This window comes from Taurulus bubalis, assembly GCF_910589615.1.
Source record: "Taurulus bubalis genome assembly, chromosome: 12".
Taxonomy (NCBI): domain Eukaryota; kingdom Metazoa; phylum Chordata; class Actinopteri; order Perciformes; family Cottidae; genus Taurulus; species Taurulus bubalis.
In genome coordinates this window covers 17,163,741-17,279,142 of record NC_136600.1, presented here as the reverse complement: position 1 = coordinate 17,279,142, position 115,402 = coordinate 17,163,741, and the positions used below count along the sequence as shown (strand labels likewise).

Here is a 115,402-nt window from a genome sequence, read left to right as displayed (position 1 = left end):
GACAAGTAACTTCTCTGAAAGTAATCAGGACCTCGTCCATACTGATCGTTCGCATTATCACAAACATAGTTATGTTGCTATGCTGATGGTTACACGTTCTGATGGTGTTTTAGGACTTTTAAACTGTGGAAGCCCATTTCCGCCTGAAAAAAAGTATGAAAAGTTATGCATGTAAAAAATGAAAAGACTCAATTCATAATTATGGGATGATAAGTCAAAATTTTGGACTTGGTATTCATCATTTTGACTTCGTCAAACTTTTGATTTACAATCTCATAATTTTGTATTATGTCTCATTTTGAGACATAATACAAAATTATGAGATTGTAAATCAAAAAATTATGAGATTGTAAAGAAGGATGACAGCATCAGTACCCCAAAAGGACACATGCTTACGGTCCCCTAGCCGCCATAGTAAGTGTGATGATCTTTCCCTAACAGGCTTTTTTTTTATGCCAGACCAAACCTTAACAGCAGCATTGTTGCACCATAAAACAGATTTATTCTTTAAGCATTGATGTGTAATAGTTTTAAAAGACAGATAAAGACTCTTACATAGACAGCTGTGGACACTTAGTAGTTCTGTTCATGATGTCCACTTGCAGTAGATTGATGTAGACCATCAACTGTTCATAACTGTCTCTAACTGTCCACACAGCCACAACAAATAAGCAATATGCGGACGTCCGAACAGAGCCTTCGTGTACACCCTCTGATGACCCCAGAAGACCCTGCGCTTTGGCTTAAGTCAGATCAGAAAACGCTCCTTTTGTTCTAAATGGATTGGACAAAAGATATATCTTGCCGTTTAATGTGGAGTACTTGTTTCTAGCTTTTCATGTTTTTAAAATTTCTTTGCAGAATGGGGCTTCCATATTAAACAGACGTTTAAAAATAGATAAGTGTCTGCATTTATAACGTTTTTATTTACTCTCCTGATGCTAGCAGAAAGACTATGTGTGGATGTACAGCAACAGGCAGGCTAACACACCTATTTGTGACACTTGTATACATAAACACAACTCAGAGCTAAACATCAGACAGTCAGCAGTAGCTCTGTGGCCCCCTCCATCTATTTTCTACAAAAAAAAAAACTGAAACAATTTTTGCACATTCCCTCACTAATGTGTTGCTGACTTCTCCTCATAGCTTTTATTAAGACTTAAGTATGACTTCTCTGACAAATTAAATGCCAAGAGCAAGTAAAGTCACTTTAGAAACATACGTTTCCACTTGCTCTCAAACAAGAACTCAAGAATACTGTATGTATATTTTATTGCTATTCAAGTGCTAGGTGGTGCTATTCTTGTGTGGAAAGCATTTCTGCCAGGGGCTGAAAGGAAGGGAGAGGATAATGAAGAGGAATCCACCGAAAATAAGGATGGCTGCTGCTGAGCCCACACAGGCCACAGACCATGAGAGCTCATGGTGTAGAGGTACAGAGTGGTCACTGGACAGCAAGGCCAGCACAGACTGGTGGAATATCAGGATGGAGAGAAGGACCAGTACACCTGCACACAAAGATCAGAAGTTAACTCGCTAACATTCACAAACAACTGTTCATAAATGAAAAGTAATCACCTTGCCAAATATCAGTCAGTTAGGGATATTGCCACACTTGAATGTTAATGTTAACATAGCATAGTGATGTCTCACCTGATAGGATGAAACAGAAGGAGGCTGGCTTGAGAAAGAAGGGTACTCCTTTGCTGAGGGACATGGCGATACAGATGGAGCCCATTACCATCATGGTCAAACTCAAAAGGGCCAAGATAGCTGCTGCTAGATTCAGCTCTGTGAAGGAGAGCCGGAAGAAATTAAAAGAGAAAAGGGATTAGTGTATATGCATATTAGAGTATATGTATATAGTGTATATTTGTGAACAGTGGTGTAGGTAGAGTTGAAATCTGTAATTCTATGCAGTGAGAGATGTTTAGGACAGAAGGCAGAGGTATTGTCAAATAAAATATTATACTACCTCACAGAGTTTTGGCTTACAGGTAAGCCTTAATTCTGAAAATACTTGGCATTGCAAAGCTGAACAGGTGCAACCCAAAAAGCTGATCAACTTTTCACAACAGTGCTAGTGCCAGAGTTGTGTTGTTTGACACTCATATATCATTATAATTATTATCAATAATCGCAGCAGATTCCATCTTTAGGAATGTTTTTTGTTATTGGGATTGAGAAGAGTCCAAAAAGGACGTAAAATAGATCAAAATGAAAGCAACTCAAAAAGACAGCGGTTTTGTTTTTGCCCAGCTGCATTTTACAGTTTTCAGAATTTTTTATTTATTATTTATTTATTTGTTTATTTTGCAGGGACAATGCACACTAATCAACAGTAAAACTCTAAGTGAGCCAGCATTAGCCAGAGAGGCTAATTTTCATCTGCTGTCCCTGGCCAGATTTCTTTATGACAGCCTGAAATCACAACATGTATTCATGTTTTTTTCTTTCTTATCATCCATGGCAGCAATTGATTGATGCAATTGTGCAGCCATAATATTTTTAAATGAATCTGCAGAGACTTAACACTTGCTTGACAGGAAACAATCATCACCGAACACATTTTGTTAATGTAGTTGGCACCACCGAGTATTTTGATGAGTCTTTCTTTCCTGGCATCTGAAAGTGGCTGCCAAACAGCAGCCACTCTCAAACAAACAAGACTGAAGAGTCTAACGCTATGCTAGCGGCTCTGTGAGGCTGTATTTAGGCACACACACACACACACACACACACACACACACACACACACACACACACACACACACACACACACACACACACACACACATGCTAACATGCTCACAATGACAAAGGTTACATATTCTGTGGCACGCCAGGGGAAAAAGCCAAGCATATCCAGCACAGGGAGGTGATAGAGGGAGTGTTCCATCAGGTTCAAATGCTGCAGCCCATCAGGTAATCAGACGGTCACCCAGCTTCTGAGCAGCAGCAGCAGACAGGCTGCAGAAGACCAGGAGGATCTTATGAACCGCTGGAGACAGGCAGCATTGAACAGGAGGTATTCAAAGAGGACTCCTCTCTCTCTAACCATACAGGACCGTGGAACTGTCTTGTCTTGGGAGAAGGCTGAAGGCTGAAGGCCAATGATTATGATGGGAATGTCAATTTTGCAGGAATTTGGTCACACACCGAAGTGTTGATTTTTATATCAAATAGATTCTTCTCAAGGGGGACATGAATGTCTGTACCAAAATCATTGCAATAGTTAAAATATATTTCACTCAACCTCATGGTGAAAGGATGAGTAGTCAGTTAATCACAAAAGTTATCATATAGGAAGGCAAGGCAATCCATCCAGTAGATTCTTCAAGTTTGGACCAAAGGGATGGACCAACCAAAAAGCGGGCATTGCTATCATAATGCTGTTAGTTTGACTATTAACTTTGTCCCGTAATCCACATGGTTTGTTTGCTTAGTGTATGTCTTCTAACAACGGACCTTCTGATTGCAATTTGTTCTTACAGCTCTTATATAATATGGTGTCTCAGCTTCCTTGAATGCATCAAAACAGTCCATGCTTAAAACGCTCAATCAAAAGCTAAAGTTGACTTAATGCTCAACGTGATGTAAGTATCTTTCTCAGCCAGCTGATCTTCAAACTGCACTGATACCATTGGCTGCCTGGACAGTAAGGTAAACACATTAATCAGTATGAGGGCTTATGATTTGCTTTGCAAAATGGGTGGCAGCGGAAGTTAATGGGCTGAAGCATGCAAAAACCAATAGCGTGGTCCTCTGAGCACACTAGCAAATGTCTTTATTGATACTCGCTGCAATGCAACCGCTGGTGTGCATCTGCATGTGTAAGGAATTAAAATGTCTCACTCCTGTTAGTCGTCTTCTTGAATATGACTGCATTCTCCCCAGAGGTGAAGAATTTGAAGTAGGTGCAGTTGGTTTCTGTGGGGAAATAAAAATATCACACAAAGAGATCACACACACACACACACACACACACACACACACACACACACACACACACACACACACACACACACACACACACACACACACTCCTATGGATAGCTGCTGGTCTTCTGTTATGTGCCTCCTATGCATCCATGCACTCAGTCCTTCCAGGCATCATTCCTATTTATATCCAAGTGTCGAGCATTAGCTGCAATACCCAGAGACGCACGCCGCTACACACACACACACACACACACACACACACACTGCCCAGCACTGCACATATGGTACGGCCAGAGAGGGTGAAAGACAGCAAAATACATGGTTGGCAGAGGGGAAAAAGAGAGGTAGACAGAGAGAAGGGGCAGATGGAGGATAGAAATGGGGAGGCGTGGCTCTACAATAATAAGGACTGAGGGGATGGGGATATGTGGGATGAGCAAATGATGAAGGGGATGCAGGAAATATGGATAGAGGCTCAAAGGATGAGATAGCGGGGAAAAGGAAGAGTGAGGGGGGCAGATGGAAGGGGTGATGAGTAAAGGGGAAAAGAGAGGGGAGCCACAGATGGAGAAGGAGGTGAGCAGGAGATGTCAAGAGGGGAAGGAAACACAGAGGGGTTGGTTAATACTGCATTAGACATACACTCTCCCTCAGTCCCTGTCTGTCCCTCTTCTTCGTTTCCCCCTCTCTATATTTAGACAAAAACTGTGAAGTAGTCAGATTCCACTTGGCTTCACAAGCGCATAGTGATGACTTTCACCAACTGAATATTATGTGGTCCAAGATGACCACATGCTTGTGAACACACACACTCACAGTCACACATTTATTTCACAAACAAATATGTTTGTGTCTGAGCACATTTGCAAACATGTTTACTGAAGCAGACACAGCATTTATTAGCTTATTGATTTTTTTAACACATTATGCTATCACAGTCAACTGCCTTTGCTCTTGCTTCCCCTGCCGAGGCTATAATTATTGAGCTGTCATGTCCCTCTCCAGCACACAGCGAAGATGGATAGCTGATTTTGAGATGACAGGCACGGCTTCGGCGAGGCCGCCCTTTTTCTCGGGACGGGAGCCAAAGGCACATAAACAGTGATGTGAAACGGAGAAGCAGAGATGGCAAAAACAGTTGTTTTCCTCCAAACATGACAAGCCCACGGCCATCTGTGCCGGGCGGCGTGGGCCAACAGTGTTAGGACGTGTGAGAAAGATTGTCAGAAACATACTGACTGCTCTCACGCACCAAAAGACCATCTCAGAGGCACACATACAGTATATATCTGCTAGCAGCCGCGATGCAGGACATATTGACTGGTAAGATGAATTAGCCCTTGACATCTGAGAAGAAAAACAATGTTGTGACATCATTCAAGGTGATGCATGCAAATAGTGTGTGTGTGTGTGTGTGTGTGTGTGTGTGTGTGTGTGTGTGTGTGTGTGTATATATATATATATATATATATATATATATATATATATATATATATATATATATATATATTTCACTCTGTATATACTCTGCTGGATGAGGAGATTTTTTGTTTTTGTTTTTTTTTGTTTTTTTTAGAGATCTGCTCTGTCTCTGATACAGGCAGTTATTCCAAGAGCAGAACCTTCGAAAGCCTACTTTGCCTATCTCTATCTCATTTCTACCAACACCTGCCTCTCTCGGTCTCCAGACTCGCTTTTCAGACAGAAGTAGGTCATTGTGGAGATAATCAACGCCCTCTGGAGAACCTAACTGTGGTCAAGTTGAATAAAGTGCTTTTAGAAAGGAGCTGTCACAACTCTAAACATGGCTGTTTGTACTATGTGTACAACAGGAGATGATTAGGTACCCAGTCAAGGGAAAAACTTGAAATCAATGCTTCATTACACTGACAATTTTATGAATCACAAGGATTGTATTGTATAATGCTACAAGTACCTGCCTGCTGCTTTGTGTTGTTCCAATAGCAATAGAATGGAAAATAGCTTTACTGTGGTCCTGCTGGTGCTCTGTTTCTGTGCGTCAGTTTTTCTTTAATGATTCAATTTGCACATTATCTGTAGAATGACCTAGATACATATGTATGCAGGCAGCTTCACATACACAACTATCCTCTCTACTGTACATCCCTTCACAAGATTACAGGGGATGTGCATATATATATATATATATATATATATATATATATATATATATATATATATATATATATATAAATATAAGGGGAAATTGTGTTACCACGAAAAGCGCTATACAAATTAAATGTATTATTATTATTAAATGTTTATCAACAATCATCACTATGTTACTCAGAAATCTGAAGATTCTTGGTGGGATTATTTGTATACATTTTTTGTATTCCCCAGTTCGTTATTGGCTCAGATAAAAGACCTACAGATGTAAGCGTATTCCCAGAGGGCATACATTATATTAGTCCTGCCTGCTCCCTCTGTTTTCACATCAGTGGTGATGGCAAAGAAACATTCTGGCAAGAGCACACGTTTTTTCCTCAATAAAGTCAAGGACTTGCTACCTCTCAGAAATGTCCTTTGACCCTTTTCTATTAATTCACTTTCATACTGACGCACGTATACTGTAATGTGGAGGCCCCTAAAGGTAAACTTGCATGGCCGGGCAATTCAGTTTGCAGAGAAGCATACATGAGCAGACAGTTAGAGAAACAAAACAGACATGTGCCCTCCAGAAACCTCACCTGCTCACCTTCTAGACAGCACAGACAGACAGACAGACAGACAGACAGAAGAACACAAACTCACTTGGACACCCAAACACTCCAGTCAGAGGTCTCACCTCCAGGTAGTTCAACAGGGCCACAGCTCGTCCTCTCTGGGTCTATGTCGGCCACCAATAGGGTGTGGATGCAGCCCTTCCACAGGCCGTAATGGGCCATCTGGCAGGTCTGGTTGCCGCTGAAATTCTTTGGTTGGGCCAGCTCGACCCAAAACTCTGTACCCATGCCCAACACTGTCAGGGTCACTCCAATGATGGACACAAAGAAGGCCAGCTTGATCTTTCCCTCCTGGCTGTCACTCATCTTTTGGGTCCTCCTCTGTCCCCTTCCACCTTTTATCCCAGCTAAACCCACACCTTGTCCAGCCCCTGCCACCCCAATACGACCATCCTCATCCGGTTGTACAATGAAGTTGGACCACATACTGATCTCAAGGCCAAGCTTGCGGAAGACCAGATGAAAGAACAGGGCACTTAGACTAAATATTACAGGAGAAAATAATAGATGCAAAGATGGAAGGGTGGTTTAGTAGGAAGAACATGGGGAGAGGTGTGTGAAAAAGGTTCCAGCAAGTCTTGTTTTAAAAACAGTAAGCAAAAAAGAGGAGACACAGCTATCAACTATCCTGTGATGGATGGTAAAATTGAGCAAAAGCAGTCAGGGGAACAAAGGATGAAGTGAAAACAAATGGGCAGAACAATGCAATTAGACAGATTGAGATATGAACAGAGCTACAACGAGGTGGGGAGGGGGTGGATGAAGTAAGGAAATTAAGAAATGGGAGGAGATGGAGGCAAGGACCAGGAGAGCCAGTGTCTGTTTTCTGTCCAGTCCCCTGAAATTGAGAGATGAAACAGAAAGATGAAAGAGCAGCCAGCATATGCTTCACAAGAGCAAAATCCTTTCATCACCAGCGTAATATTTAATTTCCAAGAGCTTTATCAGCATCTACAGTATTCCCTTCCTAAAAGCCATATGACATGCTCTCAGCCAACAATAGATAAGCCATATGGCGTCTCTCTGAAAGGCAGATTTTGCTTCAGATGAAGAAACATTTGGGCTGGATGAGCCGGTGGAGTCGGGTGGAGTGGGTTCAAGGTGAGAGATAACACCACAGCGCCAGACTGGACCGCCCATCTTCTATTTTCCCAGAGGAGTTGACAACAGAGCTCTTCCCCGAACAGGTACACTATCTCTGGCTTAGACACAGATCCCCTTTTGATCTGAGGGGATAATGGGTTGCCACAAATACGGCCCATCCTGCATTACGTGTACCAGCAAACACTTGGTATCTGAAGTCATGTCTGTCATTTTGAGAGCGCATGGAAGTGCGTGTGTGCGTGTGTGCGTGTGCGGGTGTGTGGCATATTCACTGTAAGTGGGTCCAGGCTTATGGAGTTGTTTCTGTTTTTCCAAACTGTGAGCAAGGGGTCGTTGGAGCAGTTTAAGCAACGTGAGTGACAGGGTACAACGGTGTCGCTGCTCTGCACAGGGTGCATGAGAGGTGATAATTCATGCCTGAACCCTCTGACAGACAGGGGGCTGCAGTAATTAACTTTGCTGTGCAGTCCACCAGGTCACATAGTGGAGGCAAGAGGCCCGGCCAGTTAGGAAGGCAGCAGGCCACACAGTTGGTGGACACTTAATTTAGACACTTCACAGAGTTTTGCGCTGGCAGCATCAGGGGTTTTGTAGGCAATGCACCCCATGAAGCCACTAAGTGCAATTATTTTCTGTGCAGTAGATAAATATAACAAGCTGTATGTATATTTAGAGTTTTGCAGGATATTCCCAACGTATCCTCATACAGGCCTCCAATTTGCTTGGAGACAAGATAAATTTGCAGAACAACATGATAAGATTAATCATCGTGATATTATTTTGCTAAAAGTTGATAAACAATACAAATATATAAATGTACCACCTGATCCTAATTTACAGTAAGCACTGTAAATGAATATAATCATTTAATATTAAGAGCTAAGCATGATAAAATGTCTCTAATAATCCATGTTTAGAATAGCAGCCATGCATTTGCATACTCTTCCAACATTAACTGTTATATAAAGAATATCAAGACTGCAGCTGCTGACAGCCAAGTTAGTAGTCATAGAGTTACAACCCTTTATCACATTACATCTATATTAACCACAGGATGATCAGAGGGGTCAGAGCACATCAGGCTACTTTACTGGATGGATAACACAGAAAAATGCTCACTTTGGACTTAAATCTTATCCTAAGCTAGGCATAAATGTGTGTCTTAGAGGTTGAGGATATAACCACAACTATAATGGACTGAATTGAGTTCTGCAGCCGCTGAGCAGACGATAAGCTTCTACACACAGGGGCGTTTTACGAGAGGAAAATCTCTCTCTACCATTTCACCAAAGAAAGACACAGCCACCCGTGTGACATGTGGGCAAAAGAAAGCAACAACTAGCTCAGTGAAAACAAGAGTAAGTCTGACCTGTTTGCTGTGTTGTTCAGAAGGAAGGAAGAGACGCTTTAAATCTAATAGAGGGGGGCGAGTGTTGATGGGAGAGTTAGTGAGAGAGAGAGGGAGAGGGAGGTACATGAGGGTTACGGAAAGTGAGTGTAACAGGGGAGGGGGCTGCAGCCTGGTTGGTTAACACTGTTGATGATTTAAAAAAATGTTTGCACTGCTGCTTTCCCCTCAGACGCCATATACAATCTCAACATCACCCTGTTCCCACAACACACATGTTTGAATATTAAATCAATGAGCAGAGGTGCTGCCAGGTGACCCGGTCACATGATGCCAGCATGATTCAAAACATGTCTGTATCTGTGATAGCCTTGCTGTTTGTGTGTGTGTGTGTGTGTGTGTGTGTGTGTGTGTGTGTGTGTGTGTGTGTGTGTGTGTGTGTGTGTATGTGTATGTGTATGTGTGTGTCTATTTTAGACAGCCACCTGTTAATGACATTAAGTGAGGGTGAAGGAGGAGCCTGTGTTTATATGAGCGGGGCCAGGATCGCGTTTTACAGCAACACAATATACTGTGAGGTAAGTGCAAATCTGACACAGAGACAGAGAGTGGAAACGAAACGGAGACGCAAAGAGCAGCAGAGAGGGACAAACATGGAGGAGGAAAAAATAAGTGCAAATCAAAACAAAAAGATGGGAAAAGGAGATTAAAAGTGTATACAAAAACAAACAAAACACCTAATGTGTGAGGTAGATGCAGATATGGACGACACAGCCTCAAAATCAAATGGTTTAGAAAATAAAATCCATGTGCAGCTCCATTTCATTCCTCACTGAACAAGATCCAGAGATTCAGTCTGGTCTTGGGGAAAGCTTTACTCGTGGCCCAGCCCTGCTCTGCTCCTCCACAGTTTAGGTTACATACGTGGCACAGCGAGAGGCAGGCCAACCCCAGCGGCCAGCCACACAGGGAGGGGGGGGTTGATGCAAACTGAGAGTGAGTCAGGGACAGAGACAGAACAGGAGAGAATCGGAGAAAAGGGACGAAACAGGCTGTAGGCTGTGACAGGTAAAATAAACACCTACAATGTCCAAAACAGTCAAGTTCCCGCTCCTTTTTAGAAGAGATTGTCGTTAAAGCCACCGTGCCGTTTGCAAATTGACTTCCACAGGGAGAAAGAAACATGTTGAGTACATGACATCCAGGATAAATTAATTAATCTACAGTATAGCTATCTGTTTTAAACATACATATGTGTGTCTGTTCCTTAAAATGACTTTGCTTCTAATTACCCCGTCTAGTTCTGCTCCTCCATCATATGAGATTGATAGAACGTGTCCACAGGCGGTCCAGGGCCATCAATAATCTACAGTATGCTGATGTGAACAATCTTGTCTCCACATCACTCAAGTGGCCCTGTCAGCAGTACTGCTTTACGCTTGGACACACTAAACTGCACACATGTGTTCTTGTGTATGCAGCCATGCGCACACTGACCACACATGTGCACATAACAGCTGCAACCATTTCTTACTCTGACGTTGCAAAGTACGTTGAGAACATTCGACCAATTAAAACAGAGGTCATATGTCTTGCTCTTCTCCATCTTGTATTTTTCTTATCGTCAACAAATACATGAAGCCGTAAAAAGACCAAAACAATGAATTGATCAACTCTGTATTGTTGTCCAAAATCAACCATACATCTTGAAGCCACACAGGATAACATGGGCTCTGTAGTTTTTTTAGTCAATCCCACACGTACGGTTCTTGTGTCCTAAATACAAGCTAGTGCACCAAATTGGCAGCTGAAAATAGGCCCCAATAAACACGCTATTTACTTAATTTTAATGGAGTAATGATGTTTGCTAAGAACTACAGCACCCAGCTGATTTATTTTAAATACAAGTATATATTTGTGACCTGTATTTAAAGATTCATCTTGTTGGGAGAATCCACTTTGGGGTCAGAGATCTCCAGACAGTCTGGGAAAGTAAGAAAGAATGGAAACACTCTTCCCTATGGTCTTCATGGGGTTTTGACAAAAACAAAAACATAGAATATGGGGTGTTTTTTTATTTGTACAACATTATCATTGGCTCTGTTCTGTTCAAGTGTCCCAGAGTGACAGCGAGCCAACATTCACAATGGCAGGCCCCCGAAACCAATTCAGCTAAATATAAATATGCCATTAGTAATCGTATTATCTACACCTGTGCTTTTCCTATTGTGACTTTCTTGTTGTCTAAAAAAAAAAATCATTTTTCACAATAAATGTGAAATCTCTCTGTGCCAGTGTTTTGAGAGTTATTTCTATGTCAAAATCCTTTTCCGTTGCACGTTCAAATTATTTAAACTCCCATACACTAAGTGCAAACTGCCATATGTACACAGAGTACTGCATCCATCCTACTCCAGTGTTGCACTCTCCCACTGCTGCAGTGTTCTATCTTTCTGAATGAGGATCAATGGGGAGGCATTGCCCAGAATGACAATGACCATCACCAGAGTGGTACATTCACCACTAGAGGGAGATGTATTTGCAATCTTCACTGCAGCATCAGGCCTTGGCAGGGCTCCTTCTAACATTTGATAGGTCTTGTGTTAGGCAAACCGCAGTGTCCTGACCTATAAGAGAGGCAGGGTCTGTTTTACACGTTTCCTCTGGTGGATGTGGCTTCTGTTGGCCGGGAGAGCTGCTGTTTTATCTGTGCCCTCTGGGAACTACAGCGTAGAGAGTGTTGCATCAGTGGCCCTGCTGCTAGGTTGTGTGCAGTGGGGTGTAGCGATGCAGATGGAGACGGGCAGTATAGAGCTGACACAGGACATTAGTTCATGTCAGAGATTTGTTGCTGTCCTGTAACTTTTACAGTTACAATTCCGAGTGGACATAGCATTTGACATGTGCTGCTGCTGACCAAGACTGTGTACTCATGTGGCCTGATGTAAAGAGGGAAAGACCAGGGGAAAATACATCACTTGATTTCTTGGTTGACACCCCAGTTTCATCAAGCAAACACAGGGAAATGAAAATAAGCCCAAAGGAGCTTATTGATTGGCTCAACTTAATTGATATTAAACAAACTAAAACAAATTCACTGTTGAAAATATATACATGAGAAATAAAATAAATAACACAAAGATTGATGTCTACTGTCTTCTATGAATTTACATAAAAATATAACTTTAATCGGATGAGAAAAAGAGTTGCGTGAGTTAGAACCCTTATAACTGATTAAAACTCGACCTCTGCTCGTGAGTTATTTGGGAAGATGGTAAATTGGCTATCGAGTAAAGAAATTAATCTGACTGAGTAAGCCTACATCCAAAAAAACATCAACTGATTTAATCATTAACTGTCCTTTTACAAGAACAAATTTACTTGAGTTTTCCCAATTGACAAATAAATAGAAGGAATTAAAGGAATTAAAATGAAAACACTTATTTCAGGCTGCTCAGTATGCTTTCAAGTGATGCCAGCAACCCATCTTGAAAAATGGATTCCATCTGGTTTACGATGCTTTGTGAGTGTGGCTTGTTTGCCATGTTATCATTATTCATGTTTTTACAACTAATGTGTTTATGTGTGTAAGTGAAAGTCATACATTCATATTGTTACTTAAGTAAAAGTACAACAATGTTCAGCATCAGAACCTGAAGTACAGAAGTTAAAGTATACTCATGAGTCATTATGCATAATGGCCCATTTTAAATTTAAATATTATGGTCGGCGTATGTTTATAAATATTGATGTATTAATGTGCGTTAATGTTGCAGCTGGTAAAGGTGGAACACATTTTAAGTACTTTATATACTAAATAATTTGACAATATACCACTTAATAATACATAATAGCGCACTGTACATGTTTACATGTCTATCTATATTTTGTATTAAGAATCTGCATCTGCAAAGTAGCCTAACTAGTAACTAATATGGTCAAATAAATGCAGTGAAGTTAAAAGTACAATATTTTCCTCTTAGATGTAGTGTACTCGAGGTAAAAGTTACATCAAATAGAAATGGAAAAAGGAAAAAAGTACTTCAAAGTTGTACTAAAAGACAGTACTAGAGTACCATAAATATACTTAGTTACATTCCACCGCTTCTAGAGCAGGAGCACAATGTTTTCTTCATAATTCTTCATAAATATACTCTCAGAGTGCACCAGATTGAGCCCCCCCTTTAATATAACATTTCAGGGAGGTACAACAAAGTATTTGATTAGCAAATGATCAACTCCCACAGTTAGCAAAGACATATTCCAATATATTCAAGCAGAGTTTTAAAGACATTTGTTCATCTGCTCGTCCATGACGAGAGATGAGGGCTTCATCAAGTAATTCGGATAACTGAATTTGTTTGAATCAACTGAATTAAAACTAGTCTAAACCAAGTTGAAGGTAATGATTATCAAATTAAATTTCAAACAATAATGTTTGCTTTTATATTGTTCAATACAAATTCATGTTATTTAATTCAAATACATGTTTCCAGTGCTGAGCCCTAAGGTGTGAGCGCTCTGGAGGTTTGTCAATCCGAAACTGAAAGCCTTAATTCCTCTAACTTGTGTCAGCTGAATGCACGGCCTGTGTTGGATCTGCTTAGTTTCACTGCAGAGTGGCAACATAAACATTGAGTCCTGAAATGCCTGACCAAAGACAGCGAGGCACTCAAGGAATACTCGGGTCAAGAAATATGTAAATATGTGAGTATATTTACATATTGCATATCTATCTTTTCTACTCTGAACCCTTTGTGGCTGTAAGCTTTAGCAGTCATGCTTCATTATATGAAAACTAAACAATTCACATCACAATGCTATAAAAATGTGCATGTCATTGAATTCCATTGACTGGAACAACTGGGCTGCAACAACTGATCAATTAAATTGATTAAAATAAATTATAAAAATAGTTGCAATTTATATTTTAGAAAACAGAATAGGGGGAATCGTGTGAAAACAAACATGTTTTCCCATACTTTTCCAGGTAAGGAAATTACTAAAATCTAATTCTTTACTTCTCCTTAATTTCCCCAATTGTCTGGATAGAAACACTGAAATATAAAAGCAAATAGATGACAGAATTTAAGAGGATTTCAATGTTAAAAATACATTTTTTGGAGAAGAATATTTTTTACAAAGTTGTGTAAAACATTATCACTCATACTCATATTGCAGTGTAAGTAATATATGTATGACATATTTCTTTCTTTTTTTAAAAGCTAATGGGGTCCTTTTTGTGACCGTGAAATAGCTCCATCGTTTGGACATTATCATTAAGCACAGGACTTGATAAATTATGCCATCAACTGATTGGAACTGTCTGGACATGGCTCGTCTGCACCATCTGCATTATTAACTATGAATGCCATCACTCACTGGTTAAATAAAAGTGTGCTGCTGCCTGGTGGGTGGGTGGATGCTGCCTGAATAAGAGAAGACGCATAAAGAACAAAGACATCATGTAAATTCAGTTTTTAATCAACATTTGAAAACAAATTGGACAAACAAATGACCGCTTTTTTGTTGCTTTTCATAAACTAGATGGGTTTTTTAGGATTTTAAATCATTTAAGAAATCACATTTTTTTCCAGAGAGGAAAGAAACTAAATGAAAGCGACACTGAGAAAGCAGAATTCAGAAAGAAAGGAGTAGCATCTCATAAGTTATTACTGACACAATCTTTCTTCAGCGCTTTATCTTTAGCCAACCCCCCAAACAAAGCAGACTCAGGCCCATACAGTGTGAACATGTGGTCCTCAGATTTCAGGGCAGAATGAGCGAATGAGCGAGATGAGAAAAGCAGACTTTGTGCAAGTACATAATGACCTCATGAATTTAGTGAAAATTCACCAAGAACATAATAAAATCAGGAAATGAAAAACACTCAAATGTGAAATTGTGTTTGTTGAAATTTAGTAAGGTATATGATACCGAAACGTTGTCAGGCTGTTATTCATCTCCAGAGAGCGCAAATGTCTCAAACATGCTATGACAATATTCATTTTAAGTATTTAGTGTGGACGAGCCATCTGCGATCAAATTATCTAATTTGTCTTCTATACAAATCATGCTGGAAGTTGTGTGGTTTTGGTTTCACCTGGTGGTACAACATGAGTCAAGGATATTAGTCATGTGTTTATTTGGTCTTATCAAAGAGGTGAGATGTTGCACACACAAAAACAACCGGATCCATCACATCTTACACCCCATATCTGCTGGGAAACAAGGATAGATGAAAACCATTGCTACAAGGCTAAAGGACAAGATAGTGACATTTATTAACGTACTGACATCATCGGTCAAGGGGCAAGCCAAATTTATTTCTCTAGCGAATTGACATGTAATAACATTAAGGCTTTTTGGAAAGGAAGATAAAAATCCTATTAAAGACCAATATGTTTGCCTCTCCCCATCATTCTTTGTATTATTTTCTCTAATTAAATCAGGACTGAACTGCTGAGACAAACAACCTCACCTGTTAAAAGCTGTGCACATAATAGGATGGGTGTGAAAAAAAAAAGTTACACAAAACAGAAAAAAGGAACTCAAAACGGTATAGTTGAAAACGCTCTTTTCCGCAGCTCATGTTATTCTGCGGCCTGAATATAAGGTGATATTACAGCTCAAATCAGTGAAGCTACACACGGTATTGGAACAATTACAGTTGACATTTAGATAAGAGTCCAATTAGACAACATATTCTAACAATCGTCCTGAGGGGGGCAGTAGTCTGATAAAAATTGAAGGAACGCAAAATAAAAATTATACAATTCAAATCAGAAAAGAAAATGAAAAATGAGGACTCCTCTCACCGCTCTAATGGTGGTGGCAAAACAGAAGTGAATGTTACAGCTACTGTGTATCTAGATTAGATGGTCAAACCAAAATGCCCTCATCTTCCTCTCCATCTCCCCCTCACAAATATACACTTCCTGTTTTCACTATCCCTCTTCTCCATCAGAATAGTCCAGTTAGTTCCCGACTGCAACTTCTTCCTAATGTACTTAAAACAGGCTGCCTCCATTTAAATACAAACCTTAAAGTGTGGTACCCCCCTCCCACCCACAATGACATCCCCGTCTCAAAGTATAAAAATTGTTGACCCCATCCTGAACCTATTATTACACACATTTCTCAAAAATTCTTCCCCACCCACCCAGCTACACCCATACCACCCAAACCTAGCCCCCTCTCTGTTATGGACTCAATATAAACACTCCCCACTCTTCTCCAATTCCGAAAAATTGTTTTAACTGCTGGACATGTCACATAGATCTCAAATGATTAATTGAATATCACCAAATCCATTTGTCAAATGATTAATACTCTCAGATCTACCTGAAACGTTGCTCTGCCAAATCAATCAGGGGGCCGATTTGAAAATGGACAATACATGTACCCTCCCTCCCTCCCTCCCTCCCTCATTCCCTCCCCCCACCCGCTCTTCTCTTCATGCCTCCTCTACCAGAAGTCCCGGCGGTGATAAGCATCTGGATCGCAGTATTTGGTCACCACCACCCTGTTGGCAAACTTCCTTCCTGTCAGACCCTGCATGGCCTTCTGGGAGTCAAAAACGGACATGAACTCCACAAAGATCTATAGAGGAGAGGGAGGGTAAAATGACAATTATAACGACAAAAAAAAAAACGTATACTCTCAGATATCCAACACATGACGAATCAGATTCTGGATGATCAAATCAAAGACAGCAGTTCCTACCTTGCCAGTCCCAGGCACCTCCAGGCCGTCCACAGGTCGCGGTATCTCAATGCTCTTAACTTGGCCGTACTTGCTGCACTCATCCCTGACATCCTCCACAATCTCCTCATATTCTTCATCATCCAGCAGCTCTTCTGGCGCCACCATGTTCATCAGACACAGCACCTCAGTGGGCAGACCACCCATTTGAGTCACTGAGCTATTCATGCCCGGCACCTGCAGCGTCACTGGGGTCTGATTTATACTCGTCTGCAAGGACAGATAGAACGGTTAGAACAGGGTCAATGGCATACTTTACATAACAACGTGCTCCGAGTATTATGACGAGCTGCAAGACATCTTCAATGTCATTCTGAATTACTGAAAAAGGAAAAGGTTTACAAGTGGGAAATTCTGATTTCTGGGAAATCAATAACTTTCTGACTGCACTCTAGTCAAATTGAACACAATTCTTTCCTCCATATTAACCTATATCAGTGTGTTAGAACATGTTTTGATAAACCAGAATCATCCATCATTAAGGAGAATGGTGTATTGACCAATATTGGAAAAAAATGTCACTTATGGAACCAGCCTGGGAAGAGGTCCACATGCTGAGTGACGTTCTAGTTTAATATGTTATAGAATGGATATTTCATAACATCTTGTTAAATGTAAGATGGGCCTAATCTAGTTGAGCAACAGCACTTATGTTTCGAGTTCTGCTAAGTAAATCAATGTAATGTATGAATCCTCAACAGGGCCTGTGATAAATTGTTTTGCCAAGACAGACAAAATAATATTTATTTAGAACCAAAAGCATTGAAAATGTGGTTGACGTAGGAATTAGCTTTCCGACAATCGTCGAATCAAACGGCTATGTTTATTTTCGAAGAAGATATCTGCATCTTTATAAGGGATGGTTGTCCAATTAGTTAACTTTGCCTCCCCGTCTACATCTAAGACCATCCAGCTTCCCACCACCCTGCTGTCATCTGTCCGGTCTTTGGACACTCACCAGAGTGGCGTTCTTGGATCCCACACTGGCTCTCTGCACCAGCAGCTTCTTGTCTCCCAGCTGCATGCCATTCAGCCCAGCAATAGCCTGCAAAACATTCAGGATTTAAATTATGCTTTCAAAAACCAAAGCAAGTGTGGAAATTTAGTAGCATCTGGATAACTTTGTTTCTGTAGCATTGCCTACCTGGTCATTAAGGTTGACATCCACATATTCACAAAAGGCATATCCTTTAGATAAGCCAGTAGCACTGTCCTTCACCAAGTTGAAGGCTTTCAGAGGCCCAAATGACGTCAAGAGCTCCTTCACCTGAGACACATAAGACAAAAGAGGAATACTTCAAACATGTCCACTGATCGTGTGAACAAGGTGTAAGTTTAGTATTATTATTTTTGACAGGGCTATAATCACTGCAAGCAAATAATCTTTCTCATCTTATAATTTATCAGTTTTTATATTTTATTTTGTATTTGCACTACTGTTGCAACATGAACAAAACCCATAGGATGCTGTACACATGGTAATATGAGGCCCTTAAGCGATGCAGGACTCAAAAATATAATCTGACGGCCTTTTCTTCAAGCCCAATCTACTAATACCAATAGCTATGGTTAGTTAACCGTTTTGGAACCGAACATAAACAGTTTGGAGGCAAAGCAGCTTCATTCAGAAATACTGACCTGGTCGTCGTTCAGGTAGTTGGGCAAGCCGCCAATGAAGAGCTTGTGAGCAGAGTCAGGCACCACAGTAGACACCACACCTGCAGGAGACATGAAGACAACAGTAAGAAGCATAACAAGACTACACACAGAGAGCAAGCTCCTGTGATCCATGTATCACTGATTACTCATGAATTATGCCACAAGTACTTAGGGTTAAAAACCATTAATTGGCTGTGTACCAGGCACATAGACACTGGGGTTCTCGCTCATGCCGGGCAGGGGCTGGTAATCGTGTGGACGACGAATCTTGAGACTCTGGCCTTGAAAGATTATACCATCAAAGGCCATTGCCTGTGTTGTTTCGTCCACTGAACGGAACTACACAAACAAAATCAGAGGCGATTAAATTCTACATTGTTAAGACCTACCCAAGGAGAACAGATGGCATGTTACAAATTAACCGTTACTTCACCTCAAGAAAGGCAAAATTCTTATCCTGGTTGATCTGTACTGCAAGAACAGGGTTCCCAGGGGCCTGAGTAAGACCACCCAAACGCATCTGGGCATTGAAGAAGTCCATCATAGACTCCTACACAGAAAGGGCGGTGGTGAGGTAGGAGGGGGGTGGGTTATGGAACAGAGTTATTTAACATTTGTATTGAAATAAGTAAAAACCACAGCCACATTAACAAATCTTGTTCAGGTTTATAACCTTCCATTCAAAAAGCCAAATGCTGCTGCGTTCCTCACCTCTGTGATACCAAAGGGTATGTTGCCAACGTAGAGCCGGCGGGCCTGCCGGGTCATCTGGCTGCCCACTACAGGTACTGGGGTGGGAGTAACAGCCAGGCCATCTGGAGTCATGGTCGGCAGGAGGGCTGTGGCAGGGATCTGGCCTGCAGCTAGAGAGCAAAGACAGGAATCACTCAACAATGTAGTTGTAATTTGAACTCAACCCATACAGTAGCTTGATGCGCATATTACTGATGCAGTAAGAAAGGTTGCACTAACAACTGTAGTAAACACGTGGGTAACAATTATTAAACTCAAAACTAGCAACCTTAATAAAACGCATCAAATACAAAAGGGAACTGGGATGGCTACCTTGCATGGCTTTGTACTGCATGGGAGTGATGTGTTCGAACCCAGGTGGAGGGACATCCCAGTACTTCTTCACCTTGTTCTTCTTCTTCTCACGGTGCGGAGAACGACTGTGTGGGGAGGAACAGAAGGTGAATTAACGGCAAAACAATCAACATGTAAAAGATAGCCCTCATTAGCTCAGCAGTAAAATACTAGATCAGATGTTGAGTCAGGTCCTCAAAAAAAATATACAAAAACATCTGGTAACTTGTATCAATCAAAACCATGTTCACTTAATGACGAAGGGACAGAAAAGCCAATCAAGAAAGACATTTACATAGTGAGTCAACACTACATTGAATCAGGTCATTAAATTGCAGTTGTTGCAATAATGCCCAAACCGACTTTGTGCTAGTTTGCTTTATTACCTTCCAGCATTGTCCTGGGGGAAAGGGGCTGCTGGTGAGCTGAAATGACATTGGAAGGGTTTCACATTTCTCTGAAAAATCAATCATGACTGTCACCAACATTTCCACTTCACAAAATTAGAACCTGTATTTCTATGACCTCACCAAAAAGCTATCACAAGCCTTTGGCAATCTGTGCGTATCTAAAAAGCGCAACATCTCTGAAGTCCAAATGACAAACTGGTGCATTCATTGAGCCTCACAGCAAACAACTAATGGTGCAATGAAAGCCGAAATTATCCCCTCAAAAATATGCAGCAGCTGTATATAACAAAAAAAAAGGGGCGGGGGTAAATGTTACATCTTCTGCTAACACCAAGTGAACACCAGTAACTTGTTTAAAATTAGCAAAGAGACCAGAAACAACAGTCAGGCTAGAGGTCACATTCACAGCCATCAAGAAGAACAAGCTTTACAAGAGTCCATGTAAAAAAGAATGCATTCAAGCAGTCACTCAGGACAAGTATGGCTTCAAACTGTTACTAATCAGTCGCAAACAATTAACATTAACTAATCCATTTCACCAACACCAGATTTACCAAAAAGCATGTTTTTCAAAATACATCCTTCTCCACACTTCTAAGCTCCAAAAAGTGTTACGTGTCCAAAAGAGAGTATATTTCCCTGACAGACAGGACTGTCACATTGGTAGATGCTTATCATAGATTTTGGCAATGTCCTGGGAGGAACTTTCCCTCAACCATGAGCCTAAACAGATTAAAACAACAAAAGTCTGATTCACCATGAACTAGCACAGGTACTGCATGGCTGCATGCATCAAAGACATCTGATGTATTGTGAATATGCATATAATACAATCCTTCTCACTTCAGTTCTATTAATACCAGCCTGTGAGATTCATGATTCCAGGATGGATCTGAAATTCTAAATAAAACTAGTTATGACTTAGTCTTGATATTCTATGTTAAATCATCATGGATAGAAAAGAGATTGAAGCAGCTGTTGCTTTGTGTATTCAAATGTTTGTCCCATAAGCTTGAGGCACAATTACTACAATGTCATTAGCACCTGTGACAAAGGACTCATGGACAGAGAACATAAAAATAACATCATCCAAAATAGCTTGCATGAAAGTCTAACTTAGTGAATAAAATATTTATTAAACTAAAAGGGCAGTCAATTTTCAGTGGAGACTGGCTATCTCATCTAAAGTCAGTCTATTTAAAATTGGATATACAGCTACACTTAAGTCACCACTTGCTGCAGATACCCATCAAGCTTTGTGAATTTACACTGTTACCCAGACTGGTAACTGCCAATGTTATTGAAAGATAAACCCCCACAATTTTGAACAGGTGATGAGTGGGCTTGGAGTGACAGGCCGTAAGTTTGTTTGCACTTACAATCCAGTAGGCAACTGGTTAGATGCAAAGACCAAACCGAGGTTGTAGCGAAAACATGCTGGTGCCTCGTGTGGCAAAAATGCATGCATGGGCACACACTCAGATACTGAACTCCAAAAAGTGTGTGCATGTTTATAAAAATATGTAAAACATTATTATATTAATATATATCATTTTAGTGGTGGCATATGCTTGTCTGAAAGACTTGACCTTTACCTGGTGGTAATTACACAAACTGCACGGCCAGTAGGGTAGAATATATGAGGAGGAGTTTTTGGTCCTGGTGTAGGTTTCTTAACCGGTACTCACCTGCGTCTGTGTCTGCGCTCCTTACTCTCCCCGCGATGGTCTCTGCTGCGTCTGTCCCTGTCTCTGCTCCTCCTTTTCCTCTCTCTGCTACGGCTGCGGGAAGAGGACCGACGGTGGTGGCGGTTCTCTTTATCCCTTTCAGCTGCAGGAAGAGAGTGCCTATTTACTTATATAAAATGTGATACACATCTAGCCAGTGAAACTGTGAAAATAGAGCAAATCATAGATACTAATAACCTTCATAGTATACATGTCAAAGACTCTTGTAATACTTGCACTTGGAAATTAGAAATGCAATGAGCCACCTACATAACTTTAATTCATATGGTGATACTAAAGTTTGTATATGCAATGAAAGAAATTTCCTAAAAATACAATTTTCATGATAGAAATATGCTGAATATTTACCAGTTTAAAATAGAGCCCTAAACAAATATGTAGTTTGAAAGGGTCACAATGTGTAACTAGACCAAATCATAGACTAACGTTGTGTTCTAGCTAGGAGCAGTGTGTTGAGTGTTAATGTAAATCTGGGTTAAAGAGAGCTTATTGTGGATAAAGGCAGTGTCTATGGTTGGTGATTTACATTACATTTCATTTAGTTGACGCTTTTATCCAAAGCGACTTACAATACGTGGTGTTACCAACAGGCTGTGAGAAAGCTGAAAGCAAAAAAGGTGAGGTTAAATAACACTGGAAATGTTCACTGGACGCAACAGCTGCAACGAATGAATGCTCGCTTCCCCAGCCAGTCAGCTGGTACAGGCACGGTGACTACCAGGATATAGCCCGGCCCTTCCTCAAAGAAACAATGCGCGTTACATTGTAGTAACTAGGCCAGCTGCCGATTTACGAATACTACAGAATCCTTTCATTCATCAAAATTGACCCCATCTGGTCCGACAGTATAGTCTAACGAGCACCAGTAAGACTGCATCACATAAAATGTATCAAGAGCGTGGGCTACTAGTACTGACCACGGTCCAGTAATTAGACGTATCCTTGTTTGCTAAAACGATGGCTGCGATTACAATCAATAGTGGCACTATCTGTTTAAATTATCGTGCAACTGGTTAAATTACCTTGTTTGTTTTCAGAGAGCTGTCTTTCGAATTCGTCGAAGTCCGACATTTCCGAGTCGAAGGCTGCTACGCTTTCAGCGTCTGCGTTGTTCAGTCAGCGGCGGCTAGCAGAAGATAGCTTAACGTAGCTGCAGCTAGCGACAAAGTGCACAACACTAAAAAACAAGAGCCTCGCCGATGTAACGTTGGCTCAATCAAATTCGCTAAATCTCACAGCCTACTTATCGACAGAAGTATCCCAAAACCGTTAACACGCACACACATCCGCCGTGTGTTTTGTATTCACCACGTAACAGACAGAATCGTTGAGAAAGAAAACGTGCTCGCCAATGTTAGCTCGCTAATGTTAGCCAGCTAGCTAGTAGCAAAGTCCAGGCGCGCGCGGCCTCCGCAAGCTGGTGCGAAAGTCGAATGAATTAGACTCTTTTCTGAGCCAAAAATCAATCCCAGACGGCCACTGGTCCACAATGCGCAGTTATTTGACCATATGCGTCAAATGTAAACGCCTTTAAATGCTAGAAGGCTTCCGAAAACAATAACGATTTCGGTATGCCCGCTTTTTTGCTCCGTCTCCCAGGTACCGTGACACCGGAAGTTGATGAATGACAGGTTTCCGGTAAGGATAAGTGAAAAAACGACGCTGAAGCGCATTACATCCTGCTGGGATACATTCGGAGAATAAGCGAAGTTTCCACGTGATCCCCTTCCTTATTCTTTAAACGACTAAGTTAAGTCTCATTGTTGTCTGCTAAAGCCATGTTGTTTAAGGCGGGATCACTGTTGTATTGGGAAGGTCCCCAGTTTCAAGGCAAAGTCAAGACAGTCAATTTTGAGGAGTCCTAAACAAAGCTGGGTTAATCAAATTGACTAAAGATATTCACAAACTCTTAATGCCATAATGCCAATATTCAGTATTTACCCCCCAAGGATAGAATTACGACTACATGTTTAATGGAGTAAACTGGACATAACAAACAAAGTGCTCAAAGGAAACATTTCCTTTTAGGTGAAAGACAATTTACTGCATAAAGTAGTTTTTGATGCTTGCAAGAGAAGTAAAATCATTTTTGCACATCATCATGTATATTTAGTGTGTGGAATTATATGTGAATTATGCCAAATAGACAGGCTAAAACACAAAAATTGGTAGAACTTAACTCCCCAATCATAAACCTATTCCAGTGAGTGGTGATGTTGGATTTACAGATTAATAAATCTACATTTTTGGAAGGAATCACATGCCTTAATGACATGTGTGTCTTACTATACATTTTGAATGATAGGCATTATTTCAATGAGATATACATTTCAGTCAACATACATAAATATACAGGCATACAAATAGATTTTTTTTTTTAAAACACTGTACCATGGTATGATTTTCCAAATCCTGCTCAGAAGTTGCCCTGCTTCTTTTTTTAGCCAAACAAACAATTAAATAGTTTAAATTACATGACTTCCACCGATTGGACGTTATCCTATTATGAAGTATCTGTTTACTTAAAAAAAAGGACTTTCTAAGCCAAGAGTCACTGTATTCCACTGTTACCTAATCTGTTTTAATATAAGAGATGTCATGTCACTGCACTGATTTAAACACCACACATTATTGTACAATATGATTAACATGTCTGCCGCTTTGAAAATTATGAATCTTGACAAAACCTTTACAAACTACAGACCATCAAGGGGCTCGTTTCACATGAATTTGTCCCAACTAAGATAGTTGCTTTTGCTAATTCTGTAACTCACATTGTAAAATTGTTTGTGTGATTAATGCCCACAGTGTTTCTCACAGAACCAGAAGTTACACAAAGTTACAAATAGCTAGTTAATTCTTACAAAAGGATTTTTTTTTGTCAGAAAAGCATTGTAGCAAGAGTCTCAGTACCAGAAGCATTAGAAGACACTTACTGTATTTTAGTACAGATAATAATTAAAAAAAGGGTTGGTACAACCCTCAGTGGAACATCAGAGTAATGCAACAGTATTGTCGTTAAAACTGAACGCAGGACCAACAGTTATTAATACAATGAAACACATACAATATCACAAACATATTTGTGTTTGTCTATCCAACAGTTATCTGTGTTCTTCTCCTCTCCTTTAAACCTGAAAAAAAGTATAAAGCAAAAAAGAATGAAAACGACTCCAAGATTCTAACTTAGTGGGTGTTGTCGTGAAAGTAGCCCAAAACTGTCTAGCACAAGGACATCTCCCAAATGTGATTAAGGCAAGTGCAAATGGTTAAAGATACAATGACAACGTAAAAAATAATACAGTAAAAACACATAAAGCAATATAAACAAAAGGAAATGATGATGATCTCTTAAAAGTACAGTATAATTCTCCAAAACATATGGAGTGCATCATAATTTTAACATACACAGACATTGTGAGCGAAAGCTCCCGTATTTTTAAGATTGCACACAGAAACGATGTGATAAAGAAATTGCTATGTATATGAGTCATTTAGACTGTCAGGAACTGAAATAACAGACAATCAATTCATGAACTACCAGCCAAAGAAAGGTATGTACGTCTCTGCAAACTGAGGCAAACACATTAATGAGTTAAATTGGTTACACTCATCTAAGTACTGAAGAAAAGTAATCTCAATAGTAAAGACACATGCTGAATCACAGGGACATGGTATTCTTGCTCTTTAAGAAATGAGAACCATGTTTTTTCTCTTTCTGAATGTAGCAGGAACCCCCATTTCCTTATTATTACTGGAACAATGGTGAGGATTTTTCAAAGCAACTGACATCATATTGATAATAAAAGTGAGATGTGAAATGTTTATGTTTGAAAAGGAAAGGATCTCAGCCCCAGTCCACATGGCCATATCTAGGACAAAGAGATAGCAAAATAATTCCCCATGCCTCTAGACATGCTCTCTGTGCTCGAAGGTGTGCTGGCCCTGCTGCATCAGAATCAAACTGCTTCTTCTCTCCAAACTTGACCACCAATCCACCCGTTTTCCAGAGAGAAATCCCCTTCTTCTGTCTTTCTCTCCTCAGTGTCTAAACCTGTAGGAGATGGGTAGGAGCAGGTTATTCTTCTTCAGGGCCTGCACCCTGCTAAGTGTCTCCTCATCTAGGGCACCGTAGCAGCGCCGGGCATAGTCCAGCAGCTTCTCCTTGGACGGGTCAAACTCGCCCACATCTGCCACTTTCTCTGGGGCAACTAGTAGCAGCTCGGCAATGGGTGTGGTGGAAGCCACCGTGTTGCGGTCCACACCATGGATTTGGAAGGCTTTCGACATGTTTTTCAGACGTTGGTATGTGAGCAGGATCTTCTTGTAGCGAAACAGCACTCCAGCAGCATCTTTCACTGAAGATCAAGAACGTAGAAGAGAGTGAGCTACAGCAGTTATATGAGAGTATATGGTCAACTAATGAAACAGAAATATTGAGTTTTGTTGCAGCATTTTTCTCCTTCCCTTACCTCTTTGCCGCTCTCTAGGAGCACGGAAGATCCGCCTTCTCTTCAATTGGTGTCTGTTGCTGTTAATGGTGTCTTGCAGTAAATCTTCTCCTGATATCATTTCCTCTTCCTCGAGGTAGCCGTCCTGCTCCAAGTACTCATCAGGTTCTCCCAAGAGGGAAAGTGAATCTGATGAGAAAGAACATAAAAAATAAAAATAAAATCCTCAGCAAAACCCACAAGATAAAAGCCACAGGAAACATCTTTACTCACAATAATTAGATCAATTAAGGTGATGGGTTTGTGCCGTTTATATTACCTGGACCTATGTTGCTATGCCCACTCATTTCATTCATGGATGACCTTGCCACACTATTGCTGTTGTCGCTGCTGCCGCTGGCTGTGGCATTGGGAGTTCTATGACTATGGCCTTGCAAGAGGGCCTGGGATTGTGTAGAGTTGAACAAAGCATTTATAGAGGCAAGCTGATTGGTTAGTGGATTGGAGACGTGGTTTTTGGAAGGCACCATTGTTGGGGGGCCAGGCCTTCGTTGGATAAACTGACGTGAAGGGAAATGCTGAGACTCTGACTTCTGTTGCTCTATGAAGAGAAGAAAGGCGTAACAGTTGAGAATCTGTCATTTTAGATGGAATACATGTGTAATACAGTAAACCATGAACATGCTACATTTAAGCACAACTATATTGAACCACAACTATATTGAACTGTTTTTAGTTTAGCAGTTAAGTGCATAAATCTTTGTTTTTACCAACTGGGCGATCTTCCTCTCTTCTTACCCTCCAGTTGAATCGTCTAGATTCATAACCTACAGAGAGACAAATACAAAGCGTTAAAACATTGTTTTCTATCTCGAGAGACTTGCCTTGCTAAAAGTTTTGTTTCTAATCAACTTATACTCAAATTCTTATTGGACAGGTAATCGTCTCACACCTGTCCCCTGTCCTCACCGTTACTGTACTGGCTCTGACTCTGCTCCTGTCCCTGGCTCTTTGTGGAAAAGATGAAGCGGTCCAGCTGGCAACGGAGGAAGTCCCTCTCCTCCTCCAAGTCCTCAATTCTTTTCTGCAGCCAAGAGTTTTTTTCCAGAGAGATCTGTAGCTGGGTTCGCAGGTTGGTGATCACCATGTATGAGTTGTTTACTTGAGATGAGCCAGCAGATGGGGGCGACTCTGAGGAAGACAGAGTTTCGGAAATCACCAATATTTTGCTTAGTGTGAATAATACAATTATTGTACAGGTAAAAGCTCAAACATTCACCTTCAAAAGTCTGATCACCCTGATTGAAAAATCCTTGCTGCTCAAAGTTGCTCTCTTCATAAGGGATGGAAATTTCATAGGCGTCCTCGTTTTTGGGAGCTGAATAGGGGGAAATATGCACAGTATTTATTAAATGCCTGATCTACAGGTTAAAAATCATCTGCATTTGCAGGTCATAAATTAACCTTACTCTGCAGGTGGAGTGAGCCTGCGTGGCTCTTGGATGTGGAAGCAGCGTCAGTCCTGTTTCCGTCCTCCATCTCATAAACCAGACCACGAAAAAAAAACGTTTGATTAGTTACTGGTTTTAAAGAAATGCACAATAACTTGCTGGAATATTTCATACTAATGCATCGTACAAATAACTTAACGTTTGTTACATAAATATATATGTATATATTTTTTTTTTTTAAAAGGTGATGTCCAGACCTCAGCTAATGTTCCTGTCCACCTCTCTGTTCATGCATGTGTGAACTGATACATAATGTGTGACATGTATGTCCATACATAAGTTTGTAGCGGACAGGTAATGTGCTCCCTGAGAGGAGTCGACATCACACGCAGCTCCGCACTGCGTTAGCTTGGCTTCACGTTAGCTGTAATTTAGCTGCGAAATATAAAATTACGATTCATATCCTCTCAGTCATCTTTCGTGTTATATTCCGTCATTCATACATCACTGAAACCCCCATGCCACCAGTATATTGTGCAGAAATGGGTACATACCACTTTACGTTTGTAATAACTTAATCGTACACATGTAATAAGACGTTATTACTCTGTCATATCTCCATTCACCAGATCGTCTGCTAGCTAACAAGCTAACAATAACAATTATCGCTGGGTTTTTTAACGCTCACCTGCGTCATTTCCGGTTGTAATGACCGTCTTTAGTAAAGGGTTGTAATAGAAAAAAAGGCCCTGCAGAGGCTTTGTTAGTAAAGTATATTATAACTCATTGCAGTATTTAAAGCGATGAGTCTTTTTAGATAGGTGTATAAATAATGCATTCTGAAAAAAATTAAAATAATTTTGCGTGTAGTAAAGTAACATGTTCGTGAGTCATTTGCTGATGTAACTACTCGATAAATATTGAATAGTCTTCAAATACAGTATTTGACAAAAGGACAAACTGCACATTGTGCAGTCTCTGCAGGGCAGGAGACGTCGGACAGGTAGAGCAGGTGTCAGATCACGTGATCAGGAGTCGGGTTTCGGTGTAGGCTGGTGGCTTTTGAGCGTCGATCCGGAAAAATACAAAACGTATAATTTAAATTGTAACCGCCGTTGAATTGTATATACTACCAAACTGGTGACACGCCGGTAAGTTTGAGATTTCTTTTTTACATTAAATGTATACGTACCAATGTTGACTTGTGTGTTGTGTATTTGGTCTGCATATTAAAGGATCTTGAAACGCACAGGACAGGTGTGGCACCTGTTTTGACATGTCACATTTGTAAATGCAGGGCCAGTGTAAGGCGTGTGAGAACAGAAGCCAGTATTGTAAATATACTTTTTCACTTGTATTTATTTGTGAGTGGTTATACCATTAATTAGTTAATACTATATGTCTGTGACCGTCTTTATTATGATGGAACTGACATGTCCTGAAGACAAGGTCACTTTTCTCAGGACATCCTCCCTTATCTTTTTCAGTGCAGCGATGGCGCCAAAATATGACGGCTTGTCCCACTGTAAGCTGGCCCTCGTGTTTGCTGTGCTCATGGACCTGTTGGGAGTGATATCTCTGCTTCTGGGAGTCTTCGCTCCACTGGAGATCCAAGGCAGAGACTTTGGGGATCTGCTGGTGTACTCAGGAGCTCTGCTGGTTCTACTGTCCCTGGCAGGCTGGGTCATGTGGTACAGTGGCAATATTGAGGGTCTGTCCTCCAAAAAGGCTTTTGGGAGAACTGTCGATGGAGCTATGGACCGCCTTGCCCGCTCTGTGAGCCGCAGAATACGGATCCCCAGGGCTCACAGTAGCCCGACATAGGAATAGGGGCCCAAAGAGGCCAGCTAACCGACTGACTGTTGGACTGTTACACAAAGAGTTGTTTTAACCAGGTCGCAGGCCAATCTGCCTGCTGCAAAGGAGTGTCGCTGTTGCTTGCCGCTCTCTTTGTGGAGTTAACAAACACTCCGATCCCATGAAGAAAGAAAAAAAGTGTAAATGTTTTGTCTTCATAATAATTTGTATCCTCTCTACTTCAGTAGTTTTATGTGTACTACACTCAGGGTTGTAATGCAATAGGCTATACTATCCATTTCAATATATGAAGATTAAAAAGATGAATCTGCTGTTTGAATTTGTTTGGTTGTTCATTCATCTGCTGATGTAACTATTTATTTCGTAGCACTAGTTGAAAGCCAAGTAACTCAGAATGAAAGTTAATCATTTAAAACATTTTAATGACAAATATCCTTTTTGCACAAGTTGAGCGTCAACAAATACTCAAGTCTTAATTTACTTTCCATCATAAGGAGACCAAATGAGTGCACAAACTCCCTTATTTTACAAAAGATTGTGAAATCAAATTAAAACATAAAACAAATGAAAACATCCAAAGACATTAGGCAAATATTTGATAGAGAAAATAAATAATTTCTGACGACAAGCACCAAAGTTGTTCATTTAGAAGATGGGATATCACATATTTCTTATACAGGCACATTTAGAATGTGCTGTTTGTAGTTACACCATATGCGATGTGAAGGAGAAGAATTTGTAAAGAAATAAAAAACAACATCACATTTAAAATAAATTATCCCACATCAGGAGATAGGGAGTGTCTGGTTGTCTCTGCTGCACAGTAAACTAAGAGATGATCAATACTTGTTTCCAGTTCACAGTTAACAACAAAGTATGTACACAACAGCTTCAAGAGCAGCCACATTATAAAGTTAAACGTTTTAATCAAAAGATGTTGGACAGAAACACCTGGTGCACCCTGGGTGGAATGATAAGCTGTATGTCAGGGAAACTGAATACGTTCTTAGTGCAAAGGTTAAAAATAAGAAGAAAAAAAAAGAATAACTATTAACAACCGCGCAGCTGAATTACTGACCAGAAATGATATAAAGTTAGATGAAGGCAAACAGTAAGGCGTTAACATCCATCAGAAAACTCCAGTCAAAAGATAAATGTTCAAAATGAATGAGGTAAACAAGAATGCAACCACATCTATATATAAACATGCGCACACACACACACACACACACACACACACACACACACACACACACACACACACACACACACACACACACACACACACACACACACACACACACACACACACACACACAGGTTCTTTCAGTTCCATGAAAGCACCAATTCCAATGTTGTCTCTAATTTTGCTGGTGTACAGTACATGGCTGCTGCGTCTTTATCTCATTCCAAAAAGGACAGAACTAGGAGATGATCAATGTCAGAGGGCAGGGCTAGGCACAGAGATGGTGGGATTCTGCCAGATGATCATGTGACTGCGTTCAGACCGCTGAGGTGTAGTTTGGGACAACTCAACAGATCCCTCATTTGCATCGTCTCCTGAAAAAGCATACAGCTGTTAGGTACTATATAAACAAAGCACTAACTAAACAGTAGATAAATGCAACATACAGCGAGAAACGCTGATCCGATGCATCAGACAGTTTCTAAACCATTTTAAACAACAGTGATATGTTCCTTCAACTCACCAATACGTAAATTGATGTAGCCCTCTCCTCCACTGAGGATAATCTGAGAGGTAGTGACATTGCTGCTGCCAGGGCAGACGATCAAACAACCTGTTGGGCAAAGACGTCACTACAAGACAGATACTGCATGCAAGCGCACTCTGAAGGATCTCCCTGAATTAACAAGTTGTTAAAATGTTTAGCGTGTTTGGTTTAAAACAATCAGATTCTCACCAGGTGCAGCAATGATGAACCTGACAGCTTGTCTATGTCCATGGTAACACAGCTGGGCTGATGAAATGGAGCAATATGGGATGGAAACAGCCTCTGATGCTGTAGACGATCATCGGTATAGGTAATGTTAGCTAGGGGACAAAGATTCAAGTACAATCAATGTAAAGTAAACTCACTTATGGATAGTGGGATGGAGAAAATGGCCCCCCCTCCTGTGCCCACCCACAGACGGCCAGAGATGACTGTGAGAGACGAGATCTGGAGAGGTGAGAGTGTCAGGAAGGCTGGGCCTACAGAGGGAGACAGAAGCATGAGAGCTCAGCTGCAGGAACGACTTTACACTCAAAGTTGCCTGGCAAAACAAAATGTGTAGATTTTTTTTTATTCAGATAAGGCATAATCACATAATTAATCCAGTGTTTGCAGCCTTTTGACAGCCGTATTATCCTAACAATAACTTCTCTTTTTTTAAACTTTAGCAGGGGGTCAGTTTGATTAGGAATTGCTGCAACAAACCTAAAGAGGAATTTGCACATACAGTTAAAGCTACAAAGATTGCAAACATATATAACTGCATAACATATGAAAAGAAATATTCACAAATATCACAGGTCAAAATGCATTTCCTCAATATGAACATGGCGAACAGGAAAACCAAAGTGTTAAACTATGCTGTAAATTACAGCAGATTCCCGAGCTAGATATGCACACTACATGTGTCCAACAGTAAATAACATAATTTGCAAGAAATACAAGCACCTAATGTTTTCGTGACCAAAACAGTGAAATCGACTTCCTGTAGCGGCCGTCCTGTGGACCAGTCAAACAGTCGGAGCATCGGGTCGAGTCGGCAGGATGTCCAAACACCACTTCCACCAGCACACAGGAAACGAACCTGCTGCTCACTGCGTTCAGAGACCGAGAACGTTTGCTGTAACGGCAAATAAGGAATAATGAGGGTTGGGTTAACAACAATGTGAACATGAGACCAAAGCAATATATGTACCTGTTTCTTACCTCAAGCTTCTTGCTGACAACGTCCACCACATGGACTTTGTTCCAATATCCCACCCACAAGCGGCCACCTTTTGCGAGGCAGCAGCGGATGGGCTGCAAAGGGTTTGATCCAAGAGGCATCACCAAGTGCGACTGTAGATTCCATCCTCCTGTCAAACACAGCACTCGTCGATTCATTATTCACACCAGTCAGCATCATTTTTTTGTCAAAAATGCTAAAGGGAGAGATTGATCAATCAAGACAGTCAGATTTTAGCATGAAGAGGAAACATAAAAATATTACCTGAACTGTGTGAGAAAAATGCTAAAGTCCCATCAGCTAAACCAGCTATGACTTGATCCTGGGAATACCTGTCAGATTGAGTCAACAAAAAGCAGCTTCATTTCAAAGATGTCTTAATGAAGACATGAACACAACTCAAAGTCCCATTATGCTAATACTTAAAGAATATGAACACAAATGTGTTAAAAAACTTAGTGCAGCCAGAACTCACTGGAGCGAATGAACACCTTCTGTGAGAGAAACAGACTGCAGACAGCGCCTCCTGCCAGCAGAGGCTGAGTGTACAAGTATACTGTGAGAGACAGTGGAAGAAAGAAGGGAGGTGGGGGAGGGTTAGAGTGCTTTGCCAACATCCATTTTACTGAGAGTTGTATTTATTGAAGAGAGCATGTTTATTCAGCACACACTACCTTCCTTCCTGAGTTCCGATCCACACAGTTCCTGCAGTGTCACCTGACATAACAAGACCAAAAAAGGACAGGAAGTGAGCAGTTATCAGTTTGGTATCAGGGGATATGACAAGTACAGAATACATTAGATAAGTTGTCTGTAGGCAGCTGCTGCAACCCGTTGTACTGGCACTGACCTATAGGAGGCACAGCACAGATGCAGAGAGCGGGAGCTGTGGGAGGGAGGCAGAACTGATCCAGTACTGTGTTGGACCGTGCTGGATCAATCACAGTAATATCACTGCAGGAGGCAGGGCCAGAAACTACCCACACAGAACACTGGCAGAGAAGGGCGGATATGGAGTTTGGAAAGATGAGAGTTGTGTTCATGGGCAGAGTTAGTTATGCTTGGATGGATTTGTACATGGTGATTAGAGTATGACTGCAGTTGTTATTTAACCAGGATAATGACAGACTTACTGTGGCCTCTCCTGAGATCTCAGGTGTGATTGCAACCGCACAGTTCAGCTGAAGAGAAAAATAAGTGAGGGCCCACATTTAAATGCACCAGGGGTTTAATGTAAAGACTCCTATGTTCTTGATTTAGAGAGATTAGCAGTGGAAGGTTCTACCTTGGCTGTGGAGTCCCTTTGATCCAGCAGTCTGAGTTGCATTAGAATAGGCACGTCCTTCGGCTCTTGCACAGGTTCATGGGATTCCTACAATGATGACAGTTAATCACCATAATTTTGTTAGGATTGTGGAAATGTACGGATCTGGGTATGTTAAACACTCTATACTCTTTATTCATTGTTAGAGTTAAAATAAATGCTATCTGGTAACAGAAATGCACAATGCAGGCTAAAAAAAAAAACCTGGGAAGCTGAAGCCCATTTTTAAATCATGTACTCTTTTACATATGCCTCTCAGATTGCTGCATTTTCATGGACCCATGTGTGTGCTTCTACCTGTGTGTTTGCCAGCGGTGTGCTCCAGCCGTGTATCTGACGTTTTCCGAGTGATCCCCAGATGTGGGAGCGAATTTCTCTGTAGAGTTCTCGCCTCCTGACACGAGGAGAGAGAGCACCAGGAGAAGCAGATCTAGAGAGAATGCTTCTACTGTTAATCAGCTTGACTGAGCCATTTTTAATGATTACATTTTGTGGCAAATAATGATGTAAATGGAACTGCATATGCAAGAGCGCCATGACCAGAAACATGAGCTTACTCAGGATGAGTTTGACTGATAGCCGGTAGTTGTGGAGGCCCCAGAGGAGAGCGAGTGAGTGATGGAGAAGTTGGCAGGGCAAATGCAGAAGCAGAAGGTGGGATTAGAGGTACCTTGGACAGGTTAAACAAGCGGTTGAACCTTAAAAGAAAAGAAAAACATATTTTATAAAGACCATAAACTACATACACTTACATAGCACACTTGTTTATTTTAGTCGCCCTATTATGTGTACCTTGACAGACAGATTCAGTATGAATCCAAAAACAGAAAAGATTCTTCCCTTTTGGGTATGTGTTGCTCAGCTGACATTGTTTACCTATTCAAGCACTCATAATGCTTAGGATTCTTTACAGCAATGTTAAGGAGCTTTTGTGTAACTCCGAAATTCCAACGTCTGTATATTCAGATGAACCATGAGCTACATTCCCACTGCTTTTGTGATTCATATTTTACTGTGTTTATTGTCTACAGATTGCTTTATCAACAGAGGGCAATCTGGCAAAAAATCACATCTTGGCATTACCCAATAGTTTTTTTTAAATACGGTTTATTGTGTTTTATGTTATTGGTGTTATTCAAGGAAGTTTTACTGCATGCTTTATCCTCTGACACACAGTAGCACGGGCATGTTCCTCAGCAGTTTGCCAGCCAACTTTAATGTGTTATGAGGATATAACCTTCACTTCAAATATAATTGACAGGAGGATGGATATACAGTATAATGCCAAATCACTACAAAAACACTTACTTTCCCCAAACACTTGACCTTTTGTCTTCTGTTAACCTCTCATCCTTTGTTGCTCTAAAAAAGAAATCAGGTCGGAGATTAAGAACCGGGAACACAATTGTTCTTGTTTTAAACTAATTGTTCTCTTGGAACTGACATCAACTTTACAAAAACATATGTACAACTATGTTGATTCAGTAACATAGTTACCTGAGTGTCTGACTACGTCTTACAGCTTCCTGCAGCTCCATGAGACGCTGCTTATATTGGTTCTTCTCCATGACCGCACGGGCCATTTCAGAGCGAGAGAAGTTCCGCATGGATGTGGGTAGAGAGGCCTCAATAGAAAGATTTATGATATTTAATGGAGTGTATGCATCAGTTTCATACATATATGCTCACTTTACAGCTATGATGCAATTGCTGAGTGAAAGATTTGAAAATGACTTACATCAGGATCCTCAGACTGGCACGCTTCCAGTTCTTTCCGAAGTCTAGGAAAAATAGTGGACATAAAGCAGAGTTATTGTAACAGCAGTATATAGTATTATAAAAGATGATGTAAAAATGATGATAACAAAAATAAATGCAATATTTTTTTTATAGGAGGTTAATAAAGAATGAACAGACATAACATTTTTCTACACCTCTTAGTTTCCTCCTCCTTCTCCTTCATCCGCCCCTCTAGCCGTGAGACGGTTCCTTGAAGAGAGGCCACCTCCAGTTGAAGAGCTGAACGGTCATCAGTGAGCTCTACGACCCGGGATATCAACGCCTTACGGGCAGCGTCTACTGACTCGCTGAAAGAATTCCAAACAAAACACATTGAAAGATTTAAGATAATGGAGACAATCACTTTGGGAAAAAGAGAAAACTGTTCCAACAAATTAGTGACGATAACTTTTTCTGCTCTTATTCATTTGTTTGTATTGAAGAAAGAAACCCAAGTGTTTGGAAAGTCCCCTGCACACTGGACCAGTCACAACAAGGTGTGATTAATTAAATATAGGACTTACTGGGTGACTTTCAGTTCCTCATACTGAGAAAGAATCTCCTCAAACTGGTCTGCACTGCCTGCACAGAAAAAAAAATGAAATGCTTGAACACGCAGAGATATATTGGTGATAATAACTGGTATTCATATGTACTCTTCATTCACATCCAGGAAGAAATAACTCAATGAAATGGTGTGAAATAGTAAAAAAATGAAGTAATGCTTTATGAAATTTATGGCAAGAGAACTTTTTCACTGAACTGTACTTGCAGTTCTCGTTAGTAGGATATAAATAGTTTCTCACAATTGCCAAATTAAAAAAAATAAAAAACACCTTCAGTCACCTCAGATAGCTGTGATTACTCTGTGCTTTAATACTGAACATTATAGAATGTTACAGTTTGTTTATGCAAAATGCAAACTGTGTAATTATTGGGCAGTTTATTGTTTTGTTAAGATGAAGCAGAAGCACATCAACCATGTTTACGATCAAAGCTCTGTGTAAATTTACCTCTGACACTGGCCCCTCGGTCTACGCTCTCCACGTAATCCAGACTCAGGTCTGACAGCTCGGAGAACACAGAGTCATTATTACGCAGCTTGTACTCAATACGATCATCTTCCTCCACCTCCACCTCCTCCTTAACCTTTTCCTGCCTCTCTCCTCCTTGCACCTCATCTACTTTGCACTCCCTCTCCTCCACCTCCCTTATCTCGTCCTCCATGCTGATCTCCGACTCATCTCCCGGTGGATTTTTGGTGTTCGATCTAACTGGGGTGCTGATGAAGATACAAGGGAAAGAGTAAGACATGTGAAAAACTGCATGCATCTTTCATTTGCTCTGTGTGAACATGAGCTCAAGTGAACTAGGGTTTAGTTAATGGTTACACATTCGTTTCACTGAAATCTGCAACTTTATGGTTTCATACCTTACAATTCCACTGCCATGAAATTGCTTTAGCTCAGGAGTGGAGCTTATGATGTCATTGATAAATCTATCTGCAGCGGGCTTTACTGCAATGTTAATTGCCTTTTCTTTCTTGGTCACTAGATCTTCCAAACAGGGAGGACCAGATTGTGAATGTGGTCTTTGTATCATCTGCAACAAAATGAGGAAACAAAAGCTACTTCTCTGCAAAAATCTTGTATGAAAATGAATTCAAAATATAGTTTTATGTGTAGGATCAGAATATGTTTACCTTTTCATTCTCACCGAATTCTGACAAGACTTGGTTGGATGGAAAATCATTATTCTTGAGACCCACATGATTCCTAAACACAACATGCAATAAAGAAAAGTCAACTGAATGAACTCAATTTATGCTACTTTCTTACATTTTGCACCATTTTCATGCAGAACTGTTGCCATTACTAAATTCTAGCCTGTGATCTTTGATTAATACCCAACAACTGGTATATCAGTTTGGTTTTTATTTTTATTTCAGGTTTAATGCTCAAAGATAGCTTTCTCGCTAACCCTTTCCACAAAAGTCTCATTTAATAACAATAAAACATGGAACATTTACTAGTGTGTTCACGGGTGTGACTAAAAAGCAAAATTTAATTTACATTTGCAAAGTGGTCCCAAACAGCCATCTTATAGCCTTTCTTTGTGAAACACGTTCTACAGAATAAACAATGACTTTAGATAAAGGAGTGCTGAATAAGAACAACCTTAAAGGAGAATCTCTTTCAGAATCTTTTCTCTTTTCCATGAGTTCCCGATATGTGTAAGTCAGCTAAAAGAGAAAACATCAATGAAATGTAGTAATGACCAAATATTTTAAAAGTGTGTTTAAGAAGTCACTGCGTGGTGATACAAGAGACTAAACAGCAGTATCTGACCTTGTTGTGAGTTTGCCTCAGTGTGCTCAGTTCTCTACTCAGATTTGCCTTCTGGTCCTCCAAGGCCATTACTGCAGAAAAAGAAAATAGCATACAGCTTTAGAATGACTGAAAACATTACAGAGGCTGTAGCTCTTCATCAGCCAGATTTAAAATGTATCTAGTCATGACATGTACGAGAAAGAACACACTGTTAATATTCAAATACTCACAATGATCAGCCTGCTCCCTTGCTTTCTTCTCCAGCTCTCTCCCTCTGCGCTCTCTCTCCTTTTCCCTCCCCCTCATGGCTCTCCTTTCTTGTTCAGTTTGGTCATCCAGCTCCAGATACCTCTGAAGAAAACAAAATAACAGCTTTATTTGCTTTAACAGCTTTGAGCACAGATAACAGTGGACTTTCACCGCTTTTAAAAACACTTAACCTAAAAACCTTGTATCCCACACTACATCAACGCTTTCATCAGTCCGCACCTCTTGACTTTCTTTCCTGAGTGCTTTCTCTGCTTGGTATCTGTCCAGCAGTGCTTCCCGCTCAGCTTTCTCTCTCTCCGCCTCCTCCTTCCGGTCTCTCAGCTGGGCTTTGCAGGTGGCCAGCCCCTCCAGGACCCACACAAAGATGGGTACCAGCGACTCCACCACACCTTCACCATGATTCTCAATAACTCTCTGAGACAGGGAAAAGCAGCAGAGTAAAAACATGGCGTGTTTTTTGAAACAATAATGGTTTAGAAGGGACATGTAACTGGAAAGGAGCTGCTTTACCTGTAGCTCTGAATACAGTTTTCCTGCCTCTTCACTCACGATGTTGGGGTCCAGCTCCACCTCCCCTGTCCCACAAATCACTCTCTCACTGTACTCCATCTGCCAATTATCTTTATTTGCCGTATTAACTGTCAAAACGGTTTTCTCAATTCTACACAGAAGGTAATTTATTTTACAACTCTTTCAGCCAATTCTGTTGCTCTTCTGGCTACAGGTCCTCACCACCTACTATAACTAGTTTATCTGGCTTTCTAACAGGTCTGCTAACACCAGCACCACCCATCCTTCACAACTTTATGTTTCATTTATCATTGGCAAAGGCAACATGATCTTCGACTGCATTAAACTAGTCGTCACTGTACTGTAAAGTTTATCTGATGTCAGGGGGCGTTTTAGAGTCCATCCTGGGAAGAAGAAAAAGAAGAAAATATAATTATAGTGATCATTAATCTCTTCTACACTGCAGGGGAGTTTGATTGCAAAAGGTCAGTCGACTGTTTTGTGCAATATGCAAGCTTATGCATGCATTTTTTATTCCCCCACTAATTACCATCAGCTTATAAATAGTTCAACATGGCCATGAGCTTTTCTGCTATTATAATCTGTGACTAATGTAGTTTGTTTAACAGAATTTGCTTAGTAAGGATGACACTTAAATTTAAATGGTTGGTTTTACACTAAAAAGTCCATTTAAGAGCAGTAACTTGTTAGTGTTCAGGATTGCACCAACACTTTCATGTCCACATGGATTTCTCTTTAAAGTCACCATTTTTAAAAGGCGGACACAAGTTGTACAGTATGTATTTCTATGGGTTGAATACATGGAAATATAATTTCAAGCAAAAATGAACATTCCCTAGTTTCAGCTTCTCAGTTGGTAAGACTTCCTACTTTATTTTGTCTTATGTAATTGTAAACTGGATATATTTGGAACTGTTTGTCCAATTACTGTTGCCAGTTATTTGATCAATTTACTCAATGGCAAAAACGTGAACAATTCTGACCCACAGCTTCAGGAAATTGTGATGGATATTGTTTTACTATTATTAATTTCCTGACAGTTTGCAGGAGCTGGCAATTTGCATGCATATATGTATATATATATATATATATATATATATATATATATATATATATATATATATATATATATATATATATATATACGTATATATATATATATATATATATATATATATATACATATATATATATATATATACATATATATACATATATATATATATATATATATATATATATATATATATATATATATATATATATATATATATATATCTTGAATATCTACGCATCTCTCAGAAGGATTTCATGTACAGCACAGGAGAGACAAACCAAACGACAGTGGTTTTGCGTGTGTAAAGGAAATTACAATTCCCACAAAAGTTCAGTGTAAGTTTGCATGTACACCCACTAACAGCCTCGAACCGGCGACAACAAGTTGTATGGGTCGATACCAAGCCTTCATTGTAAGCTAAGAAGAAAACAGACCTTTGAAAATGAAACACATGAACTGACATGTATAAATAAGTAACGTGACTGACAGTGGACACCTTGGCAGAGCTTTGGCAGCAAGCTTACAAAGTTGTAACTTGACCAAAGAACAAGCCGAGTCGTCGCGCTACTCCGCTGCCGCTTCACACACTCACCTTTACGACTGCGTCCTCTGAGGCTTTCATTTCACAGCCCCAAAATGCTGAAAATCCAGCTGTTTTTTTTTCTTCGGACACGATATCAATTACACTTAAACCAGTTTAAAAAGGGGTTGTTGTTTGAGTCTGACGCGGAGCGACGGGTCCCCGGTGCGGCCAATCAGAGCGCGGTGCTGGTCGGCGGTAACCAGTAGTCGAGCAGAAAAGGCGGGACGTGGGCAGTTTTGTTTTCTGAAGGAGAAAAAAAGTTTCCTGAAACTTGAACGATGACACGTGACCACGGGGGTTTGCAGCGGGCTGTCAGGTGACCGGAGTCATGCAGTCCGAGTCGGATACCTGTCGAAATACTTCACATACCTGAGAAGTAACTCGTCTATTATCCCGTGGTGCTCCACGTGATAAGACTGGTATCAGAAAGTCAACAAGGTTTGCATTGTGAAACGCTGCTTTTATAGGTAAAGTGATTCAGGTGTAGTGTTACTTTGGCAAGGAGGCATTTGAGGTCGTTTAATAGCGGCATCCTTTCAAAACCCTCTGTCATTATTACACAGAAAATGTCCTGTAAAATATTCACTATGAAAACAGCTTGGACAAAGGTAGTGACTATATGTCATATACAGTGAGTGACAGGAGACACCAACATGTCGGCCTACTGTAAATAGAGGCGTGTCATGAAGTTCGTTTTAAATCCAGCAGATGGAGGTAACATGTTTCCCACCTCTTGGTCCTCGCCTTCTTTTTTCATCCTTTTGTTTTTTTTGTTGATGTTGTTGCTTTCTGTTATGTTGTCTTTATACATCCATGGTTGACATGCACTTAGTGGCCCTTTAAGATAAGACCCTGACCTGCTTCTCTGATCCTTACTTCTTCATTTATCCCTCTCTGCATTGCATTCATTACAGAGCATATAATAAGATAAAATAAGATAATCCTAAGTAGCATAAGTACATCTACCACATCCACCACATCCACCATTTATATTTATATTAAAGGGGCAGTTCACTCCCAAATACGTTGGCCTTCTTATATACAGTCTATGACTTTTACAAAGTACAACAAAATTAAGAAAGCAAACAAAACATGTAACTCAAACAATGTCAGGTTTAGGAGCAGAGCCGTATATGAGTAGCATCAACACAAGTTCAAAATGCTGGTGACAACTGCTGAAGAGGCAGCTGGTTTGGATCGACCGAGTAGCAGGGTTTCTTACTGCTGTCTTATTTTAAACATACCTTGTTATCTTTTTGATCTCACCAAGGTTAACTCAGCACTCCTGAACTGCAGGACCACTGCTCCTCCATCACGCATAAAGTAGGTTACTCATATACACTCAAAAGATTCCTTATATAGTAATAGGGATATTACAGATTATTAGTTATATAATACAGTAGTATAATATGTTTTGTATTTAGTATTATTCTCACACATACAAACAAGCATATTTGATATGTAGTCCATTTATACATGACATGGCCTGTCTATACAATATATAGTTCTGAGAACAAAAGAAAATACAGTACATGCATCATGAGCATATACTGTGGTAGGCAGTGTTGGATCTAAAACACTACATGCAATCGTTCTGTATTCATCATTTCACTTAAGTAGACGTAAAGTAAATAAAGTACAAATGAATACAATGTTCTTTAGGCAGCAATTTGACGGCTCTTGGAGTATTAACTACGTTATATACTGCTGGGTAGTTCAATCTACACTATATAAATGCAAAAAAATCACACACAACAAAACATATAAACGGGTCATATTTTTTGTAAAATCTTGTAAACTATCTTGTAACTAGTAAAGATAGCTGTTTTATCGTGGAGACCAAAATAGCATTTCTACATAATCGAGATCAAAAGATAAAGCGAGGAGCAGGAGGGAATGTTGTAAAAGATCTGAATGTTTTTTTCTGCCCAGTACGACTTTGTTGGTTACAGAGTCTGTTTTATTTGATGCAGACGTTTCACTCATTTCTCTTATCCTCTGTCAATAGTTCTTCTTTATACTGTGACTTTTTTAATTACCCTCCCACTCTCTACAAGCACTTCCTTTCCGTCCTCTCTCTGCTCTCTGGACATCTCTCTCTTCTTCTTCGTCAGGAGGTAAAATGCCACCACACTTCCCACCACCACAAAACTGATGGTCAGAATCACAAACCCCAGTCCCAGTAAGTGAGAGGTTCCTCCTATAGCCCGGTTCAGTTGGGCCCACAGCCCGACAGCGACGCAACTGAAGCCGATGAGAGTTCCCCAAAAACCAAAGGCCAGCATACAGGATGCACAAGACAGCTCAACACCCCCGGTCACCACGGTGATGCCCGCCACCGAGACGACCCCTCCTGGTAAGGTCACGGTCTCAGATTTAGGGTCGTAGGTGACAGTAGACGTGACATCTGATAGAGTCGAAGCATCAAGTGTATTCATCTTGGTTGTCATGGTTGCTTTTTATCCCTTTGTCAGATGGTCAAAAAAAAATTTCTTGCAGCTTCTTTTTCTTTTTCTTCTTCTTCTTCTTCTTCTTCTTCTTCTTCTTCTTCTTCTTCTTCTTCTTCTTCTTCTTCTTCTTCTTCTTCTTCTTATTCTTTCTGACACCTACAACATGACACATAGTCCTGATTAAAATCCACATTTGATATCCCCTGATGTAGCTTAAAGAATGGAAAAATCTCATCCCTAGTTCCAACTCTTCATTGAAGCTATTTTATGTTTACACCTAGTGAAATATTCAAACAATGTCATACAATTTCACCAAAAGATGTCTTTTACATCATTTACACGGTTACCAATACATTTAACTTTAACCTTCGGGAGCTCCACAACCATTTAAAATAAAGATCTGTGGCTGTGAACAATGTTGAGTATGTAAAGACTGATTCACTGGTTGGCTGGGTTTTGAAAATATAGAATAATAATAATACTTTTTCGCTGATCATTTAAAAGGAAAATTGCCAAAAATCGGTCCAAGTGTTTCTCCTTAACTCAATTAAGATACATAGCAAATGAGTAAAAGTTCACATACAAATACAGATGAAAATCTTTTTTCTCTGCACCAACAAAGATTGGAGCCTGCATGATAACTCTAATGCCCTCATTTCAGCAAACTGCAATAAGCCTTAACATAAGCCTTACTCTCGTCAACCCAATGGACAATAAATAGCAGGTCTGGAATGGAAAAATCGTGTGATGCGGACAAAATTGCTCAAGCCCACAAAATGTCTAAATACTAAATTGAAATCAAAAGAACACTAATCTCCCATATTATGCATATCTTTACTTTTTGGGTAGAATAGGATATAAAAGAGTTGGACCCTGGCTTACACCAGACATTTGGATATGTATTTCTATAAAAAAGTACGGCATTGCTTACCTCAGTGTTGAATCAGGACCTCAAATGTCAGTGTTAAGTAAAGATCCGTGAAAATCATATATGTGATTTATGAATGTGAAGGAGTTTCTAAAAGCTTTAAAGTGCTGCTGCCTTTCTTTCTGGACAATAAGTGTAGAAATGTGAGCAGGGGCCCCGATTGCTGTTACCGTTATCATATGCGTCACAACCTGAGGCCTCACAAGATGGTGGGCACTAATGTCAAGATTGTTGTCACTGTTTGTTTGTTCCTCTGTTCTCTTGTGTTCAGTAGGAAGCTCTTGTCCGTCATTAACCATCATTACAACCCATTACCAGATATTTATCTAGGAACAACTCCCTTCCTCTTTTCCTCTCTCTTTCAGTCTTAAGAGTTGAGTCGTGTCCCACCAAGGCATTGTTTGGGCTGAGAGTGGATTTTTCTTCTTTCTTTTTTTCCTGTTCAGCTTTACAACATTTCTCATGTCACTTGTAGCAGGATGCACATTAGTTATTTCACCGGCACTTTGACTTTGTGACTTTGAAACGTGACATGTGCTATTCATCTTAATACATTTTGCATGAATATGATAGAGCTTTCTCTACTGTTATAGAGGGCATGTTGAAAAGTCACGTTGTTTTGGGTTTGTTTCATTTGGGACATGAACAATTCAAAATCAAATACACATAAAAACTTTAATTGCAAACTAATTATTTGTCTGCTTGAGTCCTTTACCAGGTGCAAAATCCAAGCAAATGTGTAGGCCTGACCTGCTGACACTGAGTGGGGCAGATTTACAATATATATGTCAGCAGTGACGTGGAGCTGGCTATCAGGGCGATGCTGTCACACAGGTGAAGTTTGATATCCCAGTTAATTGGCTTTAATGCTGTCCAGCCAACTGGAAGTGAGACACTGGCCTAATTGCAGATATTTCAAGATGTGTTTACTTAGTATTTATTAGTTGTATCTGCTATATCAGTATTCCTATAAGTAACACATATACTTACTTACATAATTATTCTTATGTAGATGCTATAGATTGTGGTTAGACATGTGCATCCTCACCTTCACCACGAGTATGAACACATTTGTGGCCACAAATCCTTGCTTGCTCTAACAATGAATTGAGGCTAGGTTTTCTAGTCAGGTGTCAGCAAGTGATCTGTTGAGAGGAGGGTAATTCTATTGGCAATGGCACTCAGAGGATGATGATGATAGTAATTGGCTGAATGTTGGATTGGGTGGGAGAGGGCGGGTTAAGTAATCCAATAGACAGACTCACTGAGCATTCTTATGGAGCAAAGAAAATCCTGCTGCAAAAATAAGACAAGGATGAAAATGATCACATAGTGTAGTAAAGGGTAAATAACTTTGCTACCAAAGCTGTTAGCAAATGCTTTCATATGTCCTGTTTCACACACATGTGCAACTGTGTAACACATAAACACAGACTGATGATGTAAATGTGCCAAAGTGAGTTTGATGTTCTGATTACTGTCCAGTATGATGATGGTTGTTGACAATAAAGATGGAGATGATATGCCCAAAAGGACCAGGCCTGAGTTGGAATCAAACCAGTGAAAATAAAGGCAAGGTAATGAGCATGTTTGTGTCTGTCAGTATGTCGAACAGGACGCCCTTAGTGCACGAGACAATGCTTTGTGGAGGAAAAGTCAAGCCCAGGACCAAGAAATGGTTAATAATAATGATAACTTGGCATCCCAACAACAAAAACAGAACTTTGCAGAGTAAGGAAAGACGGGCTAAAGGTTTAAACATTGGACTCAGTAAAACAAACCCAGGCTAGTGACAAAAAAGTCAGTGAAACGACATCATAGGGCGGGAAGGAGGTCAAGCACATAGAAGGCCGGCAGTGAAGATGATGTGAAGGGCGTAGGTGGGATTGGAGTAGAGGGGAGTTAAACTGCCTGGACAGATGGTAGTCTGGAATTATGTGCCAGTGGTCAACTAAACCCCTTGAAAGGCCACTACTGAAATAGCAGACATACAGCTGAAGAACTTAAAGGTAGCTTTGAGCCCCCCCCCCTTCCCCCTGTGCCATGTTAATTAACAAGGTTTCCCACAATATGTCTGCTGTGTTGTTCAGTGTATAAAAGTAATGAAAACGTTTTTATGAATCTGGAGCAACAACATATCTGTCGCAAAGTTGTTGTAACCAAAAGGATACAGTGAAATGCATCGAACCTCTGTTGATTGATCAATATAGGCTTTTGTAAGGCCTACACTACCACAAGGCATAACTCAGAATTCTTACTGTTTATAAAAACATTATCAGAGGGATGAGCTCTACACTGTCATATGCTGTATATCTTTCTAGACCTCCAGAACCAATAGAGAAAAGTAGGATACGGGGGTTCATTTTAGTCAAAAGCTCAGCCACCTTAAATCCCGCATTAACAGAATTAACCCACTGGGATTGGGTTTCCCCCTGCCCTCCTTATCTCTCACTGTCCGACTGTTGAGACAAATACTCAATGCTCCAGCCATCACCTCACCGCACAACACACAGGTAAGCTTTCCCTGCATGTTGATCGTTCTCGCAATGTGATTTTCTTTATAGTAGTTTGATCAAATTTAGGATTTCATATGTGGACTGTACCATATGTGTGAATATTTTTTTTTGCAATCACTTGCAGGGTTTGACTGGAGAGGTCAAGACAGTGAAGACATATTTTCAACAAAGGGGAAGTTCAGGTGAAACAGGACAACACAAAAAGCGAGAAATATTTGCCGGTGAGTTTGTCAGAACTGACAAATTACTAAGACGCTGAAAGCAACTACCATGGGAAATACTACCAGCAGCGCAATATCAAAGGAGATCCTGGAGGACCTCAAGCTCACCACAATATTCACTGAAACTGAGATCTCCCTATGGTACGAGAACTTCCAGAAGCAGTGCCCGACGGGACGCATTACACCAGAAGAGTTTGAGCAGATCTACACACGCTTCTTTCCTGACAGCGATGCCAAGACCTACGCACGACATGTGTTTCGTTCCTTCGACACCAACGATGATGGCACTTTGGACTTCAAGGAGTACATCATCGCACTGCACATGACTTCCACTGGAAGGACGACACGGAAACTGGAGTGGGCCTTCTCACTGTTTGATGTAGACAAGAATGGATACATCAACAAGACAGAAGTGACGGAGATTTGCCAGGTAAGGAAGAATACAGTGATGTGTCAGATAAGGATGAAATAATTAGACACTTTATTTGTGGTTCTAGTATGACAAAAATAAATTCATGGTCTTAACAATTTCTATAGTTTGATGATGTATCTTGCCCTAAACATTTTGCCTCTTCATATTAATTCATCTTATTTTATGGAGAGTAGTATCAACCATGTTGACTAGGAGTGCCAAAGACAGAAAGACTATTTTATTCTCTCATAATGTTAATATTTATCGCTGCTATAAACATATATTGCCAGACATGTAAGTTGTTCTGTTGCTCATAGTCCTTTAGGGGAATGTTTTATTTGAGGATGTCAAAACTACATCAGAGGATTACTTGACAGCATGCAAATAAATACCATTGCTTGCAATTTTTTAAGTTTAAGTCCATAATGTTCAATGTTCCATTTCATTTCTATACCAGTACAGTTGATATAACTCTGTGGTCATTTTAGTTTTGGAGAATTATTGTTGGGCCACATCATATTGTCAGGTCTTCCTTGTCCTTTGCCCACATCCTTTGAGGTCCATGTAAAATGAGTTGTTAATTATGAGTTGAAAAGTAGGTCTCAGTGCTAATTACCAGCCCACTTAGCCAGTCTATTTGAGCCCCAAACCCCTGATAATCTCTGTGATTACAGGGTTAACTCTCAGAAAATGTAGGCAGTCCCACTCTTAAGCAAGCCTACTCTTGTGTTCCTCTGTGTCTATAGGACTGCTCATCAGCCCCGAGTCTAAACCATGTTTCTTTTATTCATGTCGCTGCATCTTTTGATAGTTCAATGCATTTACGCTAATCACTGTATAATAGTTGTTCAACATTGTTTTCATATCATCAAAACTCAGTCAGAAGGAGGTTGTACAGTTTATTATCTTCTTTTTAAAGCCAAATGATATTGCATTGTAAGTGGTTTATATAGATCAGCTGGATATGCAGCTGGCATTGTAATGGGATTTAATTCCGAGCAAACTAGCCTGAGTCCATGTGCATCACCGCAACCGGCCAACAAAATAGCTATATTTTAAAGCCACATTGCCAAAAGTTCAACAAACTACAACATAATTTGACTCTATGCAGAGGTAGTCAATAAACAGATCTACTATATACACAGAAAATAACACCATTATTCCAGAAAGATAATTCATAGTATCTGTTTTGGATTTGAAGTGGGAAACAAGTAAGTTCCTCCCATTTGTGTCCAAGACAAACAATAGTTAAGTCTGGTGTAGGATCCTACACTAATATGATATGACAGACGAGTTAAGAGAGGGTGTAAAATCGTTGAGGGTATCCACATGTGTATGTGACTGCTTGATACATAGATATGTTCTTATTATTTATAAATTAGTAAATGCCATTCATCTATAAGTGTGAACTATATAGACAACACGATCAGAGGGGCAAGAGGGAGGGACAGTCCAGGGAGAAAAGAGAGGACATCTTGGTGTTTGGCCTGTGGCCTGAGTCTTGGCACTAATCCATGTTAATCTAGGTGTCTTAAATGTGGGAGATGAGTGCTTCCTCTCTAAGTGGGACACACACTTAAAGGCCTGAACATAAAGTGCACAGTCATTTAGTCATTTACAATCTGCTGGATTCTAAGTGGCATATTCCAGCTTCATTCTCCCTGAGAAATGACACACAGGCCTGAATGTGGTGCCATGGGCGGCTTGATTATTAATTCATTTACTTTTAACTTGTAGAGTCTCCATTTTAATTGTGAGGCCCAAGCCCTCCAGGATTGCTCTCTTAGCTGCGTTTGGGAGGCAGATCAGCTGTCTTGTGGGGATTGCAGGCTACATTTTATGTAAGATTTAGTTGTAGGCTACTTGATTTGGTTGTATTCAGCCACGTTTTATAGAGTATACAATGACTAATGACAGTAATCAGGGACTAGACATAATACAAAGTGTTGGCCTGTAGCTTTTCTGTAAATGTCAAGTTGTTTTGCATCAGGCGCTCTATAAACCACAACACACTAATTAACTTGAGTTTACTCACTTGTCCTACAGGCTAGACACTTCTTGGCTTGCACACATTTATTGTATGTGCTTTGTTGTGCTGTTGACTTTCCATACATTATTTCTGTGAGAGAAATGATGAAGCATTATCACCGATCTTTTACCCAACCCCCCTCTCAGGCCATATTTAAGCTGATCCCCAAGGAGGAGCAGTGCAAGCTACCAGAGGATGAGAACACACCCGAGAAAAGAGCCAACAAGCTGTGGTCCTACTTCGAAAAGAAAGACAGCGGTAAAGGAAATAACACACGCATGTCCATACATTGTGCCCCAGCCGTGCATGACAGGTCACTGTGTTCTTATCGTATGTACTTATGCTAGGGAGAGATCAGCGTAAGCTCTTTCTACCTTTCCTCAACAGCTGTTCTCACATCCTGTAGTGAAGATTACATGTTACAGCGTTTTGGCTTAACAATAATACAAGCAATAAATCCACCTGGGGGCAGTTACAGCATCCCATGTGTCATGCAAGCTTTACTACGTTATTATGTATGTAGCAGCCATGTATCATGGAGCCTTAAGTGACTCCACTGCTTTGCATGCTACTGTCATTCACACAAGCACACCCACACAAGAGATAAGACCAGATTTCTTAGATAAGATAAAGATGCATTATACAACCTCATCTTTACCTCCTCACTTCTTACTGTATATCTTGTTTACTGTTTTCTCTTCATTTCCCCCCTCATAGAGCGACTGGCCGAAGGAGAGTTCATTCAAGGAGTGATGGAAAATGATAATGCCATGAGTCTTATCCTCTATGAACAAAATAAACAGTAAAGTCATTCCTACTTCATCCACTCTCACTAGACCCTTTTAAACTGTTATTTCTTCCTAATGTCCTTCATGCCTCGGATGCTTCCTCCCCCCTCCTCTTTGATCCACTCAACCCCTCTGTGTAAATACTCTTTTCTGCAGTTATTCATGTCATATGGATGATACATTTATATAAAGTAGAGGCTAAAAGAGGCACATTATAGCATAGTTTAAAACGTGTGTACAGATAAAAATAAGATTTATGGTGACTATTATTGATGCAATACACATTATATATGTATAACGAATGTGTATAATAAATATTGTCCTATTGTTAATCTTTTAAATGGTTCACATGTAATTAATGGTAATGACAACTATATAAGTATCATACCTGATTGTTAGCTCATATTTTTTTTTTACAGAACTGGAAATGTCTTAATAGAAGTCTTAGCTCTTAAGTGATGTATATTCACAATCATTAAAGGTTTTCTCATAAATCTGTGCTTTGAAAATATGAATGTATTCTATTCTATGTCTTCTATTCTTCTACGACCTGAAAACATACTGTATACTATAATGCTGACAAAAATGGAGCTTTAGGTCTTACGTTTTCATTTATGTTTATCCCAGACAGTAAATCTAGGAGTACCCCACATGTAAAACCAACAAACATTTAAGGTACATTTTGGTACACTTATTTTGAAAATGTTGCCTGTATAATTTTACATTAAACACAGTAAATACTTGAATGTGATATCCAGTTTAAAACAATTATTCCCTGACATTTTTCATGGTGCAGAGTGTGTGTGTGTGTGTGTGTGTGTGTGTGTGTGTGTGTGTGTGTGTGTGTGTGTGTGTGTGTGTGTGTGTGTGTGTGTGTGTGTGCGTGCGCGCAGCCTGTTGGTGTGCGTGCCTGTGTTTCTTTCCAACTTTCAGTCTGACCCCCCACAACCCGCTTCCCCCTCCATCCCTTCACATGCTTTCCATCTCTCTTCACTCTATTCCTCCGTTGCCATCCAACTCGGGATTACTGGTTTACACATAATCTTCTGTTCAACATCAGAGAGCAGACTTTTCAAAATCTCTGTAATCTTTCTTTCACTGTGTGTCTATCGTATGGGTTCGTCTGTGCATCTGCAGAGAGACTGTGTTTGTTGTAGCCTCTGGTATACATGCATTGCGTAAAAAAATTGGTCGCAAGAGAAGAGCTTGAAAAAGGAAGCATGTCGCCACTCAGATAAAGGAGAATATATTGTATATTTACTCTAAAGGACAGGCTGATCTGTTAAGGTTTCAACAGGAGAAGACATATCGACCCTGTCTAAGCAGTGAAATTATCATTGTCCTTACACATTGCATGTTAATATATAAACAATCAAATTATTTAAACATGTATATGCCTTTACATAAAGATACACACATTTACTTTCCTAGCATGAGGCACTGAGAAATACCCAGAAAACAGTCCCAGACACAGTCTTGCATGTCAGTGTGACATATTTATATATTGTAGTCTTTGCAGTTTGATATGCAATGATTTGACTGGCCTTCAACCACAAATTAGTATTTTCCAACTTCACTGAAAGTCAAAGTGAAAGAAAAGAAAAACAGGATGTATTTTCTCACGTTGATCGTCTTCAGCAGGGTGACATTCCCTTTTCAGTTTTTCAGGCCCATTAAGTTGATGGCTATAAAAGATCCCCTAACAAGGTGAATCAACTCGGTCCATGGCCTCATCCATCTCGTCCATCTCTCTCTCACAGTCTTCACACCCCTCTGGGCCACAGCCTCCTACCAAAACTAGCGTTGGTACATCCCCATTTCCCACTCCAACCACACTGCCATTCGGGGCCCACGCTACGTCGATCATGCCGTCTGGACACTGCAACAGGCCGCTGACAGAGTAGAGCCCGCCTCCTGGAACGACCTCATCATAGGAAGGAGCATGAGTGGCGGCTCTTGCTTCCTCCAAACGGAGCCTCTGTTTGCGACGCAGCTCGATGATGGTCTTTGTGTAGGAGTTGAGCGTGACCACAGCCGCGCCCATACAGCAACTGAAGGACACCCAGGCAAGACTGGGAACAGGGGAGATTTAGCATCATTAAAGAGAGAAGAAAAACAAGTACGTACACACTTTAACAATGCAGTCTTGTATGCTGTCCCAAAAGAGCTGCCACCTACGCAAAAGACCAGCCGTAGTCCCAGGACTGAGGCCTCCAGTCTTTGGGGCCCACAATGACTGTCATCTGAAACACTGTGGTGAACATCATATGGGCCACCATCCCAAGAAGACCTATATGGGGGGTGAAACAAACACAAAACAGACAGAAGACAGACGGCCATGCAAATAGAGAATGATATATGGGGAAGGTTGTTATAAGCTAGTTAAAGAAAAACAAAAATGTGCAACGTAAGGATCCACTGCGCCTCACCTGATAACACAGTACAGATAGCTGCGTAGGCATTAATTTTTAGTGAGTGCATCTCTTTCTTGGAACACAAGACTTCCAGCCACATCAGTAAGAAGCCCATCCCCAGCAGACCGATGTACGTAAACTCTGAAATAACTGAGAGCCAGAGCACACCTGCAACATTGAAAATACAAACTGAATTGACACACACACAAATCCATATAACAAAAATGTTATAATAATTTCATGTTTCTTTTATATGCCGGCTGAAACACAACTCACCTTGTGTTTCTCCAGGTGTTAACTCTATAAAGCTTCGACATTTCTCCCCTGCCAACCAAATATATAGATATGAACAATATGCAGTATGCAAAGATTAGGCAGAGAACTGAGACTGAAAAGAAACTATAAAAACCTAAGAAAACTATAAGAGTATATAGAGTATAACTAATGATGTGAAGCTGTGCAAGTGTGTTAGACTATGTGTGTTTGGTTGTGTGAGTTTTTTGGCCTCACCATCGCTGTGTTTCTCACAGCTCTCCCAGAAACCAGTGTGGAAGTATCTAAAAGCAAACTTGTCTTCTCCCGTCTCCCAGATGTACTGAACTGCGTTGGCCAGCTGCCTCTGCCTGATCTTGGCCAGCTCGTCTCTCCTGGCTGGAGACAGTGTGCGGTTGAAGGGGTTCTGGGTGGGACTCTCTGTGTGACAGCACAAGGGGATGACAATGAGAAGAGCAGCCTCGGTACATTTTTACACTTGCTAATTCCTGTTCTGGATAATGGAGTTGGTGGTAGAACCAAACGTGTGCTGGGTGGATTACTTCTTCACAGCAACGCTTTCACGCACATCCGTGGGCAAACCAATCCAGACCTGCACGAGCAATATCATGCAAACATTAAACCAACTCAGGACCGTCTTCCTATCAGGTACCAGCATCAACAACTGATCCAATTTACAGTACATGTGTGACATCCAACACTGCAAATGCACTCACACCTCAGAAATACCTAAAAGGTTATTTTACTGAATATTTTCCATCGTCAAAAACTTTATGCACCAATTGCCAGAGACATACATGGACTTCGTTAGAGTATGAGCTTTAGAAAGAGAGATGGAGAAACAGTGAGCACAAAACATTCACACCATTTTCTCAAAAGTCACATGTCTCTGTGTTTTTCCGTCGCATGCAGGCTTGTCAGCTCGCACCTTGTCGTCCCACGTGTGTGTTGGTACATCATGTTTAGAAGGGAGACTTAAATCAACACTGTAAAGGTAGATATTTTTGTACAAGTAAACAAAGTACATGTAGGGATGAAAGATGATTCCTCCATGCAGTAAGAGAAGTTAATCCCATTGTGGATTACGCATATCTGTTGAGAAAATAAAAACCAAGCAGCAGCCAGTGCGCTCGCCCCCATGGACCAATAAACCTTTGGGATCTACCCACACATAATTAATTTCACTGTGGGACTGAGGTATGTTCAAAAAGAGATTAAAATAAATCGAACCAAGGACAATCAGTTTCACACACGGGGAGAAACCCGTGAGTTTATCCACTCAGATTAGTTTGAGGTAGGGTTGGTATGCAGTGACGCAAAGAAATCCAAAATTGGTGTAATCAGGTTCAAAGGCCAAGGCCAAAATTTGGGAAAAGTCAAAGTCAGAAAGCTGCAATTTATATCCTTGACACGTTTTGGAAGACTTAAGAGATAATACGCAATGACAAACTGACCACATGACTCTCAACTCATTCAACATGGGATTCATTCACAGGCGCCTCAACAAGCATTGTGGAGACTGAGCGTTAAGGCTCATTCATATATATTAATTCATGAATTAATCTCAATTTTAAATTACAAAGAAATCGCAAAGAGTTTTCAATTACATCTCAAAGTTTGGTCATTGTACTTGATCGGCTCTACTAGGATAGAGTCTGCTAATGAAGGCCGGGAGATGCAGTTGAAAGCTCCAGAAAAGCCTGTAAATAGACTTTCTTGCGATTGTGCAAGAAATACATAAATGATACAACTGTCTGATTATCATTGGAACTGGATAATGCATTATTGTTTGTTAAGACATTGCTGCTGAGAGTATATGTCTGAAACAGAGTAACCTGTGAAGGTGATGTGTGGTATTGCACCTGGTCAGTCACAACATTTCAACATTCAAATCACGCCTGACTATTGCAAAAGCCTAATGCCAAGAAAACAAATGAATCCAGGAACTCACGCTGTTTACGACAAATTGTGACTTGCCCGTGAACGTGTTGCAACAGACATCAGGATAAGTCACCAGGCAACTTTCTGGAGTTTAGTATCGTCTTCTTTTGCTTTGGGCCAGCTCAGAGCGTAATATTCTGAAATACTCATATCCACGAGTGTTGTACTTTTTACTCCACTTAAGTTATTTGACTGTACTAACTAATTACTTTGCAGATTAACATTTGACATAAAAACATACCAACAACCTACTTAAAAAGGTTCTAAATACTTCTTGCATCATTATTAACATATCTTTTGTATACTTGTTGGTTCCTTGTTCGCTAGAAAAAGTTCTTAGTAGTCAACTCTTTTTGCTCCTTTGTTTTTAGAGTTCGACCTAAAAAATGAATGCAACATTGTCATTTATGAGATGCTAAATCTGTGTATGTAGACCAATAATCTTGAAAGTGTTGAACTGAACCTCTCCACCTCGCCTGCTAAATGATCTGTTGAAACTATAAAAAAATAAATAAATCAGGAGGGAGCTGGTTATTATAGTAAACGAATGCACAGAAATTGACCAGTAAAAATAGAAGAGCAATCCAAGTTACAGTACACGTAAAACAATAAAGCTGCACAAATGATGTGGAGAGCTAAAAGACAATGGTGCATCTACCTGTGGTGTAAGGCTCACTGTTGTTCTGACCACAGTTCTTCATTTTGACGGGCGACAGGCAGAGCGGCTTGACCACCTTGTGGGTGCCCTCACACCAATAAGAGGTGCAGAGAGCCAGGATGGAGAGGGCCAGAGCCAGAGTGGTCAAGGTCAGGGAGAGCAAGGAGCGAGATCGACGGGACATACGCTCCAGCATGGCCACACAGGTGAAGAGGGAGGCAGGGGGAGGACAGAGAGACGGGGGGAGAAAGAAAGGCAAAGAGGGGCAGATGCTGCACGTGGGAAGAGGACAAACAGGACAGAGGGTACGACTGCAGTCACAGATGGAGCCGTGAGGGCGGGACAGATGTTTTGGGCTGGTTTAAAGAGGTGATGAGCTGCCAGGTTGAAATGGAGAGATAAATACAATTTCGCAGAAGATGACAATACAAAGCTGACAAAGTGATACTTTGAAAGTCAATGTGATTAAAAGAGAGGAAGATAAAGAGAGCGAGAGGGGAGGGAGGTGGATAAGATGCTCTGAAGTTGATACACGTGGGAAAAGACAGATGGAACAAAACAAATGAACAAGAGGGGATTTAGGTGGACGGTGGTTCACTCTAGGAGAACTGCAAGGACATAACCGAATGCTAGCCAGACGGCGTTCATGTGATATCCTGCTATTGGTCCCTGTGGTGAATGATCGTGGCCATACATCCCCTGACTTCAGCACTTGTAGACACTTTTGTGTGTGCACTTAATTGATCAGTAGGACTGTCCCAAAAAAACATTAAAAAGACTAGTATGTTTTAAAGAGGCGATAATGGACATCTTTAAATGCATCCCAATTCATCACCTGGCAAAGAGAAGTCAATTTAAATTGTTAAATAGAGCACATAAAGGCTAGAACCAGGGTGTCCATATGGTGACATATAACTCTGTTGAATATCAGTGAGCCATAAAAGTGCCTGAGGACACATACGTCCTCCTGGTTGTAAAGACAGGCGATGGAAGAGCAAGTAAAGTGTGTTATCCTGTGATCCCGGCTAATGTCTTCCTGCTTCCTGATTAACTCACTCAGGCCTGACCCTGCCGCTCATCATGAACTCCACTGCTGGACCCTGAGTCAGTGGACGACAAGACGGAGGGGTGCAAAAACAAGAGATTACTTTTTTTGATGAAATTATGGATAAACCACAGTTGTAAATGAATTTTTTACTAGTAATCCCTGATAATCTTCTTTAATCTGTTTGTGTTAGGTGTGTTTGAGTGTGAAGTGCATTCTGACCATGTCTGCTGTCCGTCTCTCATGCAACGTCTGCCCATCAGCCCACAGAGCCTGAAATACAACAGAGCGTTAGTTAAACCAACTGAATTTAGCACAATGCCTGATCGACATGGGACCCTGGTGGTTTATAGTACCTAAAATAATGTCGGCCTAAATACCTTATCGATGTGATTTTTGAAATGTTAAAGACAGCTAGCTGTACAGTGTGTGACCTGCACTCGGTTCATCCAGATATTATTATTATTCCCTGTCAATTTCTTCTCAATTAACATTACTCTTCAGCGATAACATTTTGAACATATTTAGTCTAACCAGTATAGATTTGCAAGAATTCTCAGCATAAACAACCTGGATGCAAGTTTATCTTTAAAGATAAACCAGCCAGAATTTTACATGACGATATACATTTTACGTAATCTTAAAAAAAAAGAAAATGGAAATTCTTTGTCAACATTAACAACAACAGAAAAATATACGGTCATTGTTTTTCAGAAGTTGGACTTTCTTGACAAATACTAAGCAGCTGATTAGAAACTGGACACACACATTTGCCTCATTTGAACCTATCAGCAAAATATAATAATCTCCATTCCGGCTTAAATAAGAAAAGCAATACGCTATTGTAAGTAATAATTGATTGATTGTTTGTTTAGTTTCTGTACGAGAGAAAAGAGTGAATAATGCACATAATAGGAAAGAGAAGGAAACAATCTAAAATAGTTTTATCTGAACATCAATAATAATAACCCAAAGCTAGTCAGTTAACATCATAAATAACAAAGAAATGCATAACATTCTCACATTAGAGATGTGGTGTATAAAAAACACACCATTTGCCTGAAATGATACATTTTTGGTTGACCGTAATCTTTTCAGCTCGAGTTATGATAACAATTAATCAGTGACTAGTACCCACCAAAGATATGTTTCTTGTCCCTTGTAGCACTCCAGGTCAAACATGAGGTTGCTCCCAGAAAAACATGTTCAAGTCTTGCTCAGTCTCAGTTATGTCCGCCTGGTTCAAGAGCCCTTCAAAAGCTCCTTAAGGACTTTGTTTTAGTTGCTCCATCTTGAAGAGATTCTCTGTGTCACTAACCTCTTCATCTTTGCCCTCTGCATCTGTCACTACTATTCCTCCTCCAGGAGTGGCCCTTACCTCTCCAGTTGTACTCCTCCCTTTAATCCTCCTGGCCAATAGTTGGACGGAGATGCAAGACTGATGGAGCGACTGAGCGTCTGTCTCCACGCCACTCTACTCTCTTTTCTGTCTTTCTTGGGAATTTATGTCACAAACCCATCCTAAATCATGTAATCCCTCTAAGTCCATCTGTTACTGTAGTGCCCCCTCTCTTTATGAGTCTGTCCCTTTTCACAACCTCCCAAAAACCTTTAACATCAGTCTGAGCTCTATGCAAATTTTACTTTCACTAGGGACTCAATTATCACACTAAAAGAGTGAATATGTGTGTGAACCAACATATCCATAGGATTTGAGCGTTTGCTTTTTTCCACCTGATAAGCACCAGCGCTATGCAAAGCAAAAGTTAAGTGGATATTTTTGGTGCCAAATGTGATTCTAAAAAACACACTTGAAAGAGCTTTATATAGTTACAATCATTTATTTACAATATGTATGTACAGAAAAACTGAAAGAAAAAAAGAGGAGACATAAACAGCATTGTGTGCATGTTTGGAAGATGAAATTAAGAAAGGGGGAGGTGACGAGAGCAGTTTAACCCCAGGCTTGAGATTTACAGTAATGTAGAATGAGCTTTCCATCGCTGCCAAAACACTGAAAAAGAGATAAAGAGAAAGAAAAAAAATGATGGTAAATGTTTGATGAAAAAGTAATGCAGAAGAGTGATGTGACAGTACAGTTCAAAAATTACTGTGTGAAAAAAAATTATGTGAACTGCTAAGTTTCATTTTATATCATTGACCCGATGAGCAGGGAGAAAGGATGTGAATTCTGGAATCTGAGGACTTTGGCATTTCTTACATGGAGCATCCCTCTTATTGCCCCCTCTGCTGGTCAAAGCTCCACATGACCATTTCACTTCTATGGGCTGAGCTCCAAAGGCTTGACAATTACATTGCTACTATTCTAATACTTAATTTAGGGTCTAAGAGACTATGAAAACATGGTAAAAACATGAAGTTATACTGTGGTTAAGTGTTCTAAATATTACTACATTATCTGTTAGAGCGTGTTTTTACAGTACGTCTCCTATAAACAAGGTAATATTTTCAGAATGTTTACATTATTGAAAAGTTCTCAACGGTAATCACTTACTGAATGAAACAAATAATATTTCAATATTTGTTGTTGACAAGTAGTGAAGTAAACATAAATATACATTTTGTGGACTTGTGTTGCAATCTTATGACATGGTTTAAGTTTGTGTGTAAGTTAGGAAGGAAAAAAGCCAGAGACTGGACTTTGGAGTTGACTCATTTTGTTCCACGTCCTATTCCAAAAGGCCAAGAATGCTTAAGACAAAAGTAAATCATGTTTATCTGCTTTTGATTTCTCTTCTAAAGCCTCATTGCTGAATATTATTAGGTCCGGAAGTCTAGTTAAGGAAACTCCCGACAGCCATAGGGCCGTTAAAACGTGTGTTATATGTACTCACATCAAAGAGGACCCCTACATCTTGATCCGGTGAGGGGGCAAATGACTGGTTAACATAAATGAACTAGAGGAAAAAAAGCAGAAGTAGATAGATGTAAATAACTGCAAGACCTGAAGCATGCTTTCAAAGCTTCTGTCAAGACAGGACTTTGCAAAGTGAACAAACAAGTTGACAAACTACTTTCTTACCAGTTGTTCACTTCCATCAAGCTTGAGGAAACGAGAGATGAACTGAGACAGGGACTGTATTGTCCTCCCCCTTTCCACGGCCCACTTCTTTGTTTTCATTATAGGAGTGTCTCCTACTGCCTTCAGCAGCACATCAACTATAAAAAAGGAGGAAATAAGAAAAGTGAAAGTACTGCCGCTGCCATCCAGACTGGTCCGGGCACATCTAAACCTGAACTGTTTACGAGGAATTTCTGGAGAAGTTGAATCCAGTGACACATAACCACATTGGAAAAACAAAAACTGATGTGATGTTGATTTGCTTCCAGTCGTCCCTTGGCTGTTTAAACAATTTGTTATTATGGCCTACAATTCTTTTTCGTGCAAAATCCCTTTCATTAAATTATCTTAATTTCCTATTGCTTTCCTGTTTGGTAGAATTGTGAACTACAGTCTCCACGTATACTTACATTAAAACCATTCTACTTGTTGTAATTATAAGCTTTGAGACCAAGTAACATCAATAGATAGTTTTGCTAGACATCTGTACAATGATTATGCTGTATCTTGTTGACCCTGATTGGGTTTCATCTCAATGTTGTTAACAACACGTGAAACCTCAGCACCTATGAAATAACGTTAAAGTTAGTTGAAAATAAGTTTTGTATTTATTAGTTGCAAAATAAATACATCTGGAAGAGAAGAAAAAACCCCTTGAATCAAACCTCACACTGCTAAGGCAAATAATAAGAAAAGAAAAAGGAGTATTTCCTGAATACACTTTTTACAAACCCCAAAACATGCATCAAGATCAGTTCAATAAACTGAGCTGTGACAGCTAAGCTAACCAGAGTTTGTTAGCTTAGCCGTAATACATTAATCTTACGTACACGATGTGTAGTTGCTATTGACATTAACGTGATATGTATTTGATACATTAAGAAAACAAATAGCCTCTTTGAAAAACATGTGTCCTATGAGAGCAAGGAGATATGTTGCCTTGATAAATTTAGCTTTAGCTTAAGACGTTCCACAAACCGGAAGTACTGTGTTAAAAGCTAAATGTTGATTGGATAAACAGAAAAAAAGAAGAACTCCTATTGGCCAGAATCTTTGTCAATCATTTACCACGTCACACACCCGGAATTGCTTCCTCTCATACTATCAACAATGCTCATAACCAGATGGTATTATTCGCTTATAGAGTAGAATCTTTGATGTGTTACACTTTCTTACTTTTTTTCTTATCATCAGTTGTCGTCGACTCGTCTGACGGCGGTTGGGACTCCTCTTTTTGCGTTTCTATTGGGGACTCTGCGTTGTCAGACATCTTCATGTGACCACTGTGGTTTACTTTATGGTTCCCACCCACCTGAGCTGGCGAGGCGATTCGCGGCGAACAGTCCCTGCTATTGGTTCACAGAAACGTCAATCACTAGTACACGTAATTCTATTGGTCAATCCAACTTAGACGATGTGCGAAAAGCTACTGAATTTGTGTGTCCTCTTCGCTACATGCTAGAGTAGTTACTATTTTCATTTGGCCAGATATTTGATGATAACGTAAGGGTTCCACTGGTTTGTGTAAGATTGAACGCATTCTTTCACTTGCCAGTACAATAGGTAACGTTACATTTGCTGGTTGTTCCTAATCACACAGCTGGCGTCACATGGGACTTTATACTGCAACCTGACAGCTGAACTCTTTACGGTCCTGTTGAACCTGTCACCCACTGCCTCTCCTCCTCACAATCGGACCATTCAGACAACAACAGTAAGTTAACATTTGTATTATATTTAAGTTCGCTCAAATGCTCAAATAACAAAATGACCGCGGACCGCAGTCCTCACCATGTCGCTCCAATGCATTTGTGTTCAGCCAGGATACAAGTTGGTCTCATCGTCATGAAGACAATGCAACACAATGGAGGACATATTTCGCACAAGAAAGATAACCTCAGACACGAACTGCACCATGCAACACTTAATTAGAAGTTTCAAACAAAGCTCAAAAGTAGCCACCACATTGTAAACATGACATTCATTATTTCTTCAGATGTTATTGTTAAAAGCTTCAGAGCTATTTTAATGCCATTCCTAAATACCTCTAGAACAGTTCCTTAAAGTATCTAAACACTTTCTTTTCTGTGACCTCGCTCTTGCAGTGGCGACTGTAGGCAGACTCTCCACCAAGGATTCAGTGCTCTTGCTGTGTGATATGCAAGAGAAGTTCAGACCCAACATCTTCCAGTTCACCAACATCGTCAGCAATGCGGCCAGGTTGCTCCAGGTTGGAAATACTCTCCATCACACCAATATCTCAGTGTCGATCAGTAGTACCAGTTATTAGCCTCAGAAATGAATTTGTAAGTGTTCATTATTTATCCCCTTTTTCCTCACAGGCCAGTCGTGTTCTGGGCATCCCCCCCATTTTGACAGAGCAGTACCCCAAAGGCTTGGGTCCCACGGTACCTGAGCTGGGAGCAGAAGACCTGACGGCTCATGCTAAAACAACCTTCACCATGATGATAGAGGCGGTGCAGAAGGAGATGCAGGCCCTGGGGAACCCCAAGCAGGCTATACTGTGTGGAATAGAGGCACACGCCTGTATTGCAGTAAGATCACATCGCAGTTTAGCTGTTCAAATGACTTCTTCTTTCTCAGCATCATAAAACACAACATGAAGACAACTTCCAGTAATGAACGCATTTGTGTTCAGTCACGTTCATCCTCTACTCGGTATGTACTTTTGTTGACATCAGGCTTCAATGAAGCACACTTCTTATCCCTCTCTGTTTGAAATGTATTCAAAGTGTGTACCATAGTTGTATTAATCAGGAAACACAATTATTTGGAGGTTTGATTCTCCAGTTGGCTTTCCTACCGTTCTAAATGAAGGGTGACGAAGCCTATTCACATCAGTAGTGTCGAATACATTCTTGCACGATTCTGTTTTCAAATTGTCATTGGGCCCAAAAAATGAAAGAGTTACTCAAACGGCTTCTAAAAAAATATCCAAGAGGCATCTGAATGTGTATGTTTGTTGTATATTTATGCAAAAAAAAAATACTATTTATTGCCGTTAAGAATTACCAACAATTTGTGACAATTGAGTTATTATTAAGTTATGTAATTATGTGCATAACATAATAAAACTTAAAACTAAGTTAATGAATAAGGACCTGAAACTCACTAGTCTCAGGTCCTTATTCATTAACAGAGCTTTGGTTAATGAATAAGAATGTTTTTTTCTACAGTGCACAACATTTGACCTGCTTGAAAGGGGAATTGAGGTTCATATTGTGGCTGATGCCGTCTCATCCAGAAGGTATCTTAAATGTTTTGTTTAATCTGCTATATAGCATCAATATCACCTGCATTAAATATAAATCTGTTCCTGTGTGTGTCTGGAAACTGCATAGGTGTGTGTGACTACGTGTGTGTCTCCCTCCACAGCCAGACGGACCGTTTGTTTGCTCTGTCTCGACTGAAGCAGAGCGGAGCTTACCTCACCACCACAGAGGCCGTTCTGCTGCAGCTGGTTCAAGATGCCAAACACCCCAACTTCAAGGAGGTGCTTACTCCACCTGCACTCAGTTACTTTTGTTTGTTTAGATGTGTCATATACAAGTCCTGCAGTATACCCACCGACTGCTGTCAACAACAGTGCAGACTGCAGCGTTAGGGCGGCCAAAAATACACCGCCTACATACTCTTTGACTGACACCAGTTACAGGTGATCTTACTAGTTTCAGGTGATACTTCAAACTGCAGTGATGGAACCCACACTTGGCATTTCTTTCAGTTGTAAAGCTGCCATCTTATCTTCTGATAATGTTGCCAGCATAAGATACAAAAGTGACAATAAAATATTCTTTATTTACAGATCCAGAAGCTTTTGGCCCACCCGTCTCCCGACACCGGCCTCCTCGGCTTCTTCAGCGCTCTATAGAGAGATCATCACCTGCCATTCTATCCCAGATATACTGTGTAGAATTTCACTGCTTCCAACCGACTAATAAAGTGATGCTGCTATAAATCTGTACTGGTTTTGTGTTCATGTTTCTGAATCAAAAATGCCTGATGCCTTGTCAGGGTCTCCTGGGTCAAAACAGTTTGAGGACAAACGTACAGGTTGTCCTCTTTATTGATATCCGGGTGAGCCCACAGCTGCAGAAACTTCTACTTAAAGCTGAAGAGGAGGAGCCAGCTCACAGAGGCAGTTGCAGAGAGTCATGTCACAAAGAGGGAGGGGTCAGTGACGTCATTCTGGTAGAGTCTGAAAGGGAGGGGAAGGACTGAGGAAGAGAAAAAGGAAGCTCTCCGGTAAGTTTTTGTGTTTATTTATCCAAAAGAAGTCAAACTTTCACAAGCCAAAGCTGTGACTGGAGGCCTCGCGAGGGGATCAACATGCTGACGAGAGACCTGAAGGGAAGAATGGACACCAGTTGAGCACAGCTGATGACATCAAATATTAATAGTTTTTAAGGCCTTGGGCCTCAAGTGACTATTGAGAGGTAAGCAAGTCACTCTTCTTCCTCAGAAAATAGAAAGTGTGGGTGAAACTGTCAGATGCTGTCACATTCATGCAATGTCCTTGTTTATGAGTAGATATTGTTTCCAGAGAAGCACAGAGTGTCTGAACTTGCTGGGTGGAAGTATAGGAACTAATGGTTGACAGTGTTATACAGGCAGAGGGTAATCCACTAAAGCTTTTCTCTGTGTTTGTGTTCGTCGCAACCATATCCAAATAGAAGGACGTGTTGATCCAGTGCTTCCTCTTCGGATCCCTCACACCCAGGACGGAGAAAAAGAGAGACAATGTCCTCTGAACTAGACTCCAGTCTTACCAGTATTGACTGGCTGCCTCAGCTGGGAATCAGCAGCCTGCGCTCCGGGAAAGAGAGAGGAGGCGGCGAGAGGGACAAGAAAAAAGACAGAGGGAGGGAGAGAGGAGACTTTCTGCCCTCTCTACCGGACCCCTCCTCTTCCAACTACAAAGGGAAACCCCCTCACAGCTATGCCACTCTCATCGCCATGGCAATAGCAGCTGCACCTGAAAGGAAGTTGAGTTTGAATGACATCTACACCTGGATCAGTGACACGTTTCCCCACTACAGCCGAGCTGGCCGCGGATGGAAAGTAAGCTTTTCAAATACTAACATATTATTAGTTTACTAGAATAATAATAACTTTGTAACGAAAGTATACATTTAAAGCAATTGGTTTGTTAATTTGTAACCAATATTAATAATATTTGCATCGTCGGCTGGTGCACGACAGACTTATTTCATCACTTTGTGTCCTCAACAGAACTCCATTCGACATAATCTGTCCCTTAATAAATGCTTCAGGAAAGTTCCTCGGCCACAAAGTGACCCTGGCAAGGTGAATTACTTTTTATAGACTTGTTATATCATGACATCGTAAGCATATATTTGCATCATGTGAGATGGATTGATTAAAAGAGAGTAAAGCTGGAAACTTGTGCCGATTTGTAGGGTTCCTATTGGACGATGGATGGACCTACAGAGGGGAATCAAGTGAGGGCTCTAAAGCGTCCCTATCCAGAAGAGGATGTATGTGATATGACTCACTCACTCATTAACTACCCAAAATTAAATACCCAAAAGTGTTAAGAAAAAAGTTAGAATGACTGTAGTAAATATCATTAACAGTTTTTGGGAACACAGTTTTTCCTGATACATATTTACTTTTTGGGTCAGTAAAAAAAAACCAACATATTTCCTAATTTCATTTGATCTAATGCTATTCAGCCATGCAGATACTAGTTTTGGTTCTACTTACATGAGATTTTGTGCATCCACTGCAGTAAATTGATAAATGAAAAATGTCCTTGTTTATCTTGATATGCAGTCAGCAGTTTTAGTAAGGGCTACTTCATATGAAGAAATTGTTAACATAAAAAATGGTTTACATACATTTTTGGGGATAAATCAGCATTCACTTACATTGCACAGGGGTGGAGGCAGCAATCTCAAAACCAGGCAGATAAAACCATGGCTACATGACAAAATATGTATTTCAGTATTTTAATTATTAATAATAATAATTTTGAGTGGAGCAACACCTTGAACGTAATGATACGTTTACTTTCCTATTGGATTTTAATACCTTTTTCTACCTTTGCCAATTGTAACGCTTCGCTGTGACAGCTTCCTCAAACACCGGTGACACAAGCAGAGCGCAGAGCTTCTTCTCACCAACCACAACCAGCCTCCCACACAGAGCACCAGCTCCTGAACACGGAGCAGCTGGGAGACACCCAGCAGCAGCCGCCCCGCCATGCCTCCCTCTCTCCTCCCCCATGCAAGGTAGAGTCACTATGTCCCCTCTTTATAACAGTGCAGCAGGGTTGCAGCATTTAATCTGATGTCTTATCTTCACAGCAACCGTCCCCCTACATGCCGAGCTCCGTGTCCACTCACCCCGTCCATCATCAATCCGTCTCTCCTTCAGCTGGGCTCAAACCTGCTGACTCCACGTATCCCATCAACTCCTTCCCCCCTCACCATCCATCCGGCCCCACTTTTTCTATTCCCGCTGCCTCTGCTACACATCTGTCTGCTGCCAACATGTCTTCTCCAGCGGCTCCCTCCTTCTCGGATGCCACTCTGTGTTTTCCTAATTCAGTGTCTGTTCCCACTTTCTCCTGCACTCTTAACTCAGGGCCTGTGTCTGTTTGCACCGAGTCAGGGCCCACTCTTTCATCTTCATCTGTTGCTTCCCCTCCTGTTGTCTCTTTAAACCCCTCCGCTGATCCTCCGCTGCGTTTCACCTTCGATGAGATGAACTTACCAGACTTGTATACATCTTTCAAGTCTCTCGTCAAGACCATGCGGGATAGGGGAAGCTCACAGTGTAAGTACTTTGGGTGTCCATTAATTAGATTACAATATATAGTACATTATACACGTGGGCAGCTGGGATGAATGACTTATTTTATGCTCGATGCAGCGGATGCTGCTCCGCAGGCTGTTCTGAACATTGACACTACTACACTTCACACTCCGACTCTGCTACCAATGTCTCCTCAACCTGCACCAGCTGCACACCCTCCTGAGACAGAGCGCATTCCACAACACAGTGAGTCTCAAGCCTAGAAAAGCTTGTATTGAATTAAAAGCAGCAACACAGGAAATATCACTGCTTTCTAAAGTTGCATTCCTCCCTTCCATTTTAGCGGTGCCAGCAGACTGGTTCATTAACCCCGATTCTCTGAAGGAGAGCTTCCGTATTGCCAGCAATCTAGACTGGGCAAACATAGACCTCTCTGGTCACCCAGGTCTGTTCACCAGTCTTGTTCAACCGGTCGCTTCACCCAAACCACAAAATGACACATTCTCTCACCTCTGGGGGTTGTTTGGGTTTTATCTGCTGAGGTTTTGAGACATTTTTCTGAGTCTTGGCCATACAGAACATTCATAAGACTGTGGATACTAGGCTAATGAATACAGGAGCTGAAACGTTAAGTTGAAAATGGCAAACTGAAAATGAATTGGCAATTATTCTTTAACAATTGATTAATCATTTTAATAGTATAACACCAAACATTTTCTTCTAAAATATAAAGATGTTATGCTTTGATTTTGTCTTATGTGATAGTACACAGAATATCTTTGAGTTTTACACTGATGGTCAAATAAATCAAGCAATTTGAAGATTTCCCCATAGGCTCTGGGAAATTATATTGATAATGTTGTAGCCATTTGGCAGATTATTCAATAATGACACAAATCTGTTAAAAGCTAAGTGCCACCAATTCAATGTAATTTGTCTACATGGTTTGGGGAGCAGGGAGAAATCTTAAAGATGGATATCTCAAAACGTCAACAAATGAAAATGAAGACTATCTTCACAGCTATGTGTCACTTTAAGAACAACTTTTGTCATTTGCAGCTAAAGTAACAGCGTTTACACACACTTTATTTGCCAGAATGTGTAATTGGTGGCAAATAATGAATAGTATGATTATTGAGATCTTTGCAAAAGGATAGAAATATTGAGTAAAAACATAATTTGTATTTTATTTATATTTACCCTTTCCCCTCTTGATAATATTTTGTACTAACAGGCCCTCACTTTCTGTCACTAGACCTGCTGGAGAGTATGCGGCAGGCGGAGCTCTCCGATTGGGCCCTGGACCCGACGCTCTTCACTTCCCTCTGTGACTCTCTGAATCGCTTCTTCACTCATAGAGGCATGATCACCTCTGGCAGTAACTCCCCACTAGCCCTCGGTGCAGCTCACCCCTTACAGGTCCCACCGTACCCCTCCAATCCCCCTCCTACCCTGGCCAGCCTCACACACCCCTCACCCCTCCCTTACTCTCCCATAGTTCACCCCGCCAGTGGAGTGCAGCCGCCCCGCAGGGCTCTGCACATGCAGGGACAGGGTCTTCAGAGACCACAGCCAACGAACACAACCGGTAAGACCTAAACCTTGTGTTCAAAAAGTTTCCTTTTTGTATTTCAGCGCAACTAAGTGTAACGTAAAGGAAAAGTTATTAAAATAGACATACAACTTTCTTTTAGTTGTGTGCTACCGTAGTCAGTGTTTCTCTCTCTGTCTCAGCTGGGATGCAGCCTCAGTCTATGACACCGCGACAGCGTCCTCCACTAAAGAGTCTGCACAGCAACAGTGAGGAGATCCAGGATGACTTTGACTGGGATTCTCTGCTCGGTTGACCCTCGCCGTCTGTGTGGAGAAACGATTACAACAGAACTTTTCAGAGAAATGTGGCGTCTTCTCTAAACTCTCTGCGGAGGCTGCATCACTTGGAGCTTCTCGGAGAGCAAGTTTGGGATCAAGTTTGTCACAAATGACTGAACGCTGTATTACAAGGTTGAAAAATATGTAAAATTTTTCTCCTTTATTCAAATTCATATGCTGTAATACCCTTTAGCTTTTCTTCTGCAGGTAATTGGCAGGGTGTTTTATTTTCTGTTGGATTTTAGATGTATAAACATGTTTACAAAAGAAAATAAAGTGTAACATTATTTGTGTCACATTACGGTCCTCTGCAGAACAAAACATAAACGTATATGGGATTTAGACATTTACTACAGAGCAAGCATGAAAAAAAAGCCAAGCGCACAATCTGTGTTTTTGTTTTATTTCATAAATTCCTTTAGATTTTTTTTCCATTTTACTTTTCAAATGTGAATGTTCACAGTCATCACCACACAAAATTCAACCTTACCCGATAAAAGAGATATTTTTCTTTTTGATATAAAATAACAATAAATTCAAACTAAATTAAAAGAACAGCATGGAGCATGTCGTCAAGTCCCATTTTTTTTTCTTCTTCCTTTCATTTGTTGAAATAATTGTCTTTTTCTCCTTCCTGAAGGAACGAGAGATGAAAGTGGACATTGGTGCTCTGGGACACCTGGACACCAGGGATCCCATTTTAAATGTGATTGGAAAAAAACTAATGCTTCTGATTAACAAAACAAAATATTGTGAAATATGATTGGCAGAGAAATGTGTGACCCTTATAATACCTCATTTGAAATCCCAACATTACATATTATTTATACAAGTGACAATTTTTAAAAACAAAAATAATGGATGTCATTTCTTCCTTTCTGAGTCACTGAAATAAGGTCTGACACAGGAGAAAACTGGAGACATATATCGATACATTTACACAGAAACAGGCATTTGCACTATTGCATTCTCACAAATAAGCATTCATATTCTCATTCGCACATTGCTGCAAACACACATTCAACCAACATCCCATCCTTTTTCAACATCAGACCACAGATGTCTCTTTTTTTTTAAAGTTTTCTACAATAATAAAAGGAAGGGAAAGAAAATAAGCATTTGATTTAAATGGCATCATTGTGTGATTTTCCTCGTTTATTTGTTCCCAAAAGAATTGGGAAAAAATAAATACATTTCTAAATTAAATTAAAAGTGAAATAGCTGAAACAATTTGACCACATTGTGCCTGATAAGTTAATGCAGGTTTTTCAGTCCGTATCTCTGACTGACCGTCTGGAGTTCATTAAAAATGATCCTTCATGCACTCTTTTCATTTCAGAGATTCAGTGTTTGTCTTCATTCTAGGAGGGGGAGAAGAGGAAGAGGCAGGTACAGTTTCTCTGTTCAGTTTGTTAGTGGCTATGTCCCATCTCCCTCCACCTCTCTCTCAGTGCAGTAATATTACAGAGTAGAGTGACGCTACTGAAAAAGCCTCCTGCTCTCACGGACTTACCTTCCTCTCAACATAGGACTCAAAAAAACACAACATGACGAACGATACAGAACAGGATTAAAACAAAAATAAATAGATTTCTATTTCCCGCCCACAAACAACCCATACTGAAATGAAAGAAACTAAATGTGGTAAATTATTCTGAAATAAAATAGTGCTTTTTAAGGAAAGGATAAACTGAATTTTTGATTTTTTCTTTTTTCTTTAAATATAGAGATGTACACATTTCTTTCTTTTTGGACAAATTGTGTTGAGGGAGATGAATAAAGGGGGCAGCAGGTACGACAGAGGAGGTTGAAACAGGTGAGCAAAGTAGTGGTGACACTTCCTCAAAGGAGAAAAGGGTTGGTGCTCGCTCCCGTCGTTCCTCCACCTCCCATTGATCCGCCTGCTCCCATCACTCCTCCACTGGGCCCACCCAAAATCAGATGAGGTGCGGCTACGGGCCCCAACAGAGCCGAGCCTGGGTGCGCCATTGGCGAGAGCCCGCTGTAGGGCATGCCCATGGGGCTGGCCTGCATCATACCCAGGCCCATTCCTGGAGGCCCCATACCCACACCCATTGGCCCCAGGCCCATCCCTGGTTGCACCATGCCCAGCATGGGATTGGGAGGCACAGGACTGGAGCGGAGGCCGCTCAGGCCAAGTGATGAGGGCTGAGGTGAGATGGAGGTCATGGGTGGAGCCACGCCGAAAGGGTTGGAGGAGGCAGGTATTGGAGAAACCCCCCGACTGGAAATGGTGCTGCCAGGAGTCACTGCCATGCCAGGAGCAGGAGATGAGCCTGAGAGTCAGAGGTGACAGTTAGGCAGTTCAAGAGTCATTTGATGTCTGCCAGTACATTATATGTTCAACACATTTTCATATAATTTATTTCAGTGCTCTCCATTAATATTTTCAAGGTTTTCAGATCTTGAAACAACATGTCGGTTAACTGATTAGTTAACTGAAAATAAATCAGAAAATATTCTGATAATGAAAATGCTAGACATTCATTGGTTTCCAAATGTTTCACTTTTCTCGTTCTTATGTGACTTTAAACTGAATGTTAGTCGCACAAAACAAAACTGTAGGAGCCATGAATTTGATTTGTGTAAGAGCATAATATGCCTCTGTGCTCAGACAACATTGTGACTGTTTTTGTTTTACATTTGTGATAAAAACGTTATTGGAAGTGACGGACATTGATGAGAAAATCTACTCTAATCTGATTAATCTAGGAAATAATTGGCAAATTAGTCGATAATGAAAATAATGTATAGTTGCAGCCCTGGACCATGTTGCCATGGGGTACTCATACAGTACATTCTCATTTAAAGTTACAAAGCAACACTTTCTTGTAAATGATTTACTTTCCTTAATCTCTTGTCAATAATATTTCCTTAACTGATCAATGAATACATTTCCTGAACATTAAGTCATTGCTCGTTCTTAAGAGGATCAGCTTTACACTTAAAATGTGAATATTCTTTGTTGTTATTGGTCTGTTAATAGTTTGCTTTTGATTTGTGGTGTTCGGAGGAACCCAGTTTGTGAGGGAATGGTAGTGCATTGTGGTTCAAGAGATTTAATTAGACCTTCACGATAGCTGTAACTAACCTGTATTCTGGAGGAAAGGGTTGTGCGCTGAAGAGGAAGAGATAGAAGGAGGCGGTGGCTGTTTGGGTTTGGGTTTAGACGACAACAGGGAATCAAGATCTACCAGCGCTGCGTTGGGGCCGAGGAAGGACTCGGGAGTCTTACGAACAGGAAGTGAAGAACCAAGAGACGAAAGGTCAAAGGGCACCGGTGAGCCTGTGCTGTCACAGCCCATTGCTGGGGAGCCTCGTCGCTCTGGGTCTCCTGAGAAGGAAAAAAAAAAAAAAAAAAAAAGGTGGAATAGAAACAGTAAACAATAATACAAAAAAAATTTCATTATAAAAAAATAAATAAAAAAAAACACACAATATAGAACAGACAGACGAGGATGAAATGTAGGACAAGACAATTGTTGTGTGCATGCAATTGAAAATCCGTGTGTATTGTAAAATCCCATTTTATTTAAAAGTGTGTACCAGTACCTCAGTGTTTGTGAACCCGTGTAGCTTTAAGTGTGAATGTACCTGTGCCATTTGTGTGTTTGGCGGTGGCACTCCAGATGTCGGAGGTGACAGGGTCAGAGACAAGGACAGGCCCGTCCCTTGCCCAGGGGTCTACTGGCCCCCCCGAGGAGGACGTGCTGGGTGGCATTGGGGGACCCCAGGGGTCGGCACTGGGGGGGGTCACGGCTACAGGGGAGGGGAGGAGACGCAGGGGAGGGGAGGGTTAACACCACAACGTACATTTACAATCCACAACAAAGCAGGGAGCTGGGCCGGGTTCCAACACTAGTGTTTCTCTCCTTGACCTCTGCAGTCCCACTAACTTGACAAGGACAGATGAGAGCAGATTTTCTGTAGCTGTTCATGTTACTTTCACCTACTCAATATCTGAAGCTCAGTGGAGGTAAAGGAGAGATGATAAGCAGCTACCCCATTCATTAAAAAGGCACAAAGGGGTAAGAGAAGAGACAGCTCTGGTTGAGACACAGCCAGTCAGTCCTGAGTAGAAACAAGAGGATACAAATCCCTGGTTTAGACACAGAGGGAGAATGGATTTAGCATCCTTGCTTTCCTCGTTACAAACTGAAAGCATGTGAGTGTGAAAGATACGACAGTATGGTGACATGAGAAAATGTAACAAGGCTGTAAAGTGACAGGAAATGGAACGGTGGCGTGAAGAGGAGTAAAGGTCAAGAGGTCTTCACATCCTCTTTGGTCATCAGAGCAGGACACGGTTCTGCTTGGATACTCAGCGATGGCGGCGTTCCCACAAACCTGACTGGCTACAGGGTTGATATGTGACCAGTGTTGCAGCTGCTTACCTGAGCTACCCCAGGGGTCGACGTTGTTAACCCTGTTGGATGTCTCTCCCCAGGGGTCCGGCGGAGGGGCTATGGTGGGTGGGGCTCCCCCACCCCAGGGGTCAGAATTTGAAGGAGATGTGGGTGACGCTACCCCCCATGGGTCTGCGGGGGCTGTGCCCCACGGACCTGATGCAGCAGCGGCAGGAACTGTGTGGGGAGGCGAAGGGCCAGCAGAGCCCACAGTGGCACCGGCGGCCCCCCAGGGGTCCGCGGCACTCAGTTCCATCAGAGCACCCTGTGCAAGAGAATATACTATGGATTATTGTTCCTACAGCAGAATATTTAGGACATTTACAAATCAGAGAATTAGAAGGAGACAGATATTGACAGACCAGAGATGCATGTCAAATAGATACTGCAGAATTAAGATTGAACTTTTGATAAACATTCTTGGTTCCTTGTCTGTGCATTGTCAATGTTGACAAAACTGCCCAAGATTTCTTTGTTCTAAGTCTATGTCTAAACATAGACATGTTTACAGTCGCATAAACTAATTTTGAGGTTTGAAGGCAAACTGCAATCATCACAGATACAGTTTCTGCAGAGATATAGATAGATATATATATATATATATATATATATATATATATATATATATATATATATATATATATATATATATATATATATATATATATATATATATATATATATATATATATATATATATAGAGAGAGAGAGAGATTGAGACTGTATTAAGCTAGAGAGTTTATCATACCAGTTACTGCATTCAAGAATCTTTAAGTTTGACAAAATTTAAACCAAAAACTTGAATCAGTATTAAACCCCAAAAAGGATTCAGGCAATCAGAATATACCTCACCCGTGTTGTGTCTTTTAAAACAGCATATAATGACAATTACAAATGCAATCAAAAGAATGTGAGCCCAAAGGCATTTTCTATTTCTGCGTATGATCAACATCTTAACTGACACATATGATGCCTGAAATACAAATATAAATCCAAACATTGAGGATTTGGACATCAAGTTTCACATATTGCGTGGTAATGCAATAATTATAAAAAAGTCTAAGTGACTTTGATATCTTCCACATTGGTCATGGATGGTATGTTATTTATTAAACTGAACATGCTGTTGTTATGAACATTACCACTGCCATTTTAAACTTCTTAAGGATTTCATCTCTTATTTTACACATACGTCCTCAGGCTTAGATTTCTCCCTCCTGCTCTCCTCGAGGGCCATCTGCAGTCTCAGGTCATCACCTCTACGTAGTCGCTCTTCCTGCCAATCAGACATACTGATGTCAGCAACCTGAGACACACAACCTCGGAAAGCACATCACAGGTACAGATTTAGGATCGGTTTACAACTCCACAATTTAAGTCTGAATTGTCGGGAGGGGAAACTGAAAACCTGCTCTTTAAATCAGTCTTCAGTCAACTGAAAATGAACACAAATCAACCAATTACTACATTATTATACGAGTGATCAACATGATCAAATCACAAAGAAAATAAGCTCATCCACTGCTGCGACATGGCTACCTAAAATAAAATTGAGAGCTGTAGAACTGTTGTAGCGAGGTTGGATAGGATTTTAAATAAACATAAACAGAATACTGAGGTTTAAATTCAGTTTCAACCAACTGTAGGAGCGGGAAGAGCTACAACACTTGCTGACTTTAAAAAAATCTGTTTGTGCTGCTCGTGGATCACTTGCTCATAAAGATGTGGATTAGGAATAGGTACCAGTCACTTAGCTAAACTCCGTCGAGCACACAAAGTTACAATAAAGCAAAAGAGTGGAATTTAATCTATAATATATATATATATATATATATATATATATATATATATAACCACTTGCAGATCACCCTGGGACCTCCCTACTCAATAACATCTTTTATCCTACCTTTTTACAAAGAGACTATGAAAACCACAAAACACTGACTTATCCACACAGAGACGGCCATAGAAATCAGCTAGTCTTATGCATTGTGCCACTAAACAACAATAACTATGGCATAAACCTTTAAAGTAGTAGAGTATGTGCAGGAGTAGGTGATCACTTGCATACAACAGGCTTACACGGTTTGCCAACAGTGAACCCAGTGTGAGGAACAGCAGGAGACAGGTGTAAAGGAAAGAGTGCATTTCAAATCAAGACTACAGTTGAATGCATGCTATTAGTGATGATGACAGGAAGGAAAGAATAATCAGTGCTTACAAACCAATAAGTGTTTAATTTAGTCAATTAAGAGAAATATTTGCCAATGCCATGCAAATTCAAAAATCAAATTAAGAGTTATTCAATTCTTTGGGTGCTCACTTTCGACATGGACTTGATGAGCACCTACTTTTCACATGTTTTATTTGGGCAAACGCCATAACAAAAAGTGACACTACACCAAACTAAATGATCTCAACCAAGTTACTGTAGTCTGATGCAAATTTGTATCTTGAGGGAGATGACACATGACAAATATGAGCATAGATTGATTAATTGATAGATCAATACTTGATGTGTGTTTGAGAAATTCCAATTGACAGAAAGACAGATAGTTGATGACTGGATGGCCAGTCAGCAGGGCACACTCTCTGCCCCTGACCTTTTGTTGGATCTCTTTGCTGAGTGTGATTGCATAGCTGAACTCTGCGTCCTCCAGAGGGTCCTTGCTAGTCTGGGGGAGGTCAGGCATTACATAGTGAGTGCAAAGCTAGATGTATGTAGTGAATAATATCAGTAATATATTATTCACAGGTTCCCACATGACTGTACAAACGGCAAACTTAGCTGTAGTTAGTTATAGTAATGCATAAATCATATATTGGAGAACATTAATGTAGATTTGCTTGTCTTGAATATGCTGCTTTGTGCTACCTGCTCTGCCTCTTCTTTACTCATGGCTAAGGCCAGCTGGAGCTGCAGATCTTCCTCTCCCGTGCTCTGTGGCCAGGCCTGCTCAGGGTCTGCGCCTCCAGAGTGGGAGCCCACTGACAGGCTGCCCCCCAGGCTGGGTGCTGAGGGAGCGGAGGAGGCTGAGTTAGAAAAAAAAGAAGCACATGCATGGATGAGAGCTTGTATTAGGTCATCAGCCACTGGGAGCTAAAGGCCTTTTATGCTATTGTAAGCCCACCTTTCTCCCAGAGTGTAATAATGTAACTTTAAACATTGCTTGAATCTTTAAAAACATCTATTTTAAGTACCAATCTCACCGCTGGAGGTCTGTGCCATCTTCTCTTTGGTTTTGAGGGCGTGGATCCTCTCCTCTCTTAGTCTCTCTTCATCTTTCAGCAGTGTCACCAGCTGTTTGGCTTTCTCTCGCACATTCACCCCCTGAAGGAAAATACAGGTATCGGCATATATGCCCATGCAGCACAGTAAATGTACTGTTTTTAAAGTTAAATATTATATTAACAGACATACATTTAATTACTAGTGCTCTTTCTACCCTGTACACCTTATTGTTAGTGTAAAAGTTTGTTAACAGTTAACAACCCATAAAAACTTTACCGGCTGGCTTTGTTTGCACAAGATGTCAGAAACTCATTGTAAAATGTCCTTGAATGACTCACAAGTGGCATGTTTGACAAAGCGGGCCTATATTCCACAAAGGTGGACCTTACTCGCTAATCACTTTCAATTTTCTTTGCAGCTTTGTGGACATGGGTGTGCTTTTGTACCTGGTCTTTGCCGTCCCTGTCTATGAACTGAAAATCCTTGAGGGTCTGGACTGCGTATATATTCTCTCGGCACTGTTGGGCAACACGTTCTGAACCAGTCTTGATCAGGTACTCCATAAGAGTCATAGCCTGGTGAAAATATAAATCACAGAAAATATCTGGATAATCAAATATAGAAATACAAATATTAAAGCAGTTTATAGGCTACAATCAGACACCCTATTAGATTCCACATCCATTCACACCCAAGTACAAACACACACAAATTACCACAAAATAATGAAATATAATTCAAACATTTCATAAACCAGCAGCGATATTTGGGCTGTGCCTAAAATCACTCCCTTGCTTACGCATTGCCTCCACACTGATTAGTTTACTCTGTAGTGGGCAGTAAAGCGAGATTTAAGATACATCCTGCATCCTCAGCGACAGGTGAAGTGTTGCACAACAATTACTCCCAACTTCAACACAAACCTTGTACACATGTCTCCAGTTCTTGCCGTGGTCATTGAGGCGCTTCCACACCATGCTCATGATTTCCGAGAAGGCCACAACATTGTATGTCAGATCAGCAATCTCTGACATCAGAGAGCTGCTGGGGCCCCATGGGTCATTGGACGTCGCTTCTCTAACCTGGATAACAAACACAGGAAGGGACAAACTTGAAATCATCCTCCATCCAAACTGTCCGTATTAAGAATAATTTAGGGCCAATACTTTGTGACAATTTAATGGTCCACAATGTTTTGAGTAGCAATGCAAACCCAATAATGACACAAGCCGGAGAGAGGCGACCTAATGAACAGATAATGATTAGATTTAGCTCATTTTGTTTAACCAGGGGAAAGAGTGAGGAGGTTGCTTCAAATTAACATTAGATTATCAGCAGCTACGTTATGTCATATGTGACAAGGAGATACATGGGATACATTTAGGCCATGGACATACGGGGGATGTGGGTGTAAGAAGAAGAAAAAAAGCCAGATAAACAGAAGGACACACAACCTTGATTTCAGCCTCTGAATAGTTGTGGACGATGTTCTTTACTTGTCGCCGTAGCGATGAGGTCGACATGGCAACGGTCTGGCCGTCGAGTTCTGTTGAAATCTGAACAGCAGATGGAGAAGAAGGGTCGTAAAATATAGTTACGGCTAAACAAGCAGTGCCACGAGGCAAAGAACATTGTTATTAAAAAAAGAAAAGAAAAAAAGAGTCTGAAAGAAAGAGCGGGAGACCTTGAGAAAGACAATCACACAAAGAGTGTTCAAGATGGTGTCTATACCAGAGATCGCTCTGAAATGTGACTGCTAGTATCAACAGGTGGAGAGACAGCGTCATGCACACCTGTTACACAAGAAAGATGCAGAATGAGGCTCTCTCCTCTCAGTATCTTTCGTTTTTCTGGCTTGCGTGCCACTCATTCACGGAGTGCTATTTCTCAGTTTGTCCGTTTCTTCCCGTGGCAACATTGGGTCCCAAAACCTCAGGCGTAGGGAGATGAAAACTAAGGAGCAAGATTGAGATGAACATAAACAAAGAACCCGAACGCACTGAGAGATCACTGCTAAATCACTACAAATAGACAAGAACAAGCTCAAGCTCAAACTTAATGTTAGGTCTAACTCTGACCCAAGCATGAGGAAATAGGGACAAAGCAGATATTCACCAACAAAACCATATAACCTGTTGCTGATCCACACATGCCTAATAGTCTCAAATAGTTTTATATATACTTAATCTTACTTATCAAAGTCAAGTCACAAAGCCCTTGTTTATTCTCTTTAGAATAATAAAGTGTTAAGAGAAAGGGAACAGAATGTCTTGTGTTGTTTCTCATACTTAAATAACTATCGTCGCAGTGAGATTCACAAGAAGCAGCATGTTTTAGGAATAAGACACATGGTTCATGTTCAAATTGACATTTCCAACAGCCAGATAATGAATGACTAATTACAATAATTTAAATAACCTATATATTTATATCAGGGTTAAGCAATGCAACAGCAGTACTAAATAAATATTGTCTGAACAGAAACTACATTTGGAAATATGCTGCCTGCTCAACATGCATCCATTTACTTAATTTCAGATAATAGCATTCCTTATAATTAAATTGATAACACCATAAACTGTTATCTTGAACTCATATTACCTGGCTGTAACATCCAGTGGATTGAGAATTTACCTAGAATGAATTACCAAACACACTCCAACAGTGTGGCTAAAGACACAGGTTATCATAACAATACAGACTTTGTATACCAACAGATAATATACAAATATGAACTTAACAAGACAGTATGGGCAAGGGCATCTCAGAACATACAGTTAAAGCTCATATTACTTCTACATTGCTTCTATCAGGTTTTTAATTTGACATTAACATCATAGTCTGCTGCTGGTAGTTGTGTAATGGCATGCAGAGAATGATTTTGTGACACAATATTGGATCCCTCTGTGAGCATTGTTTGTATTTGATTGCTTACACAGCAGGCTTACACATTGTTGCTGACCAGATGCATGCTTTCACTGAATTGTTTTTACTGAACCAATGTTTAATATTCTTTTAAAACTTGAACAAGTTAATTCTGGTCTTAGCAACCTGTTTATAATAGTCTTAAATAAACTATAACTTAATCTATGCGTGTGTACCGTTTTTAATTAAGTAAATTAATTAAAAAACAAGATTACAAATGTTTAGAGAATCTATGCATTTGGAAATTCAGGTTGTATATATACTTTGGTGAGCTAGTAATATGACAAATGTGCTATAAGACACAACTGTGCCGTCTACTTTTAAAGTGTTTTAACCAAGCCTGACACATACAGCATAGCATGGCAGAGGTTAGATTTGTAGGATAGACAAATAGGAAACCATGTTGTATAACTGAACATAAGTAAAGTATTGCAAAATCCAGTCCAGAGAGTCCTGAAGCTCTGTACCAAAGTTCAGACGCATATTAACTTATCTTTGATAAAGGGACATAACGTGCCCTTTGTATCTCAGGTTGTCTCAAATATCTCCACAATCTCTGATGCTTTGAAAAAATAAAATAAAAAAAAGGCTTCAGGTGGTTTAATTAACTAAGTTTAAGATGAAACACCTGAGGGACAACAAATACAGGATCACTTTATGCTGCATGTTGACTGACAGAGGCCTCACTTAGATCAGCAGACAGTGAGCTGGGTTATTAAGGACCAATAAATCGCAGGTAGTGTTATAATAAGTAGTTAGCGTTGCATAGATAAACAACAGGGCTAAGAGTTGTCACTAAAGCTAAGGCAACTTATCCCCCAGTCACTTGCATGGACAGCCCCACGAATAAGTTACCCACACCATGTTAGCACACACAGACAACGTTACCAACCGAGAACAGCTGTGCGCGTTAACGTTGCCCATCCAGACAACGTCAACAATAGACAACAACTGTTCGCTTTCACGTTGCCCATCCAGACAACGTCAACAACAACTGTTCGCGTTCACGTTGCCCAACCAGACATCTGCAGCGTCCCCTGTCACACCTCACGTTATCAAGCTAGCTCAGGGAATGGGACATTAAGAAATCAACTGACGTTATGCTCGCTAACCAGAAACCGGGTGTTACACACAGAGGCAATGAGCAGCCTGACGTTATACAACTGTCAGACAATCTGTACGCGAAAGACAAGTTTACGAGCAATCACCAAAGCAAACGTTAGTGTCAGCGTCCTTCCGCCACTCGGCAGGGTAACTCTCCTCTTCTCTCATAAGCGAATAGAAACAGAAGGCTTTGATACCAGAGGAGGAAAGTCTGTAAAGTCTGGACAGGGGGACAGGAGGGTGGAGCTCGGTACGAACTGGCAGACAAACTAACGTCAGATTAAATGTAATATTCTCGTCACAACACCGACTCACGGTAGATTAGAAACGGACGTTAAAGGTTATCGCTCAGTTTGACTCATAAAATAAAAAAATCACTTGCTGCTGCTGGAAAAGACTAGCTAGCATGCTAGCAGTTAGCTAGCTAGATCCTGCGAGTTAGTTCGCAACAGGACCGCTAAACTGCCCGAGCTTCAACGAGGACACGTCCCGCTTCAGGACAATGTCGGATACACACGTTTAAATCAAGAGCTAAAATGTCAAGAAATACTGACGACCGCACCACATTAAAAAACCCAATCAAGTGTGTACTGACCCTGTTGTAGCTTGAATGTACGAGGAGATGGCCGAATTTCCGCTTCCGTTCCCGACGACAGGAAAGACCGCACCCCCTGTAGCTTTGTTTTGCTGGGATGTAGTAGAAAACTCATGAATGATTAATTAGCTTTCCAACAGTGAAAAAAATAAAAGTCCCAAATGAAAAGATGTACAAAACGACGTTTTGTTAATGTTTGACGCGTTCAAACGAGAGAGACGGGGACGTGTAGCGTTTGATTGATTGTTTAAATCCCTTATTTAATCAAAATCCAACCACTAGGGAAATAAATCACACCCTCTTTCTTTTTATAGTTTAGATTGTTGATGTGTTGTATACTTTCATACAGGCCTATCAGAGGTAAATGATTGAACTTGATTGAGTCTATAAAACACATGTAGAGAGCAAACAATGAAAAGAGACACCATTCAGAGTAGTGAGATATGGTATAGTTATATAACTTAATTTAAAAAAAGACATTATTTCTGTCTCAATTAATTCACTATTCATTTGTGATGATATATTAAAAGCTTTAACATTGCCCGTCCCTTATTTCTGATTTAGTAGGCTTAACCCAGTGCATGTGGTTCATTATGATATAGGGTTTTAGAATTAAACTTTAGATATTGTGAAAATGGTGCCCAAAGTCAAAATGAGACATTGTCACCATCATCATGGCCCTTATTAAAATGTGTTTAGGTTATATAAGAGCTGTACTTAAACTGTCCATTGAGTGAGCAGCCATACAGCTTTAAAATCATCCTTACACACACAGGGCTATTTCTTTCATTCATGTTTGCCATTCAGGCAATGTAGGTTACACACTTTCTTTTTGCACAGATAGTTAGAAACACATCATGTTTATTTCCACAGACTCTCAGTATGACTGTTCACCAAACAAAAGTATTTGTTGGAGACACAGAAGCAGGCTGTTTGACTATCCTCTGTTGTTTGAAAGTAATCTGGAACAGGTCACATCATATTGAGTCATACAAAACTGAACAACATGTATTCTTGATTAAATTAAGAGATCCAAAGTCACTTTCTAAACTTCATTAAAAAAGCATGACACTGTGTGGGGTTTCTCCTCTGTAATGTAATAGCACACACCATCCACAAAGAGGCACCGTTGAACTAATTCTAACATCAAGTGAACCCAGAACAGAGTCCCTCAGAGTTGCCTATAAGTAGGTCCATAAATAAAACATAGTAAGCCTCATAGATCAGAACAACACAGCTGGGGTGCATGTGTGTTACAAGCTCCCCTTTTATCTTCCAACTCTTTATCCTTTTATCTGTGCCTTCTCTCCAGGGAGGAGGGGACTGAAGGAATCATTGCAGCATGACTCAAGCAAACTTTATAACCGACCCTCTGTTGTTCTGCTTTGGAAACACTAATCTCATGAAAACAAAAAAACAAATGCAGGCGTTAAGAACAGACATAAAATCTATTTTGACACACATTGTTGCACTGTAATGTTACGGAGAAACGTTATATGTCCTTTAATGTTCACTGTCTATACGGTATAGTTTGAAACGGCATTGTTCATCCAAGAACGAGAATTGGATGTAAATTGGATGCACATATTAGCAAAACAGAATAATTCCCTAATTAACTATGAGAACACCCTCTTCAGAAACAAAATATAATTCAGCAGTCAAATCTGGTCCAGATGATGCTCATAGATCTCAGCTTCTATATGTGCAGCTTTACTTTATATTTGTAACCAAAACATCACCTACATGTTGTAGGTGATGAACCTTGTCTCTCAAAAGTGTTTTTTATATGTCATTTTATCTTCACTGAGGATGAATGAGAGATTTGGGGTTAGATCTAATCATGTTGTTGTACCATGACATTGTTATTTGTGGGAGAGGTCATGACTTGTACAAGAAGAAACACAATAGAATATAATTATTATAAAACCAATTCTCAGGGTTTTCCCTAATTTCCAAACTATTTTATTTCTTTCATTGCACTGGTCTCACAACACATATCAGGACGTTTAAACATGTTGTTCCATGTACAACTAAAGTATTAATATATTTAGTCAACAGCTAACAATTAGGATTTTCTGAAATTATATATTATGTCAATTTATGCCTACTTTGTGAACAAATCTTGCAGTCTTCTCTCAGGTAATATATCATGTGTGTTGTATACTATTTAAAGTGCAAGAGTTGAAAGATCATCTCATCTGTCAAAAACAAATTCCTTTTTTAGCACACCAAATAGCAAAGGCATACATTATGTAACTTGACAGTAACTGTCAACAAAGCTGTCCTCTACATGTGTGCAAGACTATCGATGAATCCACATTCATGTAACATGCGACTTTGTGCATCTCAGCTTGATGTGCGTGTGTGTGTTTTACGCCCTGCATTTGTGAATGAAAGTGACACTCTTCTGGCACCAACTTTAGTGAAAGTGGTGAAAGTTGAGTTCTAGTTGGTGGAGAGGTTGTCACAGCAGGGGCCAAAGGACCCTATGGTGCGAGCACAAACATGAAAGTACATGTTGGTCATAGCCAGCCACATGACCACAGCAGGGTAGTAACCTGAGTGGGGACCCATCGTTGTGATGGCAGCCAATGTTTGTGTTACATAACAAACAGCCATTGAGCCAGTGGAAAGACTAGTCCTGTAGTATGTAGCAGGGGAAATCTATCTGAGTGGACAGAAAGAGGAGGAGGGTGTCGAGGCTATGGGAGCTGGAGATGAGGCCTGACCTGCAGCTGTAGGAAACAGAGCATAACACTGAACAAAGGTGTTTTGTAAGGCATAGTTTTAGCTGTTAGCCATGTCAGTGTGTGATAGTAGGCAATTATATGCACTTGGAAAGAGATAAAGCAAGATGGGTTTCATGACAAGAGAGTGGAAGATGAAGGGAAGGTGTTGCCTGATGATGAAAAAAAGAAAATAGCACAAAAAAACCTTGAAGATGTTCCTCGTGTAGACTTAAAATAATTGAGGATATCTTGGGGAAATGAACATCCTCCTGCAGAGTTAGCCTATAGTACAGGAAGAAAGAACAATGATATTGGACAGTAAAGTGGCATGCTTAACTGTACCCAGTAATCCCAGTAACATTCAGGGATCATGGGTACAGCCTTTTGGCCTATTCCGATCGTTCCAGCATACCTGTTGATTAAATGAGAGATCCTACACTGTGTAGGGAATTCCTGACTCAGACTGGCTCAGAAGGTGAGAAAGAGTGATAGAGAGACATGGAAAGAGGAGGAGGATGAGGGTGTATTCGGATTTGCAAAAAGTGAGTGACAGCTGAGGAAAGGGGAGGAAGCAGAGCTACAGGTTAATGTGGTCAGGCTGAGAGTGGCAGATTGGAAATGGTGGGGTATTGACACTGCTGTGTAGTGGGTGAGGGGAGGGGGGGCAAATGGCAAAGAGGGAGAGGTTTGAAATGCCTTGTAGCTGGTTCACGCGTATTTGCCAGCATAACAGGAGAGCAGCCGAGATAGAGAGAGCTGGCACAAGAGAAAGAAAAGAGAGGGAGGGCGTTCAGTGTGCGTGTGCACACAGTCACACAGTCAATATCCAGGTCTCCTGCAAACATATATGAGCCTCCACTATAAAGCTGCTGTGCTACTGAAAGGACCCACGGAGCAAAGGGGAAAATAACAATTTCAACAACTTCAATTCCAGTTCAAGTATCAGCCAAGCAAAGGGCATACAGTTGAGCTCTAGCAGAGAACAGTATAGCTAGTTGCCAGGAGTTTAAGTCTTTGGATGCTGAAAAGAGTCGAAAGAAAGTGAGCAGAGATCAACCGAGTGAACAGAAGATGACAGTAAGTTGCAATGTATTCCTGTGAGCGTGAATCCAGCTGCTAAATGTTTCATGCACACCTAAATGACAAGTTCATAAAATCGTCACAGTGTGCCGTAAAAATTGCAACTAAAACCTGCAATTATTTCCTGTTGGTGCAAACCGTTGGGGTTTTATGCATCATATTCCACAAGTGTTATTGCAGCTTTATGACGAGATGAGATGCAGGAATGGCACAAATCCATTGAGGCCTTTTTATTGCAAAATTACTGTGAGGCTGCAAAGGTTTGATAGACAATGTCGTTGAGAGGATTTTCAGCTTGTAATGTTGAGCACTTGTGTCGGACTTCAAATTTGTTAATGGCTTTAGCTCATGCAGAGCCCCTCTTAAAATCTCAGATCACTTGTCGCTGTATACCAAGGCCATTAACTAATAGGGTTTGATAAATAATCACCTCAGTTCACAAGGACACAGCAAATATCAAGATGCACCAGGTGCAGCAAATGTTTTCGATGCATCCGTCACGGTTAATGTGTCAGTGCCTCCATACATAATATACTATTATTTTATTTGTAGCATGAGTGGAATGAAGAGCTGACGAAGAATGTAATAATGTGATAACCCTGACAAGTGTTAACAACTCTGTAAACAAAACCCAACTGTGATCTGAATTCCGAAATGCATCACTGTGCTTTGAGTTCAAAACTGTGAAGACGAGTAGACATAAACATATGTATGGCTGTAGTTTATATATCTTATTTCTTATCACTATTATTTAACTTCTGCACTATTTTATGTCTATAATGCTTACTTAGTTTTTTTCTTTTTTATACATATTTAAATGATCATTGTTGGAGGGAGCTTGAGAGCTAAGATTTCCATTGCCAACGACTGCTTCTATTATTGTTGTCTATATGACAATAAATAACTTGAAACTTGAAACAAAGATAATAATATCTTAGTGTTTTTCCATGTTTCAACTTAAATTAATGTGTTTATTTTACCATCAGCCTACCTGAAAAAAAAGTCATGCTTGAAAATGCTCTCAAATGCACAGTTTTCCCTCAACGTCTTATTGGTGAGCATATAGAGCTACATCAATCTATACACCATTGATCCTGAAGCGGCCCATCATTGGCTCTGTTTAAAATAAAGATGCATTGAATCTGTGCCAAGCAGCACACGCAGACTGGCTGAAACTGGTAGTCTTATTTTTGGCTGCAGATCAGATGTTTGTAGAGCACTAACTCATAACTGAGATCCAGTTTTAAAGCTGCTGTCATCAAATAACTCAAATTAAATCTAAAGACTCATATGGCACCATTTGATCTCTTATTGCTATCAGAGATTTATTTGTGTTTGGAAAATGTAATCCAAATCAGAAAAACGCTTCGATATTACTGCAATAATCAGCAGAAATGTTACATTTGTTTGCAGCAATAGATACACGGGTGTAATTTAATCGAATATCAGTTGACTACCAAGGTTGACCACCAAGCTCAGTTACGCAACTTCTGGAAGGTCAAAATTAAAAACATGTTATCGTTTTATCTTTTGCGTTAAGCTGTGTGTGGTAACGGTTCACAGCCTTCCTAATTTGCTCGAGTATGTGGTGCGGGATCTACTTCAAAGAAAGTCATCATGAATGTGAACGATGGTGGAAACTGAGTGACAGCGTCAAATGTTCTGATCACCCTGATAAGACATTGGGTTGATGACGTCTGAAGTTCATCCCTCCTATAGGACAATGGAGATCATCCCAGATCTGCAAACTGATAACATAACACAATGAATGCTCCACTAATCTCTGCTGGGATGACAGGTGGATGGTTACTCTGATTAGGAGTATGTGAGCAAAGAATTTAAAGAGAACAATCCTCCTGAGGATACTATTGAAGACATTTCCGTAGGATCCTGACATGAAATATTTAAAGTGTACAGTTGTGTAGAAGGTTCAGGTGACAGATTTAGACTTCATTCTGTCAAGCTGTGGATCTGCTTTCTCTTTGATGCCATTGACCCAATCATCACTACCATAAATATGAATATAGATTTTCTTGTGTGTGTGTGTGTGTGTGTGTGTCCAGGCAGCGGCTCAGGAACTTGACGAACGATGTTTCCTGTCGGCGCAGTCCATGACCAATCTGAAGGTATCCGATCACTTCCAGGTGGTGAAGCTCCTGGGAGAAGGATCCTACGGAAAGGTCATGTTATCTGTACACAGAAAGAGAGGTTGGTGCAAGATTCAAGTGCAAAGATCATGACCAACAATTCAGTCAGTCTGCACAAGTGTATACAAATCATCATTCAAATGTCCCAATCCTAATAAATCAAATCTGAAAAGGGTGAAATGGTAAATCTCCACTGCAGCACTTTATCTTCAGTTTTCTTTAGACTACACAAGCCATGTGTGGTACCCGATGCAGTAACGTGAGGAGAGATATGTCTTTTGATAGTGTTCACTTAACCTTTTACACTGCTGTTGCTATAATGAAGCGCTTTGGGACGTTCTTTGAGATAGAGTTGCTGCAACTGTGGATTAGCTGTGTAACAGAGTCGACCCAAAGGGGAAGTTATATTTGTTCACAGTGTCACTGATGGACAACACTCACATACCATGACTAATGACAGTTTTTTGCCCAAAGCTGATAAGATGTAGTGATGTTAAAACACATATTGTCTTGCTTCATCCCCTTCAGGAACGCCTATGGCTCTGAAGTTCTTCCCTCGTCAGTCTACCTCGCTCACCTCTTTCCTACGTGAATACAATCTCTCTCTTTCCTACTGCACTCATCCTTCTCTGACAAGGGCCCTTGGCATCTTCTTTTCCACGCCGTCCTACTATGTCTTTGCCCAGCAAGCTGGTCTATACGGTGACCTCTACAGTGTGATAGTGTCAGAGGTCAGTTTGGCTGATTTGTGGCATGAAATGTGCTGTTAATACCCTGCATGGCATGTCCAGTCATACCTTTTCTTGTAAAATGAAGAAAAGACCATGTTTCCTCTGGTTTCAGCAAAACAAAAGCGAGAATGTTTGGTTGGGTTGCCACCACTACATATATATCCAACTAATTCCCATCCATCCATTAGTCAAAAAGCTTACACATGATATCTGTATGTGGCTCTCTTATAGAGATTTAATGCAAAATATAACTGCTGCCCTTTTGAGCTCTCATTTATGTCAGCAAAAACTTGAGACAGGCTTGATAAAGGCTTCAAGCTCGCCCTCCTCTGCGTTTGGTATACTGAAAATGAGATTGCTCTCGTGGCAATGAATGAAGCAACGTGAGGGTTTCCAAGAGATTTTGTTCATTTTTGCGCCAACGATGTTCTGAACCGCATCTCCTCACCTCATTTTTATCTGTCATCAAATATGGATTGCTGTAATAAGTAATAGAGTGTGTTTTCTGCAACTGACCAAGGCTGCCTTTCTCTTTTAGGTCGGGGTGAATGAAGAGTGTGTCCAGAGGGTGATGGCCCAGCTGAGCGGAGCGGTTACACATCTCCACTCCCTGGGTTTCGTCCACCGCGACATCAAACCTGAGAACATCTTCCTGTGCGACAGCTCCTGTCGATGGGTCAAACTGGGTGACTTTGGCCTCTCCCGGGCCATTGGCTCCACTGTTCGTGCCGTCTGGTACGAGTCTCCCTTCTGCACTCCTGAGGTGGAACCTGGCAAGGAGGCTCAGAAGGATTGGGATGGGACTGAGGAGAAGATGAAGGACATTTGGATAACGGTGGAGCCATGTATCGACAGCTGGGCCCTGGGTGTACTCGTCTATTGCCTCTTAACCTGCTGCTTCCCCTGGGAGGAGAGCACCCACGACGACCGTGGCTATCGTAGATTCAAGGAGTGGTTTGACCGGGAGACTGAAAAGGGGGAGAAGATGAGGGATGGTGAGTGGAGGGGTGAGGAGGAAATAGACAGTTATACAATCATGAAGGAGAACCAAAGGGACAACCCTCCTCCCTCACAGTTTGCGGGCCTCAGCCCACTCGTGATGACTCTTTTCAAGGAGCTGCTCCACCCTGAACCCAAACACAGAGGGAGCCCTGAGGAGATCCTGAGCTACCTGGGAGGGCCGTGGCTGATGGAGACCGAGATCGAGGAGAAGAGGAAGGCAGACGAGGCAGAGAAGGAGGCCAGAAAAATAAGAGAGGGAGGAGGTGTTGAAGAAGAGCTAATGCGGGAAGGAAGAGGGGAGAGATAAGCCTTGTATTATACAATTGTTTTAGATTTTTAATGAATGCAATATGTTTGAAAAACATTGCTGCAATGTATTTTTACTTGATTTAAATCTAGTACAAACGTATATTCTATAAGGTGCTATATTTTCATATCTTTTTTTATAAACATCTTAAACACCTTATTAAAGTTACCACTTCCATTGTTATTGCGTATTCCACTGTGTGTATATATGTGAATTTGTGTGTTTATAATGAGAAGTCCATAGAAAATACAATAAAAGTTTGAAACTAAAAGCTTTATCATCGTGCATTTCAACATCTGTATCGCAATTGTTGTAAAATAAACTCCTTGATTTAACATCATGAGTTACACATACATTGTCATATAAAGTTAATGTTATAGATCACGCATGATTTCAGATATGTCTCTTATTACACAATTAAGATAATTAGCATTTTAGAGAAATACTTCATAGTTTATAAACAATTGAATAGTTTATACAACCTCTGAAAACACACTGCACTGTGAGGTCAACCCTCCACTGCCTCTGTTTTTCTTTTATTGTGCTCCAAGCCCCCGAACATGACCGCGCTGATCTTTTTGACTGAAATATAAATGTTTCTGATGCAGGAGAGGAAGGGATCAGAAGACATTTTGATCTTTCAAAGCAAGGCAAAAGTCATTAAGGGTTTCATAAATTATTGATTATAAATTTAAAAAAAGAATGTAATGAAATGAAATGTAACAAAACAGTGATTAGTGTAATCGACCAGCTAAGATACTTGTTTTAATAGGATTAAGCTGTATGTTATTTGGTTGAAAGTAGACTCCTTCCCCTGTCAGGTTGCTGCTGCAACTGAAATAAACTTAATTCACTTTGTAAATAAATATGTAATGTCTTAATAATAATAATAATAATAATAATAATAATGTTTTAGTAATACAACAATGTGAGCTATAAACCAGGCAACACAATTTTGAAACATAAACACATCGTAAATAATATTTTTTTTAATAATCATTGACCTCTACGAGAGACTCTAGAAAGTGTACGTATGAAGTGACCTCTTTGACATGGTGAAGCAACAGGTGCTGCAGACGAAGCACATCTAAAATTGGACTGAACAATACAACCTGATAGTGATATCGGCGGGATCTTCTTCCAAGTGTGTGTGATGCAAATCCAGGGCATAGTACTACCTGCAGCGGGAAAAACAAGCTATCAGAACTAAAGATCAGAACACGTTTTATTGCCATGTAGGTTTTCACAAACAAGGAATTTGTATTGCTGTTTAGTGCATAACAATGTAGAAAAAAATAAAAGATAAATAATAAAAAGTACTGCAAACAGTCAAGAAGAAATTTAAACAGAAAATATATCTGTTTAAACAATTTATTTAAAATATTTGTTCCACTATGAAGCTACAAGAACTGTTATTGTTGTATATTATACTGTACTCTCCTTTGATACATGATTGATGACGTGTTGACAGTAAAACAAACCTCACGTGAAATCTGCACGCATTGTTGTCCTACATCTGTCACACAGGACAATTACTGGTTGAAAAATCACCCGCATTCCTCAAGCAGTGTATCCAAAAGAAGGCTTTGGTATTGCTTATAGCCACTTTGCACACTTCTGCCACAACTTAATTATGCTATGATGTTAACAACTGTCTACCACTGTAGATGCAAAGAACTTGGCAGCAAAAAAATACAACTTTAAAATTGTGCAGTATGGTGTGTGTGTGTGTGTGGGTGTGTGTGTGTGTGTGTGTGTTTGTGTGTGTGTGTGTGTGTGTGTGTGTGTGTGTGTGTCAGTAGGGCCTGTGCTAACCCCTGCTAAGGGCCACTCCAGATGGACTTATAAATAGGTCCCAGACCCATCTATTTACACACCATGCACATCATCACCTCCCTCTGACTATCTGCACTGCACAGACCTCAAATGCAAAAGTCGGGCTGCCATTGGCGCCTGCAGCCCTGTAACAGCACAATCTGTTGGAACACTGTGACCCATCTTGTCCGTTAATTCTCTCGCCTCTGCTCTCTTTTTATCCCTGGCGCTCTTGCTGATTACTTTTCCTCCTGTGTTTCTCCTCTCATGACACTTAGGCCTTGTCTTTCCCTTTCATCTTTCTACTTTGTCTAACTGTGAAGACGGTCTCCCTTTCATTCACTCCCTACAAATTAAAGTATGTTTACATTAAGACGCTATCTCTTTTAGTAACCGCTGTTTGGGATGCGCTGTTTACCAGGAAACAGAGGACACAATGAGGCTCATGTGACACTCGGGTGGGGTCAATGGAGGACCACAGCCTGACAAATGGAAACACATGGTGCGGACCACAGAGACAATAGAGTGCCAACAGAAAGATGCTGATCGAGGTGCAAATCTGAGGACGGATCACAGGGATGATGAAAACAGGAGAAACAAGGACAGCTATACACACACAGGTCCTCACTAAAAACCCAACCACAATGTCAGAGAGATGCAGCTCATTTTACTTGTCATGTTTGTACTTCCAAGTCACGGCAGACCTTTAGACATTTGTGAAGTTCTGGAAACCCGAGGTCATCAGATTTAGAAATGTAATGTCAGCAAAATTCTGATTTCATGCTGCCAGTATCGGATGAAGCTCACTTCGGCACAAAGTTTACACTTCGTGAAGGCATGGTGTCACATTCACTGCCTATAAATTATCTTCAAAATGCATATTCTATAGTTTATATAAAGTGAGTTCCCTTGCTTGTGTCTTTAGAGGAGAGTTTTGAGTTCTTTAACACAAATGTTTCTCTCTTGCGCAACACAGATTACCACAGGTGGCTTGGATGAAGGATGTGGAGACAAGCAGCTGGAACATGCTGTCAGGTGTAACAGATATTTAGGCAGATATCTGATAAACAATGTCACGTGTAGAGCGGTAGCTGGACACCGATATAAGAGCCAGATTTATTGTCAGTGTGAAGCAAATAAAGAGTTCATATGGCCGAATGTCTGAAATGTATCCCTGCAGTAAAGCAAAAACACTTGGGCAATCACGACCTGATTTACCCCCTACACCTCCAACTTTCCCTACACCTGGCTGCTTGTTAAAGTTCAACTGTACTTTAAATGCTTAAACAGGATCGAAAGTAATGATACTGATTCACCAGAAGAGCCTCAAGTCATCACTTTAGCAGAGTGAGAAGCACTGATGAGCAACACTGTCTCTAGTTCGGTCATGAGCGAGCATACCGCGAATCACAAAGTGTTAATGGGAGAGTTCACTTGCTGCAGTGTGTGTTTTGTGTGTGTGTGTGTACGTGTGCGTGTGTGTGTGTGTGTTAGTGTTGTCCTGCATAGGAAACACAGCAGAACAGCTACGAGCTAGACAGTCAGAGAGAGAAGGAGGGAGGGAGGGAGGGAGGGAGGGAAGGAGGGAGGAGTGTTGGGGTGAAAAGGAGGTCGGTGGTAGAGTATTGCAGAGCTGGCGTGCCTCATGAAATGCCGTCTAACTAATAAACAAGTCTAAAGATTATCATGTGTTTACTATCTGGTATGTTTTCCTAAACCATTCTTTTTAGATCCCCCATAACCTGAGCAGCTTTTTGGAAGAGAAGCAGGTTGGTGTTCAAAGGACTGACCGTCTCTCTTGACTCCCCTCCTCCTCTCTTTTGCTTACATGGCCTCCATCTATCAAGCTGTCATCGGCCTCGCCCAGTCGACCTTGTTAGGACCAACCCCACAGGCCCGCACCCTCGAGTCCGTGTAGCCCCGATATGTCAAGGGGATGATGAGTGTCTCCCTCTTGAACTGACATGGCCTACCGTAGGGTGAAAGCCAGTGAGAGCTGTGACTTCAACGGAATGTGCAACAATATTTATATTAGCCAAGTCAATGCAGAGTCAAGTTTCCCTTCCGATGCAGCGACATTCCCAATGAAATGCATCTTCTCAACACAAAGAGCCTCTGAGACAAAGGGTCGGGAACCTTAGCCTCGAGAGTCACTTTCATCCCCGCACAGATACCACTTGGGGTAATTGGAAGATAGCTTAAGTAAACTGATAAGGAATTGTGGGTCAGATATGACAAATGTTTAGTTACACACATGCAAACATAAACTGTCTGCAAGATGTGTTCAAATTCCAATGGTTGAAGTTCATCAATTAATTAAATTGTGCACGATTTAATACCCTTCTCTTACTACTGCTGGTCAAAGTTGTCTCTTAGAAATAGCGCCAAGAGACAACAAAGAAGAGATGATAGCTGAGTACTTTGGGCTTCTTATCAGGGAGGAAAACGCTTTTAACATGATGTGATTTTTTTTCTAATGAGGTCAACTAAGCAAATATGTTTGCAGAAAAATTTACTCTTGTAAAGTCATAACTAGGTTTTAGTGCTTATTTTACAAATATCTTATTGAAGGCTTCACCTGTTAATGCACACTATTCCAAAACCATTCACAAGAATAAATTAAGTATAAATAACAATGCTATGCAGACATGATCTCCTAAAATTCATTTAATATTCTTAAACAGGTGTTTTGAACACTTCCCTTGTATGTATTCTCAAAACCAGAAGAAAACCAAGAAAGATGTATTCCAGTCTCAATAAATTATAGCTGCAACTTGTGAAATAATTGTTTGTATTTGTATTTTTGCGTTGATTGATTGGTAGCTTATTTTGTAAATTGTCAAAAAATAATACAAAAATACCCATCATCACTTCCTGTTCAAATGTCTCTTTTTGTTTGAGCAACAGTATTAGTTTACATATAAAACAGAATATTGGGTGTTTTTGCTGAATCAATGACTTAAACAATTAATCAGTTCATATTTTTAGGAATTGTCAACCAATCACTAATCGTTTTAGCACTAAATTAACACTAAACAAAGTGTGGTTCCCAAGGAGAATTCACGTCATACATGGATGTAACACGTTTAAAACATGGGACCTTCGCTGATCCTGATGGTTAATCCTCTCGACCTTGGCTCACTTAAACACATTAGCTGTTCTATCAATTCAGTCATTGCTTTTAACTGGTCCCTGCATAAGATGTTTAGGCAAAAGACCATACTATATGTGCACTGCTCCACCTGCTGGTGAAATTAAGCAGTGCAAAAGTAACATCTGAGGCCCACTGTGGTTGGATGCCTGGTGGGCATTTGTGTCTTTCAATTGCGTCATTATTTTATTCTCTCCAAACAAATTCAAGCAGATTCCAGGAGAAACTTAAGTAAGGAATTAGTAGCAAATGTGTGCACACAATGTATTCAGACAAGCCTGCATCTCTGACATTATTATTTGAGATTAAGAGAGAATTATGACAAACCGTTGGGTATAAAGATTTATAAAAGTCACTTGGGTGTCTTCACAAATGCAATGGAGCCTATTTAATAGACAAGAGAAACTGCCATACTTTTTGTGGAGAGTGAATATTTAACTTTTTAGCTTAGCTTTGAGACACCAACATACTATATCTGTCTAATACAATGTCTGCTCAAGAAGAGCAATATAAAGGCCTGTGTGTGTGAACCAAAGAGGAAATACTGATCAAATTGTAGCTGCATGCTACTTCTTTTTTTCTCTTTTTTACCAGATTGGGGCAGGACAAACAAGTAAAAACCAAAAAAACTGTAATGGTTTGGAGGACAGTGGAAGGGGGAGGACAGGGGGAGGAGGGATGAGAAGAAAGGAGAGGAAAGAAGAGAAGACAAAAGAGTCATAAAACTAAAGCAGTTCTGGAAGACAGCAAGGGTTGTGAGTATAAGTTAATTATGCTTCTTTTTACCTTTTTTCATCTCATAGAAAATACACAGGGGAGCATTGGCACATGCAGGATATCTCACATCCAAAGATATCAATGTAAGGATATTTCCTATTGATGAGATGTATGAGTGAATGCTTGGCAGATTCACTTCAGAATCTATATTTCATTGTTGGGTGATTTGCGCTTGCATGCAGAGTTCAGTAAGTAAAAGCAGTGGAAAACATGCCACTCTCACAAACAGATCAACAGAGGCATGCACCGAGTTAAACAAGACAATCCATAGTTTCAATTCAGTAATTGCAAACTCGGGGATTATCAGAGCAGGGAAAAAGGCACAACTTGTGACAAAACTGCCAATGCTCAGAGAGGCTTAGTGATGATTGTACAGTTGGAAAGCAGTAATATGTTCTGTGAAAAGAAAGCTGGAAAAGAATGTGCGACTGTATCAGAGGAGGGGCGGGGGGCGCTCAAATAGGCACAAAAAAAAACACATTCTTTTGAGAGAACTCACGTCTTGGACTCCAAAGTCACACTGACACATCACGAGAGGAATGATGCAGGGCGGGAGAGGGAAGGAGAAAGAGTCGGAGAAGGAGCGAAGGCAAGGAGAAAAACACAATTGTTGTCAGAGGATTTTTTTTGTTTTTGTGTAATTAAAAAAACAACTCTCTCTTACAGTTGCTCCTCTGCTACTTTATCTAGCTGCTCACAAGCAACCAGTCTAAACTGTAGAACAGATTATTCCACAGCAAAATGACATCAGACACATAATGATGGCAAATTATCCAAAACACAGCACTACTCTGTGTTTTTAGCTGGAGCAAAACTTTGGGGAAAACATTACAGTGATCTGGGAGCATTTATATGCAATGAGATAAAAGGGAAACATAAACAGCAACAAAAATTGCGAGTGAGGATATTGAACAGTTCCACTATGTGAAACCATCCTGACTCTTTTCCTCTTCGGTTTCCTCCAGCCTCGTAAAGCTCGAACTCTTACAAGTTGAAGGAATGGGCGGCCTTCCAGTGGTCCTGCTCCTCTGCAGTTTCCACGGTAACGTTGCCAAACAGGACACACAAATCATCTTGTTTAACTACGGTTGAGTCGCTGCATGTTTGTTTTTATGCTGCGAAACACTCCCCTCATGTGGTTTCTGTTCCACAGCGCTCACAGCTGTAGCTCAAGACCAGCAGACCGGTAATACTATTTCTCCTCATAAGTCACACTTTTAGATCAGGGCGGGTTCTGCTGCATGGCATCCATAAGTCGGAGTCCTTGCAATGGGTCACTTGCATTTTCCCAATCTGATCTTGTTTTCTCTCCCTGTTTCCAGAGACTACTGATGCACCTGGGAGCCTTTTGCCAGACAGTGAGTGACAGCAGATTAGAGATGACCTCTGAGCTGCCTCTCAGGAGGCCATGAGCTGAACGTTTTGCATGCTTCATCTTGTCATCAATCCAATTTCAATATGTCGGGTCTCTCCTGTCTCTGCAGCCTGTAGGGAGCAGATGTATCCTTGCACCAGGATGTACTCGGTTCACCGGCCCACCAAGAGATGTATTGGTGCTCTTTGTCTCTACAGGTGGTCTGCGATCTTTCTACAAAACACAAGTTCTAATAGAGCAATTTAGCCGAGATGCAGAATTACTTTTATAAGTTAGCAATTAATTTGTCGTATTCTTGCATCATCCATAACTGTTTCTTAAACACACATGGATTAGTATGGAGATCAGAAGTGGAAAAAGTAGCCAGACCCTTTACTCAAGTAAAAGTAGTGATATAACAATTTTAAAATACACCTTGAAAAGTTAAAGTTGTGGAGTACTAAAAAAGTAAAGTAAACACATGCATGCTTAGTTGTTATATAATGTCAGGACTGTGCGGGATAGGCTTGATCAAATCTGATACTCAGAGTCCTGGTCAGGTTAGGTATACAACCCTCAAATGTCATCATTGTTTTTGCTCTTGTTAAAAGAGCAGCGGCAAAACCTGAAACACGGAAAACTCTCGTGTGAAATAAGCCAACACTGTTCTAGCGTTGGCAGGAAACAGGGAAAATGGCAGCCTCTATTGCTTATAATATAAAGCTGATTGAATAAATCAATTCAGGGATTTTATGTCCAAGCATATTTATATATTTATAAGCAAAATGCACTTAGACATAAAAGTACTCGTTATACAGCAGAATAGCACCTGTCAGTGTTTTGATGAAGTAGATGTTATTAGATGGCGTTTATACCTCAATCACGACACTCATGTGATCTCCTGTTTCTGACGCAGCATTTCTCGTGTCTACGTGATCAACAACGAAGTCTGTACGAGGACCGTGTGCCAGCAGGAGGAGAATCTGAAAGGTGAGGCCCTCTGCAAGTAAAACAAGCTTGTGATGCGTGATCATACATTTACAGAAATGATCCGTCTTTTGCACATTACAGCCGAACTGTGCAGAGAGTTGTCCGGGTGGCCCAGGCGTGTTGAGAGGTCATCTAATAGGAAACGCTGTCACAATCGCCGTAGCAACCCCAAAACCTGGGCAAACAAGGCCTGATGGGAACCAGGACGGCGATGTGACCACCTGTGAAGATGGAGCCTCTCTTAGAGACACAAACCAGGGACGTTGTCATAAAAACAGCCCATAACACCGTAAATCCACCACTCAACACCTAGGGCTCTCTTTCTCGTTCTCACATGAGTCATATCTTTGTTTATGTATCTTCTGTGTCTGAATATGGAAGCTCATTTCATTTGTGTGTTTTTGGACAAATATGTCTTCTATCGTTTACAATCCATTTTAGATACTGTAGTAATGGGCCTATAGCAGCACTGAGTCAGTTCATTGTACAAATAAATCCGTGTACTCATTGACAATCCAGTATTATATGCACTAATGTATTAAAAAACCCACATAACTACATTTGTTTATGAGTTATTTGTTTATTGATTTGTTATTTTTCGCTCTGTTTAATCAGGAGAAAAAACAACAAATTAAAGTTATGGTCACTGAGTGATATCTTTATGTTTTTCTTTGCATATACATACACATATACAGTTTGAATAACAAGTCACATTTGGGAGAGATGCATATAATTTAAACAGTAAACAAACACTGACAAACATTGTTTAGAGCTTTACACTCACACAATCTGTGTGTGTTCCAATCAATATCCATCATCATCACACCACATGTGATATCAGTGCAACATAATCCATCTCTCTGTATATGACTATATCACAACAAAACACTGCGTCAAACACAGACTAGCTTGGTCCCGGGTTGCATTCGTCTGCATCAGAATACCATTAACGACGTCACATCTTAGCATGGAATTAAAGTTCACAGTTAAAACTCAGTTTGTACAGTACAGCATGCTGTGTTCGAGGTCTGTGACCGGACCACCTTCTCATAAAGAATTATGGAGATGACATACGGGACAGTGCAAAAACACAGACGTATTTATTGAGGAGGAGAGAGGTCGTGACCTAAATGACTCACCAGTCGCAGCTTTAACAGCTGGGCTGAGTAGAGATGACATAACGAGGACTAAATCTTCTCTGTTTCCCCTTGAGGCAAAGATAAAAGTGCTTGATGCTTCTATTTCTTTCGCCAACACCCTATCGCATCAAACGTTCCTATTTCATGGTCTTTTTTGCACTGTTTTACAGTTACAACAATGCACACATTGCCAAGGACCCATCCCCAGTGAAATATGTGTTCAACAGCTGCAGCTCAATTTGACATCTCTCATAAAGATGCTGCGCAGCCACTAGAGAGAGCTAGAGAGCACAACTAATCTGTAAATGAGCTTCTTTCAAGTAAAAATCATTGTGTGGTAAACTCTTAGCCTACAGCGCTGTTCAAAAGTTTGAGATCACTTGCCAAAGAATGTTTCTTCGTTACATTTCATACTTTTAGGTTGGAGAATGTCCTCTTTACAAATAGATGTTATTTTGTATGAATGGTTTGCAAAAAAGGTTTTTCTTTTGGTACGTTGTACAATTATTCAACAAGACTGACAACTAAAAAGGGCAAAAACTGTTGAAGAAGAGTAGGAGAAATTGGCAGATAGTAACCAGTTCTTGTTTTAGTGTCAAGTGCACAATACAGCCTGTAACAAGCTGGCATACATGTTGCTTCAGCAAAGCTCTTCTTTAAACGTCACAATAGAAATAAAAGGTTAGTATTTCCCCCTTGGTGTGAAAAACTGTGAAGACGTCAACTAAACTGTAAACATAAGTTGTAAATCATTAATTTTTCCTCTTTTGTATCCAAAATTATTGAAGATGTAAATAATACATTTGATGTCTGAATCATACTATTTTTGTCCCTTTTAAAATAGTCATTATTGAAGGAAAGAAGAAAAACATCAATAGAATAAGTGACTCCAAACTTTCGAACAGCAGTGTAAGCCTATTTAAACAATCCCTGCGTTAAACGGAGACTTTATGCGTTGCTAACTACAGAGACAGAGTAGACTGCCAGTCAGTGCATATAGTCAGTCCCACTGCTGGGGACTTGGAGAAAAAAATAAGCCACAGAACATACAAGTGACAACACCAATGACAATAATTACAAACTACTGACAATATATACATTGAAAATAAATATTTTTCTGTACAGAAAATTCATTCATTATAATATTTAATTAGATCTCATCATCAGATGTTTCAAATGATGTCTCCCTTGCTCGTATTTCTATTATTTATACTCTACGATAGAAATCTGCAAATAAAATGTGAAAATGGAAAATGGGCAAAAGCAAAATACAAACAAGGAAAAGGAAAACAAGAGAGAGGATATACAGAAGGAAGGGATGAGGGTCCTCATGGGGATGGAGAGCATGATGGCCTAAATTAAGACTGGACTGTGATGTCTGGGTGGATCTCTTTGCGAAGACCAAAAGCCATGAGAACTAAAATAGAACAAACTAGTACAGGGGGTTACCCTGCTTGGCAGGGAGAGAAACAGGACCCCATAGCGGGGGGAAAAAAATGCAAAAGGTGTTGCTGCTTACATTTACAGAGAGGATATAAGAGGGAGAACAACAAAGTGTACCCCTTCTCACTTCGGGGATACAGAGTCAAAGTCTCCCCACAGGTCAGCGCCGGCTGTGGTGCTGGAGTCTGATGGAGCCACTGAGTTTGAGTTACTGGCGTCCAGATCAAGCAAACAACCTGGTGGTTAAAAAAATAAAACAGAAACATAATGCATCTCTGAAATAGTAACGGAAATATAGATTTCTGATAGGATGGGTTGTTCCTAAACAAGATAGTAATTCCACCCATTATGAAATCTGGAAGTTATGTTTTGCTAAAGGGTAAGACAAATACACTTGCAGCGCTATCCTGCGTCACCTAATGGTATCTAAACATGCAGAGTTTTACTATTTTGTTAATGTATCGACCTCTAAAACCTCTTCCACCATCAAACACAATGGAGGTAAATGGGATTTCATTTGTGCAACTAAAAACAATAAAATGTTACATTTGAAATTCACAAGCAATGAGTCTTTCAACAGTCTCCAATGTACTCTGGATATTCAACACAACGTATCAACATTAAATGGGTAGTATGAAAGGTATGTTTTCCAATTAAAATCTGCCTTTTTCAATGCTTTGAGCACCAACATCAATCCATCAGTGTGATTTTAGTGATCAGGATGGGGGCAACAGTATTTTTTTAAAAGACAAATTCCCTTATTTTACAACTGGAGTCTATCGGTCATAGTTTTGGCTTGTATTCCTAACATTGCACTCACCACTTTCATTGTAAAAGACCGTGGATAAATGTGCTCCACTGGAAACACAACAGTCCCCAATGGTGTCAAGGAAATACAAGCTTTCAACATTGAAATAACTTTCCTCTGACCACTAACGTGAACTTTCATTCTGGATGACTTCTGAGAGTACACTCCACTGTAAATGAAACCGCTGCACCGATCGACAACAACCTGCAGGTTGACCGTGGAAGTAACGCTGCGATGCAATGAATCCCATTTCTCTCACAACATTTTTTCCACCATTTGCGATCTTGATATATATTTATTATTATTATTATGTTATCGTGATATAACAAGCTATCAAATAACTTTCTTGTGATTGTGGATTAGCTATTGTAGGATTACAGAATGTGGAGACCATGATGCATCTATTTCCAAGTTATGAGAAAAAAAAAAACACAAGGCAGACTATAATTACAGTAGATGCAAGGCCGCTGACAGCCCTCACTGTGAACAATAGTAGATGAAGATATCAACTTGATGAATTCTACGCCAAGCACAAGCTTTGACTTGCAGTCATAGGCGGAGCAACTGCAGATCAGTTTCCAACTAAAACCCAACCAATTCAGTAGAAAACAGCCCAAATCTTAACCTTCCCAGAAACCTTTGTAAAAACCTAAAACCCTTACTGGCGCAATAGAAAACCCATTAGAAGCATACACATCACCATATCTGCATCAAATAACCAAAGGAAAAATGTTAGATAAAATAGACAAAGACTGCAGTCAGACAACCAAATACACACATTGCCATGTCAATGACAATGATGATGAAGTCGAGGTGAGTATGTCTTCCCTTCACCCTAACTCATGATAGTCAATTATTTCTCAAATTAAAGAAGGCCAGAATATGAGTGAGTGGACTGGCTGAATTCTGTTCGTGAGCTTTAGAGCATAAAATAACAGCTTGTTTGAAACCTCCCCAATTGACCAATTTCTGTCAGTCTACATAACAATATTTTACCTGACAAACGTAATCAAAAGTAGCACATAGGCTCAATCAAGCAACAGGAGAAGAGACGAGCTACCCAGAGTAAAGAAATTGAATAGTCACTACTCTGATGGTTAAAACTACACACAATAGGCAGATTTGGCAATTACAGACACATGCAAAGAAGTACAAAGGCTTGTTTTTTTCCAAGTAAGATGCAGTGCTCCTCTTACTTCTTCTACCTGTTCTGATTATTTTATTCTGAAATTGTGGATTCATAAAATGGACAACACTAAACTAAAGCAGGCTGAGCAGGAACAACAATTAGTCTTCATTAACTCGAATTGTGGTTACGAAGAAATCAGACAGAATGTTAGATTAGTTTGTTGTTGAACTCAATGTTGACCGCATCTCTGCACCCGTCTGTGTCCCTGCCTTTGAGGCTGTCGCATTACTGCCATGTAAAAATGGCCAATGCTGGTTTAAGTACAATCCACATGTTTACATGTTACATTGGTAATCATCTTGTCCTGGGCACAGGCAAAGACGCACGGCGGGCCTGGGTGTATGACCCCGTTGGCTTTCCATACTGTCGTGTTTTTATTAATTACCTACCAGTGTCACCTTCTCCTGCAGATGGCTGTGTGTTATGAATGGTAGATTTGGATGGAGGCGGGGCTAACTTGCCCCCAGGAGGAGGTGGAAGAAGCCCAAATCCACCTGAACTCTGCGGGCGAGACCTGTCCCTCTTTTTTGATTGCTGGAAAAGGTACAAGATCAGAGTGAGTGTGAGTGGAATTAAACACATTTCTGGTCAAGACTGCAGAAAAAGAAAAACACAGCATAGGAGGTAGTTTGAAAGGTTTAAACAGTTGTATACATTTGGGAGGTTCAATCATCAAACTGTAAGCAAGTTTGCTGTTCCACTAATGTTCCAACCCTATAACAATTACATTGAATGACAATAAGGTTACCCCTATATTGAGAGTGATAGTCTGTCCTTCTTTGAAGCCCAGGTCCAGTTTAGGGGTGGTGTCTGGAGTCTGCGCCTGCTTCTTAAACTCATCTTCCTGTTTCACCCACCTGGAAAAAACGAGGGGGAGAGAAGCAAAATGACTTCAAGATAGTTTAATAAACTAGAATAAATAAATTCACTCCTGAATTGGTTATGATTCATGACAGACTATGAAGCAGCTGCATACTTGAAGTGGTCCTGAAGTGCAACATTGAAGTCAAAGGCATCGCCTCGGTCTCCAAATCCGATGCCGATGAACGCACTGCGGCCTGTGAGAGGAACACAACAAACAAAGGATAGAGATCAATAAGGGATGCAAAGGTATGACAATCAAAACGCACACTAAACCCGACAGCTTTTCACAATACTCTCTACACTACAATTAAACCGTTTCATTGGAGTTCAAACGTGTTCTGAATTATGAGCACATTTACCAAATATTTATAGCTTAGCAACAAACAGTTTACCCACCGTTGTCATCCTGGATGCGGAGCACAAAGTAACGGCTTGAGTCACTCACTGTTTCCACTGTGAGGCCAGGGTACTCGTCCACTGGTGCTTGGGCAAACAGCTCCCCTGTGGGTTAGAACAAAAGAAATATGTTCATTTTCTTTTTCGCAAAATGGTCCAGTGGGAATATGGATCATGAAGAGACACGTACACAAAAATACCTATTTCACATTCACCAAGCCAAAACTCAACAAAGATACTTCTGGATTTAAAACAGCCATATACATTAAATGTTTGGCTGATGCTTGTAAGGATTATATATATATATATATATATATATATATATATATTTAAATATAAATAAATGGGGCGGTAAAAAAGTATAATCTGAGGACAACAAGCATGCCAATACCTGAAAAGCACTGGCACAGACAGAAAGAGATTATCACCCTGTTTGCTTCAAAATAAACGGCATGCTTGGACATGGGCTGGGTCACCTTGGAATAGATGAGTAACAGAGAAGGGGACGACGAACACAGTGAAATAATTTACAACAGCGGCAGGGGCAGTAAACAATGACACCGCTCTGTCTGCTTCCTTCTCACCAGAGATTTTGTCTTCCAATTTCACGTAGGCTGCTTTGCCTCGGGCCGTCACACGCATGCGTCCCGTCCAGTCGGGAGCATCCAGCTTCCAATCTGCAGCCCTGGGACACACACACACACACACACACACACACACACACACACACACACACACACACACACACACACACACACACACACACACACACACACACACACAGGGGGATGTAGTGTGATGGAGGTGAAGTGGTGACAGCGGTTTATTGAAACTGAGATTTGTGTTTTGGGTGCATGTGTCTGTTATGATTCGTTCCAACACTCAGACCCACTGTAGTTCTATTTCGGCTATTTTTCTATGCAGAACGTGACTAAGGCATCAGACCTAAGGCTGATATATTACATCATCACCCTACTCACTGTACATATGGTCACTGGTAACCAATCATGTGTCTTGTGGTGCTACTGTCTGGTTGGTGTGAACGCAGCATAAGATGCAGCTGGAGCCAATGAAATGTGGGATAAACAATTCAATGTCAGCCTTTTCGAACAAAACACAACAGCTCTCCTGCATGGCCACTTACAGGCATATATATGAGCTGTCTGACCGGACGACACTGTCTTTCAGTTTGATTAGTCACGTGACAGCCCCCTGTCATCGTGCAGCATCGACCCTGCTGAAGTGTCCTTGAGCAAGACTTCTTTACAGCTCCAGGGATGCTGCTCTGTTTATTCTGTTGCCACCTACTACTTTAAGGTCAGACAAGCAAAATGAGAATATGTGTGGCACAATAAAGTGGCATCAATGCTTACGCTGCTGAAAGCGATTTGAAGCAGCGTAAGCAGTATTTATCCTCTGTGCCATTGGACGACAGCACACGTCAACACACACGGACACGGATCCATCCCATCCCTGTTTAGTGGGTACAAAGCCCACCCGTTTGGTTACGTATTCCCCACGATGACCTTGTAAACACACAGCAAAAACAACGAGCCCCCCGAAAACACCGCTGCTGCTTGCGAGATTAATGGATGAGCTCGGTTTGGTACTGTAGGTCGCAGCGGCGGCGAGCGGCTGCAGCTCGTGCGCGCTGGCTCAGAAATCTGTCCGTCGGGCCGCCGCTCACTCACCTGATGGCCCGGTTGGAGGCTCTCGGTGGGATTCGGTAAACACACACTTCAGGTTTGACACAGAGGACCGACTCGTACTCGGACTGACCCTCGGTCGCCATCTTGACTTTTACTCAGTCGGTGCACGCCGGCGGTGGTGGTGACGGTGAGTGGCGCGTCCGTGCGGCGTTAACGGCTCCGTACCGTAATAGACGGAGTAATTGCGCACCGACGGTCGCCGCAGCCTCACCGGTACTCCTTCAGTGGTGCCCTTAAAGGGGGATTCCACCTATATTATGCACAAAAGGTTAGTTTACTCATCACTACTGAGCCTGCGTCAAGTCAAGGAAAATTACTCAAGTGATATCAAATGAGTATTTTTGTTTTGGGCTCAGAGACAGTGAGACAACGTATATTCCACGTTTTTTTTTTTTTTTTTTTAAAGAAGTAAGCATTTACCTGACTAACATAAGGTACCAGTGTTACAATGGACAGTACATTTGTAGCCTCACTTTGAACCAGATGACAATCTCTGGGTTTGAAAAGTGAAGCCAACGCTGAAGTGCCTTATACTTGCATTCTTTCTAATGGCCATCAGGGGGCGACTCTTCTGGTTGCAAAAATAAGTCAGATTGTATAGAAGTCTATGATAAAAGGACTGCACTTCCACGGTGTTGTCCAGTCTGGGTTTTGTCCGCGTTTTTGTCCCAGAATTAAGCGTTTTAGGTCATACAAGTTAATTGCAACTATTTTTGTTCCCAAAACATGTCTTTACCCTCTTTTGTCACTTCTTGTTGAACAAAAAAAGAGAGATGGCGATGGCCAAAATTGCTGAACTCACACACTGTATATACATCAACAACACAAAACACAAAATGATCGTATTGGTTTATTTCATATATCCATACTGCAACAGAATAAGCAAGCAGCAGCTAACGTTACAAGCCTTGCCCTAACTTAAGCTATTTTTTCTCAGTTTATCTCATTCTCAGTTTCAGCAGTTGTAGTGATGGACCAATGCCAACATGCATTTTTCTCTACATACTTAATAATAGACTTAATGCTAACACCTGGGGAAATCAGAGGTATTTTTCAAAGTCCAAGAAGCTTGAAGGCATCCCTTAAATCTTCTGTTTCACACGGCTGAGAAAGAAGGAAAGAAAGCATATCATTATTTACATTTTTAAACAAATCATTATTGGTTTGATTTACACCTTTTAATAAAAAAGAAAACATGTAGTCTGGTAAATCTTCTACCTGGAGGATGCGGTTGAGTTTTCTGGCAAGGCGAACAGAGTTCTGGTGCAGCTCTTCCCAGGCCTTGAAGTTGCTTTTCTTGCGATCCACAAATGTCTGCCAGCAATAGAAGAAGTCTGAAGAGAGAGGAAAAAAGTTCTAAATGATAAAAGTGTTGACAGCCAGAGAGCAGCACAATCAAGATACGTCACACAATTGATCTTTTAGGTGGGATTTGGCCTCCTTAACTTTCCAGTCGTTTCTGGCTCTAGAATTACACATCGCTCTCTCTTTATATCTCGACCATATACAGTATACACCAATGTATGCCTCCACCTTTGTAACTCATGACTGTGATCTGCGCGCCAGCATTTTTCAGCATTCTCAGGCCGTCTCTTTCCCGGCTGTCCTCCTTGTCACAGAAGTAAAGACGAGAGACAAAGATCCTGAGGCGAAGGTTGGGCGTCCGGCTGAGGAACTGGGACAAACTGATGGAGCAGTTTACGCAGGGAGACCAGGAGCAGAACCAGGTGATGGAGTAACTGAGCCTCTTCTCTCCAGTGCCTCCGTAGCCCCACACACCAGGGCACAAGGCTCCCAGGTAGCGTAGGAACAACAGCTATAAAGACATAAGAGAACAGGATACAATCGTATACGCTACTTTCACTTGTTATACTCCCCTGAACAGGCGCTTATCACATGCTTCGCCATCTTGACCCACATTACTTACCTCTACATGGCAGCCAGTGCGATTGCGGAGGTGTCCAAAGTCAAAGGATAAGGAGTCTGGCCCCACTCGCCTCTTCACTACAAAGCAGAGGTAAGTCTCATGTCGGCCCCTTGCCCAGCGCATGTTCTTGTAATGGTAGATGAACTTTTTTGGGGGCAAAAGCACACTGAGACAAATGGAGAACAGTTACCTTTTTTATTTGCCAATGACATATGGGCAGCTTCGAGAATATCTAAAGACCAGATCAATTTCCCAAAACGTGGTGCTCTGATCTTACCAGTCAACATGTCATCAGTAATAATGCCATCACAAATATTCTTAGAATTATTCATAAATGTTATGTTAAGTCTGCGAATACTGTTAAGAAACTCAGGAAAGTACAATTGAACGTATTATTAGTCAGATGACTCACACATGAATCAAGTTTGAATCCTAATAAGTTAGCACAATAAACTCATGTAAAACCTTTGTTTGGTTAACCATAAGTTCGTGATGGACAGTCAGAAGACGACTAACATTCACTGCATTTTTTCTCACTCTCAGTTTCACAACTTTTAGCGAAACTGGGAAAGTTATTCATTCATACAGAAACCTCAATTGATAACACGCAAAGGTGGTATATTGCTATAGTTATTAAGAACAATTTCACTGAGGAATATTTTCTATCGGTATCAAAGTATCCGCACTTGCCAAATAAATGTTATTTAATGTTTATTTGATATGTATATAATGTTTATTTGATATTAAGTAAGGCAAAGAAATCTGAAAGGCACACATCGTATAAATAGAATGCTCACCTGTCTAGCTTTGTAATCATGTTGAAAGACGTGCTTTGCTTTGTCACTCGGCGGGCGAATAAATGGAGGTAAATGACAAAGAGCGAAAGTGTGTGTGTGTGTGTGTGTGTGTGTGTGTGTGTGTGTGTTTGTGTGTGTGTGTGTGTGTGTGTGTGTGTGTGTGTGTGTGTGTGTGTGTGTGTGTGTGTGTTGGGGGGGTAAAAAGGAGGGAACTGAGAACATATACCTCTAAACATAAACATCCTGCATACAGAGGCAGCTTCTGGTTGGACAGTCAGATTTTTCAAAGTAAGTTCAAGGGGTGTGATACTAAAGAGATGGATGGGTAGAATTGTTTTGCTGCAAAAACAGTTAAAGCTATAAATAAAGTACTACATTTCCAAATTCTATTTAATCCCGTCATGGTTTTCCTGTGTGTTTTTCTTAACTTTTCAACATTAGTTCACATAGTGATTGAAGTGAAACCCTTCTTTTGGTACAAGGCCATAACGGTATTTTATTGGTGAGGCTGATTACACTACAAAGATTTTACTAAACAATCTGAGTGACCACACATGAGAGGAGGGCTGGTTGACGTGATTTGTAACCTTTGGAGTTTTTCATAGACGTCAGTAAACTGAGCCAACCGGCTGGAACTTTCCGAACACTTAAGACTCATCTAGTCTCGAGCCCCTCCACTTTAATTTTCCCAGATCATTAAGTAAAAACCTCCAGATACCATCTCACCTTTAGGTCCCGGGGCAGGGATGTTGTATGTGTACAGATTGTAAAGCCCTACGAGGCAAATTTGTAATTTGTGATTTTGGGCTATACAAAATAAACGGAATTGAATTGAATCCCCAGTCCCGTACTGCTATTCAGGTTTTCCACCTAACTATTCCCCCCCCCCTCACACTTCCTCGGGGCCCCAAGATTTGGTGGAGCCATAGGCGTTTCCTGACCTCGAAGGCCCCGACACCTACTTCGTCCTCTGATCTGGGTTTTCCCAAACTGTGTCAGGCTGAGAGCAGAACTGTAAACGACCTCCCTCACCCTACGTGTGTGCTAGAACGGCCGGCCAGCTGACCGACCACAGTTTGTGGATAAATCTCACTCATGAGCCTTTGAACCATCGGATGCTGTCATTCTTCCTTGCCAAATCAGGATGTGTATTATTTTGCTCTCGTCTTTTCTTTGCTCTGTCTGTTTTAGCTCTAGCCCAGTCTGCTCACTCAGTGGCACTGCATGCAGGCATCCTGCTTTCCCATGACTCCCCTCACCCTCTCATGCACTCTGTGGTTTGGGGAATTCACCGTTTCCCAGGGTGGCTGTTTTTGGAGCTCCTCTGTGTGTGTACGTGCGCACGTGTGTATGTGTTAGCCATCTGTATGAGACTGTCATTAACACAGTCTATATGTTATACATCATCTGGAACTAATTTATCTAATTTATCCTATGATTGCGTGGTGCCCAAAAATGTGTGATTCATGTGTATGTGCGTCTGCATGCTCTGAGCGACCTCACATCATATTGCATTACTCTGACGGTGCAGTAAGCCTAATGTCTCTGCACATTTTATCCTGTGTGCATGTGTCTTCACTCGACTTCAAGAGGCTGATCAACTGCCAAACTATATGTAACCACTTCCCACCCAGCTCACTGGGTTTAACCACAGTTGACCAAGGTCATCTCATAGGCACACATGAACGCTCATGACCCCTCTGATGTGTGTGTGTGTGGTGTAGTAGTACAGTATGGCCAGACACGGCTGTGCATTTAACCCAATGTCAGGGGCAGTAACCGGGTGTAGGAAATGCCAAGTCATACTTTCCAAAACCCACCCGCCCACACCCTGCACACGCGCACAAAAAGACTCACACACAGCCATACCGTGCAGACGCACACGACCACAGTCACAAACAGACTTTCTTTCCAGTGTGTGAACTGACATCTGTTTCCTGACAACAATAATAGCTCCAGATCGGGCGGGTAGAGGCACAGCTAACAGGTGTCTGCTCTTTGACAGTCATGAAGAAACAAACCGATGATGACCAAAGAAGTGGCACAAGTAAAGTACAGCTTTCACAAGGTGAAATGAGCTGACCACACACTTACTCATGCATGTAACAACACTGTTATGTTACTGGGTGTCTCAGCTTTTTCATCAAAGTTAATTAAAGGACAGTGATTTTCCACTACAGCTTGCATGATTGAGTTTGCAGTGAGTATACAGAAGGTCTTTCTTTGTCTGCACATCAGGTGAGATATGCCTCCTCACACACACATTAACACTGTACAAACATCCTGTGGTGTTAATCTGTGGCACACTGATGCTATACTGACATCGTCTGAGGTTTTGCAGGAGGTAGATGTGCAATATGAGTGTGTGAGCTGCTAACCATACGAAGGTTAGCCTCAGACTGGGGCTGTGTGCATATCCCCACTTAGTCACATAAACTGCCAGTCACCTGCAAACCACATACATTCTTGTGTCAGATTACGGATGCATACAGTGTATGAATTAGTTTTGAAACACTGTTATCCAAGTAGATTTAAATGTGATTTTGATCAACTTGGTTATTTCTTCAATATTTTAGGGCTACAGTTAAGAGTTACTTTCATAATAAATTCATCTATATTAGTAATTAATACGTGAATGTAGTATTTTATTTATACATTTGACAACTACAATCACCATCATTTTGTATATAACAAAGAAAACCTAAACGGCGAGCAACGACAGCGAAAGAGCGCAGAAAGCGGATGAATTCTTCAGATTCTCATAAAGCGAACATACTTCCTATATAGTAACTTCCTCTTACACATCTGTACACTTTCACACACAAACAAATGTGTGCAATCACACACATCATTTACAAAGTGAGACACTTTGGAGAAATGAACCACACAAACACATTAAGGAAACATACATTTTACATAAATATTTTATTTCCTTATAAATGATGAGAGAACAGCATGACAGTGGCTTCATGGTGTTATTATTACATTTTTACATAATAACCACCCATTTTAAAATAATGGAGAGATGATACTTATTTGATAAAAAGGTACAAATATCATTAAAACAAATAGAACAGCAACACATACAGTACATAAATACTGGCATAAATAACACAAATATCCAAACATGTTGCAGCAATGGCAACTTGTGTTATGGCTTCTTTACCTTTAGCCATACCAATGTCACCTTTTTCTCTCCATGAGTCCATCATCACTCAATCACAGGTCTTTGTAAAACACTTTTGTGAGGGGGTATCCCAGAAAGCCTCTCTCTGGAGGCTCAAGCTTCCTCTCCTCATCATCATCTTCTTTTTCATCAGCCCCCTCCCCAAATTGCTTGTAGCCCACCTTCCTGAAGAAGGCTTCTCCCAGTTTGGACGGATAAGGGACGTGGATGTACACTCTGTGTGCGCCAGCCTCCCTCTCTCTCTGCTCCAGGCTCTGGACAAACATCCGGCCCAGACCCTCCCTGCGGTACCAGCAGCCCGTCACCAACCTGCAGATCCTCCTGATTTTCGCTCGCTTCTCACTTTCCCTGAAGATGCAGCCGAGGATCTCGCCATCACATTCGGACACCCAGACATGGCCTGCTTCCTGCTCCCTCTCTGGGGTGACAGTCTCTGTTGGCACATCTTTGTCCTTGGATTTGGGTGTGATTCTGCGCCTTGGCTGAGTAATACAAATATGATTATTTGGCTGCAACATCACGTCACTAGAATGAAGTGGAAACTGTACAAAACACAGTTGAGCACACCAGTAGACTAACCTTTCTAGTCCCTGGTGTCTTGCCACTGATCCTGCAGTACGGATTCAGCAGTGTCTCATCCTGTGTCCCTCTGTAGCTGCTACCCACATAGTCCCAGTAGGGCCGGCTGCTGCCCAGGACCCCTGTGGACCTGGGCATGGTGATTTTGAGAAAAATAATTAGCAGGAAGACAGGAATAGCTAGGGCCAGGATAAAGGAGTGCACAAGGCAGCGCAGCATCGAGGAGAAAACAGCCAGGATGAAGAGGCAGAGCGGGCGAGTGAGGACGTGAAGGATGAGGCGGTTTTCTGTGCCCTCGCAGCCCTCCTGGAGACGTGCAAGTTACAACAAATTAGCACAAGCATCACAAGGAGTGAATTGCAACCATGATGAAAGCCACTTGCACCAACCTTGATGAGGGCTTTGACCATCTCTATATCGTCTTCCTTCATCCTCCTCATCACCACCTGATCCAGCTCCAGCCTCACCATGTTTCGGCTTTGAGCTCTAACAGCAGGACTGGCGCACCAATGTTTCTACACACATCCACACGTTGTGCACAGGGACCCTGCGAAAACACAGACATTACAGTACATTGACAGAGGGTCGTCAGCGAAATGCAATTGTGGGATTGTTGATACTAAAACCATGCAGATAACAGATGCTGATGTTGTAGACCCGATTGTGTTATTATTACTATGACACAGAGGCTGTAGTTGAAATCGGTGAGCATGTCTCTTAACGTACTACTTTGCTTATAATGAGCCAGTAGTTGCAGGGTAACAATCACAACCACACTGGTTCCAAACAACAAAGACAGATGGGGATTATGGGGGATTTATGACATGCATGTGTCCCCATCACTCATTCCAGATTGTTTTTATCTGCACGTTTAACGGTGATCACCAAAAAGGCAACGTTACAGTGAAAAGCGAAGAGACCCAGTTGAAACCCTTATATGGTTGTTGCGAACTGCTGACACATTTAGACTCCTGCGCTCAACCGCGTTTCCGCTTACCTTCTCCGTCACGCCGCTCAAATTAAACTGAAAACGGGGGAGAACAACTCTGAACGTATCCCTCAATTTTGTTGCGAAGTCCTTGCAGGCTTTACGTTTGATTGGTTGAGAAGAGCAGTTTCTTGTGCAGAGGGATTCTGCATACACACGTACTCTGTTTGAGGTCCCGTTTCACGTTTTCAATGGGTCGAGCTGCGCTATTTGCGTAAGCACAACCCGTACTGCGTAAAGGCTACGTAAAAAGGCAACCGCAACGTAACAGCGTAACCAGCGCTCCAAACGCAATGACCTTTGTGTGTTTAATAAAAACGGACAAACTCAAACTACAAAGCGAAAAGAAACACATGATTAAAGGTATTGACATTTATTAATAATAACTTCTATTTACTATTGACATTGTAAAGAAAGTGGGTCATGTACAACATTTATTCACAAAAAAATCATCTGCCAATGACAGTATCATTAAAACCAATATATTTAAGAATATTCAGGTCCATGTACAGCCTATTTGAATGTATAACATTTCTAGTATGTGGCACCATGGGATTACGATACAGTACTCTTCTAACTGCATGTTCTCCCTCAGCTCCAGGAGAAACCTCAAACTAAAGTGCTAACACACTGAGCCCACAAATAGTGAGGCATTCACTCGCAAACACACTTCCTTCTTCTTCTCTAACATACACACTCTCAGAACTGCATCTCTTTAGAGTTTGGTATAGGTCCATTTCTTAGCGTGTCCTCCTCAGTTGATGTCCGTGCTTCTGTACTGGCTGCAGAGCCGTGTTCTTTTGCAGACTTTTCATTTGCCTCAACTGTTACACTTTCGTATTTCACCTCACTACTTTGTGAGATCTCTCCATCCCCTCCTCTTAAACTACTGGTGCTGACCTCAATTATGACAATTTCCTCTCCATTTTCCAGCTGAAACAGGCCTTCCATTGATCCTCCACCCTCCTCCACCCTCCCACTTGCAGAATTGCAACCAGCACCTTCTTCCCCCATCATTCCCCCTTCACCTTCTATCAGGGCTATCATCTGCATACCTTCCTCAGTTTCCTGCTCCATCTTGGTCTCACCCCCAAGTTCAAACACTACCTCCTGTCCATCAAGTGGCACCAAACTTTGGGTCGGAGTGCAGGAAAGCTGCAGGCTGGTTTCTTGGCCTTGGCTGAAGGTAGCACTGGGTGGGCCGCTGTCCTGAGCCTCAGTGTGGAAATGGAGGACATAGGACTCTCCCTGGCTTCCTTCCTCTCCAATCTCTCTCTGCCCCTGCTTTTCTCCATCCCATTCCTGCAGAAGTGACATCATCCTTTCCTTATCCCCCTCCTTTGCTCCTTCACCTTGCTCATCTGTCTTGAACTGCAACACAAGTGATTTCGTCCCCCCTCCATCCCCTGCCTCTTCTGATGCGTCCCCTTCGAATTGCAACACGTACGAGTGCCCGCCCTCCTCGACATTCATCCCCTCCTTTGCCCGCCCTTCATTATCAAAACACAACACAAACTGTTTCCCTGTCATGGTATCCCCGGTCCTTATTTGCCCTACTGTGGTATGAGGTTCCAGAGGAGCAGGGACCGGAGAAGAAACGGACGATACTGTCGTGGCTGGTGTAACCATGGTAAAAGTTGATGAGGGTCCTGAGGTGTCCACTTTGGGGGCGACAGTGGTGGAAGAGGAACGAATTGGGACAGCAGTGCAAGAGGTTGTCAGGGGACAGTGTGACACCGTCGATACAGACGATGGGAATGCAGCAGCAGCAGTCTGTGAGACACCGGTCACATGACAGTTCGTTACTGACGGAGCGCCACCTGCTGTCTGACTGACTGGAGCTGCTGCAGACATCGGAAGACTAGCTTTTGGTTTGCGCCCCCGTCTGCCCCGAGCAGTCCGCGTGCTTTTCCCTAAAATGGGCTTGGTCAGTAGGGAGTTGGCTGAGAGAGTGCGTGCTGACATGACAACATTAGTGTTTGCGTTGCTATTATTATTATTGTGGGCGAATATGAACCTGGTCTGCTGCTGTTGCTGCGAAATGGCCGGAAAGTGGGACATCTGAGTCTGCGTTTGGTTTAGGACGGGCTGAAGTGCTTGGATAGTCTGAAGCACAGGGAGGCTCTGGGACTCCGGAGCTGGTGGAAGGTTGTTTGCTGTGGGGACGAGGATCAAGCTGGACTGGCTGCCGTTATTGGAGGGGCACTGGAGAAGGAAGAAGTTTTGGGGCTGAGACAAAGGTGGTGGTGGTGGAGGTGGTGGAGCTGGCGGAGGGGATGACAGAGGAATGAGCTGCAGGCCGCTGGCTGTCTGAATCATAAAGTAGTTCTGGGAGGTGTTAGGGGGAATATTAAGTGCTGGCTGGGACACAATCAGGCTGCCTTGGTTTCCTGAGGTTTCCAAGGTGATGGGGTTGAGCAGGGTCGTGGTGGTCATTACTCCCCCGACACTGGCTTTTACGGCCACTCCGTCTTTACCTCCACCACCAGGGCAGGGCAGTGGAACGCCACTGCCATGGGTACGGATGTGCCTCTGCAAGTAGGAGTGCATGACAAACTCCTTCGCGCAGTACGGGCATTTGAAGTCCTTGCTTGAGGAGTGTGTGCGAAGGTGGAGCTGGAGGTTGGAGGAGTGTGTAAAGCTTTTATTGCAGTGTGTGCACTGGAAGGGTCTCTCGCCAGAATGGGTGCGTTCATGCTGCATACAAAGAAATAACAAAAGAGGGAGACATAGGAAGAACAGTTGATGAGAATAAAGAAAGATCTATTCAATGCAAAAAGTTAATAATCGGCATGAAATCGTAGCCAAATGTGCACCGACAGTGCAGACCTGTTTGAGGTTGGACGTCTGGGAGAAAGACTTTGAGCAGATGGAGCAGGTATGAGGCCGCAGTCCGGAGTGCATCTGGCTGTGTCTGCGCAGGCAGCTGGTGTTCTTGAAGGACTTGCCACACTCCTTACACACATACGGCCTCTCGCCTGTGTGCTGCCGCAAGTGGTACTGATAGTGAGAGCTCCATTTGAAAGTGAGAGGGCAGTGAGGGCACTGGAATGCCCGAACGCCTGTGTGTACCTGGGTGAAGTGGAAGTGGAAAAAGTGTTAATGTTCACATTTTAGTGTTCAGTTACAACTGTTACAAATTAAGTGTTGTGTGATAACAGGCACTTTGTCATCAGGAAGTTTAAACTACTTTCTGTTCTTTCATTAAAGGGATTTTTTTATTGCTTCTCTGCCTGAATGTGAACCATAGTAGACAGCGGCCGTACCTGTTAACTAATTTCTGGGATGACATAGATGATCACATTTAGCTCCCAATTGATGTGTCTCTCATTTGGAAACTTTACTTGTGTTTACATTTCTTGGAACAGAAGCCTTACCCTCTGATGGATTGAAAGCAGAGACGACCTCTTGAAGCTCTTTCCACACTCGGTGCAGCGGTAGGGCCGTTCCCCAGTGTGATCCCTCATGTGATACTTCAGCCCCGATGAACCTTTGAAGGCTTTTCCGCACTCTGAACAGCGGTATGGCCTCTCTGTATCAAAGTGAGTGAAACAGAGGGTCACATTTCTTTAATAAAAATTAAAAATGACATACAATACCTAAAAAAATAATAAAAAAAAACCTGTTGATTGACTATTGGCCATTGTAGTGAATATCAAAGTTATAAAAAATGTCTTAAGCATTAAGTTATTTTAGATAAGATAAAGTAAAGTTCCCTGGTTGGTATGAATGGATCAAACAACACCACTTTGATACTGCATGGCTAGCTTTGTGTTGAGATCATTAGTGCTTGACTCATATTTTCTATTGAACAGTAAATATTCATTGTCTCCATGTTTTGAAAATGCCTTTACCTCCAACAAGAGTGCTCTTGCTGGCTGCTGTCTTTCTGGGGGCTTTGGTCGGTTTGGCCGGTTGTTCCTCTTGCTCCTCCCCGACGGTAATGATGTTGACGTGGATCTCCCTCTGGCCTTCCTGCTGCCTGTCGGCCTGGCTGGGAGAGGAGGGGAGGGGGAGAGACAGGGAAAAGGAGGGAGGGCACACTATCTCAGCCTCTGCCTCAGCCAGGAGACGTTGCTCAGGCGTGTGGGAGTGTTGATGGGTGAGGAGTGAGGAGAGAAGGGGGAAGGAGCGGTCGCAGGCGGAGCAGCTGAACTGGGAGCGGGACTGTGATGAGAGAGAGTGCATCTGGACAAACAAAAGCGGAACACAAACG

The 115,402-nt window shown here is 41.0% G+C and overlaps 15 protein-coding genes across 16 annotated transcripts; 5 read left to right on the top strand and 10 right to left on the bottom strand.

The window, feature by feature from the left end:
* Window positions 1–795: 795 nt before the first annotated feature.
* On the bottom strand, window positions 796–7,323 carry cacng6b (calcium channel, voltage-dependent, gamma subunit 6b). The gene is made up of 4 exons (XM_079228172.1): window positions 6,755–7,323; window positions 3,859–3,933; window positions 1,657–1,794; window positions 796–1,511 (listed from the first exon to the last, which is right to left on the bottom strand). Exons 1-4 carry the CDS (start codon window positions 7,116–7,118, stop codon window positions 1,291–1,293), a joined length of 798 nt encoding a protein of 265 aa, XP_079084298.1. The 5' UTR covers window positions 7,119–7,323; the 3' UTR covers window positions 796–1,290.
* A 9,271-nt stretch (window positions 7,324–16,594) lies between these two features.
* u2af2a (U2 small nuclear RNA auxiliary factor 2a) lies at window positions 16,595–22,913 on the bottom strand. 2 transcript variants are annotated; one of them, XM_079228143.1, is made up of 12 exons: window positions 22,834–22,913; window positions 21,752–21,893; window positions 20,040–20,078; window positions 19,633–19,739; window positions 19,279–19,430; window positions 19,001–19,117; window positions 18,750–18,906; window positions 18,547–18,626; window positions 18,053–18,175; window positions 17,867–17,953; window positions 16,870–17,118; window positions 16,595–16,746 (listed from the first exon to the last, which is right to left on the bottom strand). In XM_079228143.1, exons 1-12 carry the CDS (start codon window positions 22,880–22,882, stop codon window positions 16,612–16,614), a joined length of 1,437 nt encoding a protein of 478 aa, XP_079084269.1. In that variant the 5' UTR covers window positions 22,883–22,913; the 3' UTR covers window positions 16,595–16,611. The 2 variants fall into 2 exon arrangements, with proteins under 2 accessions (XP_079084269.1, XP_079084270.1); XM_079228144.1 differs by having other exon boundaries at window positions 18,768–18,906.
* A 1,458-nt stretch (window positions 22,914–24,371) lies between these two features.
* ccdc106a (coiled-coil domain containing 106a) lies at window positions 24,372–27,801 on the bottom strand (the record flags this gene model as incomplete). Its single annotated transcript, XM_079228094.1, has 7 exons — window positions 24,372–26,169; window positions 26,284–26,451; window positions 26,582–26,863; window positions 27,033–27,089; window positions 27,232–27,453; window positions 27,542–27,640; window positions 27,732–27,801. 7 exons carry the CDS (start codon window positions 27,799–27,801, stop codon window positions 25,853–25,855), a joined length of 1,215 nt encoding a protein of 404 aa, XP_079084220.1. The 3' UTR covers window positions 24,372–25,852.
* A 2,940-nt stretch (window positions 27,802–30,741) lies between these two features.
* LOC306744273 (C-Jun-amino-terminal kinase-interacting protein 4) lies at window positions 30,742–38,801 on the bottom strand (the record flags this gene model as incomplete). The annotated part of the gene is made up of 27 exons (XM_079226885.1): window positions 30,742–31,091; window positions 31,241–31,330; window positions 31,454–31,552; window positions 31,630–31,743; window positions 32,213–32,384; window positions 32,471–32,619; window positions 32,754–32,821; window positions 32,965–33,045; window positions 33,164–33,206; window positions 33,340–33,481; window positions 33,623–33,670; window positions 33,775–33,861; window positions 34,111–34,243; window positions 34,371–34,511; window positions 35,122–35,175; window positions 35,311–35,438; window positions 35,552–35,594; window positions 35,748–35,900; window positions 36,117–36,174; window positions 36,606–36,874; window positions 37,025–37,194; window positions 37,295–37,367; window positions 37,770–37,834; window positions 37,941–38,011; window positions 38,153–38,273; window positions 38,412–38,606; window positions 38,703–38,801. The coding sequence occupies 27 exons, from the start codon at window positions 38,799–38,801 to the stop codon at window positions 30,973–30,975; spliced, it is 2,985 nt and encodes a 994-aa protein (XP_079083011.1). The 3' UTR covers window positions 30,742–30,972.
* Window positions 38,802–46,527: 7,726 nt separating this feature from the next.
* Window positions 46,528–49,725, top strand: rcvrn2 (recoverin 2; the record flags this gene model as incomplete). Its single annotated transcript, XM_079227058.1, has 3 exons — window positions 46,528–46,908; window positions 49,066–49,177; window positions 49,637–49,725. The coding sequence occupies 3 exons, from the start codon at window positions 46,528–46,530 to the stop codon at window positions 49,723–49,725; spliced, it is 582 nt and encodes a 193-aa protein (XP_079083184.1).
* Window positions 49,726–51,131: 1,406 nt separating this feature from the next.
* On the bottom strand, window positions 51,132–55,189 carry LOC306744832 (germ cell-specific gene 1-like protein; the record flags this gene model as incomplete). Its single annotated transcript, XM_079227524.1, has 6 exons — window positions 51,132–51,779; window positions 51,886–51,997; window positions 52,137–52,289; window positions 52,398–52,445; window positions 52,632–52,814; window positions 54,994–55,189. The coding sequence occupies 6 exons, from the start codon at window positions 55,187–55,189 to the stop codon at window positions 51,407–51,409; spliced, it is 1,065 nt and encodes a 354-aa protein (XP_079083650.1). The 3' UTR covers window positions 51,132–51,406.
* Window positions 55,190–57,870: 2,681 nt separating this feature from the next.
* Window positions 57,871–60,420, bottom strand: atg12 (ATG12 autophagy related 12 homolog). The gene is made up of 4 exons (XM_079227014.1): window positions 60,297–60,420; window positions 59,082–59,218; window positions 58,894–58,956; window positions 57,871–58,052 (listed from the first exon to the last, which is right to left on the bottom strand). The coding sequence occupies exons 1-4, from the start codon at window positions 60,394–60,396 to the stop codon at window positions 57,993–57,995; spliced, it is 360 nt and encodes a 119-aa protein (XP_079083140.1). The 5' UTR covers window positions 60,397–60,420; the 3' UTR covers window positions 57,871–57,992.
* Window positions 60,421–60,566: 146 nt separating this feature from the next.
* isoc2 (isochorismatase domain containing 2) lies at window positions 60,567–63,088 on the top strand. Its single transcript, XM_079227888.1, has 7 exons — window positions 60,567–60,623; window positions 60,721–60,834; window positions 61,226–61,350; window positions 61,463–61,675; window positions 62,318–62,388; window positions 62,517–62,634; window positions 62,947–63,088. Coding segments are annotated over exons 2-7 (594 nt in total). The 5' UTR covers window positions 60,567–60,623; window positions 60,721–60,833; the 3' UTR covers window positions 63,013–63,088.
* Window positions 63,089–63,506: 418 nt separating this feature from the next.
* On the top strand, window positions 63,507–68,489 carry foxj2 (forkhead box J2). The gene is made up of 10 exons (XM_079227649.1): window positions 63,507–63,577; window positions 63,815–64,202; window positions 64,374–64,448; window positions 64,562–64,639; window positions 65,237–65,395; window positions 65,471–65,942; window positions 66,039–66,167; window positions 66,265–66,366; window positions 67,177–67,509; window positions 67,656–68,489. Exons 2-10 carry the CDS (start codon window positions 63,882–63,884, stop codon window positions 67,766–67,768), a joined length of 1,782 nt encoding a protein of 593 aa, XP_079083775.1. The 5' UTR covers window positions 63,507–63,577; window positions 63,815–63,881; the 3' UTR covers window positions 67,769–68,489.
* A 136-nt stretch (window positions 68,490–68,625) lies between these two features.
* On the bottom strand, window positions 68,626–76,976 carry epn1a (epsin 1a; the record flags this gene model as incomplete). Its single annotated transcript, XM_079227646.1, has 11 exons — window positions 68,626–70,090; window positions 70,906–71,148; window positions 71,409–71,573; window positions 72,209–72,485; window positions 73,414–73,497; window positions 74,825–74,896; window positions 75,097–75,254; window positions 75,432–75,552; window positions 75,900–76,028; window positions 76,377–76,530; window positions 76,903–76,976. The coding sequence occupies 11 exons, from the start codon at window positions 76,974–76,976 to the stop codon at window positions 69,636–69,638; spliced, it is 1,932 nt and encodes a 643-aa protein (XP_079083772.1). The 3' UTR covers window positions 68,626–69,635.
* Window positions 76,977–83,700: 6,724 nt separating this feature from the next.
* On the top strand, window positions 83,701–88,338 carry sbk3 (SH3 domain binding kinase family, member 3). Its single transcript, XM_079227952.1, has 4 exons — window positions 83,701–83,883; window positions 85,950–86,094; window positions 86,562–86,764; window positions 87,303–88,338. Exons 1-4 carry the CDS (start codon window positions 83,878–83,880, stop codon window positions 88,071–88,073), a joined length of 1,125 nt encoding a protein of 374 aa, XP_079084078.1. The 5' UTR covers window positions 83,701–83,877; the 3' UTR covers window positions 88,074–88,338.
* Window positions 88,339–93,776: 5,438 nt separating this feature from the next.
* Window positions 93,777–97,802, top strand: mfap5 (microfibril associated protein 5). Its single transcript, XM_079227748.1, has 7 exons — window positions 93,777–93,791; window positions 94,782–94,858; window positions 94,970–95,002; window positions 95,139–95,174; window positions 95,301–95,388; window positions 96,087–96,160; window positions 96,242–97,802. Exons 2-7 carry the CDS (start codon window positions 94,816–94,818, stop codon window positions 96,352–96,354), a joined length of 387 nt encoding a protein of 128 aa, XP_079083874.1. The 5' UTR covers window positions 93,777–93,791; window positions 94,782–94,815; the 3' UTR covers window positions 96,355–97,802.
* A 1,063-nt stretch (window positions 97,803–98,865) lies between these two features.
* LOC306745314 (adaptin ear-binding coat-associated protein 1-like) lies at window positions 98,866–103,797 on the bottom strand (the record flags this gene model as incomplete). Its single annotated transcript, XM_079228072.1, has 7 exons — window positions 103,691–103,797; window positions 102,584–102,684; window positions 102,000–102,104; window positions 101,716–101,797; window positions 101,488–101,596; window positions 101,129–101,273; window positions 98,866–98,978 (listed from the first exon to the last, which is right to left on the bottom strand). The coding sequence occupies exons 1-7, from the start codon at window positions 103,789–103,791 to the stop codon at window positions 98,866–98,868; spliced, it is 756 nt and encodes a 251-aa protein (XP_079084198.1). The 5' UTR covers window positions 103,792–103,797.
* Window positions 103,798–104,761: 964 nt separating this feature from the next.
* Window positions 104,762–106,452, bottom strand: aicda (activation-induced cytidine deaminase; the record flags this gene model as incomplete). The annotated part of the gene is made up of 5 exons (XM_079227540.1): window positions 104,762–104,812; window positions 104,927–105,042; window positions 105,242–105,524; window positions 105,636–105,801; window positions 106,433–106,452. 5 exons carry the CDS (start codon window positions 106,450–106,452, stop codon window positions 104,762–104,764), a joined length of 636 nt encoding a protein of 211 aa, XP_079083666.1.
* A 2,949-nt stretch (window positions 106,453–109,401) lies between these two features.
* On the bottom strand, window positions 109,402–110,668 carry nat14 (N-acetyltransferase 14 (GCN5-related, putative); the record flags this gene model as incomplete). The annotated part of the gene is made up of 3 exons (XM_079227823.1): window positions 109,402–110,101; window positions 110,199–110,504; window positions 110,588–110,668. 3 exons carry the CDS (start codon window positions 110,666–110,668, stop codon window positions 109,652–109,654), a joined length of 837 nt encoding a protein of 278 aa, XP_079083949.1. The 3' UTR covers window positions 109,402–109,651.
* Between the last annotated feature and the right edge of the window lie 4,734 nt (window positions 110,669–115,402).

Excerpts from the sequence above, each read along its gene's own strand:
- foxj2 (XM_079227649.1), top strand. The coding sequence starts at position 63,882 with ATGTCCTCTGAACTAGACTCCAGTCTTACCAGTATTGACTGGCTGCCT. Across the intron at positions 65,396-65,470 it reads TCTCTCCTCCCCCATGCAAG|CAACCGTCCCCCTACATGCC; the intron begins GTAGAGTCACTA and ends TTATCTTCACAG. Across the intron at positions 66,168-66,264 it reads AGAGCGCATTCCACAACACA|CGGTGCCAGCAGACTGGTTC; the intron begins GTGAGTCTCAAG and ends CTTCCATTTTAG.
- atg12 (XM_079227014.1), bottom strand. The coding sequence starts at position 60,396 with ATGAAGATGTCTGACAACGCAGAGTCCCCAATAGAAACGCAAAAAGAG. Across the intron at positions 58,957-59,081 it reads TTGATGGAAGTGAACAACTG|TTCATTTATGTTAACCAGTC; the intron begins GTAAGAAAGTAG and ends TTTTTCCTCTAG. Across the intron at positions 58,053-58,893 it reads ATGTAGGGGTCCTCTTTGAT|TGTTTTGGCAGCGATGGAAA; the intron begins GTGAGTACATAT and ends TCTCTTTTTCAG.
- isoc2 (XM_079227888.1), top strand. Across the intron at positions 61,676-62,317 it reads AGGCACACGCCTGTATTGCA|TGCACAACATTTGACCTGCT; the intron begins GTAAGATCACAT and ends TTTTTTCTACAG. Across the intron at positions 62,389-62,516 it reads GATGCCGTCTCATCCAGAAG|CCAGACGGACCGTTTGTTTG; the intron begins GTATCTTAAATG and ends CTCCCTCCACAG.
- u2af2a (XM_079228143.1), bottom strand. The coding sequence starts at position 22,882 with ATGTCGGACTTCGACGAATTCGAAAGACAGCTCTCTGAAAACAAACAA. Across the intron at positions 18,907-19,000 it reads AGAATTTTGCCTTTCTTGAG|TTCCGTTCAGTGGACGAAAC; the intron begins GTGAAGTAACGG and ends TTGTTTGTGTAG. Across the intron at positions 18,176-18,546 it reads ACTACCTGAACGACGACCAG|GTGAAGGAGCTCTTGACGTC; the intron begins GTCAGTATTTCT and ends TATGTGTCTCAG.
- mfap5 (XM_079227748.1), top strand. The coding sequence starts at position 94,816 with ATGGGCGGCCTTCCAGTGGTCCTGCTCCTCTGCAGTTTCCACG. Across the intron at positions 95,003-95,138 it reads AGCTCAAGACCAGCAGACCG|AGACTACTGATGCACCTGGG; the intron begins GTAATACTATTT and ends CCCTGTTTCCAG. Across the intron at positions 96,161-96,241 it reads GCAGGAGGAGAATCTGAAAG|CCGAACTGTGCAGAGAGTTG; the intron begins GTGAGGCCCTCT and ends TGCACATTACAG.
- sbk3 (XM_079227952.1), top strand. Across the intron at positions 86,095-86,561 it reads ATCTGTACACAGAAAGAGAG|GAACGCCTATGGCTCTGAAG; the intron begins GTTGGTGCAAGA and ends CATCCCCTTCAG. Across the intron at positions 86,765-87,302 it reads ACAGTGTGATAGTGTCAGAG|GTCGGGGTGAATGAAGAGTG; the intron begins GTCAGTTTGGCT and ends TTTCTCTTTTAG.
- cacng6b (XM_079228172.1), bottom strand. The coding sequence starts at position 7,118 with ATGTGGTCCAACTTCATTGTACAACCGGATGAGGATGGTCGTATTGGG. Across the intron at positions 3,934-6,754 it reads CCCTGTTGAACTACCTGGAG|AAACCAACTGCACCTACTTC; the intron begins GTGAGACCTCTG and ends ATTTCCCCACAG. Across the intron at positions 1,795-3,858 it reads CAAGAAGACGACTAACAGGA|AGCTGAATCTAGCAGCAGCT; the intron begins GTGAGACATTTT and ends TCTCCTTCACAG.